Genomic DNA, 144179 nt, shown 5'->3' on the forward strand with positions numbered 1-144179 from the left:
GAGAGTGGGAGGACTGTGGTGACTGAGGAAGCAAAGGGTCTGATCACCTAGGTCTGGAAGTCCAGGAAGCCTAGGGCCATTTGTTTCACAGGATTTATATAACTTTTGTGTTTAATTGATAGAAACATTTGTATACTGCCAGAACATTTTGACCTCATTGTAACCATCAGAGTTAGCTGAGAAGTTCATTGAAATAAAAAGTCATGGGCTTCGTTCCATCTCTAACTAAAAATCTCCAGTGGACTTGGAAATCCATATTTTTAGCAAGCTCTTCAGGTGATTCTTAGGAAGGCACATCGGCACTGCTCTGTAGACTGGTATTTGAAGATCACTGTAGATGATGAGAGTTTAAAAATGGCCTTTTGAGGATATCAGCTTTAAATGAAATCCATTGCAGGGAATATAAATGTATCCACATTCTGCCCTTTTAGATAATGGCTGTAATGATTTATTATGGGGCATGGGTTGGTATACTAGAAGAGGTATGTGGCTCAGAAGAGCACTGGAGCAAGAAGCTCAAAGTTGTAAACCTTTGAACTGAGGTTAAGGTTTAACGACTTCTTCCCATGATGCCAGTGGACATTATGAACTTAACAAGGTATCACAAATTTCTCTGAGCCAGAGGGCCAACCATCTTCAACATATTACCAGGGCCCCTGGGAGGCCCTGGCTATAGGGAGCTTGCCAGCAATAAAATATTTGCTAATCGTCTTTCTCGTTCATTGACGGAAACAGTGCAAAGTCCAATATAACTTAAACCAAGATAACAAAATAGAGGAAGTGAATTGTTCCTGTAGTAGGTTGAATGGTAATTCCCAAAGAGATATCTCTATGTCCTAATCCCTGGAACCTGTGAGTAGATTTCATTTGGAAAAGGGCTCCTTACAGATGTAATTCAGTTAAGGATCTTGAGATGAGCTCGTCCTGAATTATGCAGGTGGGCCCTAAATCCCATGGCAAATGTGCTTATAAGATACAGAGAGGAGAAGGCACAGACACAGTGGAGGAGGCCAGGTGAAGAGTGAGGCAAAGATTACAGTGATGCAGCCACCGACCAAGGAACACGTGGAGCTACCAGAAGCTGGAAGAGCCAAGGAAGGTGTCTCCCCTCGAGGCTTCCGAGGGAGCATGGCCCTGCTGACACCTTGATTTCAGACTCCTGGTCTCTAGAACCCCGAGAGAATACATTTCTGTTGTTTTAAGCCACCAAATTTGCAGTAATGTGTTATGGCAGTCACAGGAAACTAATACATTTTCCTCTACCTTCTAATGTTAATTTCATGGCAGTAGTGGTACCTTTACCCTGGCCTGTTTCAACCTTTACACAATTGTGGTCCTACATTTTTTCCTTTTGTCTTCGAGCAGTCAATAGCTTCTTATATGCAATTTGAATTTGTAGTGTTTTCCTTCTTATAGATCCAGAGTTCGTTCTTCCAGTTTCTTTCTTAGGATTTTCTTTCTTGTTTCGTTTTGTCTAAAGACATGCTTCTATCAGTTTATTTCTAGAAATATACCTTTTATCAATTTCCCTCATGGTTTTACACAGTGGCTCATGTCTCCCATAAAACCCTTAAGAAAGGGACTGGATTGCCTTTGACTATAGGGGTATGGTTCTTTCATCCTAGGAGGACCAGGGACTCCAATAGTTCTCTGAAGCCACCTACTTTTTCCTGGAAATATTGCCATATTGTCAATGGAAGAACAGAAATATCTGCAGAAATGCAGATGGTGACAGTGTTTGGACTTGCTTGGGGCCTAGTTTGGCCATAGCTAGCATACACCTCTCTCCTAATTTCTCAGACTGACATTCAAGGTGGCCAGGTTTGGGCTGCAGCCACTCTTGGCCAACTTTCCAGACTCCCCTCCTGCAGCAACCCTCTGTGGGTGCCTTGGCTCCATTGCTTCTCGTACATAGACTACCCATTCCCTCCAGTCTACTTACCAAAGTTCTATTTATCCTAAACAGCCCATTGCAAAACTCATTTTCTCTTGGGAGATGATCTTGACTTCCCTTGGATCCAGTGATCTCTTACTGCTCTGGACTAGCTCATAACTATACAAACTTGGTTGGCATCGATATGGTCCCTTGGGTTGTTAATGTCCTTCTCACTCTAGATAGACTGAACTTTAGAGGTCAGAGGCATACCTTGCCCTTTGTGTCTCTCCTGCACTGTCCCACATTTAGTTGGAGCTCCTCCTTGTGGATTGAGCCAACCCCTGCAATGACTATTCCCAATGAACTATTGGAGTCCCTGGTCCTCCAGGGATGAAAGAACCATACCCCTAGTCAAAAGTAATCCAGTCCCTTTCTTAAGGGTTTTGTGGGAGACATGAGCCACTGTGTAAAACCATGAGGGAAATTGATAAAAAGTATATTTCTAGAAATAAACTGATAGAAACATGTCTTTGATTTCAGACTCCTGGTCTCTAGAACCCTGAGAGAATACATTTCTGTTGTTTTAAGCCACCAAATTTGCTGTAATTCTTTTCTCTGTTGCGTGGAAAAGGGCCAATCATAAAGACAGATGGCAGCCCCACTTTCTAGTTGGATTCCAAACCTTGATGCTCTTCTGGGAATGCCTAATTGTTCTTCACGGATAGTTAAAGCCTGCTTAATTTGTTTTAGCACTAAATAACATCTCTGATTTGTATGAGTTCAGTCAGGCAGCCAGCCATCAGGTAGACTGGGTAACTGGCAGTGGCGGCTCTCCACTACAGCCTGGACCAACAGCAACCCCATGGCCTAGACTTTCTTACCTGTCTTCCTGCCAGCAATGGTGCTGTGGGTGCACCTACAATGAGACCTGGGTACTGACCTTCCACCAGACTGGGTGCTGGGGAAATAGAAAACACCAAGACATTGTCCTTGCCCTGAAAGGCTTTGCTGTGTTGTCGGGTTCAACCCAAAGATTCAGACTGATTGCCCCTGGACCGTCCTCTGCTTGGGTAAGAGTGTGGATGCTCCCTGTCAGGTGGGGGTGGGGTGGGACAGCATGGAGGCCTGGGTCACATCATGGCATGGGCTATAGAGTTAGAGGGACTGACTTCCACACTAGCTATTTGACTTCTGTGATGTGGATGTTCCTTACCTGTAGAATATAGAATTATAATAGCTGATTCCTATAATGATGAGGAATAAATGAGATCATGGATTTAAAGCACTGGAAAGAAATGTGGTCAGTGGCAAGCCATCAGTAAATGGCCACATCAAAATCATGGTGTTCTCACGTCATAGCCTCTTGGTCTGTGCCTGCCCCTACTCCCATCTGTCTGGCCTTTTGTACATTTTGTCTGTTATTCTCTCTGACTCCCACCCTCCCCATGGCTTGCCGGCTCAGATATTTGAACCTATTCTCTCTCTCTCTCTTTTTTTTTTTTAAGAGATAGAGTCTCGCTATGTTGCCCATGCTGAACTCAAACTTCTGGGTTCAAGGGATCCTCTCACATCAGCCTCCTGAGTAGGTGGGACTACAGGTACATGCCACTGTGCACAGCTCTTAACCCTGTTCTTACCTCTCATAGCTGCATGCTCTTGTCCTAACTTCCTGGATTACCTTTTTCAGGTGGCATAATCTTGGTGACACCTGCTTCTCTTCTGTCCAGAGGCCTGTCATCAAAAGGAAATTGTGACCCTTTTCTTCCATTCCATTCCTTCAGGAGTCTCGCCATCATGAGAAAAGTACATCCACTTTAAAGTCGGAGAGCTTTGACTTGGTAGTGTTTGGATTCCTTGTCGATATTCAGCCACGTCATCTCACAGCATCCTTAGAAAGGGAACAATTTTGGTCCATTCTGCCCTAAAAAATTACAGCTTAATACAATTTCTTTAATGTGTGTGAGCCAGTGATAAAAGTTCTAATCTCTGCAAAGCATGAGAAGAAGTGTTAATACAGCTTGGGAAAATACCCGCACGTCCTCAATTTCCTGGCACAATCCTGTCCCTCGCCAGTGCAGAGCTTATCTCCAGAAGGCAGTGGATGCCAGAATGACATTTTTTAGACCAAGAAATTGAATATATTTTTTCTTTGCCTTTAGTTTCCTTTCAGTATTTTGGGAAAGCAGTGGGACTTTCAGAAGGGAGAAACTTGATTGGTTTGGATATCTCCTCCTGCCATGTCCTTTCCTGCTTGCATTTCTTGCAGTTTTACTAGTCATTGGCATCCTATGGGATTCTAATTTTGAGAGAAAAAAGGAAAATGCTCGAAAGACCATCCTAGAAGGAAACTAAAGTATGTAGCTGGTGAGCTGGACTCTTTAGTGCCCAATTATTATGGTCACTCTCTCCTTGTATGTCCTATTAGGTTACTCAATAGGACTTACCTATACATGGGTTCAGTAAGAGCAGGGGCCATGTCTTAGGCATTTATGTGACCTCAGCACCCAGTCTATTTACTGGGGAGGCATGTTGAGAGAATGAATAAATGATTGAGTTAGAAATAGGTTCAAGAACAAGCTCGTTGTTAGTTTTAATCGGCTTTCCCATGTAATTAGGTGTTTAGGTAGGTTTTTATTCACTTACTAAACAATCTTTGAGCATCTCCTGTGTGATAAACACTTTGCCAAATGCAGAGGAATCAAAGGTGAGACAAGGCCCTTGTCCTGGATGAACTCGTTATGAATTCTCCTGCTTTCCTCAAAACTATTCCAGATCTGTAGTGTTTTCCTTTAAAATATTTTTCTATTAAAAAAAAGAATTAAAAATTCAAAGTAATGTAAAAATCCATGTACCCTGGTAACATTTGGTCATACAGTATAAGCTTTAATTTCCAAAAAATAAAGTATTATCTATAATACTGAAGTTGCCTATGTTCTCCATAGTCCAATTTCTCTCCCTTTCAGATCAACTACTGTAATGAATTTGTGGTATATTCAGTTCACAATTTTTATGCTTTTATTACTTAGCAAGTGAGTATATAATAAATTATATCAGAGATAATATTTTTGTAAATGTTAAGCCAAGGTCTTTAATTTTCATCCTTTAAATCTTGAATACTTGAAGTTGGCTGTTGTATTCAGGGTTCACAGTTATTTCTTCTCAGCACTTTGAAAGGCTTACTATATTCTTTCCATCAGCCAGCCCCTGCCTTTCTTCAGTTACAGAAAATTCTTAGCCTGTGTCTTTTTGAATATTGCTTCTCACCACTCCTCATATTTTCTCTCCATCTGGAATTCACATCGTTTGTATTTTGAAGACTCTTATTCTAGTATCAAGGCTTATTAAGTTCCCCTTTTCCCTCACATTTTTATACTTTTATCTCTGTGTTTGATATACAGGACAAATTCTTTAGTTGTATCTTCAAATTCACTACATCTCTTTCTGACTGTATCCAGCCTAGAATTTATGTCATCTCTTGAACTTTAATTCTAATTACTATATTTTTCCAATTTCAGGATTTAAAAATTGGTTCTATTTTGTACCTATTTGTTCTTGATTCATGTCTTCCTCTTCAAATGTTTATTTTAAAATTATTTTGATATTGCTTTATTTTTTATTTAATTAAGCATGATTTTGTTTTCCAGTTGGTGAGTGAATTATTTTTCTTAATGTTCATTTTCTTCATGTACTTTGGAATTATTGACTGTAGGGCTCAACTTGAGTGCGAGACTCTCTTTTTCTCTGCTTACTACTGCCTGTGGTGAAACTGGGCCTAGGGTCCAGATCTCAAAATATCCATCCCAGCAAATGTTTACTCAGCACTAACAAATATCTGCAGGTGCTTTATTCCTTTCTGTAGTGTCTTTGGTTGATACATAACTAGTATTTCCATTGATAACTCCTTCGAACATATAGCTTAACAGCACATTAAATATTACGAATGAAAACCATCCCACCTACAGACTTATAATCAGGTCATTTAGAAAGGATGAATAGCCAGAATTTTTTTAAAAATCACAAAGCAAGAACTAACCTAGATGAAACCACAAAAGATTTATTGTTTTGGCATCCTTTAGGATTTAGAATCTATTAATGTTGTTGTTGATGAGGTTGAAATTAACTTCCAAAACTAGGGTGGAAGAAGCAGAACAGGTGGCCCAGGCTTAGGTATTTGACTCCTGGATAGAGGTTGCCCTGGCCAGTCTGGCCTTTCCTCTCCAGTTTCTTCAATATCAAGGCAACTCTCTGGCATTGATTTGGCCAACTTTTTTTGTTGCTGTTATTGTTGTTGTTATGCTTTTTATGTTACTATGTTTACTGTATTGTTTAATGTTACTATATATTATGCTTAATGTGTCTGTCTTAGTCTAAACAGACTAAGGCAGACATTTTAAGACTAAGGCAGTTACATAAAGCATAACATATAGGAACAAAGTATCATAGATTGGATAGCTTATAAAGCAAATGAAATTTATTTCCTACAGCTTTGAGTCTGGGAAGTTCAAGATCAAGGTGCTGGCAGATTTGGTGTCCAACGGGGGCCTGTTTCCCTTGTAGATGGACGTCTTCTCACCGTAACCACATACGGCAGCTAGCTTTCTGTGGTCTTTTTTGTTTTTTTTTTTTTAGACGAAGTCTTGCTGTGTCCCCTAGGCTGGAGTGCAGTGGCATGATTTTGGCTCACTGCAAGCTCTGCCTCCCGGGTTCATGCCATTCTCCTGCTTCAGCCTCCCCAGTAGCTGGGACTATAGCCACCTGCCCCCACGCCCTCTGTGGTCTCTTTTATAAGGGCACTAATCACAAGCATGAGGCCATGAGGGTAGGGTCCCATGATCTAATCATCCCCCAAAGTCCTCAGCTCCTAATACCCTTACCTTGAGGAGTTAAGATTTCGACATATGAATTTTGAGAGTCGCAGACATTCAGTCCATAGCAGTATTACTTGCCCACAGTAAAATTCACCTATGTTAAGTGTATATTTGATAAATTTTGGAATTGTGTGCCTTTTTGTAACCAGCACCAAAGTCAAGATACAGACTATCTCTCTCACTCTGAGCAGTTCTTTTGAGTCTCTTGGGAATGAATCCCTCTCCCCATGCCTGGCCCCAAGAAACCACTGACTTGCTTTCTGTTACTTGAGTTTTGCCTTTTCTAGAAATTCATATAAAAGGAATCATAGCTTACATAGTTTATGTGTTTGCTTTACATCACTTAGCATAATGTTTTAGAGATTCTTCTGTGTTGTTGTGTGTATTTTTTGTTCCTTTTTATTGTTGAATAGTATTCTATAGTATAAATATACCACAATTTCAAATAGTCTATTCTCCAGTGGAGAAACATTTAGGTTGGTTCCAATTTAGGGCAACTACAAACTATACTGCTGTGAACATTAGCACATACATCTTTGAACACATGTTTTTATTTTTCTTCTGTGAATTCCTAGGTCATATGGTAAGTGGGTGTTAAGTGTATTAAGATACTGACATTTTGTTTTCCAAGTGGCAGTAGCATTTTGCATTTCCACCAGCAATGTATGAAAACTTCAGTTGTTCGTATCCTTGCCAATATTTGGTATTATTAGTGTTTTTAACTTTAGCCTCTCTAGTGGGTTGTGGAATGGTAATTTAGAGGTATTAACTTTTGTCTTTCTGATTAGTGATCTTGAGCTTTTTTCGTGCGCTTATTGGCTATTCATGTATCTTTTGTAAAGTGTGCAAATCATATGTACATTTTGATGGGTTGTTTTCCTATTACAGAGTTGTAAAAGTTCTTTGTGTATTCTGAATACAAGTATTTAAAATTATGTCCTGTAAAAGTTTTCTCCTGGTCTGTAGATTGCCTTTTCATTTTTTAAACTATGATTTGAAGAGCAAAAGATTTTAAGCTTGATGGAGTTCATTTTATCATTTTTTTTCATAGTTTATGTATTTGTCCTAGTTAACCAATGTCAAAGATCTTTTTCCTTTGTTTTATTCTAAAAGTTTATTAGTTTTAGCTATTGATTTTACAAGGTTTAAAAGAGAAAATGAGAAATCAGTTTAAACTCACAAGGATGGCTGTAGTTGAAAAAATGCTAAATAACAAGCGTTGGTGAGATATGGAAAAACTGGAACCCTCAGACATTGTTGATGGGAATGTAAAATAATCAGCCTTATGGAAATAGTTTGGCGGTTCCTCAAGAAGTTAAACATAGAATTACCGTATGACCTAGTAATTCCACTCCTACATATATGCCCAAAGAAATGAAATCAGAGACTCAAACAGTTACTTGTGCACCAGTGTTCACTGCAGCATTATTCATAATAGCCAAAAGGTGGGAACGACCAAAGTGTCCATCAAAAGATAAATGAACAAACAAAATGTGGTTTATACATACAATGTAACAGTATTCAGAAGTAAAAATGAAGTTCTGATGAATGCTATAACATGGATGAAGTTTAAAAACATTAACCAAATGAAATAATCTAGACACAAAAAGATAAATATTATATGATCCACTTATATGAGACACCTAGAAGAGTCAAATTTATAGAAACAGAAAGTAGAGTAGAATTTACCAGGGGGCAGAAGGAGGGAGGAATGGGAAGTTATTACTTAATAGTTATAGAATTTATCTTTGGGGTAACAAAAAAGTTTGGGGAATAGATGTTGATAAAGCTTACATGACATTGCAAATATAATTAATGCCACTGAATAATATTCTTAAAAATGGTTAAAATGGCAAATTGTGTGTTGTGTATATTTTACCACAACTGGAAAGAAAAAAAGTAATATACTAAACAATGTGAGTTTAGTACAAATTAAATGGGTATACTTCTACTATTTGTTACTTTTAAATGGATGAATTATATGGTATGAGAATATATCTCGGCGAAGCTTTTCTTTTTCTTTTTCTTTTTTTTTTAACAAAGCAAACCTATCTGAACTGTACTTTTAGACACAGAATGTACAAGCTGAGGGAAAAGGTGGATCTCCTTGACCATTTACCAGGCACAACAGACTTGGGGAATTCTCCTTTCTCCAAGGCCCCAAGTTGAAGAGGAATGCTGTTAAGCTCAAGTGTGTCTGGGGGAGAGGGTCTTGGTAGAATATCACATGACAAAGGTGAAAAAAACTGGAGATGGTTACAGTGGCTGGTAAGAGAAAGATTAAGGGACACATGAGCTTTCCTTAAATGTTGGCACATGGAAGAGGATTTAGAAAACTTATAGCAGAGAGAGAACCAATACATGTGGGCGGGATTGTAAAGAGGCAGATTTCAATGTCATAAGAGAAGGAACACCCTTGAGAGGTGGAGGGAGGTACTAACCCTGTGGGGTTACGGGAAGTTCTTGGAATTCCTACTAATCAGTCCACAGCTGAGCATGATTCTAGTCAGAGGTATGTCGTATAGATAGAAGGGTAGAGTCTAGTCGTCTGGGGGCATTTGTTGAAAGCTGTGAGAGCCCCCATGAAACAGGCTAATGTATGGGACAGGGAACTGGTGAAGGAGGGAAACTAAGGTGGAATCCTACTTGCACTGGGCCAGCAGTGGTGGGGTTTAGAGGAAGACAGTGCCTGAAGTATCCAGTCCCAGGAGCGACTTGAATTTTGCCATAAGTCACCCCCACCCTCACAACCCACCACTTAAAGAAGGAGGGGCTGCTAGGAAGGGACGATGGGTCTCATACCATCTTGTCCAACTAAATTTCCTTTTATTTACCAAATATTCTTAGAAGATGCCCTCCCTCTGCCTTTATTCATGGCCTTAGGCAAATTACTTGCCCTTTCTGAGCCTTTATTTCTTTATTTCTGTAAATTTGGGCTAATATTTCTGTTGCTGTTGCTTCACGCCTGATGTTCCAGACCTACTAAATGTGTTGTTGTCCTGGGTTTTTCTATTAGATTCTGACTTTGAGGTCAGAGATCCCAGCCTCTTCTTTGGGAGGTCACAGTATCCAATACACGTCATGTTCATGGAGGCTCTCAGAATCACCGATAACCTCCAACAAGCTCATTTACTCCAAGGGAGGGGAGAAAGGTCTTTGACATCACCCATTCCTACTACTCTTCCTGTGCCTTAGATTTCCTCATAAAGAGACATCAAGAGGCTGACCATCTTCAGCTTAAACACTTCCAGTGAGAGGAAGCCGAGTCCCTCCAGAGACAGATGTTTTATCTTTGAAAGCACTGCATAAGCTTAAATAAGGACACCTCAGGTTGCAATTGCATTAATATTAGGATAAACATATCATTTCTCACTAAACAGGACATTTTGATAGTAAAAGGGGTACTACTAATAATTATAGTAGTACAACAAATGTAAACTAGGGCCATTCCAGGAAAACTGGGACATAGAGTTATTCTCACCATTAGAAAAGGGAAACTTTCCTGTATTCAGCCAAAGAGTTTTTTCAGAGTCAGGAAACTTTTGAAGAGGGTGATCCTTAGCCCTGGATATCCTGGATATTCTCTGTATGTTAGTGTGTGTGGTGGGGTGGGGGCATGAGGTGCAGGAGTAATGGAAGACTGCAATTGGGGCAGGAGCTGTCAGCCCACAAGAATATTCCTCCCACAACCCCCAGAGCAACCAGGCAGACATCCCCTTTTCCTACAATGAAAGTTACCCCATCATGGTGCCCCCTTCTCTACTGTCATTGATGAAGGAGGTTCCTTCTGGGAACAGACAATTCTGAGCTGCCCCACGGCTGCTGTATGTCACCAACAGAGGGATAGACAGTGGAGTTATTATATCTACACACATCTCCCCAGAAGATCTGTCTCCTCCTCTCTCCACCACAGCTTTCCAACTCCCCTTTCCGTAAATTCAGAGGCTTGAAGAAACAGACATTTCCAGGAGGACTGAACAGTGTTGTATAGTGCTACTGCTTCTGCTAACGCTTCTTCAAGGAAGTCTTGGTTTCACATTGTTTACACTTTTCCCCTGTCATTTTTTCCTGTACCCTCCTGAAAGTTGGCCTGACAACTTTGGAGAATAGAGATTTTCGAAAAGGAAATGCCTTCTGTGCATTGCTTTCCCTGGGCTCCGTCTGCTGTGTGTTTACTCAGCCAGATGTGAAAGCCAAGTCCTCTCTCTATCTCTCCCACCGCCTGGGTCCTTTCAGAGTTTGGGGGTGGATGGGATGACATTCCCAAAATGTGTTGGAAGACTTCTTTGTCGGTAGCATCAAACAAAGTTTCCTTGGGGAACTAAAAAGCTACAGTGAGTTTCCAAAGCATTCACATTACCCAATGTGTTGTGTCCCATGACCTGGAGTGAGCAGTAGAAGAAATGATGTGGACCCAGCTGACAGACGAAGAAGGTCATGAGAGTTTTCTAGACAGCAGTGTAGAAAAGTTCACAACTGAGATTTCAACCTCTGTCTTTTGACTCAAAGGCCACCACATCATACTAGTCTGTAAAATATTAATATCCTTTTCCATGTGTCTAGAAATTTGAAATCTCCCTAAAAGTCCTGAGTTGTAACAAAATTATCCTTGTGCCCCATAAATTTATACACATAAAATAAGTAGCTTTAAAAACAAAAACAAAACAAAATAAATTGGCAATTTAAAATCTCTACATCTTTTATTCACAAATGCTCTGTGAGGCAGGCAGGGAGAACGCATATTATATGTCACTCTATCTAAGAATGATGTCTGGTGAAAATTCCCATTACTTCCCCATACATGGCCATTAACTCTAAATGAGTTTAAGTGGACACCTCAGTTTGCAATTGCACCAATATTAGGATAACTGTATCATTTGTCACTGAACAGAATGCTTGATAGAAAAAGGGGCACTACTAATAATTACTCTAGGACGACAGGTATAAACTAGTGCTGTTCCAGGAAAATTGGGATGTACACTCAGTCTCACCATTAGAAAAGGGAAAGGAAGGGCTGGACAAGGTGGCTCACACCTGTTATCCCAGCATTTTGGAAGGCCAAGGCAGGAGGATTGCTTGAGGCCCAGAGTTTGAGACCAGCAAGAGCAAAATGGCGAGACCCCCTCTGTACAAAAAGTAAAATTAGCCAGGTGTGGTGACAAGCACCTGTAGTCCTAGCTACTCAGGAGGCTGAGGTGGCGAAGATGGCTTGAGCCTAGGGATTCAAGACTGCAGTGAGTCGTGATTGCAGCACTGCACTCCAGCCCGGGTGACAGAGCAACACCCTGTCTCATACAAACAAAATAAAATAAAAAGGGAAAGGAACTAAGAAGGGGAGAAAATTAACATATTTAAAACCCTACTACATGTTAGATGTTGTGCTATTTAGCATAGTTTAGGTTATGAGATAGGTATGGTTAGGCGTATTGTACAGATTTGGAGAAATAAAATTTCTGGCAGACAGTATAGGTTACTGATTAAGAGCACACTCAGAAGGAGAGTTTCTAGCACATCATTCATCAAATAAATATTTACTGAGCACATATATTCCGTGCACAGTTCTAGTTGCTGGGGATAAAGCAGCAACAGACAAAGAGCCTAAAAGCAAATAGACAAATATAATATATTCTCTCTCTCTCTCTCTCTCTATCAATCTATCACCTATCATCTCTGTAATTTCATAACCAGGTGGTGATGAATGTGATAAAAAAGAATAAAGCAAGATAAAGGGATAGTCAGGCAGTGCTATTTTAAGACTGACCAGGAAAGGGCATTTGAACAAGTCATTTGAACAGAGATCTGCTGGAAAGAAGAGTCTGAGCCTTGTGGGCGGTTGAGGGAAGGGTGTCCAGGCAGAAGGAAAAGCAAATGCAATAGCTCTGAGACAGGAGTTTGCTTGGTGAATATGAGGGCAGCAAGGAGGCCAGTGGTAGAATGGAGGGAAGAGGCAGAAGGGCGAGGGTGGCACATGCTGAGATTTGGGATGTAATGAGGGGCTTGAAGACCATTGTAGGGACTCAGGATTTTAAATTGAGATGGGAAGCCACTGGGTGTTTTTGAGAGGAGTAATATCTGTTTGCATTTTTCAAAAACAACTTTGTTGCTGTGCGGAGGTTTGGAGCAGGATGGTAGAGGTTGGGGTGGTGAGCAGTGGTTAGGTTTTGGATATATTTTGATGTTAGAACCAGTATATTATGTTAATGGATTGGGTGTTAAAGATGAGAGAGGCCGGGCGCGGTGGCTCATGCCTGTAATCCCAGCAATTTGGGAGGCCAAGGCGGGCAGATCATGAGGTCAGGAGATTGAGACCATCCTGGTTAACACAGTGAAACCCTGTCTCTACTAAAAATACAAAAAAAAAAAAAAAAAATTAGCCAGGCGTGGTGGCAGTTGCCTGTAGTCCCAGCTACTCAGGAGGCTAAGGCAGGAGAATGGCGTGAACCTGGGAGGCGGAGCTTGCAGTGAGCTGAGATCATGCCACTGTACTCCAGCCTGGGCGACAGAGTAGGCCTCCATCTTAAAAAAAAAAAAAAAAAGATGAGAGAAACAGGAATCAATTATGAATCCAAGATGTTTAACCTGAACAACTTGAAGGTTGGAATTTCTATGCCTGAGATAAGAGGAAAACCGTAGGAAGAACAGATTTAGGGGCCAAAACTAAACAGTTCTGCTTTGGGCATGATAGGTCCAAGATACATGTTAAACTCCCAAATGGAGATGTTGAGTAGTGTTTACTTCCTATTTATTTTTTAAACTGTACTTATACAACATATTCAGTCTTCCTTATGTAAAATATAGTTCTAATAAGACAAGCAAAACTTTGGAGCAAACTGGAGATGACTATAGACAATGGTTTTAAGAGTTCTGCTATAATGCAAAGCAGAAACTTGCATGGTTAATTGGAAGGGCTTGTGGTTGTCAAGAAGTTTTTTGTGTTGTTTTCCTTTTTTTTTTTTTTTTAAGATGGGAAGTGTGTTTGGGTGTTGTTGGGAATTACTGAACACATAAGGAATAACTGTTGATGCAGAAGCAAGAGAGGAAAATTGCTGGACCTATGTCCTTGGATAGGTGAGAAGGACTGGGTCCAAAGGGCACAAATGAAGAAACTGGCCTGTGTCAAAAAAGCTTAGGAAAGTCAATCCATAGCAACAAAGGGAAAGGGGCAGTTTACGGGCATAGACGCAGGTAGGTGAGTAGATAGTATAGGGGACACTTCCTGAAATGATATTCTGATTGCTTCAGTTGTCACAGTGAAATAAGAAGCAAGATTATCATCTGTCTATGAAGAGCAGAGGGAAGGCAGGAGTTACAGGAGAGTAGAAGGTAAGGAAGAGTAATTTAGGAGAGTAGAAAAACAAATGGACTAGGACTACATATGAGCCCAACTGATGTTAAAGCAAGACCATTCAGTATGCCTATGTATTTTTCTCTAGCTGTGTTCTGACTGAAGGAACACAAAATAAAGAGTTTAATTTAACCAAATTTGAGATTTTGCCATTTTAGAGAGAGGCCAGAGATTTGACAGTGTATGCATGACTTTATTTTGTGTTGCCATAATAGAATACCACAGACTGGGTAATTTATAAACAACAGAAGTTTTTTTGGCTCATAGTTCTAGAGGCTGGGAAGTCCAAGAGCATGGTGGCAGCATCTGGTGAGGACCTTCTTGCTGCAGCATCTCATGGAGGAAGACTGAAGGGCAAGAGTGTGCTTATGAGAGAGGGAGAGAGCTCTAGGGGGTCAAGCTTGCTTTTGAAATATACTCACTCTTGTGATAATAAATCCACTTCCTTAGTAATGACAATAAGGATATTAATCTATCATTTTTTGAAGGCCCTACTTCTCAACACTGTTGCACTGGTAATTAAATTTTCAGCATGGGAACTTTAGGGGACACATTCAAACCATAGAAATTGAACAAAATGATTATAATTACAAGTTAAGGAGGGAAGCAAACACATGATGTAGATGTGGGGTGGTGGTGGGAATAAGAAAAATGTTAACAGGTGTAGTGGATTAGAACTCTCAGTGAGTCACAGCACTGTTGGAGCATGGAATTCATGAGAGGGAGCAGGTATAGTGAGTATGGGGCATGTGAAATTAAGATCATGGTAGGGCTATAGTTGCTGCTAATGACAAGGTTTATGGTATACCCAAGAAAGCTGGTAAATGAGGTTAGGTAGAAAATAAGATAATTGGCTGGGCATGGTGGCTCACACCTGTAATCCCAATACTTTGGGAGGCGGAGGTGGGCAGATCACCTGAGGTCAGGAGTTCAAGATCAGCCTTGCCAACGTGGTGAAACCCAGTCTCTACAAAAATACAAAAAAAAAAAAAAAAAAAAAAAAAATTAGCCAGGCATGAGAAAAAAAATTAGCCACATGCCTGTAATCCCAGCTGCTCAGGAGACTGAGGCGGGAGAATTGCTTGAACCCAGGAGGCAGAGGTTGCAGTGAGCCAAGATTGCACCACTGCACTCCCACCTGGGCAAAAGAGACTCCATCTCAAAAAAAAGAAAAAAAAAAAAAAGAAGATAATTCAAGGTAAAACCAAAGAATTGAGAGGCCAGGGTTTTGGATGGATTGTTTATATTTATTTTTGTTAAAATAACAAAGGATGATGACAGGAGCAGTATTGAAAGACACTGATCACTGTTAAAGACAGTGATCCAGGTAATAAAACTATCAAGAAATGAGGAAGAGTGATTCAGAAACCTGTAGATCTTTGTGACTGATACAATGGGAGGTCCCTGGACCAGCAGCACCTGCACCACAGGGAGCTGGTTAAAATGCAGACTCTCAGTCCTCCCCCAACATCTACTAAAGCAGAATCTGCAGTTTAACAAGCTCCCCAGGTGATTCATACGCACATTTTTAAATTTGAAAGGCACTACTGTAGATGAGTCCAACAATGAGAGGTGGCAGCAGGTCTGATAGCCTCAGCTTCAGAGCAGCTGACAATGTTAGGAAGGAGACTGAGACTATTGTCTAAAAGCAACAGTAAGGAACAAGGATACCTGCCCCACATCCAGAAGCAGAATTAAAAGGGGTGTGGGGGCCAGGCACGGTGCCTCACACCTGTAATCCCAGCACATTGGGAGGCTGAGGTGGGCAGATCACGAGGTCAGGAGATTGTGATCATTCTGGCCAACATGGTGAAACCCTGCCTCTACTAAAAATACAAAAATTAGCTGATGTGGTGGCGCATGCCTGTAATCCCAGCTACTTGGGAGGCTGAGGCACAATAATCGTTTGAACCTAGGAGGTGGAGGTTGCAGTGAGCTGAGATTGTGCCACTGCACTCCACCCTGGAGAAAGAGGGAGAGTCCATCTCACAAAAAAAAGCAGGGTGGGGGTGGCTTGTAGGAAAGAAAATAGCCACTACTTTAGAGGGTTGTGGGAGAATTAGTGTCTTCAGTGGATAGAGTTGTATTTTAATTGGTGCAGGAGTAGATGTTGGGTCTGTGGGAGATCTTGCTAATGACTGATCATGAGTTTCAGATGGAAGGTTTAACAGTTGAAGAGAAAAGGGTAATGGGGTGAGATTTGGTGACATATAGAATATAGGGGAATAGAGGCCAGGAGTTAGAAATAACCTGTGGTTTTGGGCTTTGCATGGTTACTGAGAGAAGCATGAATATTGGGCAAGACTGGAGTAAGCCTGATGATTTCTTAGACAGCTGTGGGTGTTAGGGTGAAAAGGCACTTGTGCAAAGCCTGGCCAGGACAAATGTGGAGGTCAGTGGGCTCCCCTACATGTTCAGAACTTGCTCTCTCTGTCTCTGTCTCTGTCTCTGTCTCTGTCTCTCTCTCTCTCTCTCTCTCTCTATATATATATATATATTTCACACCACACACACATACACACACATACACAGTTGGATGTGTGGATTCAACTAACCTCAGATCAAAAATATTTTGAGAGAAAACATTAAAAATAACAATACAATACTAAAACTAATACAAGTAAAACAACTACTACAATATAACAACTATTTACACAGCATTTTCATTATATATTAGATATTATTATTAGATATATTTCATTATGTATTAGATATATTTCATATATATTAGATATCATTATAATTAGATATTATAAGTAATTTAGAGATGAGTTAAAGTATATGAGAGGGTGTGTGCAGCTTATATGTAAATGCTACACCATTTTATAGCAGAGACTTGAGCATCTGTGGATTTGGGGATCCATGGGTGTCCTGAAACCAATCCTCTGGCGATACCGAGGGATGACGTTATTCCATTTCTTCTTACTGTCAGGCTACTCACCAAGTAAATACTGGAGTTGGGCTTCAGGGCAGATGTATCTAACCAGTAAGTTGGTGCCCTACCCACCACACTGGTGGTTTTAAAACTTCAGTTCTCATCAGACACTTGATAAAACACAGATTGTTGAGCTTTGTCCCTAGAGTTTCAGATGCAGTAGGTCTGGGGCAGCATGGAGATTTGTGTTTCTAACAAATTTCCAGGTGATGATGACACTGTTGGCTCAGGGACCATACACTGAGAGTCACTGCACTTTCCCAAGCTGTTTTCCAGAATCCTTTATATTTCTTTCAAGGCAAGGCCATATCAAAGAGCAGCTGTTCACTTCCCAAAGGGGAAACTGAGGACATCAAGGTATCCATGGGTTTAGAACCTATCTTCTGTGGAAATTCCTTCAATGTTGTTCATACGCCTGCCAGCTGGCAATTGTGCCTGTCACCACGGGACACAGTACTTGATCTATTGATGGAGGGGTAGCATTTCAGTGGCCCATTCTTCCCATCACTGCTACAGCCATCATTATCCACAGTCATTTGTTAAGTACACAATTCAGATTTGCTCCCCTGTAATTTGTTTCTTGTCTAAGCTAAGCTATAGGACCAGACAAGAGGGTGTGTTCCTTGGCTGTGGTCAGGTCTGTTGGTGTTTCTCACACCTGTGTCCCAGGGTTTAGAAACCTTCATATTCCTGAAAAACAGGATCAAGACTAATATGAGGGTATGGGCAGACCTGCGAAAAGACTGGTGAGAGGAATGAGAGGGGAGAAGTCTGGAAATCACACCAGACTTAGAAGATCTGGGTTCTAGTCTTGGCCTTTCCTCTTAATTGGCTGTATAATCTTAGACAATGCCATTTTACCTTACCTGGCCTCAGTTTTATCAACTTTAAAACTGTGATGATAATAATAATAAAATCATGCTATAGCAATCTTATAATTCAATAGACACCAAGTACTCACTTCATGTAGATGTTATGCAACATGGCAGGGATATAACTGTGAATAGGACCTAGACCCTTTCTTTCCAGGTAAGATGGAAGAGCACTGGCCTCACAGAGTTAGTAAAATATTCATATGAAAATGCTTTGTTTTGCACTGTGTAATTGTAAGGTACAATAATTAATAAAAAGATTGGAACAAAGTAATGCATAGGCTGAGATTAGCAGAATGAATTGAAGAGTTGATGTGTCAGCAGGAAATTACCTATCCATTATAATTACCTGGAGAGTTTTTAAAAAATAAGAATACATGGACTTAAACCCCTAACATTCTAATTTAATTGGTGGTGGTGGGAGAAGGGTCTAGATAGTGATTTTTAAAAACACACCATGTGATTCTAATGAGTATCTGGGGTTGAGAACCCTTTGCTTAAAGATTTGCCCACCTGAAGGGGGAGGAAGTTCTTGCTCCCAAGTACTGAGGTCAGATTTAACCAAGAGCTCATCTGTTCCCTTGTTACCTGGCCTTAGATCTCTGCCCTCAGCCTTAGGGCTCTGTGTCTCTGGGAGAGGTGAGAATTTCCATTGCACATTTGAATTAAAAGGAAATTCCTTGAGACTGGAAGGTGATGGGGATGCCTGAGGAACCAGCCTGTTAGTTGCCATGAATCCAAGGCAGACGGAGAGCTTCAAAGCAGTTCTTACAGGAGCTGAGTTGCCAACAAAGGAAAGTGAGCAAAATTCATCCTCAGTAGCGAGGGAAATGATGTCCTGGAGAGGCGAAGTGGTTGGAGTCATGTTCCAGATAAAGCGATGGAGGCTCTCAGACCAGAACCGGGACAATCGAGGAGTCTGCAGCTCTGGCCAGCAGCTCTGTCTGTCACTGAGACGTGGGGAGTCCAAGAGCCTCAGCAGGCAGAGACAGAAGGCATGTCCTGAGTGATTCCCTGCAGCACCCTGCAGCAAGAGGCACTGTTGCCCTTCTAGCAGAGCCCCCCAGCTCTGTTCTAGATTACCCAGACCAGGGCAGGGAGGAAAGAGGAGGACTTTGGTGAGGCCAGACCGGCCACAAAGGCAGGTCACCTGGCCCATCTCCTCCTGCTCCCTGTCAGCCCACTTTGTAGACCCTCGTGTCTACTCTGATGTCTTTTTTGCCTACCTGTTCCCTGCTTGGTCTAGAGTCCTCCTCTGATGTTGGCTCTGACACTCTGCCCAGCTTATTCTTGTCCCTTCTCTGTTGGTGGGAGTGGTGCACTGCCCCGTTCTCCAGACCCTGGCAGGGGAGCAGTCCCATTGACAATGTAAGATCACCCTGAACTTTGATGGCCACACCTCCCTGCCCTCTCTCAGGCCAACACAACCACTTTGAATGTCCTGGGTGGTAAAATTATCTGAGCTCTCTGTTCGCTGAGGCCTAGAGAGCAAAGATTTGAAACAGGCTGGCTAGAGGTGTCTGGGGCTAAGCCTCAGGCTCTGAGGATGGGAATCAACAAGAGGTTGGCCATATTCACTGGATCCCCACCTCCCGGAGCAGGGGCTAGACCCTGCAGCCCGGTGAGTGTCCTGTCGGGACCGAATGCCCTGTCCTACAGAGTTGCCAAGAATGTGTCCTGTGTCATTCACAGACTAAGTTATGCCATTACTCCAGGATAATATCATCCCTGCCCAGGGCACCAGTAAGCCTCTGAATACAGATGAGAGCCTGCATATGAAAGTGCTTTGTAAACAGCATAGTGCTCTGTGCATGCAAATTGTCCTTACAGATTGCACATATTTACTTATTTACAGTGAACTTTCCTCTCTGGTCCAACCTGTCTTGAAATCCATCAACCTGATACCTCAAGTGGGATGATTCACTTGTTTGAAATATGGTAGACTGGGCAGGGGGGCAGAGGGGGGTGCATTGAGTTTATGTCCCTCCCAAGCCCTCCCCTATGGCTACATTTTGTCTCTTATTTCTCCTTCATAAGTGAGAAAACTTGGGGAGCGATTTTTACTATTTCTTTTTACATATGCATTTATCTGACCAATTCATCTTGATTTTCCGTCAGTAGCTCTTCCTTCCCTTTCCCTGAATCTCTGTAGTAGAGACAAGGGCTGTGGATCTGGGAATGGAATTTCCAGGGTCAGCTAAATCTTAGCTGTGACACCCCAAGCCAGTCTCGGAACTTATTTTTTTCTTTTTTTTTTTTTTAATCCTGTGACTCCTGTGACTCTTTACCTAGAAGATATAAACTATGTATAGTGCCAGTCTATAGGTTGTAATGCACTCAGTCAATGTAATGCAAGGCTCATTCATCTAATAAGTCTTATTTGTTGTGATAAACATTACTGAAGCTCATCAGGACATCAGTATTTCTGGCTTTCCTCCCTTTCCTGGCACATGGGTGTCTACATTTCCCAGCTCCCCTGCATGAGCTGGAATGGGAGGTGACATGTGTCATTTCTGAGTGGAAGCACTTAAAAGCACGGACACAAGTCTCCCGCTGTGCCCATTGTGGAGGCAGGTGTTGGAACAGAGGTGCCACAAGAACGCCAGGAGCACTGAGCCACCTCATGTGACGGCTGCCTGAAGAGCTACCCGGACCCACAGTTGGCTTCGTGTGGATGGAGCAAAAAGCTTTTGTTGTGTTAAGCAATTGCCTTTTGTTGGTGTTTGTTGCCACAGCTACCTAATTCATTCATTTCTTGTCTTCACCATGACAGGAGTTTTCAGTCAACCCCAGAGCCTTCTGGGTCCCTGGGGTGTGTTGTAGAGTCGCCTCGAAGGAGGGAGTGAGGTAGCCAAGGGAAAATGAGATGGCAGGTTCCTCTCCAACCAGACTTTCACTTTATCTCATCTATATATTGGGGTTCCCAGGAAGAATACTTGTGAAAGCAAAGCTCAATTTCTAAAAAGTTATTTGAGAGTCACTGCATTATTACAATAATTTCTTCTTAACTCTGCCTTTCTGAAGCCACTAGAATTTTCTTCCATCCTTGACTTTATGATCCATGTTGCATCCATGTTCTTATTAGAAGCAAGACTCTAATCCTTTGGGCTTTAAAGCCCCCTGCCCGATGCCGCGCTGACCTTCCTCATCTCATCTGCTTTCTCTGCCCTGACTTCTTGGTCCAGTGCTTCCTGTGTAATTGCACGGTGGTGGGGCTGGAAGCAGGGAGGAGTGGAGATCAGAGACTGTCAGGAGATACCTGGGATCGAGACTTGGATTTGAGGAGGGAGATCAGTAGAATGGTGTCTTTGGTATAAAGTGATAGAATTTGGGAGTTGCCTATAGAGAGTAGCACATTGAACACAGGGTGCCTGGAGTGCACTCTCATACGTCCCACTTCATGCAGTGAAGCGTGGCTTTGTAGGAAGCCCCATGTGTGAGTTCCTCTCTGGACTGCACACCTTCGGCTTGGAGGTGTGGGTTTGGGAGAGTGGAAGGAAAGGGATGGATAGTGACTCTAACCGGCTGTGGGTCACTACAAGCCACAGCCCTGCCTTTTTTCAAGGGAACAATAACCAGAACCAGAGGACAATGGGGCTTTGTCATGTCCTGAGGTGGAGGAGGTAGCTGTGCTCTCCTTTGCTCCCTGGGTGGTGGCAATGTCATCATTGACTTAGAGCCAGCACTGTCACCGAAGGCACCTGAAATACAGCAGGAGCAGCTCTCTCCTTCCCCTAATCTTCTGTTTAGCATTTGCTGGGTATCATTAGGTCCTTCAGATGAATAAAGCAAGTATTGGGAGGGAGGGTAAAATGGGACAAGATTGGGTTTCTGCCATAAATCCCACTATGCAGTCTTCATACGGGCTGAGAATAACATGGCATGGAGGCTTTTATGGAAGTGTCACCTGTGTATTGCACTGCAAGCTGCACCCCCACCTCCTGATCCGGCTTGGCAGCAAGTGCATTGTGTACATCTTAGAATAATCTCCCAGTGCAAGCAAAGAGTCTGGCTGCAGAAAGAAGCTATGATGAACATTAACCTAAATAATTGAGCAAAAACCTCACTGTTGGACTGTTTAAATTTTTTTTTTTTTTTCCTGCTTACAGGTCAGCTGTTGGGCATAGCCTCACATACAGATGCAGACCTTTGAGACTAAAATAGCCATGACTAGGCAATGTCACTGGTTGTCTTAATAACTGCCTTCAGTTGTTAAGATGCCTGAATTGGATTTATCACCAATGATCAGATCAATTACTTGGTGCTCAACTGCAATCTAAGTCTTTAAGTCTTTCTGTACCTCTACTTCAGTTATTTCATTAAGATGGATGGGCTGGTAATGCCACCCCTGGGGGAGGTCAGGCTAGAGAGTTCTGCCTGAATGGAGCCTTAGGGATGAAAATAAACTCAGCATACAGGGCAAAGAAGCAGAGAAACATGATTCTTTGTTCATCTCCCCTGCTGCATGGGGAGCCACTTGGTCTGCAGCTGGTGGTGACAGATTACACAGAGGGGCTGCGGGCACTCATGCAGGACTCCCCCTCACAGGGTGTGCATTTGCTGAGCATGAACATGGTTTCATGGAGGGCCTGGAGATCTTTAGAGCTGTTTGTCCCAGACCTGGCCTTCTTAAACTTCATCTCTGTTGCAATTTGGGTCTCTGTCAGTCCTAGCAGGTCCATCTCTGCTGTGATTGGGAACAGACTTCAGTGGAGAAACTAAAATGTTCTTCAAGTCAGTGGCCTGTGCCTGTGAGTCCTGGTGGACCTCCTGGAGCAATTACAACAAAACGGTGCAGGGAAGAAACAGCTCCTGACCTCTTCTGTTTTGTAATGATTGGCATCCACCAGCCTGGTGTTCTAGCAAAGGTCCTTGCCGACTGCTGGCCTTGCAACACTCTGACTCATCCTCAGCCCACCTACCTCTGCTGGAGCATCCTATGGACCCTTGCTGTGTAGCTAATTCATGACACTGTTGCTCCTACCCTGCAGGATGCTGGGGCCCCAAGAGGCTCCATGCTCCCCAGTCAAACACAGTTCCGACCTTGCTTCCATTTGTGTCACACTGAGTGTCCCCTTCACTCTAACTTACTTTATGATTCCGGCCTTTGGCAGTCTGGGGAGATAGTTTTTGAGGCCTTGGCCACCCCAAGAAGACACTTCCTGTATCTCCAGGGATTTAAGTAGAACAAACATTTCCAGCTTCTTCTTTGCAGAACTGCTTCAATTAAGAGTAGCCCTGGGCTCTAGGGCTCTATTCAGGACATTTACTCCCAAATGGCTGGCCTAACCTGTACTGAGCCTTCCGTGGTGACATGCCCCTGGGTATCTTTTGATGTTAGAGGCAGGCTTTTATTCACAGTATAATTTAAAACTTTCTCTTGATATCATAGTTCTCGTCGTTCCTTTACTGGAATCCATAACAGGGCAACTCTGGGTGAATAACCTGCTTGGACCTGCCTGGTCCCTGGGCCGCCTCCCTCAGCACAGGGTCCTGTGGGTGGCAGACAGGCCAGGCCAGTGTGCTGGACCTTTCTTGGGAAGTAGAACCTGGCTACTCCCACCTGTGTTCCTTGTCTCATCAGTTCTTTCTACTCAGTTATAGACAGACTTCTTTCTTTTATTTTTTTAAGGAGGAAAGTGTTTAATCTTTATGATTCTAATTCTTTCACTCCAGAGCCTGAAAATATTGATTGCAAAAAGCCATTTGATGCTCTTGAAACCTACAAACCTACAGAACATTTTAATGAGCTGCTAAAAGTTTTTTTTTTAATCACATAGATTGTGTTTTGTTGAATCTGAACCGCCAGCCTTCTTTGAGAAAGGTTGGAAGGTTGTTTGAACTGAGGTTTTCCTCAGGCTGAGGAGGGAGATGGTTGCTTTACATGGGAAGAAGCAGGAGAAATCCTCTGTGTCTCTGGGTCAAAGGGCTGGTAATACTTAGGGCAGATTCCTGTATCTGCTACCTGCTGACACTGGTCTAGTGTGTTACATGTATGTCATCTCATAGAGCCCTCCTGACACCACCACCAACCAGGACGAGGGGGAGTGTCACCAGATGGAGACTTGGCACAACCCCTGACCCCCATACGTGCAATTTCAATTTCTCTGATTGAAGTGATACAGAAATTCAGTTCCTCGTCTCACTGTTCCAGTCTTATAAATAGCTATTTTTTTTTTTCTAAAAAATAGTAAGCGTAGTTTTAGAGAAGGTAGACCACAAAGAAGGCTTGTGTTTAAGTACCAGCCCTGACAGTTTCCATCCAGGTGACCTTGGGCAAGCCAGTTTTTGTTTCTGAGACTTGTTAGTTTGTTTTGTTTCTGAGGTAGTCTAACCCCTATAACAACACGATGAGTTGACTATATCTCCTTCTTACAGGAAAGGCAACGGAGGCTCAAAGAGCTTCAATAAGTGGCTCAAAAACACATGGCTGATGAGTGTTGACACTAGAATCAGCATGTTTCCAATAAGCTACCACTTACTGAACTTGTCATATATGTTAGGCACTGGACTGTTTTATGTGCAGCTTTTCATTTGGTTCTTCATAAATCATTAAGATAGGCTATATCAACATGGGGAAACTAAGGCTGAGAGAATTGAATTAACTTGTTTAACAGTCACACAGCTTATACATGACACAGCAGAGACAAACTCAGTTCTGTTAGACTTCAAAGCCCATGTTATAACCACCAAGTCACCGAGATGAACTCATGTGGTAATCCTTTGTTCACAGGTTTAGAGCTTAGAGGAGAGATTAAACCTCTATGTAACTAAGATTGGTGTCCTTAGAAAAATATTAAGTTATCAGAAAAAAGATACTAAGATACCAAGAATTTCAGACTACAGAGCAATTGTTTCCAGCTGTGGGGATCAAGGAAGACTTTGTAGGGAAGTTATTATTTGACTTGGAAAGCTGGTTGTGATTTGTGAGTGAGATATGTGTGCAGGTAGTGGCTAGGAAGGGGCCCGTTTCCTTCTGGGTGCTCTAGCAGGTGTTATGCTGGAAATTAGTATGGGACAGAATAGAGGTATGGGGGAAGAAAGGGTTGGTTCTGTCTGGCATCTGGCAGAATACATTCTTAGTCAAGGTAAGCATATGAATTTAAATATCTATGTTTGCCATCTACATCTACCTATACCTCCATTCCTGTATCTAGAGCTCATTCATCTTTTAGGGCTTAATTTCACCCTTGGGAATATGCCCCTCATATGAAGACATGAATATATACTGTGATGTTTTCCACAGCATTGTGTTTATCAGGGGCTGGGAGGGCAGAGAGCATGATACACAGATGCACACTGTGGCTGACGATGCTGCAGATAGAAGCTCACAGAATGACATGCATGCACCTTAAAAGCCTACTGCTGAATGGGGAGAAAAAGATACATAAGTCAATACTACCTATGTAAGTGAAAAATATGTGTACCCCAAATAATAATGCATATTTTATAAGGGCATTTACAGATAAAAAGGTAAACATTAAACACATAGATACGATTGTCTACGGATGGGGGATGGGAATGAAGAATGGGAATAAAAGTGATAGCTAATTAAATCAAAGAGTAACCCAAATCAAAGATGATAATATGTCATGAACTAAGGTTCATAACTTATTCAACCCTCTGAGATTCATCCCTTCTTCTCACACCTGGCTGGGGTGGGAGGGGCATCAGGAAAGCCTACACCCTGATGGCAGGTCAGGTGTCCACTGCGTGTGCAAAGAATTCCATGACCTTCCAACATGGCTGTGCTCCCAAGATCTAGACAATATGAGTAACAAATAGGCCCAGGATCTTAGAGACTGAATACAACAAAGAAGGGTCTGACCTGCAGGTTGTCTGCATATGTGTTGAGTCAGAGAGGAAAATAAAGTTCTCACCCAAAGGAAAGGAGTGGAGTTGGGAAGTTCTTAGAGAAGGGAAGGTGGGACAGGGACAGAGCCTTGGGGAGAGTCTGTGCACAGAGCATATGCACTACACAGGAGGATGGGGGAGAAGAGAAAACAGGACACCAAGGGGGCTAGGTAGCAAGCCAGAGAATGTTACCTATCTATGAAGCTTCCAGTGTGTTGCTCAAGCAGAGGTGGCCCCTTAAAAAAGGTTGTTCCAGGACAAACATTGCATGCACTGCCCCAGGATCCAGATAGTAAAACTGTCCAACGATCATGAATGTATCATCATTTGGCCTGAAATTAATTTCCATGCTTTGCTAACCTAAGGGAAGTCGAAGATTCACTGACGTCATGCAGGGAGGAAGTGTGTAGTGGGGATAGTGTTGTTTAGTCATGTCTTTCTCTGCATATGAATGGTCAAGTTTTCCCTCTAGGTAGTCAAGCCACCCAGCTAGCTGGGTGGTTCACCTCACATAGCAACACCAGCTCATCAGACAGCTCCCCCAAAAAGCAGTCTGACTGGCAAGTTCTTAAGTTGACTTCTGAGTTTTCTTTTTCCACAATTGAAATTATAATTGCTTTTTGCATTTCCTCATAGAACTCATCTCTTTTCCTGAAAGAAAAATGCATTCATTAACAGAGGCAGGAGGATGCTGGCATATTCAGTATCAGCAACAGAGACAGTAGTATGTGATGAGGTCAGTGAGGAAGGGCCGAGGAGATCAGGTAGGAGCTGGTGGCCACTGCCAGGATGTTGGCTTTCGTCTGAGTGAGATGGAGCAACAATGCAGGGTTTAGGTCAGAGGAATGACATGATTTGAGCTGGGATTTAAACAGATTTTGGAAAATAGGGACCATGTCTTAGTCACTTTTGTAATGCTAGTGTCAGAAAATTCTTTGGAACCTGAGAAATGCTTAACAAATTTGAGCAGAATGGCAGTACATTACTGAAAACAAGCAAAAAAAAAAAAAAAAAAAAAAAAAGGCACTATCCCAGGTCATTGATAAGAGCACAGTTGTGTTTGAGGTAGAAGATAGAAAGATTCGTTTGGGGCATATTGTATTTATTATTTTAAAGTCTTAATATTTACATTCTGTCCAGGACTTAAATGCCCACATGCCAATAGCTCATCCCTCAAAGGGTATCCAGTGAAAGCCAGCTTTTTCTCTCGTATGGATAAAACTTCCTACAGCTCAAGAGTCTCTGTGTCTACCTTGCACCTACCTGGCCAGGACTGATTGACTTTCAACAGTTTAGTTTCCAATCTTCAGGTTTTGAGAAATATGAAGCACATTCAGATGTGAATTGTATTGGTGATCCAGACCATTATTATTATAATCCCTAGGAAATCATGGAGCCAGAAAGTGTTTTCATTCAGCAACAGAAAAGCTTTTATCCTCTATCCCCAGCTGGCATACTTTCATGGAGGACTTCTCTTTGATCTTCCCTCTTTATCTTTTGTATGTTTGAGATGAGTTTGTTTCTTCATTCATCAAGGCTGTAAGCTCACTAAAGACAAACTTCAGGAAGGAAAGCAAATGAAGTTCTGATTGTGAATTCCCAGTCTCTTATGGCAATTCCAGAACTGCCCCTTTTCTAAAGGATCCTAAGTACTCTGGTGGAGTTTGCAAGAGGGGCAGCCTGTTTTAGGGCTGTAGCTTGGAGTTTCAGGTTTAAACATGAAAGTTTCTGCCTTGTCTTTGCTATGCATAAGCTGATGACCTGGGCAAGGCAACTCATCTCTTAGCGCAAAGGGAGGCAGAAGGAGCATTCACTGAATTCCATTTATGGGCTCATACTAGGGCAGGTGCTAATGATGCATGATAGTCTAAACCCTATAACAGCACTACGAGTTGAATATATCTCCTTCTTACAGGAAAGGCAATGGAGGCTCAAAGGGCTTCAATAAGTGGCTCAAAGACACGTGGCTGATGGGTGTTGAAACTAGAATCAGCATGTTTCCAAAGACCACACACTTGCTCTGCCTCCTTCTGAACCTGGGCTTATTCCTCTCTAAGATGAGTTCCTTAGTTTTCCTTCAAAGTCTTTCCAGCTTCAAAAATTTGTGATTGAGTGAGGTTGGATTCTGACAGCACAGGAATTCATTCTATAGTGCTGGAACTCAATTGGGTTCATAGCAACCCTCCTCTTTCTTCTAACTAAGACTTTCCATTCATAAAGGCTGGTCTCCATCTTCCATGTGACACCCCAGTCTCACTCGTCATCACTTTTCTTTGAACTGCACTAGAAATTCTTGCTTTCGTCTCCCAAACTTGCTCATTTGCCTCTTCTCCTTCTGCAGAAACCTCTTTCTCTTTTTGTCCTCACCTGCGTTTTTCCCTCCTCCGACATAGTTCTCTGAAAAACTTACCTTCTCTTTTTCCAGGTGTATCTTATTTCTATCTGAAAGCTTTCTGGGTTAAATAAACAGTTTGAATGGCTTTGGAAAAGTCATTTCACTCTGCACTTAGTTTTCATCTGTGAAATTAGACCGCTGCATTACATGGTCTCCCTAGGCCCTTCCAGTGCCAAAATTTTGATTACAAACGAATCTCAAATCTCTTTCTTTCCCCGGCAGCTGTGGGCTTTGTTTCCACATTAGGTCAGTGTGCAGTCTCCACCATACTTCTTTGTTTTTATTCCTGGGTTTTTGCCATATGCAGCATTTAGGTAGTTCTAACAGAACTGTAAACTCTTGAAAAGAAGGGACCCTGTGAATTCCTTTTTCCTAACCCCTCCACTCCTATCTCTGGTCCACAAGACTAATCTACAAACTCAGGGATTATTCAAATAATGCCGTCACCTGTTGGACAGATGACAGGTGGCAAGTGCCATCCACAGTCTTGTTTTTCTGGTGTCCCTGTCATATTCTCGACATTCAGCTTTTTCAAAAATATCTTTAGTTACTCATTAGTCTGAGAATTAGGCTTTAGCTGTTGGCTATTCTATGAATGGCTCTTTCAGTACAAACTAACTGAATCTGTGTCTATGCCCTTAATTAGAAAGAGAAATTTAAGTGGAACTGCCTCCTTGTGATGTCCTCTGAATTTCAGAAATGAAATTTGGGTCCTTTCAGTCTGACGGAATGTATAACACTTCCAGAGTTATCAGGAACCTGTCAGAACCATTATGGTTAGACATAAGTGTTTTTCTAAATGCTGCTATCTATGGAGTCTGATGTTTGAATTCCAGTGGTGGAAGACAATATTTATGCAGTCATTCATTCAAACATCATTTTATTGAGCGCTTACTATGTGTCATTTACTGGGGTAAAAGGATGAGTAAAACTTGGTTCTTGCCCTTAAGAGGTATTTGGCCAAAAAGGAAAGGGGTACTAAAACAGTTACTATAATGCATGGAGATACACCGTTAGAAAGTATATAAGAGTATAAACAGACAGGGAAGGTCTCCAGGGATGATAGGAATCTAATCAACATGAGCAGTCAGTCTGTTTTACAGCCTCCTGCCCTGCAGCCTGTGTGGAGTACAGTCACCTTGTTGGTTTAAACCAGGTCCTGACGGATCCTGGCAACTTCTAGATGAACCTGAGTGAACTTTCCTCATTACCATGCCAAAGTCTCCACCCTGGGAGGAACTATACCTGCCTTACCATGACATGTGACCCATGCGCTGGCATGATGACTCACCATGTCTGTGCAACTGGGACCCCTCCTCTACCTGTCATGATGCACCCTCTCCCTTCTCCATTGCCCCATAAAACCCTCCTGTTCCCTTCCCTCCGGGAGACGCTGCTTTGGAGAACACTCCCAGTGTCCTCCTTACTTGCACCAAATAATAAAACTCTTATTGATCAAAACCTGTGTTCTCATGGAGTTACTCACCAGCTGAACAAATCCTGTTTTATTGCGGGTAACAGAGGTCCTGAAGAGCTAGGAACTGGATATAACCAGAGGCATCACAGACGATGCCACAGAGTATGTGAATTTAGGGCTAAGCTTTAGTAAGATTTGGCAACAAAAGGCAGAGGGCATTTCAGGGAGAGAAACACCCAAAGGCACAGGGCAAATATGGAGAATGAGGGCATGGGTGAGGGGATAGGCGAAAATCAGATTAAAAGGTAAGCAGGGGCCAGATAGTGAAAGACTTTAAATGCCCTACAGAGGAAGCTCTATGCCAGTGGCTCTCCGGTTGTAATGGGCTGAAGGCTTATAAAGGGACTTGGCTGAACATGTAGATTTCTGGGACCTACTGATTTGATTCAGCTGGCTTGAAGTGGAGCTTAGAAATCTGCATTGTAAGCCAGCCTCCTGGATGATTCGGATGTAGGCAGTCTGCTGGTAATCTTGTGCAGACATTGTTGTCGGCAGTGGAAAATACAAAGATTGACATACAGCCTCATACTGGGCTTAGAAGGACAAGTCTAGCAGGTGAGTATGGCAGCTGCGTTGAGGGAGAAAGGCTCATCTCGTGTGGTCAGTTATCATTTCATTGTGATGGTTCACGTGAGAAATGCCCAATGCCTGAACTGTGGCAGTAGGCAGTGGTAATGCAGAGACAGAGGTGAGAACTCTTGCAGAGGGAGAATCTTCAGAACTCAGCAAATGAATGGAAGTTGGTGAGAGAGAGGGGGGAGAATCACAAGTACATTTAGTAGTTCTCACAGGAGTAATCAGGGTCTAGGATCATTTATGCAAAGTAAAATATGTTTGAGGGAGAAGATAAAAAGGTTGAATTGGGGCATATTGAGATTTCAGTGTCAGTGGAAGCTACAACTAGAGGTTTAATTCAGGTCTTCTCCAGGTTTGCTTTTGGGGAATAGGAATATGTGTAGGGGATAGTTGAAGCCATGGGTTTCTATGAGATAAAGTGATAACCTTGGGATAGCGACCAGAGAAAGTCAAAGACAGCGCCTGAGGCACCTCTGTCTTTAAGGGAAGAGAAGATGGGGCGGGACCTGTAACTAATTTAGGTGAGTGGAATCTCACCTAAATTAAGGGGAGGGGAGAATTTAACTGAGGACTTTTTCAACATCAGTCTGAGACTGAGGCACAGTTTGTCCCCTAGAGGCAAGGAGGGGAATTGCGGTGAAGAGCCAGACATGCTGAAAGGCAGAAGGGGAAGTCCACACACACAGATGAGGGCTAAGAAGTGAGATAATGGATGTGTCAATATATATTTGTATGCACACGCACATACCTGTGCATGCATGTGTGCACCTGGGTGTATGTGTGGGCATGAAATTTGTGTTCATTATGTGCTACATAGGTAAGAGCCTTCTTTGTGACAGGGATGTGACAATCCTGTGAGTGAGGTAGGGGAATAGTAGCCAAAGTGTGCAGGACACCAAGAGGTCAGGAGTCAAAGAGCAAGGGAAAGTGAGAGCCAGGAGCTGTGGGGCGGGACTGGAGGAACTCCAGGGAGGGGCGCTGATACATATTGCCAGGCCGGGGGAAATTGAACGTGGTCAGAATGAGACTCAGCAGAAGACAACAGTGTCAAATGCAGCAGAGGGATTTAAAAAACTGAGAAATGGCCTGGAGATTGCCATTTGGAAAGTCATTGGTGACCTTTGACAGGGTGGTTTCTGTGGGGTCTGACTGAAGAGTGAACAGACGGTGAGAAGGTTGCTTGAGCAAAAGGAAGGAGAGAGCTGGTGACTCTGAGGTTGGAAGCAGTGATGATACGAGGCAGTTTTGCCCATTAAGCATATTGGTGCATCTTGGGGACTTAAAAAGATTTGTTTTGGATGATTTGCACTTCAAAAATTAGTATTTTTCCTAAGAGGATAATAAAACTTAAAAGTACCATAACATGTTTTTCTGCAATATTTAAATAGCTTTTTTTTTTTTTTAATTTATTTATTATTATAATACTTTAAGTTGTAGGGTACATGTGCATAACGTGCAGGTTTGTTACATATGTATACTCGTGCCTTGTTGGTGTGCTGCACCCATCAACTCATCATTTACATCAGGTATAACTCCAATACAATCCCTCCCCACATCCCTCCCCCTCCCCACTTAGTAGGCCGGTGTGCTGATGTTCCCTTCCTGAGTCAAGTGGTCTCCCATTTCCAGTTCCCACCTGTAAGGTGAGAACATCTTTGGTGGCTAGTTTTCTGTTCTTGTGATAGTTTGCTAGAATGGCCAGTGGTTTCCAGCTGCATCATGTCCTAGGACTGACTCATCCTTTTTATGGCTGCATAGTATTCCATGGTGTATATGCCATTTTTTGAAAATCCAATCTATCACTGTGATGGACATTTGGGACGATTCCAAGTCTTTGCTATTGTGAATAGTGCCAAATAGAAACCTCATGTGCATGTGTCTTTAGAGCAGCATAATTTATAATCAACACAGGTAGCATACTGCAGTAATGGGATGCCTAGGTCATATAGTACTTCTAGTTCTGATCATGAGGAATGCATACTGTACTGTTTCCATAATGGTTGAACCTAGTTTACAGTGATCCACCAACAGTGTAAAAGTGTTCCTATTTTATCCACATTATCTCCAGCACCTGTTGTTTTCCCTGGCTTTTTTAATGATGCATGGAAATTTCTAACTGGTGGCGGCCTTGGTATCTCATTTGTGGTTTTGGTTGCATTTTCTCAGTGGCCCGGTAGTGATGGAAAGCATTTTTTTCGTATGTCTGTTGAAAAGCAGCATGAATGTCTTCTTTTGAGGAAATGTCTGTTCATATCCTTTTGCCACTTTTTGATGCAGGGTTGTTTGTTTTTTTTCTTATAGAATTTTGTTTGAGTTCTTTTGTAGGTTCTGGATGTATTAGCCCCATGCAATCAGATGAGTAGATTTAAAAATTTTCCTCCCCATTCACATAGGTTTTATTTTCACTCTGATGGTGAATTTCTTTTTGCTGTGCAGAGCTCTTTAGTTAATGGGATCCCATTTGTCAATTTGGCTTTGCTGCGTTGCTTTGTAGTGTTTTAGACATGAAGTCTTTTACCCCATGCCTATATCCCTGAATGCTTCCTAGGTTTTCTTCTAGAAGTTTTTATGGTATTAGAGTCTAACGTTTAAGTCTCTAATCCATCTTGGAAGTAATTTCATATAAGGAGTAAGGGAAGAGGATCCAGTTTCAGCTTTCTACTTATGAAACATGAATTTTCCAGCACCATTTTATTAAATAGGAATCCTTTCCCCATTTCTTATTTCTCTCAGGTTTATCAAGATCGGATGGCTGTAGATGTGTGATATTATTTCTGGGACTCTGACACCTGTTCCATTGGTCCTAGATCTCTGTTTTGTACCAGTACCATGCTGTTTTTAGTTGCTGTAGCCCTTTGTAGTATAGTTTAGGAGTGGAGTGCGTGATGCGTAATTGTGACTTAGGATTATCTTTGGAGATCCCAGGCTCTTTTGGTTCCATATAGACTTTAAAGCCAGTTTTTTTTCCAATTCTATGAAGAAACTCATTTAGGTAACTTGATAGGGATAGCATTGAATCTACTCGGTGCATGCAGGCAATATGGCATTTCGATAATGATTCTTCCTATCCATGGGCATGAGTATGTTCTTCCATTTGTTTATGTCCTCTTTTATTTCACTGGGCAGTGGTTTGCATGATTCTCCTTGAAGAGGAGTCCTTTACATCTGTAGGATTGGATTCCACAAATTTTTGATTCTCTTGAAGCAGTGTGGATGGAAGTTCGTTCTGATTTGGCTCTCTGTTTGTCTGTTACTGGTGTATAAGAATAGCGTGATTTTTGCACATTAATTTTGTATCCTGAGGACTTTTGCTTTGGGATTGCTTATCAGTAAGGAGATTTGGGCCGAGACAGTAGGGTTTCCTAAATATACAATCATATCCACATCTGCAAACCAGGGACAATTTGACTTCTTCTTTTCTAACTGAATACGCAGTTCTTTCTCTTGCCCTGGTGCCTAGCCAGGAACCCCAGCACTGCCTGTGTTGGATAGGAGTGGGTAGAGAGGGCATCCCTATCTTATTCTGCCAGTTTCAAGGGATGCTTCCAGTTTTGCCCGACAGTGAGTATTGAAACATGGGTTTGCATCATAAATGGCTCTCTTATTATTTTGAAGTGCGTTCCATGAATGCAGATTTGTGAAGTTTTAAGCATGTGAAGGGCTGTTAGATTTTGTCAAAAGCCTTTTCTGCATCTATTGAGATAATCCATGTGGTTCTTGTCTTTGGTTCTGTTTATATCACACGGACATGTTTTTATTGGTTGCAGATGTTAGACCAGCCTTGCATCCCAGGGATGGAAACTCCTTGATCATGATGGATAAGCTTTTTAAGTGTATGCTGAATCGGTTTGCGATATTTTATTGAGGATTTTGCATTGGTGTTCATCAGGATATTGGTCCTAAAATTCTCTTTTTTTGGTTGTGTCTCTGCCAGGCTTTGGTATCAGGATGATGTTGGCCTCCATAAAATGGAGTTAGGGAGGATTCCCTCTTTTTTCTAATGATTGGAATGATAGTTTCAGAAGGTGTTTTAGCTCTCCTTGTATCTCTAATTGGGAATTCAGCTGGCAGATCCATCTGGTCCTGGACTTTTGGGTGGTAGGCTATTGATGTACCTCAATTTCAGAGCCCATATATTGGTCTATTCAGAAGTTAACTAGCCTGGTTTAGTCTTGGAAGAGTATAGAGGTATCAGGAAATTATCCATTTCTTCTAGATTTTCCAGTTTATTTGCCGTAGAGGTGTTATAGTATTCTCTGGTAGGTAGTTTGTATTTCAGATTAGGTGGTGACATCCCTTTATCATTTTTTTTAATTGCATCGATTTGATTCCTCTCTCTTTTCTTCCTTTACGTCTTGCTAATTGAGTATCAGTTTTGTTGATCTTTTCAAAACCAACTCCTGGATTCATTGATTTTGGAGGTTTTTGTATCCTCCTATCTCCGCTTCAGTTTCTGCTCTGATCTTAGTTTCTTGCCTTCTGCTAGCTTCCCGTTCTTTGTAAAAGCTACTCTAGTTCTTTTAATTCTGGAGTATTAGGTGTCAGTTTTAGATCTTTCCTGCTTTCTCTTGTATGGGCATTTGGTGCTTATAAATTTCCCTCTACGCACCAAAAAGCAAATGTGTCAGGATTCCTGCCAGTATGAGTGTATCTTTGTTCATCATTGGTTTCGAGAACATCTTTATTTTCTACCTTCATTTAAGTGATGTATTACCCGAGTAGTCATTTCAGGAGCAGGTTGTTCCAGTTTCCACACACATGTGGATGATTTTGATTGAGTTTCTTAGTCCTGGAGTTCTAGTTTGGATTGCACCTTAGTCTGAGAGACAGTTTGTTATAATTTCTGTTCTTGTACATTTTGCTGAGGTGCTTCTGACTGAATTCACGTGGTCAATTTTGGAGTAAGTCACGATGTGGTGCCTAGAAGAATGTATATTCTATTGATTTAGGTGGGAGAGTTCTATAGATATCTATTAGGTCCTAGCACTGCAGAGATGAGTTCAGATTCCTGGATATCTTTTTGCATTGCTTTCTGTCCTGGGTTGATCTGTCTAATGTTGACAGTGGAGTGTGGAAGTCTCCCATTATTGTATGCTAATAGGGTCTAAGTCTCTTGTAAGTCTCTAAGGACTTTGGCACATGAATCTAGATTATGTCCCTGTATAGGGTGCATATATATTTAGAGATGGATTAGTTCTTCCCTGTTAGATTAGTCCATACCATTATATAATGGCCTTCTATATATCCTCTTTTTGATGATGGTTTAAAATCCTTTATCAAGTTAAGTGTACAGACCCAGCTTTCTTTTGTTCTCCATTTTGTAGTGGAAATCTTACCTCCATCCCTTTGTTTGTCCCCAGGCCTATGTATATCTCTCGTGTAGAGATGGGTCTTTCTAGATACAGCAGACTAGTGGAACAATGCTATCAGTTTACTGATGCATCTCTTAATTAGACATTTAGTCCATTTACATTTAAAGGTTAATATTGTTATGTAGACCAGTCCTGCCATTATGATGTGTATGGATTTATTTCTTTCGTTAGTTGATGCAGTTCTTCCCTAGCCTAAATGGTCTTTGCATTTTGTCATTTTCCTGTGCTTCGTGCAGTTTATTCCCTTTCCATGTTAGATTAAGCTATTCTTGGGGTCTCTTATGCAAGGCAGGCCTGAGTGGTATGAAATCTCTAAGCATTTGCTTATCTGTAAAGGATTTTATTTCTCCTTCCTTATGAAACTTAGTTTGGCTGGATGTAAATTAGGTTTGGGATTGGCAAGACAGATGGTCTTGTTGCTCCTCATCTTGCAGGCAGGTTTGGGAGGATGGGTCTAGTAGAGCTTCCCACATACAGCCCAGGTAACCGACCTTTCTCTATGTAAGCTGCCCATAAGATTTTTCCTTCATTTCCACTTTGAGTGGGTGTGAATTATGTGTCTTAGGAGTTGCTCTCTTCTCAGAATTATCTTTGTGCGTTCTCTGTATTTCCTGGATTTGAGATGTGGCCTGCCCCTACTAGGTTGGGGAAGTTCTCCTGAACCAGTATCCTATGAAGAGTGTTTTCCAACTTGTTTTCCAGAACTCCCACCCCCTCACTTTTCAGGCCTTTTAATCAGAGTAGATTTGGTCTTTTTACATAATCCACTTCACCCAGGCTTCCATTCCATTTCTTTTCTTTGGTTTTATTTCCATTCGTTTACATTCCTCAATGCTTCATTCCTCTTCTTCCAGTTAGTCAGGTAAGTTATAGGCTTATGCATTTATCACATATTTCCTCATTATCATAGTTTCATCTTTCATTTCGTTCATGACCTTCTCTGCATTAATTCTCTAATATCAATTCTTCCACTTTTTCAGGATTTTGAACTGCGCTGGAGTACGTAATTCCCTCCTTACGACTCTGAGAGGGGTGATGGACTGGAAGCCTTCTCATCTGCGTCAAAGTCATTCCTCCGTCCAGCTTTGATCCGTTGCTGCCAGGCTGATGAGCTGTCGCTTTGCCCGGGGAGATCACGCTCATATTTTAGATTTTCAGCCCTTTCTGCCCTGCTTTTTCCCCATCTTTGTAGTTTTATCTGCCTCTGGTCTTTGGTGATGGTGATGTACTGATGGGTTTGGTCAGCAGAGTGTATCCTTCCTGTTTGATAATTTTCAGCCACAACAGTCAGGACCCCTCAGCTGTCAAGATCCTGGTAGAGTTGCCTGAGGTCCACTCCAGACCCTGTTGCCTGAGTATCAGCCTTGGGGGCTGCAGAGATAGAATATTTCTAGACAGCTGAGTGTACCTGTCTGATTCTCTTGCTTTGGAAGCTTCCCTCTCAGGGGTGGCTGCTCCACCTGGGGTGTGGGGTGTCAGGGCCTGTCCCTAGTGGGGGGATGTCTCCCAGTTAAGGCTACTCAGGGGTCAGGACCCGCCAGGCAGGCAGTCTGTCCCTTCTACAGATCCTCCAACCTCCGTGTTTGGGAGATCCACTGCTCTCTTCAAAGCTGTCAGACCAGATGCGTTTGCGTCTGCAGAGGTTTTACTGCAAGAAACTTTATTTGTTATCTATGCCCTGCCCCCAGAGGTGGAGTCTACAAGAACCAGGCAGGTTTCCTTCAGGCTGCTACTGAAGCTCCCACCCAGTTGGAGGCTCCCAGCAGCACATTTACCTGCTTAAGCCTCCCAGCAATGGCGGGCGCCCCTCCCCAGCCCTGCGCTGCTGCCTGGTAGATCCTGGGCCTGTGCTAGCAATGAGGGAGGCTCCGTGGGTGTGGGACCCTCCCGGCCAGGTGTGGGATATGATCTCCTGGTGTGCCTGTTTGCTTAAAGCGCAGTATTGGGGTGGGAGTTACCCGATTTTCCAGGTGTTGTGTGTCTCAGTTCCCCTGGTAGGAAAAGGGATTCCCTTCCCCCTTGAGCTTCCCAGGTGAGGCAATGCCTCGCCCTGCTTCAGCTCTCGCTGGTCGGGCTGCAGCGGCTGACCAGCAGCAATCGTCCGGCACTCCCCAGTGAGATGAACCCAGTACCTCAGTTGAAAATGCAGAAATCACCAGTCTTCTGTGTCGCTCGCGGTGGGAGTTGGAGACTGGAGCTGTTCCTATTCGGCCATCTTGCTCCGCCCCCCTTAAATAGCTTTTGATCCTGTCTGTTGTTAACAGTTGCTTCTCCAGGAATTTTAGGCCATAGGCAATAAACCAAGTAAATATTCTAACATAGAAAATAAAATGGCCCTTTACTACTGAAGTGTTTTTTATAAATAGCTGTCTCATGTTAACTCAGACTCAGTGGGTGTATGTGTCTGTGTGTCTGTTCACACACAATTGTAGATGTGGGATGTCTGTGTGCTCATTTAATCAATTAATATTTTCACCTTCTATATGTTAAGCAGTGTAGGTTCTGAGCATATGCCAGTGAACAGAAAAGCCATGATTAAGCTAATTATTACAGTGACTTGAGATATGTATGTGCATAGGCAAATCCTTTCACGTTGTGTTGGCAAGGGAGGAGGACTAATCAGGAAAATAGGGCAACTCGATGGGCCAAAAAAATCAAAAAAAAATTCAAGATGCCATCTATTTCTACATAAAGATGATCTTATGCAGTGGTGTGCTGGTAAACTGGCTCTCTAGGAGGTACAGGGAAAAGCCTTGATATGTAGCATTTACCAATTATCATGATGTAAATATTTTCACTGGGGCTGATTTCAAACCTCCAACTTGATGTCATTGAATGGAGCTAAAGGAAGAGATGTACACAGGTGGCTCTGGCAAACCAGCATTAGCCAGCTCCAGCACCCCACTAACCCTTTGTGCAGGCAGAATAATAATAATGATTTCTTTCATTTATGGAGCTGTTTGAAGTTAACCAGGTGTTTTGACATATTTTCCTTTACCTGCACATCACCCTGAGTGTGATGTTAGAGGATATGATTTGAAGAATATGGAAAATCTCTTTGGCTAGCCACAAAGCCTTACATTACCACTGAGGTAATTCTCTTTGGTATAGCATTCATGAATGAAGACCATGCCTTTTAAATAATAAAATACAAGATATATAAATGATGTTATTCCAGGGTAAGACAAGAAATATCCCGATTATGGGATACCATTGGAGAAAGAAGTCCCAAAAGAAGCCACAGAGAAGGAGGGTGGGTAGATATGTAAGGAAAATGGTCAAAAGAGAGATCCAAGGATATTAAAGACATTTTTTCTATGTCATAATGTTGCTTAGGGTATGCCCTACTCCTAGATCGTAGATCTTACCAAATGTAGTTCATGCTCCATTATCTACTCTAATGGAGGAAAATTGGACAACACAATTCAAAACAATGAACAACCTTGAAAGATATATACAATTGGATTTGCAGAGAAGATAATGTTTCATGGTATCTGTAGCATCCTGTGAACGATTTACTTATTCTAACTCTGAGCTTAAAGAATCTACTCATGACGATGCATATTGCAGGGAATTGACAAGTGTCACAAGATTAGTACCAATCTAGACTTTGTTGTACAAATGAGTGCAGGATTGGGGTGGTTATACTTCCTTTTAAATAATTTAATGAAATATCATTTTAGAGTTAGTTCTATTTAAAAGATTTTTTAAAAACTCTCGTCTTGTTGTCCTAGAAATAAAAATACTTTTTCTGACAGAAACATAATTAGATTATAAGGTTTAAAGTGTACCGTGTGTGTGTGTGTGTGTGCACGTGCAGTGTGTGTGTGTGCACGCATGTGCATAACTTCAACTGCTGCTGACTATAAGAGAAATCAATATCTGGCCACTGGTGGTTGTAGGCTGTATTCACTTGGCAACAGTTGATATATTGGTGGCTGACAATGAGGAGAATGGTGGGTGTGCATCCTATCAATTTTAAGAGCATATTTTTTCTCTACCAGTAGCAGTGGCTCAGCATTCTATTTGTCGTTTCTGGCCTTGAAAGTAGTAGTTAATAAATGACAATAACTTTTAGCACACATGCTTTTTCTTGTTCTGCAGTTTAGTTTCAGTGTGGAGGGAGAGAAATAAAATTTTGAATTGCTAAATGGCAGTGGTGGGCAGGGTATTGGAAAGTTAACTTGGATATAAAACGCAAGCCAAGTGGTGGCTTCAGTGAAAAAGGCTGCCATTTGATGGCTACAACCCATATGCTGAAGTTTATTTCCTTTGTTATGTCATTAATGAAAAAAAAATTTTTTTATTCTTAGCTCTGTGATCCCAGCCACCACCAATCCAATCAATGACCAACTTTGACTTTTTCTCTTCAGCGTATTTTTCCTCTGTTTCCTCCTATCAATGCTTTTTTGCCTCCACTGCATTCCAGGATTTTATTACCTCCATAGGGATAAATGCAAAACCTTTCTAATGGTAATAATAATAATCACAGTAACTAGTACCTAAAATCTGGGTAGTGTTCACATTTGGCTGAGGATGTCCACCTAGCTTGTCCATTTAATCCCAATAGCACTCCTGGGATATTGGAAACTGAAGCTCAGAGTGGCTGAGTGATGTGCCCAGGCTTACAGAGGTAGCATGTGTGGATGAACCTTTACCTTTTGACTCCGAATTAAGTGCACTAGCCCCTACTCAGACTGTCCCAGCCTCTCTTTGTGCTCTTACTTTCCCTTTGTTCTGATAAAATATATACACAGTTGCTGGAACATTCATCTCATAAACTACTTTCTGTGAGAATCCTTTTCCTAACAGATCCAGCTCAACTCCCTTTGCCTCTTTCCTGAGGTTCCCCTGAGCACTCAGGTGTATGCTAAACAACCATTGGCTACTGGTTCTTCCCACACTGAACATCAAACTTTTCTAGCCTATGTTGAGGTTGAGAGCAATTAAAATACCCACATCTTTCTCACGAGAGCTTATACATCTTTTGGTCATGTGACAGTAGGTGCTGATAGTACGATAGGAAAGTTGTCCATCAGGAAAGTCTTGTAATCTCTATTTAAAAATATTCCTCTTTCATTCATCTCTATGATGAAAATCTACTCATTCTTCAAGACTTGTATATCAAAAGGTATTTTTTTTTTTAACATGGGATATTTCCTGATTCTCCAATCAAACACAATTGCCCTATCATTTGACTTGTTTCTTACGTGTTGTGTTGCAATTGCTTTTATTGTCTTACGTCCTTTAGTAATCTGTGTAATCCTTAGGGTCAGGAAAAAAGTTCACAAATAGAAGACGCTCAGTAAACATTTGTTGAATTCAATTAAAATTAATTAGCTTAAAAGCACTCCAATTGCAATAGATGCTCTTTTATCCAATGTTATTGTTACAGTGTTTTTTGTTTAACCAAAAATGTTATGTTAACATGGAGAATCATTTTATAAAAAAATAAAAAGTCCTGTATATACCATAAACCCATTTAACTTTAAACTACATTCATTTGTCAGATTTTTGAATGCAGAGTCAAAGATCCTCTTTGAATTTGCATTCATTGACTCAAGTTCCTGGTTTTCTTTCTTGTTTCAGTCATATCCGCAATGAAAAATTTGACATTTCCAATTTGAGTTTCTTTATTGTGGAAAGAGAGCTTATAGACACTTGCAATGCATTCTGAGTACAGTAACTATTAAAAAGTTCTACCAGGTTAGGCAACATAGGAAAACACTGTATCTACAAAAAAAATATATATATATATATTAGTTGAGCATGGTGTCATTCACCTGTGGTCCCAGCTACTCAGGAGGCTAAGGTGGGAACATCCCTTGAGCCTAGGAGGTTGAGGCTGCAGTGAACCATGATTATTCCATTACATTCCAGCCTTGGGGATAGAGAGAGACCTTGTCTCAGAAAACAAAAAAAATTCCCTTCGTTCCTAATAGTTGTCTCTATTAATTAAATGGCAGTTCTATAGAGTTGCCCTCTCCAATATAGTAGACATGTGCCACATGCGTTTACTGTGCATTTGAAATGTGGCTAGTCAAAAGCAAGGGATGGCAGAAATGTAAAACACCCACTGGATTTCCAAGATTTAGTACAGACAAAGAACATAAAAGATCTCAATTTATATGATTATACGCTTGAATATGCTGAGTAAAATACAATAAATTATTAAAATTATTTTTATCTGGTCCATTGTACTTTTTTTTTGAGATAGGGTCTTGCTCTGTTGCCCAAGCTGGAGTGCAGTGGCACAGTCATAGCTTAGTAACCTTGAATTCCTGGGCTCGAGTGATCCTCCCCCCTCAGCCTCCTAAGTAGCTGGGACTACAGGCACATGCCACATGTCTGGCTCCTCTTTTTACTTTCTAAATGTGACTACTAGAGAATGTAAATTTACCTAAGTGGTTTGGATTTCACTTCTCTTGGATAGCACTGCTTTAGAGAGTTATGGTTATTGACTCTTCACAAAACACCCACTGTCACTTTCACAGAGATGACTACTCCTTCCTTTTTATACTAAAATTTCTTAATTATACTTAATATTACATTAAATTACCTAATGATAGTAAGAAGAACAACTATTATCATCAGGTTTGGAAGCAAATACAACTGAATTTTGGCATGCTCACTTTTCAGCTTGTGGGAGCAAAAGTCCATGGGAACTCAGAGAGTCACATGTTGTGCCTTTAGGTGCCTCCACCTCAGTTAGTGTGATGTTGAACAGAGCAGAAGGGGAGTGTAGTTTATTTACCGAAGCCATTAAGTGGAGATCGGTTAAGAGAGCTTCTTCTGGACTCCGTCATCCTAATATATAAAAGAGCAGCAGCTTGGAGATGTTCCCTTTTTGTTATGCTATTTTAGAATGACTATATCACAGCTCACTTCCCTGACATGCGCAGAATTGTAGATGTGAGAAAAGAATTTCAGGACTAGCCTGACTAAATTGAACACAGATTAATTCTATTATGGGAAAATCAAGCAAATAATGGTTATTTTAATGACTACATATAGCTGAAATGTGGGGGGTAAGAAGTTGTCCATATCCCACTAGCAAGTTAGTCCTTAAGGGGCTGTTGGGGTTTGGGTTTGCTTTCAAGCTGCAAGGATAAGGAAAGAGGCATGAGGGCTCTCAGAGAGGAATGTGCTTTTGGTCAGGATCTGGCCTGCAGCATAAAGTCATCCCTTATCCCTCTGACTCCGTCGTGGTCTGCTGGAGTCATGAGGAAGCACTGACTTTCATATAGGAAGACAGCTCTCCTCACCCACATCCTCTTCTGACTAGAAGGGGTGAATAGTTTGTCCGTTATGTTATGTCTGTAAGAAATGTGAGAGAGGATTGTGGAATCTGCTTTCACATCCCAGCTTTGACTAGGACAAGCCATGTAAGTGTCTTTACTGTACTGGCGATGTGCATGAATTGGGTGGGGGATGGAGAGCAGGGAGGTGCGTATGCACTGATCCATCCATACCTTACTTCTCTGTGTCTGGCAGCCTCTCACTGTGGTTGAGGGCCTATCCATGAAGCATCGCAGTTCTACTGTCTCTGCAGGCTAGCATGTTAAATCTGAGTTCACTAGCAATAGTGGCCAAAAAAAGACAATAGTTATTTCCTCAGCAACTCTCTTACTTTCTCCCCGAGTATCCAGTTCTATGGGAATGAATGTTTTAAAATTAGATGAGGTAGGTGTCATGCAAATCTAACCTCGATCTAAGCAAATGTCAAGCCTGAACTACTGGACTCATTCAGGCCACTAAATTGAACAGTGTTAGCAGCATGCACCCAAAACTGATTTCAGGGAAAGAACATTTGTTAGAAGATGCTTTTTGTTGAGCACTGTCGGTTTGCTTGCAAATGACAACAAAGAAAATGATAACCAGAGGAGAAAAGAGTATAAACGCTACTCTCTCTGTCCTACTCTGTTTTGTAATAAATAAATGAACCAAGCATATTGAATCTCTCTGGTACTGTTTATTTTATAGTTGTTCCACTCCACAGGTTCCCTCCTGGAGGGTGTGTGAGACACCAGGCTGCATGTTAGAAACGGCTGTGCTCTGGAAGGCTACCAGGGTCATCATGAGGGCCTTGCGGATTTCAGAAATGAAGTGACCTGCCTTGAGACTTCCCTCAGCCTCCTCACTCCACTGTATTCTCAAGAGAGTGAGGAGAACAAAACTGTCTTCTCCCCACATTACCACTTCAGTGCTGACCCTGTGGCTTGAGAATCTGATCTGTGCGCACTGTGGCAAAATCTTGGTTTTACAGGTCTCACCTGAAAGCTGGTCCTGATTTTTCCGTGATGTGTGGGTAAAAAGTGGGTTCTCGAAGGGAAGCCTCAATGTAGCTTAGCTCTTGAAAAAACAGTATGTGCATCTGCTTCTTGGACAGAAAAAGAAAAAGGAGTGAGAGAGGAAAATGAAGTCTTATAGAAAAACCTGGCTGGGCGCGGTGGCTCACGCCTGTAATCCCAGCACTTTGGGAGGCTGAGGCGGGCAGATCACGAGGTCAAGAGATCGAGACAATCCTGGCCAACATGGTGAAACCTCGTCTCTACTAAAAATACAAAAATTAGCTGAGGGTGGTGGCGGGTGCCTGTAGTCCCAGCTACTTGGGAGGCTGAGGCAGGAGAATTGCTTGAACCTGGGAGGCAGAGGTTGCAGTGAGCAGAGATCACGCCACTGCACTCCAGCCTGGCGACTAGAGTGAGGCTCCATCTCAAAGAAATAAAAGAAAAAAGAAAAACCTGCAAAACATTAAGAAGGAAGTGATCATTAATACTGAGACAAATTGCTTTCTTCTGTATTAAGTATATCAGAATAATTTTGTGATTTGTTTCTCCATTCCAAACCTGGGAAAGGGGAGGCAAATTATCTTTATGTTGCTACTCATATATAGGCTGTTATCTGTATAAAGTTTAAATGTGTAATTCTGATACTGTGATTAAATGAGATTCTAAGACCAGCGAGTAGGGGTAGGTGTTAGGAATGGTCAAATCGATAATGTAGACATTGTAAATGTTCACAAATTATAGGCTGTGACATTTAATCTTATACTCATGATTTTTTAGTGGCTGTGGAATTTGGGGCAGTGATTCCAGTCCCATTCTGTCCATTTTATTCTTTAAGGTAATCATCTAAGACCATACATGATGGGGGAAAGTGTATATGAAGGAATGTAACTTTCAAAGAGATTGTCCTAAAAGGAGGACTGATGACATTCCTTCTCCTTAATTTATATGCTGTGTGTTTACTGTGCTCAACTTAGAGCTCAGGTTACTCCAGTCAAGACCACAGTAAATTTGGGAAGAGAAGACCTCTAAGAAATTGCCTAGCATGATTGTTAACAACGGTACTGCTAGTAATTTTATTATTATTACAGACATTTCTTATGTTCCAGGACTGGCTAAACACTTCATATACAAAATTTTATCTCATTTAATCCTTACAACAGTCCAGAAAAAGGAATTGTAATCCTTCTTATTCAGATGAGGAGATTAAGGTTTAGAGAGGTAAGGTCATTTGCCTAAGGTCACTGAGCTTGGAAATAGTGAGACTAGGATTTTAATCCAAATACTTGTGTTCTTAAGAATTACACTGCTGATGCAGAAAAGGCCTTTAACAAAATTCAACAGTCCTTCATGCTAAAAACGCTCAATAAATTTGGTATTCATGGAACGTATCTCAAAATAATAAGAGCTATTTATGACAAACCCACAGCCAATATCATACTGAATGGGCAAAAACTGGAAGCATTCCCTTTGAAAACTAGCACAAGACAGGGATGCCCTCTCTCACCACTCCTATTCAACATAGTTTTGGAAGTTCTGGCTAGGGCAATCAGGAAAGAGAAAGAAATCAAGGGTATTCAGTTAGGAAAAGAAGAAGTCAAATTGTCCCTGTTTGCAGATGACATGATTATATATGTAGAAAACCCCATCATCTCAGCCCAAAATCTCCTTAAGATGGTAATCAACTTCAGCAAAGTCTCAGGATACAAAATTAATGTGCAAAAATCACAAGCATTCTTATACACCAGTAACAGACAAACAGAGAGCCAAATCAGGAATGAACTTCCATTCACAATTGCTTCAAAGAGAATCAAATACCTAGGAATCCAACTTACAAGGGATGTGTAAAGACCCTTCAAGGAGAACTACAGCAAACCACTGCTCAGTGAAATAAAAGAGGACACAAACAAATGGAAGAACATATTCATGCTCATGGACAGAAGAATCAATATCGTGAAAATGGCCATACCGCCCAAGTGGCTGTGGTAATTTATAGATTCAATGCCATCCCCATCAAGTGCTACCAATGAGTTTCTTTCACAGAATTGGAAAAACTGCTTTAAAGTTCATATGGAACCAAAAAGAGCCCGCATCTCCAAGACAATCCTAAGTCAAAAGAACAAAGCTGAGGCATCACGCTTACCTGACTTCAAACTATACTACAAGGCTACAGTAACGAAGTCATGGTACTGGTACAAAACAGAGATCTAGACCAATGGAACAGAACAGAGTCCTCAGAAATAATAACAATAATACTCCACAGCCATCTCGATCTTGACAAACCTGAGAGAACAAGAAATGGGGAAAGGATTCCCTATTTAATAAATGGTGCTGGGAAATTGGCTGGGGCCATAAGCAGAAAGCTGAAACTGGATCCTTTCCTTACCCTTATACGTAGTGGGCTCAATTCAAGATGGATTAGAGACTTAAATGTTAGACCTAATACCATAAAACCTAGAAGAAAACTTAGGGAACACCATTTCTCCAGGACATGTACATGGGCAAGGGCTTCATGTCTACAACACCAAAAAGAAACGGCAACAAAACCAAAATCTGACAAATGGGATCTAATTAAACTAAAAGAGCTTCTGCAATAAGCAAAAGAAACTACCATCAGAGTGAACAGGCAAACCTACAGAATGGGAGAGAAAATTTTTGCAATCTACCCATCTGACAAAGGGCTAATATCCAGAACCTACAGCCAACTCAAAACAAATTTACAAGAAAAAAAACAAACAACCCCATGAAAAGTGGGCAAAGGATATGAATAGACATTTTCTCAAAAGAAGACATGCATACAGCCAACAGACACATGAAAAAAATGCTCATCAATACTGGCCATCAGAGAAAATGCAAATCAAAACCATAATGAGATACCATTCACACCAGTTAGAATGACAATCATTAAAAAGTCAGGAAACAACAGGTGCTGGAGAGGATGTATGTTAGGAACACTTTACACCATGGATTGTAAACCAGTTCAACCATTGTGGAAGACACAGTATGTATGACTCCTCAGGGATCCAGAACTAGAAATACCATATGACCCAGCCATCTGAATACTGGGTATATACCCAAAGGATTATAAATCATGCTGCTATAAAGACACATGCACACGCATGTTTATTGCAGCACTATTCACAATAGCAAAGACTTGGAATCAATCCAAATGTCCATCAGTGATAGACTGGATTAAGAAAATGTGGCACATATACACCATGGAATACTATGCAGCCATAAAAAAGGATAAGTTTGTGTCCTTTGTAGGGACATGAGTGCAGCTGGAAACCATCATTCTCAGCAAACTATGGCAAGAACAGAAAACCAAACACCACATATTCTCACTCATAGGTGGGAATTGAACAATGAGATCACTTGGACTCAGGAAGGGGAACATCACACACGGGGGCCTATCATGGGGAGGGGGACGGGGGAGGGATTGCATTGGGAGTTTTACCTGATGTAAATGACGAGTTGATGTGTGCTGATGAGTTGATGGGTGCAGCACACCAACGTGGCACAGGTATACATATGTAACAAACCTGCACGTTGTGCACATGTACCCTAGAACTTAAAGTATAATAATAATAATAATAATAAAAGAAAAAAAAAGAGAATTACACTGCTTTGGCTGGGCGCGGTGGCTCACGTCTGTAATCCCAGCACTTTGGGAGGCCGAGACAGGTGGATCACGAGGTCAGGAGATCGAGACCATCCTGGCTAACACGGTGAAACCCCTACTAAAAATACAAAGAAATTAGCCGGACGTAGTGGCGGGGGCCTGTAGTCCCAGCTACTGGGGAGGCTGAGGCAGGAGAATGGCGTGAACCTGGGAGGCCGAACTTGCAGTGAGCCGAGATCGTGCCACTGCCCTCCAGCCTGGGCGACTGAGCAAGACTCTGTCTCAAAAAAAAAAAAAAAAAAAAAAAAGAATTACACTGCTTTTACATTAAAGCTGCTAGAAACATTTTTTTAAAAAATCAGTGTTTCAAACAAGAGTCAAAACAAAACCAGCCAAGTCCAAAGCCAATTTACAGCCTGATTTCTTTCTGGCCTTGTAATGCTGAGTGAAAATTGCTGAGCCTTTGGTTTGGAAGAAGCATTTGAAATGCAATACAGGAGAAAATCTTGATGCCAGGAGTTACCTCATGTTTGCCTTTAAACCATAACGGCCCCGAGCTCCAGTACTAGAGTCAGATTTATTAATTACCCATTATGTGCCAGGTCCTGCAGTTCCTTTTGGTGATGGAAAGCTCTGGCTTTCCAGTTGACAGAGCACACTTGCCGACGTAAATCCCCACACCTCACCCTGGAGCCAACTCAGTGTATGCGCCAAAGCGGGAAACTGAGGCTTGGAAAAAATATGGTCTAGGCTTAGAAAATGTGAAGGAAAGGACTCAAATGCAGTCATTTGCTCCCTGTCCGAGGGCTAACTGTACTGCTTCAGGCTCCATTACAAAGAACGCACACAGAGTTCACCCATACCTCATGCCCTGTCTCTCCCATTTTCAACCTGTCATCCATGACAAATCTGCTTTTTCTTCTGTTGCTTTCTGATACTTATTTTGAATTTGCTTTCTCAGCATCAGTAGGGTCAATGTCAACTGCTTTACTCTGTAAGTTGTGAAAAAATGTTCACTTTTTTCCTCAAAAAAATACAGTCCAATGAGAATGACGGACTATGGTTTTCTATTTTTTTTTGATTCTTGCTGTAGAATCTAACAGTGCTTAAAACTGTTTAATTAATTGCCTCCCTGAATATAATCTTTATCCAGCTTTGCTTCTCTTTTAGACATAGTCTCTAAGAGACCAAGAAGTCAGTTAGCATCCCAAGGAGCCGTGAGTTGTGTGCGTGGCTTTCTGTGTGATGCCTGTGTTTGTGTCTCTTCTCTTCCTGCTTCTTTGAAAATATGCATCTCCCTCAATTGATGTAGCCTTCTGCCTTTTAACCTCTTTCAATATCTGTTCAGTTCAAGATCTCCTTTTTATTTTTTTTACTATAGAAAAATTTGAACTTATACAGAAATAGAGAAACTAGTATAATGAAGCCAGTGTACCTGACTTCAACAATGATCATTATTACATGGATAGTATACCATTATCTATATTTCCACACATCCCCAGCACCTGCGTTATTTTGAAGTAAATCCAAAATGTCATCTCATTTCTTCTGTAAATATTTCATATGCATCTCTAGAAAATGAGGACTATTTAAAAAAGCTAACCGCAATATTGTCACACCTAAGTTAATAATAATTCTTTAATATGATTGCTCATATTTTACTGGCTTTTTAATTATTTTAATTTCTCTGAATTGGTATCCAACAAGGTTTCAGTTGTGTCGTTGGTTGATATACATCTTTAAATGTCTTTTACTTTACAGATTTCCTCTCCATCTCATTTTTTTCTTATGATTAATATGGAAGAAAATGGCTGCTTTTGCTGTAGAGTTTCCACAAGGGATTGGAGTCTGCCAAAATCCCTTCTAGTTGACAACTGCCCACGATGCTTCTGCTTTCCAATGGGTACCTGTGAATGGTTTTGAGTTCTGTTTCCAGGGCTGTCTAAAGCACAGTTGCCTTCCCTGAACTCCCTCTTGCACAAGTGCTGATACTGTGAGAGTTTTGTGCCTATCAGTGGTTAATCTCCATGTTGACATAAATCCTTTTATTTCAGGATTTGAGGGGATCCCTTTTCACCTTGTTTTTTTATAGCAGTTTTCAAATGTATCTCTGATTTTTTCAAATGAATCTATTCTAGTTGCTCTACTTTTTATATGTCATATTGAACACTTTCAATAACACATAACAATAAAACCCATTCAAGTTTAGGTGAAATGATGCCATGTCACTGAATGCAGTGAATCAAAGGGTATAATATAAAGACCCTTTTGCTACTACTCAGAATGTTGGAAAAGTGCCTACTAACACGCACTGGAACCAAACTGATCAGTACTATTCCTTTATTGTTTTATGGCATGTTTTCTGATAGACAACTTCCAGCTGTTAGGCCAACAGGCAACAGTTCAGATGTGAATGTACATATGCATGTGTGTGTTTGCATGTGTTTGTGTATTTAAGAAACTAGTGCTAATATTGGCTCTAGATTTTTCTGTGTTGTGCTTTAAGCTCATGGAACTGTTGGTTTCTGTGGCTTATGTACAGAAGATAGTAGACACTCATGCAATTGCCCCCCTTAACCTATATATGAGATAGTCTCTGTGTAAAGAAATTGTAAACATAATCTAGAACTGAAATGTACATTCCATAGATGTTCATTATTATGGCATAAGTTCTTTGTGCAGGTCAAAATACATATGTACAAACAGAGGCATTCTGGGAAGGTGGAGGTGGTTACAAAGTTGTTAAATGTCTTTGAATATCCTCTTTAACACAGTCAGAGAAAATAGATAGCAGAACACAAATCCCATGGATAACATTTACAATAAAACGAACAGGATAGACTCCTGAAGCCCAAAATGCAACTGGGTGGAAAGAACTTGCCAAAAGCCCCAAGACTTACATGAGAGCATTGTATCAGTGTCTGTGTAGGAGGCAGCAGAAGAAAGCAATGGAGAATTTAGTGAATCAAAGAAGAGGAGAAAGCCAACAAGTATTCACTGGAAAGCAGAGGGGCCCAATTGGAGAACAGGAAATAAAACTTGGACAGGTGTTATCATTCCCAAAAGTGGACTCATCATGAGGTCTCCAGGGTGTGGAACAGTCTAGGTCCTGTGACCTCTTAGAATTTACCAGCTGTTTCAGGACAGTGCCTCATATGGAGGAGAAATTGTTAGAAGTGGAATTAAAATGAATCCACCACCAGGGCAGTAGAAACAATAGAAAAAGAATTTACAGATAAAATTGAGGGAGGGAAATGGAGTGAGAAAGTCTCAAAAAGCAAGCTGTCACACTTTCTAACATTACCCCAAAACAACAGAAAGGAAAGCTTTCTTAAGTTAGGAAAGCTATTTGAACCATGCCTCTTTTTACAATTCAAGAACCTAATTTCACATAAAAGTGAGTAACAGTAATGAAACACGTTAAGAAACTGATATCAATCATGACAGAGCAACACAAATCAAAATTAGAGAATTCAGAAAGATGATGACAGATTTTTTTTTTTTTTTTTTTTTTTTTTTGAGACGGAGTCTGGCTCTGTTGCCCAGGCTGGAGTGCAGTGGCCGGATCTCAGCTCACTGCAAGCTCCGCCTCCCGGGTTTACGCCATTCTCCTGCCTCAGCCTCCCGAGTAGCTGGGACTACAGGCGCCCGCCACCTCGCCCGGCTAGTTTTTCTGTATTTTTTAGTAGAGACGGGGTTTCACCACCTCCACCTTGATCTCCTGACCTTGTGATCCACCCGTCTCGGCCTCCCAAAGTGCTGGGATTACAGGCTTGAGCCACTGCGCCCGGCCGATGACAGATCTTAAAAAAGAATTTGAAATAGAAGAAAAATAATTTTTTTTCAGGGCCATATGCAGTGGCTCACACCTGTAATCCCAGCACTTTGGGAGGCCGAGGCAGGTGGATCATGCGGTCAGAAGATTGAGACCATCCTGGCTAACACGGTGAAATCCCATCTCTACTAAAAATACAAAAAATTAGCTGAATGTGGTGGCAGGAGGCGCCTGTAGTCCCACCTACTTGGGAGGCTAAGCCTGGAGAATGGCGTGAACCCAGGAGGCGGAGATTGCAGTGAGCCAAGATTGCACCACTGCACTCCAGCCTGGGTGACAGAGTGAGACTTCATCTCAAAAAAAAAAAAAAAAAAAAAAAAAAAATCTAATAATAATAATAATTTCAGAAAAAGAGGACTAAAAGGATAAACACAAGAGAAGCAGATTATACCTTAAGATAAATGGAACCTAAAAAAGAGAAAAATTTTAATAATTACAAAGAAATGGCAACTGTAATGTAAAGGATTTTATGAAAGTGACAAATAATGAAGCTAGAAAAAGAAGGTCCAACATTCTGAGCATCCTAAAAAAATAAATAAATAAATTAGACTATATTAAACTATCAGTGGAGAAAACATCCCTGAAATTAAGAAAAAATGTTTTGGACTACATGTTGAAAAAAACCATATTGCATACTTAAGGATATAATCTCAGAATGACAAACACCAACACATATTCTCCTAAAATTACTTGAGGTTAAAGTGAAACAAACTAAAATTTTCTTTAGCCATCTTAACAGAAAAAGAAAGTGATTTATAAGGAAAAAATAATAGAGTATTATCAGATTTTTTCAACATCAGCACTTTGTGCTAGAAGAAAATGAAATAACATAGTTAATACAATCAAAAAAGAAAATGTGAGCCTTTTTCTTTGGGTAATACACTTTGTATCTACCCAAACTTATTTTCGAGTATAAAGGGCATAGAAAAAAATGTTATCAACATGCAAAAATTCAGGGAGTATTGTTCTTGTCTGGCATTCTTGGAGTACCTGCTAGAGAGCAGATTTCAGACAATCAAAATGTCTAGAAAAATATTAACACAATTAATGGTGGTGAGCATTAAATATATATTTACTTATAGAATTTAGACTTAAGAAGGACTGAAAAGGGAGAGAGTATAATATGTAATGACTATATGCTCCTATAATGTAGATATAGTAAAATATAAAAAATCAGGAGAAGACTGGAAAAAGACTGGAAGAAGGTAATGAAGAAGTTGTTTTGATTGTTTTAGTATTAGACTTGTTTTACTGGGACTTAAATGGGATAAAGCACATGAGTAACTATAGGCTAAGTGTATCACTCCATGTATTTATGAAAACCAGGAGTCTTGATCTGGAAGAAAGGAGACACAGATGTTTTATCACAGAAGGAGTTAAAACAAAAGCCTACAGATATGTGTATGTATATAGAAAAATATATACACACATATACATATATATCTGTATATATTTATCACTATGTATATATAAATACATATTTATCAGTATGTATATATAAATATGAAATATCAGTATGGGTTCATGAAGCACTTTATTTCTCAAAATAGAAGTATAAATGTAAACTTTCTAGCTTTGTCCACTGCAAAGGTCTAGAAACAATGACTAACCAAATAACAATGATCTCCCTTTGCGAAAGACTATAATCTTGATAGAAGTCAGCGATTCTTGGAGATTCCATTTCTGGTGCAAGAAATGTACCAGATGAGCTCAAAACATCTTGTCATGCCAGATAACAGAGAAACGATTAAAGACTAATGGAGTTTGTGTTAAAAACACATAGGAGGTAATTTTATGAAGCTTCCATTAGACAAAATGAGAAAATTTGATTGACAGTAAGAATGATAATGTCAATTGATTAAGACTCAACAGTTATGTTTGAGTTCATGAATTCATAATAAAAATTTAACTCGTCATTTTTGAAGGATGATATGGGACAAATTTATCATCTTGAAAACTGCAGAGAAAAAGGGTGAAGCATTTTTCATGCTTTCCCTACATGAAATATAACTTACTGGGGAGCCAAAGAGTAGATGACAGGAAGTGTTTTATTATTATTACAGTATTACAGCTAATAAATGGAAAAATTAATGATAGTATTAGGATATCACAATTTATGGATGTAGTCATTGAACATCAAAGGCTGCTAATATCAGAAAAAGAAACAACCAGAGAAAATGGGGCCTCCTGTTGAAAAACATACCACCACCACCTACATATTTGCCCAGAGAATTGAACCTGAGTCTGACCCATTTTCCAGATCCGGCTGCCCATTTATATAAAATACAGAGGACAAAGGAACATATTGAACTGCACCATGGATTATCAAAGAAAACAAGAGCTAGACACTAGTTAAAGCAGTAAAATTGATTTATTCAGAAACTACTACAATAGGAAAACGAGACTGGTGTTGAGCTGAACTCAATTCTGAATACGAGAAGGAAAAGTGAGAATTTAAGCTGAAAGAGTAGGGTGAGGGGGCCAGTGGATGAAAAATAACCAAGAGGAGTTCTCAAGAGTAGGAGGATTCTAATAACTTACCAGGATTCTTGCTGTAGATAGGCAAGAGTGATTAGATAATTGTTATAGATTGAGGGTGTCCCCTTCAAAACTCATGTTGAAATTTGATTCCCAATATGGTAGTGTTGGGAGTTGGGGCCTAGTGGAAGGTGTTTAGATGATGGGAGCGTTGCTCTCATGAGTCACTGAAGTGAGTGAGTTCTCACTCTCACAGGAATAGATTAGTTCCCATGAAAGCAGGTTGTTATGAGCAAGCCCAGCCTCTGTGCATGTCCCTTTGCACACACTCATTTGTCTTTCTGCTTCTCTGCCATATTGACACAGCATGAGGCCCTCATCAGAAGTGGAGCATATGTCGATATCATGCTTTTGGACTTTTCAGCCACAAGAACCAAGAGATAAAGACATGTCTTTCCTTTATAAATTATCCAGTCTCAGGTATTCTATTATAGCAACACAAAACAGATTTAAACAGGTATCAGGGATGGGGGATATGGGATTTAATCAGATGTCAAGAGTGATCAAATATCAAGGATGGGGGAAATTTTGCTAAACTGATTCAGCAGGACTCTTGCTGCAATTTGGACTGGCCAGGCCAAAGACAGGGCCCAAGAACAAGACCTAGTCAAAAAGAGGACTCAGAGAAGCCTATCTAAAGTTTGGTCAAGAAAGGAGTCTTAGAGTCTTAGAGCAAGCAGCTGTATCAAGGTGGTGGGAAACTACAGGTTAAAGGGCTCAGCACTTTTAATAAGTTGTTACAAAGCACTAATTTGCTTTGTAACATGAGAGTCTTAGAACTGCTCGTTTCCTTTTCTGAATGTAATTGCTCATCTCACCTCCAGGTTTATTATTCTCTCTAGACTACCAATGTATTGCAATGAAAGTGGTTTGTAGAGACCCTTAATAATAAATACCAACAGATTTTCTTTAATAAAGAAAGGGATGGAGGGAGACCTGTAGATTAAGAGAGTTAAATCATATAACACATTAAAAATAATAAATAGGCACTATTAAACTATTGAGACTAAGGATATACACATGGTCTAATGGTTGGGCAATATTTCTTAAAAAATATATCCAAGTCCTCACCCCCTAGTACCTGTAGATGTGAAATTATGTTAAAATAAGGTCTTTGCAGACGTAATTAAGTTAAAGATCTTAGGATGGTAGCATCCTGGATCTAGGCTGAGCCTTTAATCCAATTATAAGAGAAAGGAGAGTGAGATTTTAGACACATAAACACACAGGAGAAGACCATGTGAAGTCAGAGACAGATATTGGAGATAGAGACAGCTACACATCAAGAAATGCCAAAGATTTCCAGCAGTCACCAGAGGCTGGGAAGTAGGCATAAAATGAGTTTTCTCTTAGAGCTCCCAGAGGAACCAACTCTGCCAATGCCTTGATTTTGAATTTATGGCCTCTAAAACTGGGAGGGAAAAAACTTCTGTTGTTTAAAGCCATCCACTTTATGATAAACTTGCTATGATAGCCCTAGGAAACCAACAGACGTGGATATATAAAAAAATACAAGGAAGTGATTGCCATGCAAATGATAATTATTCCCTGTCCAAAGAGGAGGCTGAGATTAGAATGAGGTACATGAAGGTCTTCTGTGGAGGCTGAAAATTTCTGTTCTTGACCTGGATGGTGAAGGCAATGGTGTTCACTGTACAGTTCTTGAGTTCCATAATGGTTTTATGTGATTTGCTGTTTCTGAGTCTTATTTTCCATACAAATGTTTTTTTTCTATTTATTATTATTATACTGTAAGTTGTAGGGTACATGTGCATAACGTGCAGGTTTGTTACATATGTATACTTGTGCCTTGTTGGTGTGCTGCACCCATCAACTCGTCATTTACATCAGGTATAACTCCCAATGCAATCCCTCTCCCCCTCCCCTCCCCAGGGCCCCGGTGTGTGATGTTCCCCCTCCTGGAGTCCAAGTGATCTCTTATTGTTCAGTTCCCACCTAAGTGAGTGAGAACATGCGGTGTTTGGTTTTCTGTTCTTGTGATAGTTCGTTAAGAATATGATTCCAGCTGCATCCATGTCCCTACAAAGGACACAAACCCATCTTTTATGGCTGCATAGTATTCCATGGGTGTATATATGTGCCACGTTTTCTTAATCCAATCTGTCACCATGAGGTTTGGGTTGATTCCAAGTCTTTGGTTATTAGAATAAGTGCTGCAATAAACATACGTGTGCATGTGTTCTATAGCAGCATAATTTATAATCCTTTGGGAGAAATTCCAGTAATGGGATGGTTGGGTCATATGGTACATCTAGTTCTAGATCCCTGAGGAACGCCATACTGTTTTCCTCTCCATAGCTAGTTGAACTAGCTTACAATCCCACCAACAGTGTAAAAGTGTTCCTATTTCTCCACATCCCTCTCCAGCATCTGTTGTTTCCTGACTTTTAATGATCGCCATTCTAACTGGTGAGATGGTATCTCATTGTGGTTTGATTTGCATTTCTCTTGATGGCCAAAGTGATGATGAGCATTTTTTCATGTTTGTTGGCTGCATGAATGTCTCTTTGAGAAATGTCTATTCATATCCTTTGCCCACTTCCTTTTCGCTGGGGTTGTTTGTTTTTTTCTTGTAAATTTCTTTTGAGTTCTTTGTAGGTTCTGATATTAGCCCATTGTCAGATGAGTAGATTGCAAAAATTTTCCCATTCTGTAGGTTGCCTGTTCACTCTGATGGTAGTTTCTTTGCTTTCGTGCAGAAGCTCTTTAGCTTAATGAGATCCCATTTGTCACTCTTGGCTTTGCTGCCGTTGCTTTTGGTGTTTTAGACATGAAGTCTTTGCCCATGCCTATGTCCTGGAATGTACTACCTAGGTTTTCCTATAGGATTTTTATGGTATTAGGTCTAACATTTAAGTCTCTAACGAACTTGAATTAATTTTCGTATAAGGAGTAAAGAAAGGATCCAGTTTCAGCTTTCTACTTATGGCTAGCCAATTTTCCCAGCACCATTTACAAATAGGGAATCCTTTTCCCATTTCTGTTTCTCTCAGGTTTGTCAAAGACTGATGGCTGTAGATGCGGGTATTATTTTGAGGACTTGTTCTGTTCCATTGGTCTAGATCTCTGTTTTTGTACCCAGTACCATGCTGTTTTGCTACTGTAGCTTCTTGTAGTATAGTTTCAGGTCAGGTATGTGATGCCTCCAGCTTTGTTCTTTTGACTTAGGATTGTCTTGGAGATGTGGGCTCTTGGTTCCATATGAACTTTTAAAGCAGTTTTTTTCCAATTCTGTGAAGAAACTCATTGGTAGCTTGGATGGGGATGGCATTGAATCTATAAATTACCTTGGGCAGTATGGCCATTTTCACGATATTGGATTCTTTCCTATCCATGAGCATGGTATGTTCTTCCATTTGTTTGTGTCCCTTTTATTTCTGCCACTGAGCAGTGGTTTCCAGGCTCCTCTCTTGAAGAGGTCCTTACATCCCTTGTAAGTTGGATTCCTAGGTATTTGATTCTCTTTGAAGCAATTGTGAATGGAAGTTCATTCCTGATTTGGCTCTCTGTTGTCTGTTACTGGTGTATAAGAATGCTTTGTGGGATTTTTGCAATAATAATTTTGTATCCTGAGACTTTGCTGGAAGTTGCTTATCAGCTTAAGGAGATTTTGGGCTTATGATAATGGGTTTTCTAACATACAATCATGTCATCTGCAAACAGGACAATTTGACTTCTTCTTTTCCTAACTGAATACCCTTTGATTTCTTTCTCTTGCCTGATTGTCTCTAGCCAGAACTTCCAACACTATGTTGAATAGGAGTGTAGGAGAGAGGGCATCCCTTGTCTTGTGCTAGTTTTCAAAGGGAATGTTTCCAGTTTTGCCTATTCAGTATGATATTGGCTGTGGGTTTGTCATAAATAGCTCTTATTATTTTGAGGTACGCTCCATGAATACCTAATTTATTGAGCTGCTTTTAGCATGAAGGGCTTTTGAATTTGTCAAAAGCCTTTTCTGCATCTATTGAAATAACTATGTGGTTCTTGGTTCCTTTGGTTCTGTTTTATATGCTGGATTATGTTTATTGATTTGCAATGTTGAATCAGCCTTGCATCCCAGGGATGAAGCCCACTTGATCATGTAGATAAGCTTTTGATGTGTTGCTGAACTGGCTTGCCAGTATTTTATTGAGGATTTTGCATCGATGTTCATCAGGGATATTGGTCTAAAATTCCCTTTTTTGTTGTGACTTCTGCCAGGCTTTGGTATCAGGATGATGTTGGCTTCATAAAATGAGTTAGGAGGATTCTTTTCTATTGATTGGAATAGTTTCAGAAGGAATGGTACCATCTCCTCCTTGTACCTTGTGAATTCAGCTGTGAATCCATCTGGTCCTGACTTTTTTGGTTGGTGGCTATTAATTGTTGCCTCAATTTCAGAGCCTGCTATTGGTCTATTCAGGATTCAACTTCTTCCTGGTTTAGTCTTGGAAGAGTGTATGTCCAGGAAATTATCCATTTCTTCTAGATTTTCTCCGTTTATTTGGCGAGTGTGTTTATAGTATTCTCTGATGGTAGTTTGTATTTCTGTAGCCTGCAGATATCCCTATCATTTTTAGAATTGCATAGATTTGATTCTCTTTTTCTCTTTCTTCTTTTTATTGTCTTATAGTGGTCTGTCAATTTTGTTGATCTTTCAAAACCAACCCTGGATTAATTGATTTTTTGGAGGGTTTTTGTGTCTCTATCTCCTTCAGTTCTGCTCTGATCTTAGCATTTTGCCCTCTGCTAGCTTCTCTCTTCGAATGTGTTGCTCTTGCTTCTCTAGTTCTTTTAATTGCTATGTTATGTCAATTTTAATCTTCCTGCTTTCTCTTGTGGGCATTGAAGCGACAAGTAAATTTCCCTCATTAATAATTGCTTTAAATGTGTCCCAGAGATTCTGCATGTTGTATCTTTGTTCTCCATTGGTTCTGAAGAACATCTTTATTTCTCTGCCTTCATTTCTGTGATGTACCCAGTAGTCATTCAGAGCAGGTTGTTCAGTTTCCATGTAGCTGAGTGGTTTCCCGTGATTGAGTTTCTTAGTCCTGGAGTTCTAGTTTGATTTGCACTGTGGTCTGAGAGACAGTTTGTTATACTTGTTTTGTACATTGTTTATATGTTTTTACTTCCAATTACGTGGTCAATTTTTTTGGAGTAAGTACGATGTGGTGCTGAGAAGAATGTATATTCTGTTGATTTGGGGTGGGAGAGTTCTATAGATGTTCATTAGGTCTGCTTGCCGCAGAGATGAGTTTAATTCCTGGATATCCTTGTTAACTTTCTGTCTCTGATCTGTCTAATGTTGACAGTGGAGTGTTGAAGTCTCCCATTATTATTGTATGGGGAGTCTAAGTCTCTTTGTAAGTCTCTAAGGACTTGCTTTATGAATCTGGGTGCTCCTGTATAGGTGCATATATATTTAGGATAGTTATTCTTCCTGTTGAATTGATCCCTTTACCATTGTGTAATGGCCTTCTTTGTCTCTTTTGATCTTTGATGGTTTAAAGTCTGTTTTATCAGAGACTAGTACAAACTTATTCTCCATTTGCTTGGTAACCTTCCTCCATCCCTTTATTTTGAGCCTATGTATGTCTCTGCGTGTGAGATGGTCTCCTGAATACAGCAGACTGATGGGTCTTGACTCTTTATCCAGTTTGCCAGTTCGTGTCTCTTAATTGGAGCATTTCTAGTCCATTAACATTTAAGGTTAAGATTGTTATGTGTGAACTTGATCCTGCCATTATGATATTAACTGGTTATTTTGCTCGTTAGTTGGGATGGAAGCTTCTTCCTAGCCTGATGGTCTTGTATATTTTGGCATGTTTTTGAGATGGCTGGTAACTGTTCCTTTTCTTCATGCTTAGTGCTTCCTTCAGGGTCTCTCAGGCAGGCCTAGTGGTGACAAATTCTGCGATGCTATCTCAAAGATTTTATTTCTCCTTCACTTATGAAACTTAGTTTGGCTGGATATGAAATTCTGGGTTTAAAATTTCTTTTCTTTAAGAATGTTGAATATTGGGTCTCCCCACTCTTCTGGCTTGTAGAGTTTCTTGCCGGTATTCGCCAGCCTTGATGCTTCCCTTTGTGGGTAACCTGACCTTCTCTGGCTGCCCAGATTTTTCTCCTTTCATTTCAACTTTGGTGACCCAATTATGTGTCTGGAGTTGTTCTTCTCGAGGAGTATCTTGTGGTGTTCTCTCTGTATTTGATTTGAATGTTGGCCTGCCCCAAGGGTTGGTTCTCCTGGATGTTATCCCCCTGAAGAGGCTTTCCAACTTGTTTCATTTTCCCTCACTTTCAGGCACCCCAATCAGAGGTAGATTTGGTCTTTTACATAATCCCCATACTCTTGCAGGCTTTGTCTATTTCTTTTTCTTCTTTTTTTTTCTTTGTTTCTCTCTCTCTTTTCTCGTCATATTTCATTCATTTGATCCTCAATCATTGATACTCTTTCTTCCAGTTGATCGAAGTCGTTACTGAAGCTTGTGCATTTGTCACGTATTTCGTGTCATGGTTTTCATCTCTTTTCATTTCTGTCTATGACCTTCTCTGCATTAATTAATTTAGCCATCAATTTTTCCACTTTTTTTCAAGATTTTTAGTTTCTTTATACGGGTACGTAATTCTCCTTTAGTTTCCAGAAATTTGATGGACCCGTTTCTTCTCTCATCTCACAAAGCCATTCTCCGGCCCAGCTTTGATCCTGCTGCTGGCGATGAGCCATACCCTTTGCCGAGATATGCCTTATTTTTTGAATTTCCAGCTTTTCTTGGCCCTGCTTTTCCCATCTTTGTGGTTTTATCTGCCTCTCTATCTTGATGATGGTGATGTACTGATGGGGTTTTGGTGTAGTTCCTTCCTCTGTTTGATAGTTTTCCTTCTAACAGTCAGGGACCCTCAGCTGTAGGTCTGTTGGAGATTGCTTGAGGTCCACCCAGACCCTGTTTGCTCTGGGTATCAGGCAGCAGAGGCTGCAGAAGATAGAATATTTCTGAACAGCGAGTGCACCTGTCTGATTCTTGCTTTGAAGCTCTCCTAGGGGCGGCCTCACCCTGCAGAGGGGCCAGACTGCCCCTAGTGGGGATGTCTCCCAGTTAGGGCTACTCAGGGGTCAGGGACCCGCTTGAGCAGGCAGTCTGTCCCTTCTCAGATCTCTGCCAAACCTCCGTGTTGGGAGATCCACTGCTCTTCAAAGCTGTCAGACAGAGTCGTTTCATGCCTGCAGAGGTGTCTGCTGCTTTGTTATTGCTTTACTGTGCCCTTGCCCCCAGAGGTGGAGCTCCACAGAGACAGGTAAGTAGAGCTTGAGCTGCTGAGCTCCACCTAGTTCGAGCTCCCAGCAGCTTTGTTACCCATTCTGCTTCCTCAGCAACGGGGCCTCCTAGCCTTGCTGCCTTGTTGGTAGATCACAGACTGCTGTGATAGCAATGAGGGAGGCTCCGTGGGTGTGGGACCCTCCCGGCCAGGTGTGGGATATGATCTCCTGGTGTGCCTGTTTGCTCAAAGTGCTGTATTGGGGTGGGAGTTACCTGATTCTCCACGTGTTGTGTGTCTCAGTTCCCCTGGCTAGGAAAAGGGATTCCCTTCCCCCTTGCGCTTCCCAGGTGAGGCAATGCCTTGCCCTGCTTCAGCTCTGGCTGGTCGGGCTGCAGCAGCTGACCAGTACCGATCGTCCGGCACTCCCTAGTGAGATGAACCCAGTACCTCAGTTGAAAATGCCGAAATCACCGGTCTTCTGTGTCGCTGGCGCTGGGAGTTGAAGACTGGAGCTGCTCCTATTTGGCCATCTTGCCCCATACAAATGTTTTTAAAGTCCACATATAACCCTATGGCTCCACCCCATACAAAATTCCCAGCATTTTTTTTTAGAAGAAAATTATGTTTGTCTGATAATTTGTTCTTGACAAATCCAGGTTAATTGCATCTTCTACACTTTCTTTCCATTTTTGCCAATTAATATTTTGTCTCTTTTAAAATCCTCCGATTATCAAAAGCATCATTAATTGATTTTGTTTACCAGTTGTATATCCTCATCTACCTTCTTTAAAGAAGTGCCTTTTTACAGCCAGGTTTGATTGAAGCAATCAGTCCAGCAATGGGTATCATTGCCCTTTACTGATTTGAACACACTACTTTAAAAAGCAATCTTGAATCACTTCCCTCTCAAGTCCAATTTAGTTTTTTACCTTCCATCATATATGATGCATACTGTATATCACAACTGACCTTTTAAAATACGCTATCAAAAGGTAGCCTAAAAATAGCATTAAGCATTTCGCCTTGGGTTTTTAATGTTTTCTATTATTTGTTTTTCATTTTCTACCTGTTGAGTATGGAAAATCCTTTTTGGTCCCCCTAGTCTCTTTTCGGTGAAGAAGAAAGCAAAGGTTTCTCCATCGTCTTTATGTATCTTGTTAGATATACTGCTTATCGTTTGTCTATACCGTAGCATTTAATCACAATAAAAATCATATTCCATTTCCCAGGAACCCTACTGAACCTTAACAAGTAATTTTCCAGCTCATGACTGATTTGTTGGTCTTCTGAAATAAAAAATCTCTAAGTATCATGGAGCTTCCTGTGCTTACTTACTAATATGCTGTACTTTTTTTCCCTTGGGAGGACTTTTGAGGACTGACTTAAATTGAAATGGAAAAGAGTAACTAAAAACACAAATAATTCCAGGGCTAGATATATTACACAGGCTTGCAAACTGGCTTATCTTCGATTCCTGAAGCACTTTTCCTTGCCCACTTTCTATCCTCCTGCCCCTGTCTCCCATTGCCATCAGTATTGGAGAAACACCAGATTGGGTTTGTTCTAAATTCTTGCTCGGAATTTCCTTTACTTGGCTGAGTAAAATTGAGTAATTTGCTTCAACACTCTTAATCTCTACTTTATTGAATAAGTTTTGGTCAAAAAACTCTTTGTTCGAATTAACCTTCTTCAGAAGAGTCCTACAACTGAAATAGGTAAAAGCAGAAATATTCTCTCTCTCTCTGTGTGTGTGTGTGTGTGTGTGTGTGTGTGTTTACTGTTTGAAAGTGGTGGGGAAAAGAGGCAAGGCCTGGTCAATTGTTTTGGCCCTGGAACAGTATAAAGCCATTGCTTGGGCTAATTTCTTGAGTTCCTGCTATTTGAGGACATCCATTTGTAAATTAGTTTTCAGGCTTAGTCATGGATATGAGTAGTGAAATGCTAACTTAGAAAAATACTAGTCTGTTTTGGTTTTAAATATATTATTTTAGTATCTTAGAGTAACGTGTTATAAATACAGGAGTTAGGTATATAGATATGATGAAAGATCTTAATGTATTAAAAATACGTATCTGTATATGTTCCATATAATGCCAATGTACAGACAACTTTTCAGAATGTGATGGCACAATTATGTGGTCCAGACTTCACCAGGAGGATCTCTTTGGCAGGGACACCATGCTTCACTGGCAAATCCCCAGCATTCCAGGATCAAAACTTGATTCTATCTTTGTACCCAGAATTAGACTGAGGATTGTGAAGCCACCCTTTTCAGGGAGAACTGTATGAGCAAGAATGCAGATTTACTGATTTACAATGAGAAATATAACTTCCAGTCTAATTAGGCAGTCAAGCCAACTGGTCAACATATTCTCTTCTCTGTTGGAAAGTAATTTTTGATGAAGCCAAATTACTTTCACAAGATTGATTATCAAGCAGAGAATCTGAATTGGATTTCTTTAAGAACTGGTAACATCAATTTATGATTGCTTGGCAAGCCCATCTCTCTATAAATGTATGTCTATAAGAGCACTGGTTCCAAACACTTTTAGTTACTGGACACGATAGGACTGCCCATTATATAAGCAGGTAAAGACAGAGCTACTCTTGATTGAGGTTGAGGACCTGAAGTTCTGCCTGTTGGGCCCCTATCACATCAAGCATCCCTGAGGCACCCCCAAGAAGTGCCTGAAATCTGAAGAGCCTTAGTTTGCCTTTGTTCCCTAGTCAGGGCTCTTGGGCTTTCATTTCTCACACTACATGGAGATAATCTCTTAGTTAATGCATGTTTCTTCAGATTCATTAGGTTAGTTATAAGTTTTTAAAATGTTAATATTGCTAGACTTTTCTGATCCTTTGGATTTGGGTATTATTATACAGCCTCCATCTCATATTCACTTTTTTTTTTAGGATTAGATTCTACTTTTTAAGGGAAGTTTTAGGTACCTAATATTATCAATTACCTAGTCATTCCTCTTCCTTAATTTGCTTTCAAAATATCATTTTGTACTCATAAGGGTGGTACCATATTCCATCCGTATGTAATGAAATATAAGGTAGACTATACTGTCTGATTTCACGAATTCTTTTTCCTGAGACCCGATATTTACAGATACCATTTGCCAATTTTTGTGTTTAGTTACTAGTGCCTTCCCACCCTGTTACCTAAAAGATCTAAATGACATCCCATATGAAGGATATTAAATTTTTTTTGATAAGTGTGATTATGGAAATAATTGACAAAACAGAAACAGAATGTAACAAAACAGTGGAATAGAAGTCAAGAAATAAAATGTTAATCCTAATTTTGCCGCTAATTTTGCTTTGTAACATGAGAGTCTTAGAACTGCTTGTTCCCTTTTCTGAATGCAATTGCTCATCTCACCTCCAGTTTTATTATTCTCTCTAGACTAGCAGTGTATTGCAATGAAAGTGGTTTGTAGAGACCCTTAATAAATAAATACCAACAGATTATAATTTTTTTGTTACACAAGTAGTTCTTGAATTTCTTTCTTATGCCAGGCTCTAGGCTAGGTGCTGTGTTGGTACTTAATTAGTCAGCTTAATTGTAATAACAACCCCAAATCTCAGTGGCTTCCAACAACAAGCATTTATTTCTCATTCATGTTATGTGGCAGCAGCAGGAGGTTGGCTGTTATATCTCTGCTCCATATGTGTCCTCATTCCAGGACTCAGGTTAAAGAAGCTGGCCTTATTTGCCATACTTTTGGCAGAAAAAAAATGAGCAAGAGAGACAGAAAAAAAAAATCCAGTGCTGGTTCAATGCTGGTTTATATGAGATAAATTGAACATCTTTGATCCAAACTATTAACCACACAATGGATGGGTTTGATCACTTGGCAGGTGACAGTCCAATGACCACAACTAAGCAGGATTTAACCAGGGGATTTTGTTATTTGCAACAATTAATAAGAAGTAAGGGGGACTTAAATATTTAAAAATGTCTTTTAAAGCTTCTGCTTGGAAGTGAAATATATCATGTTTGCTTATAGTCCACTAGTTAAAGCTTATCACTTAGCCCACCCACCATCATTGGGATGGGAAAATATATCTCCTCCTTGAGGCAAGCACTGTGAATTCTTCGGCAATGGCCAGGATGTAAATTCCTCTTTTGGGAAAAATAATATCATCTTTCCCAATTGCAATGTTAATCAGACAGCAATCCTGTCTTCTAGGTACTTCCAGTCTAGCCAGGGACCAGAAACACACAAACAGCATGGAGACAGCTTTAGCAAAGAAAGAGATAAAATTCTGTGTATATTCAGAAGAGGGATGTATTAGTTCATTCTCAGACTGCTATAAAAACTACCTGAGACTGGGTAACTTATGAAGAAAAGAGGTTTACTTGACTCACAGTTCCACAGGCTGTACAGGAAGCATGGCTGGGAGGCCTCAAGAAACTTACAATCATGGCAGAAAGAGAAGCAAGCACATCTTACCATGGCAGACCAGGAGAAAGAGAGTGAAGGGGGAAGTGCTACACACTTTTAGACAAGATCTCATGAGAACTCACTATCACAAGAACAGCAAGGGGGAAATTCGCCCCCATGACCCCAATCACTTTCCACCAGCTCCCTCCCGCAACATTGGGAATTAGGATTCAGCATCGGATTTGGGTGGCAAGACAGATTGAAACCACATCAAGGGATAAAGAGAAAAATCATTTGAGGGTGATCAGAGAAGGCTTCCTAGAGGGGCTGTTATTCAGTTGGAATAACTGAAAATAGTATAATTTGAACAAGGAGTCAAAGACATAACGTAGGAAAAGAAAGCAGTAAGAATAAAAGCATAATAGCAGGAAAACATGAGGGGGAATGGAGGTTTATGGGGGAATAGTGTAGAAATTTTCCATAAATTATGGGAAGAAAAGTGGTGAGAATATTGGACATTTTTAAAAAAAGAACCAGGAATATTTTAAATTTTTCATTAAGGCAAGGAGGAACTGCTGATCACTTCAATGGAAAACAGTGGCATAATTGAAGTTGTACTTTGGGAAGATAAGTCTGGTGGCAATAAGGTGAAGGAGGGGGAAAGCAGAACCAGTTAGAAACAAGGTCAGGTAGAAAGCTTCTGCAGTCATCCCACCAAGAGGTGTTAAGGGCTTGAAGTAGAGCTATGGAGATGGGAAAGAAATAGAGGAGATGGATGTGAGTTATTTTATTGAAAAAAAAAAAAACCATCAGGTTTTGGTGGTTTGTTGGATATGAGAGGTTGTTATTAAAGTTTATAACAAGGCTCACAGCTAAGGAGCCTGGGAATGTGTGAGTATCATTTATGGACAAAGGGAAACTCAGAAGAACACAGGGCTTGGGAGGAAGGATTTTAAGTTAGTATTAGAAATATTTAGCTTGAGATTCTAGTGGGCGTCCCAAGTACGTCTGTTTATCAGGCATTTGGGATGGTAAGACAGGCTGTAGAAAGAGAGTTGGGACTCACTCAGATAGTGATGTTGATTGAGAACAACGGCTGACAAAGGCAGGTGTGGAGAGAGTTCAAGAAAACCAAGAGCAATGAATGAATAGGCCACCCCAGCTGCCCTTCTCCACTTTTCCAATCCATTCTCCCTATTGCTAGATATTCCGGCTTGTTTTACTCGTTTTGCTCCTACTCCATTTCTTTCTGGTTTCTTGCCTACCTACATACCTCTCCTTTCTCCTCAACCACCCCTCTTACTCATCTTTCCCTATACAGCTTGCATATCACCTTTCTGGGAAGCTTTCCTTGGCTTTTTCTGCCAACATTAGTTACTCACTTCTCAGTACTTCTGCAATTCTTGGTTCTTATTTATCCAAATGTTCTTCAGTCTTAGCTATAATTTGGTGGTTATCTTTGCATTGATTTCCCCTATCAATGATGACACCTGAAAGCGTTGCTGAATTTTTATCTGTCTACACAGATTCTGCCACATAACTCACAATCATTAAATGTTGAGTGAATGGATGTTCATATTTTGAGGGCATGGACTATGATTTCTTCATATTGGTATTTTCCCCCATGGTGCCTAACACATTGTAGGTGCTCATTAACATTTCTTGATAAATCAAACTGTGTACCCGAGTTTGGGGAGCAAAAGGAAAAGAAGAAAAAGAAATAAGTAGATTGAAAGAGTTCATTACAAAGTAGGAGGTAAATCAGAATAACATGTGTAATAGAATTAAACTTTCATAAAATTTCATGCAGAAGAGAAAGGAGATGGAAGAAAAGATGGAGGATAAGGATGGAGTATAGGTCATTGGTGTTAGGAATCAGGTAGCTATTGGTGATCTCTGAAGCTGCTGTTTCAGCAGAAAAGTGAGAACCAAATATGGGGTAGTGTGAGGATGTACAGAAATGAGGAAGTGAAGGTGGCAGTTGTTGAAGTTTGGCTGTTTGAAAGGAAAATGAGGCAATTGCAGAGGGGTTAACATAGAAATTTTTTTTTTTTTTTTTTTTTGAGACAGAGTCTCACTCTGTTTCTCAAGCTGGGGTGTAGTGGCATGATCACAGCTCACTGCAAGCTCTGCCTCCTGGTTTCATACCATGCTCCTGCCTCAGCCTCCCGAGTAGCTGGGACTACAGGTGTCCACCACCACACCCGGTTAATTTTTTTTTTTTTTTTTTTTTTTGAGACGGAGTCTGGCTCTGCCGCCCAGGCTGGAGTGCAGTGGCCGGATCTCAGCTCACTGCAAGCTCCGCCTCCCGGGTTCATGCCATTCTCCTGCCTCAGCCTCCCGAGTAGCTGGAACTACAGGCGCCCGCCACCTCGCCCGGCTAGTTTTCTGTATTTTTTAGTAGAGACGGGGTTTCACCGTGTCGGCCAGGATGGTCTTGATCTCCTGACCTCGTGATCCGCCCGTCTCGGCCTCCCAAAGTGCTGGGATTACAGGCTTGAGCCACCGCGCCCGGCTAATTTTTAATATTTTTAGTAGAGATGGGATTTCACCATGTTAGCCAGGATGGTCTCGATCTCCTGACCTCATGATCTGCCCGCCTTAGCCTCCCAAAGTGCTGGGATTACAGGCGTGAGTCACTGCTCCCGGCCCAACATAGGAATGTTTTAAGCTGTTCATATGTGAGTATATTTGCAGACTGAGAGAAAGGATCTGGGGAAAAACCAACAATTATCAATATGTGACTAACTACTTCTAATGGGCCTGAAAAGGCACATTTACAAAATAATTTAAATATTTTCTTAGTAATCTTAAATTTTATTTTCTGGTTCCTTAGTTTTATGTCCTTAGACACCAATCGCCTTGAGCTTAATGTCCTTATCTCTAAAATCGGCATAATAATATATATTTAAAAGGTTGTTGAGATAGATAAGCAATAAATCCTAAACACAGCACAGTGACTGGGACATGGAGAGAATTTAGTAAATGCTGATTACCTTTGTCCTTATTTCACTGTCTCTTTATTAGTAGTAGTACAAGGGTTCATCAGAGTTAGATCCATATTCCAATTTCTACAAAGCTGCAAACAGAGAAGTACAATTGAACTAGACTTTAATGGATTTGAATTAGACTTTTTCAGTTTTGATATGGGTGTCTAGTATTGCAACCATTGTTTAGACCACAAATGGTTTTGAAGAATTACCTATGTTAATGTTCCAGCTACTTACCTAATCAGAATAAAAAACCTTTGAGGAGGTAGACTTATTATATAAAGTTAACCATTTAAAGTTAACCTAAAACTTTGTAAGTAGTTAGAATTAGTAGCAATTGCTAGACCAAAGAAGATAAAATATTATTATTACTTAATTACAAGGAGGTAATGACCTTTACTAAGGATCATATGGGATCTCTCTCTCTCTCTCTCTTTCTCTCTCGGCAATTCAATGGTAACTTACTTCTATCCAGAATCTAGTGGCTATTTTAAAAACAATTGCTTCTTTGCATTTGTATAACCCATGTCTTTTCCAGATGCTTTCATGCTTTTCCGATAATTAAAAAAAAATTTTAGTGCTGTTGGGCAGAGAAATAATAATTGTGACCCAATGTTGACAGTGAGAAACGACGTAGAGGGGATTTTGAAGTTGCTCAAAATTGCTCGAGACTGATGCTGATATGAGAAGCTTCTTCTCTAGTGGTTTGCTGCTTGATCAGATATAATCCAAGGGGATTTAAGCATTGCTACATCTCAGAAAGAATGATGATTTTGGTGTTGAGTGTATTTGTGTTGAAATTCCAACTATGCTACTTAATAGCTACGTGACCTTGAGCAAATTATTTAACCTTTCTGTGCATCAGTTTGCTTATGTGTAGAATAAGAATAAGAAATACTTCACTATGAGATTATTGTGATGAATAGAGGAAATGATGGGAAATGATGTATATACAGTGTCTAGTTTAGTGCTTTGCTGTGATGAACACATTTCATAATACTAATTACCTTTTCCTTTAGCAAAGACTTGCTATATGTAAACAACTGGTGCTATGAGAATTTCCTTCCCGGGATGCAAAAAAAGTGTTTTTCTTTCTGACTACTCGTTGTTTTTATGTCAATTGAATTGTTTGCTTTATAGAAACTATGATTATTCATTCTTTAAGGGCAGAGACCAGTTCTGTTTTATGACACAGTTTTTAAATGCCTGTAAGTATAATCAGTTTAGTGGATCTGGGAGTAAAGATCACAAATAACTGGCTGAATGTTTTCAATATATGCAGGCTCTACAGTTTACAGAAGTCATATTGAGAAATAAATAGTCAATGTGGTTTCGGACCCAGGGCTGCTGCACCAAGTCTGGGGGTACCTTCATGTACACTAAGATGAGAGAGCTGCCCTTCGGAGTGTGCAGCACAAGAGCTCCATCCAGACCTTGCTCACTGTATACCCTAATACCTTACTGGGTCTGTTTCTCACCTGCAAAATGGCAGTAGTGATAACTATTTTGTCTACTTCCCTGGGTGATTAATCATGATAATACAGCCCATCCTCATTGTTTATGGATTCTGTATTTGCAAATTTGCCTGCTCACTAAAATGTGTTTGTAGCCCCCAAATCAAGACTCACTGTGCTTTCTTGGTTATTCGCAGATATATGCAGAACTCTGAAAAATTGGAATTCCTGATGTGCACATTTCCGCTGAGGTCCCAACAAGGAGACCATGTTTTCCTGCTTAAGCTCTCATACTATAAGCATGTGTCTTTTCCAGGGTCTATTTAGTGCCACGATTTTCATATTTTGGTGCTTTTTTGTTGGTGATTTCACGGTTAAAATAGCTTGCAAGTGTACTGCTGAAGTGTAGTCTAGTATTCCTGAGCAATGGAAGTCTGTGATGTGCCTTATGGGAAATATATCTGTGTCAGATAAACTTCTTTTGTAGTACTCTTGGCTGTGAGTTCAGTGTTAGCAAATCAACAATGTTTGTAAGTGGAAAAACACATAAGATAAGGTTATGTATTGACCAATTAATGAAAATATTGTTAACAGAGGCTCACAGGAACCTACCCTGTATTTCCCCTTGGAGTGATGGTTCAGTATTCACTAATTCAGTTTTTGTGACAACTTTCTAGAATATAAACACCTACTGTGAATAACAAGAATCAACTGTATATATACCATCTTTATTGAGCAGTGTGTTTAAGAACTTTACATACCTTTTTCTCTCTTAACTATGAAAACGACCCAATGAGGTAGGTACAATAATTATTTTCATTTTACACATGAGAAAACAAGTTCAAAGAGGTTAAAAATCCTGGCCTAATGTTATTCAGCAGACCGAGGAGCCAGGGCAAGGACACAGGTCATTTTGTAACCTAGAGTCCCTGGGGTTTTAAATATTTACCCTGTGAAAAATTACCCAGTTGTAACTTTTGCACCTTCAGTTCTTGTTGTTTCAAAAAGTTCCAGAAAGAAGAGATGCCAGAGCTAGAGATAAACTTTGGCAAGCTCTCCTCATTACCATTGCTAAAAACCCCTTCTGGGGGAAGCTTATTCACCATTTTTTATACCTGCAACATATAGAGAAGCATGAACAGAGACTGCCTGTGCTGCCCTCACCCCACGCCTTCACCTGTGTTCAGAGAGGCAGCACTCTGGAAAACTATCCCCAGTGTCCTCCTTACTTCTTATTGATTATTGCAAGTAACAAAATCCCCTGGTTAAATCCTCCTTGGTTGTGGTCATTGGACTGTCACCTCCGAAGCAATCGAACCCATCCATGGTGTGGGTAGCAGTTTGGCTCAAGGATGTTTAAGATACCTCATATTAACTGGCATTGAAAAAAATCCCCAAACAATGCATAGTGGCTGTGAAGGTCCACCCAGCTTGGCCATCAGGATGATGGTGTTGTGATTCTATGACTAGAGTCATCTAGAGTAGATAGACACTCGGGACTCAAATCATCTCTTAGTCCTTGCGTTGGAGAGGTTGAAATGCCAATGGCATGACAGCCAGTCTGAGATCCAGTTGTAAAATGGCTGCCTTGTGAGGAAAAGGAATAAAGATAGGAAAACACTCCTAATCCTGGCTTCAAGGGTTACTCACTTCCAGAGAATGTCCCTCCCTCCCACTTCCACCAGAGGCCTACCCATCCCAAGCTTTTCAAAAGCCACATGTTGTCAGCAATTTATAAATGTGAATAATATGATTTATATTCCTTTGATGTAATGTAATGATTAAGCTTCTTTGTACTCTGTTCCAATTCACTGAAAATGAAACAATACGTTTTCTTTAAAATCCTTTGTCCTTTATTAGTAATTTTCTCCTTCCAAATTTGCTCAGCTTTGGCAAATGAAAGAAGGATAAATTTTGCTTTGATTTGGTAGCACAGAGCTCAAAGGGGAATTAAAACATTACTTTAAAACTCAAGGGAATTGAACAGGGAACAGAAATTAAGTTAGTTGAAGCAAATTACCTTATGGTTGTAAATCAACAGAGGTTCCAATAGATGCAAGGAATTTATTTCTGCTTCCAAATAATTATTTTTCCTTTTCAACAATAGTGCTCAGCTGTACTCCTATGGGCATTTAGGCTCTCCATAGCCAACCTTTATTTAAATGGAGGGGGCTCCTCTGACTCTACGTATAACTTGATCAGTTTACGATGGGCTGGGATTTGGGGATAATCACAACCTTTTCCTCTTCCTCCTAACCTGTGAATGACCCAGGATTCACCCTCTAGTGAATATCTTGTTTAAGAAAATAGTAAAGCAAAATGATGTAAAGAGAGGCTTTAGAAAAGCCCAATAAAAAGACTCAAAAAGTTTTATTACAATGGATCCTTTGAAATGGAGACTGGGAGGATTTAATTGGTACCTGGAAAAGAAGAAATTGGAATAGTCCTCCTGGTGAGGCTTCCTGTACTGTAGCTTTTTGGCTCTATGGGAAAGGGGAATGAAAGGATGGAAGGGGAAGGAGGGATACTTCAGGGTGTGTAAGCCTGTGCACAGTGAGGGTGCAAGACTGGATTTGCCCAAAGAGGTGGAACACTTCTCCTTCTCTTTGCTCATTCCAGCCAGATATACCAGACAGAAGCTGGACACAGCTGCATAAGGTCTAGGACTAGTCCCAGTTTTGTGAATCTGGGCAAAGCATGTTAACTCTCTGGTGTCCATTCCCCCGCCTGCAAGATGGGATTTGTGTTTTGTGCTTTGAATATTTCAAAGGATTTTGGTGATGATCAATTAAGACAACATGTGTACAATGCTTTGTGAAAATGTAAGATGTTTAAAAATGCAAGAATATCAAATATCCTAACTTGACTACAGAAGGGAATTCCTGAACCGAGCTTTGTATCAGATTCATTCAGAGTGAGCTTTAAATAAAAAATACATCTCATTTCACAGACTCCAGCCTCAAATCACAAGAGAGAGGGCCTGAAATCATAAAAACAAAAACAAAACCAGAGTTATAGAAATAAAAGAATAAGAACATAGATGCGTGGCATGATGATGAAGATGATGATAAATTAACCACTAAGATGGACTTTGAGTGAGAAATAGGCAAGGCCTCATTTTTGCTAATCCAGTAGAGTATGATTGGAACCTGGTCTATCTCGGGTTCTGAGTGGCAAGAAACCGTAGGTGATGCACTTTTTTGGGGGGGCAGGGGGACAGATCCTGGGTATTGATCTTCTTTCATGAAAGGGCAGGCGAGGAAATAAATGTTTTTAAGTGTGCTAGAAATGGTGCTGGGTAATTTACAAGCATTGAAGAGGCCCTCACGGACTCCCAGGCCACTGAACAAATGCCTGGTTGGTTCCAGAGGGTGAGAGGAGCCTGACTGGAATAGGGGATCTTTCTTTTTGAGCAGAGCTGGAGGTTCTATTAGGCAACAGCAGCTTTTTTTTAGTGAGACCCCCTTCCCACACCTCTGCATTGAGCTGGGTACATCTACCGTCTTGCAAGGGCAGCTTAAATACTTCTCCTTCAGAGGAATGACATGGTGCTTAATCAACTAATTCTGTTAAGAACTTGGAAGAGGAGACAAGGTATTGTGTAGAAGTTTCCGCAATCCCGAGGAGAAAAGGAGACAGAAATGTGTGGCCTCTGCTTTAGTCTACAGATCAATGCCGAATTAGCATGAGTAGCCTTGCCAAGCACACCATCACAGCATGCAGAGCTGTGCTTGCAAATCAACTTCCACTTAAATCTAAAGATCAGAGCAGCTTAGAAATTTTTGGTTTCTACTTCTGCTCACTTATTCCTTAAGGATCACAGCTGACTGTTTCAAAGGAGCCACAAACAACTGCCTATTCATTTGCTCATTTGGTCTGTGATAAGCTTATATTAGGCATCTTTCCAAAACCACTTCTATTGGGATCGCATGGGTCACAGCAGGACACTTCAAAACAGTTCTCCAAGAACATTTAGAAACAGGTTGCAAATGCACATTGATTATTTCCAGTTGCTTTAAAAAACCAATGGGATTTTAAACTCATTACCTTTTTTTTTCCTTTTAATAAAGTAACTGCTGGTTGAAAAACATCCCTTGGTTAAAAAAACAGACTCAAAGTAAATTGCATATCCTTTCCTGAAGTCATAAATGCGTAAGAAATGCACGAATTGTAATGGTCAAATTTGAAAAGCTAGGAGCTCCCGTGAGGGTACGAAAATCAAGGAACTATTTTAATGCAAAAGACAGTGATGGTATAATGAACTATAAGGTCTTGCCCTATGTCTCTGTAATCTCCCCGAGTCTCTCATAATGACCAGTATTCAAATATATGTAAACTTTGATGACGTGTTGCTTTTTTATAATCTATCATTAGGTTAATAGAGTTAATGATATATGGATTACGCTATGTAGGCCAATATATTCATTTTGTGATATTCACTGTCCAATTCAATTTTCTCCATTTGCTGTTTTTTTCTAACTGCCAGATATCCTCTGAATTCATTCCTGTCCCTCCATTCCCACGAATGCCTTCAATTCTCATTTCTCACTTGGAGTGTAGTTGCAGCCTCATAATTACTTTCTCCTTGTCTATTTTGCCTTGCCTTGAATCACCTCTTCACTTCCTACAACTCTTCTGGGCTTCTCTCTGCTGCTCACAAGACTCTGATATTTCAGCTCTCCAGACAAGGTGGTGCCTGAACAAATCACTGCCTGCATCTTAATTTTTAACTCCCAATTCTCTCCTTAAACAACAAACTACTTATAATTCCTACATTTTTCATTTCTGCATTAAAGCTCTTTTTCTAAATCATCCGTTCTCTCATGTTTTCATCCAGTTTTACAGAAAGAGTTTTCAGACCTTCCCTTTAGGACAACCACTCCTCCAGTGTCCCATCCTTCCCTTAAACCTTGATAGGTTTTGCTCTTGCACGTATTTCCCTTCTCTCCAGTGGTTTGCTCTTTTTGTTGGCTTATTCTGTTGCCAAGTAGGCACACAGTACCCTTACTCTTGGAGGCAGGGGGTATCACTTCATTTAGCTTGCTGGCCTCTCTAGCCATTGTCCTTTGGTCTTTCTTGCACAGCCATCGTCTCAAATGAGCGGCATGTAGCGATGCAGAGCTCCCTACCTACTGTGTCTTGGCACCCTGATGTTTTACCAGTCAAGGTTTCAGGAGTCCCAAGATGCTAGCACCTTCAGCTCTCAAGGTGACTGGAGAGCCACCAGGTTTGTCACACTTGACCACAGACATGCTTATCTACCCTGGTGTGCCATATAAAAATGATAATCTCCTATGTGTGTCATGAATGTGAAAAACTTAGGGAAGCCCATGCAAATCCTTCCTCACTGCTCACTTGATTCATAACCCTATTCCCTATTCTATTGAAAGGTGTTGGAACAACCTCCTAACAGAAGAATCTAAGGGACTATTTTATCCTTCTTGAACTTTCTCCATAGTTTCCTGCATTGAAGTTATTCATCTTTTCTCTTGCCTTGTTGGCTGTGACTCTCTATTAAGTAGCTCCCTCATCTTCCTCCTCGACTATTCTAGTACATTATAGTTCATTGAGTTGCTCTTTGGTTCCTCTTCTTCTGCCAGTGTGCTGTCTTGAGGTTCTCTTGCTATTACCTTTCTGTTTGCTTTATTTCAGATATTTAATCTACCTTTCCTGGCTTCCATTATTTTCTCAGGTTGGTAACTGTCAAATCTATGTTTCTAGTCCTGTCCTGTCAAAACTCCTCCTGGCTCTGCAATATTCCCCTGGTATTTCCAACATGATGCCCACTATCACCACATACTCAATATATTCAGTGCTCAACCCAGTATTTAACCAGCTTCTCTCTCTGTCATTTACACCATGGCTTCTTAGACATTTAACATTTCCCCCGAGTTGGGTTGTATATACTTTATAAAACATGACTGACCATAACTCTTTCCTGTGGGACCCCATGTTGGCAATAAGACATTTCAAATCTCTCCATGTGGCATTTAGTCCCACCATAAAGTGATTCTAATCTGTATCCAGGCTGCTTTTCTGCCATTCCTCAACATGTACCCTTGCCCTATCCATACTGGACCATCAAAATTCTTTGAACATTTCCCACTTCTATGCCTTTGCTCATGATGCATCCTCTTTCTGGTATGCTCTGGTCATCATGGTTTTAATTTCCTTTTGTAGCTGGAGTAGGTGCTGTGATGTGTTTCCTCTCTCAGGACTCAACTACTTATTTCCCCAGCTACAGGGAGTGTTGATGGCAGAAAAGTGGGAGATAAGCCATACAGTTAATGATTGACATGGGTTACAGAGAGCTCCATACCTAAGGTCACACTCCCCTTCCTGGAGGTAGCCCACATTCTATGACTGGTTGATTCTGGGTTATATAAACCTGACCTTCCTTATCCAATTAAAGACAACTGGGCCATTCCAGTTTCATAACTCACCCGAGGGTGGGTAGAGACCTTTATTGTGTCTGCACCTCAGCCCAAATTTCCATTCTACCAAAGACTTCTTCCTTCACTCCCCTACAGGTATTGATCCTAAGAGCACTCCCCATTGAAGTTCCTGCATGCAGATGTCTATTTCAGAGTCCACTTCTTGGGAAACTTAGTCTGTAACAGCAGTCTTCCTTTAATTTTCTTGAACTTCTGACCTCAAGTAATCCACCCTCCTTGGCCTCCCAAAGTACTGGGATTACAGGCATGAGCCACCGCACCTGGCCCTTGTATTTTCTAATATGAATTATTGAGGTCTATTCTGATCTGCTATAGTATTTTGTTTGTATGAGTAGACTAGGATTCATCCCATTAAAATAGAGTTTATTTTGGACTTCTGTCTTTGTACTTGAGTACCATCTCCAGGAAGATACACCATCCCAATATTCTCAACAATACTGGGCAGGAAGATACACCTTCCCAATGTTCTCAACAATACTGGCTGAATTGGCATTTGCTCAGCAATGGACACCTGACTGTTGCTGGCTGAGGAGAAATATCCTTTGCAACAACTCCACTTTAGAAACAGGTTGCTTCTGCGCCCCACCCATAATCTTATTTATCTCATATATTAATCTGGTAGACTGGATTACATGGTGGTGACAACTCAAAAATTCAGTGTCCTCAAACAACAAAGGTTTATTTCTGACTCATACTATGTGCCTCCTGCAATTGAGCTAGGCATTTTGTTATGCTTTAGTCTCCTTCCAGGGGTCAGGCAGAGAGAAAAGTCACTCTCCAAAACATTGCTAGTGTCTGCAGCTGAGGAAAAGGGATCTCTTAAGGGTCTCACTGCATCGATTAAATACTCTGGCTCAGAGTGGTCACTTGGCCCTTCTGTTCAGAAGGGCTGTTTGGAAGTAATCACATGGTCCCACAAAATCATAAGAGGACTGGACGTGCAGTCCATGTGCCTAGGAGAGCTGAAATGATTCGGTTAATAGCTGCAAGACCACCTCACACCACTAGAAAACTGTGCCCTCACACCAAGTGTGCTGGTTTCTGTGTCTTCCCTTGGTACTGACAGCCTGATCGTACACTGTGAGAGTTGCTACATCCACAGACATAGTTCCTGACTCCAGTCAGCTCTGTGGTCATCAAGAAGCCCAGAGCAGAGGTGTAGGAAGCAAATCCCTGGAGGAGGGCTGCTTTGCCTTGCACACTTTCTAAGGGAGAATCTGCCCTGAGTATAAACCTCTTCCTCTTGAAGAAAGGTAATGAGAATAGAACGAGTAAAGTAATTCATTTCTGAATGAAAATTTTGTTTGATCAAGGGATAGACCACTCTGTGAAAAGTCAGAATTTTTGATGCACGTACATATCCACACGTACACACACAAACATATACATGAAGCACTTCTAACATAGTGTTTTTGAGTACACAGTCAACTCATAGTGACCTAAGTAACCCAGCAAGGCCCTACAGAGACCTATGTCAATGATAGGCAATTAGCACAGCCGTTTTTAAAAGAATTAACTGTCCTTTGAAAGTAGTTGAAATTGGATTTTTAAAATTTGCCTCTTCAGACTAATTTATGTGTGCAAATTGCATTACTTATAAAGAAAGGGCTTGGTAGCCAAAATTTTGTAGGGTTGCATGCTTGAGTACTAAGCCTGGTATGTGGGTTTCCTTGATTTTTTCCACACAAAATGTAATTTGCTTGCATAAAAGGAATAAGACATTTTTTTCCTTATTTCCTAAAATATTTCTAGGCTGGGTGCAGAGGAAGAACAAATCTTGTTTAATTGCTTTAAATAATTGTTTGAAAACCTGAATGGGGTTTCAGTTTGGAAATAGCATTCCATAAAGAATTGGAGAATTCCTGGACATTTATGTATATTTGTATGTTTTAGACCAGCTGTATCCAATATAACTTTCGTGGTGTGGAATTGTTCTATATCCACACTGTCCAGTGTGGTAGCCACTAGCTTCATGTGTTTATTGAACACTTGAAATGTGCCTAGTACAACAGAAGAACTAAATTTTCAAATTTCGTTTCATCTTAACTTATTTAAATTCAAATTTAAATGGCCACATGTGGTTAGTGAATACTGTATTGGACAGTATATCTTCAGACACTTGACCCAGAGCAATCTTGAGCCTGAGTGATCTGACAGCCTGGGGACCTTACTTCCCGGCCTGGCTATGGAGATGTTTGCCTGTCTGTGGTGTAGACCTCACTCTACCGTGCTGTACCTCTCTTGCTTCTGCACACATGAAGGATCAGAAGTCCAAAAAAGGCATGTGGTTTTAAACACTTTTAGATTAGGTAACTTTGTGCAATTCCTTTAGGATTCCTTGGATTCCTAAAATTTGCTAGGTGCTGGGATAGTGCACCTCAGTGTGAGGTGGTGTCACAGACAGAAAAGTCTTGCCAGGGATCCTAAGATCTCTCCTTGGACCTCCCTGTCCCCTACTTTTTCTGCCTTCCCAGGTCACAATCTCATTTCCTTTGGCTGTGACATTAGTTCTATGCACTCCGGGAGATCTATTTTATTTAGGTTTCTTGACCAGACGTTTTGGATGTATTTTAGGAAGGCAAATGGTCTTCTCCCCCTTTTCACATTTGGTGAAAATTAAAGGGACACAAAATCATCAGGACTCTTAGAAAACATAAAAAGAGGTTAGATTCCATACTCTATCCTTAATACTCCAAATCACTCCAACTGCAGCTAGCAAAACTGAGACTTGATGTTCTCCAATCCCCAGTAAGCTAGAGTTTAACCCACACAAATCTAGACGACTCCTTTCCAGTAGTTGGATCTCAGTACATTTGCATTGAAGTCACTACACACAGAGTCAAAAGGTTTAAGTAATTCCAGGTGCTGGGAGAAGAAGATTGAAGACAAAGAGTTGGAAACATCCCACTCCTCACTGGCACCTCAGCGCAGAGTGAATGTAATTTAATGTTTTGTTTAGTTTAATTCGGTTCATGACTTTGAAATAATGTGTCTCATATTTAAAAATGAGTCATTACTACATAGTAATGTTACTGACTTTTATATAACCATGTAAGAACATAAATATCAAAATGAATTTTCCTCTTCAAAATGGACAACTCAGGAGGGAAGCTGCTTATTTCAACAATAGTGCCCTTGCTGAGCCACTCAGATCTATCTTCTGGGTGTATAGTAAACACATCTTTTCAATACTCTTGAAAATATTAGATCAACTTCACTATTTGATGGTGGATTCTATCTTGAGGAGTGGCAGTTGGTTATAAAGATTACATGGAATCACAAATAGATTTAACTTATTTTCTTTTTTTTATTTCTGAATACCCAAGATTAATTCAGAGTCACTTAGGTAAGAAAAGCTGGGTAGCACAACTTTGGCCAAAACCTTCATGTCATTTAATCTTCCCAGCAACCACACAACATAAGTGTAAAGGTGCTACTGAAACACAAGGGGTTCTGTTTCAGAACTGCTGCTCACCATAAGGAAAGCCTATCACTGAGACAACAAGTATTGCCAAGGAAGAAGGCTTTAATCAGGTGCTGCAGCTGAGGAGATGGGAGATCAGTCTCAAATCCATCTCCCTGACTGACTAAATCAATGCATTTTGATGTTTATATTCTTACATGGTTATATAAATATATAAATGTTACTATGTAGCGCCTGATTGAAGCCTTCTTTAATACCTATTGTCTCAGCTTGTATAGCAGGGAAGAAATGTCACCATGCCTGGGAAAACAGAAATTAGGGATGAGTAAGGAAGAGGAGTTGGTCAACAGAGAGCAAGTCGTTGGTTAGTCAACCATGACCAGTAGGGGGTCTGATGGCTCATTGTCCAAATGCAGTGATCTGGTGAGTTTCACCTCCTTAATACTATCTGGGAACACTGATGGTTGGTTTCCTGAGAAATAAACTCAAATAAAGCAAATATAACCTCAAGTTTTAAAACTGGGAGGATCAATGTCTATGTTTATTCAAAGAAACCATAAACATCAACTCTATGGGACTGATATGGTTTGGCTGTATCCCCACCCATATCTCATTTTGAATTTCCATGTGTTGTGGGAGGCACATGATGGGAGGTAATTGAAACATGGGGGCAGGTCTTTCCTGTCCTGTGCTCATGATAGTGAGTAAGCCTCATGAGGTCTGATGGCTTTATAAGGCTAAGTTTCCCAGCACAAGTTCTCTTTGCCTGCCACAATCCATGTAAGATGTGACTTGTTCCTCCTTGCCTTCTGCCATGATTGTGAGGCCTCCCCAGCCATGTGGAACTGTAATTCCATTAAACCCTTTTTCCTGTATAAATTGTCCAGTCTCAGGTATGTCTTTATCAGCAGCATGAAAACAAACTAATATAGTAAATTGGTACCGGGAGTGGGACACTGCTGAAAAGATACCCCAAAATGTGGAAGTGACTTTGGGACTGGATAATACACAGAGGTTGGAACAGTTTGGAGGGCTCAGAAGAAGATAGGAAAATATAGAAAAGTGTGGAACTCTCTAGAGACTTGTTGAATGTCTTTGACCAAAATACTGATAATGATATGGACAATGAAATCCAGGCTGAGGTGGTCTTGGATGGAGATGAGCAACTTGTTGGGAACTGGAGCAATGGTGACTCTTGCTATGTTTTAGAAAACAGGCTGGCAGCATTTTGCCCCTGTCCTAGAGAATTGTGGAACTTTGAACTTGAGAGAGATGATTTAGGGTATCTGGTGGAAGAAATTTAAACAGCAAAACATTCAAGAGTTTACTTGGGTGCTGTTAAAGGCACTCAGTTTTAAAAGGGAAATAGAGCATAAAAGTTCAGAAAATTTGCAGCCTGACAATGTGATAGAAAAGAAAATTCCATTTTCTGAGGATAGATTCAAGCAGCCTGCAGAAGTTTGCATAAGTAACTAAGAGCCAAATGTTAATCACCAAGACAATGGGGAAAATGTCTACAGGGCATGTCAGGGACCTTTGCAGCAGCCCCTGTCATCACAGGCACAGAGGTTTAGGAGGAAAAAATGGTTTTGTTTGCTGGGCCCAGGGTCCCTCTGCTGTGTTCAGTCTAGGGACCTGATATCCTGCATCCCAGCTGCTCCAGCTGTGACTAAAAGGGGCCAAGGTACAGCTCAGGTTGTTGCTTCAGAGGGTGGAAACCCCAAGCCTTGGCAGTTTTCATGTGGTGTTGAGCCTGTGGGTGCACAGAAGTCAAGAATTGAGGTTTGGGAATGTCTGCTTAGATTTCAAAGGATGTATGGAAATGCCTGGATGCCCAGGCATAAGTTTGCTGCAGGGGTGGGCCTTCATGGATAACCTCTGCTAGGCAGTGCAGAAGGGAAATGTGGGGTCAGAGCCCCACACAGAGTCCCTACTGGGGCACTGACCAGTGGAGCTGTGAGAAGAGGGTCACTGTCCTCCAGACCCCAGAATGGTAGATCCACTGGCAGCTTGCACCATGGACCTGGGAAAGTCACAGACACTCAACACTAGCCCATGAAAGTGGCCAAGAGGGAGGCTGTACCCTGCAAAACCACAGGGACAGAGCTGCCCAAGACCATGGGAGCCCACCTCTTCCATCAGTGTAACCTGAATGTGAGACCAGGAGTCAAAAGTGATCATTTTGCAGCTTTAAGATTTGACTGCCCTGCTGGATTTTGGGCTTGAATGGGTCCCGTAGCCCCTTGTTTTGGCCAATTTCTCCCATTTGGAATGGCTGTTTTTACCCAATGTCTGTACCCCCACTGTATCTAGGAAGTAACTAACATGCTTTTGATTTTACAGGCTCATAGGTGGAAGGGACTTGCCTCGTCTTGGATGAGACTTTGGACTGTGGATTTTTAAATTAATGCTGAAATGAGTTAAGATTCTGGGGGACTTTTGGGAAGGCATGATTGGTTTTGAAATATGAGTACATGAGATTTGGGAGGGGTCAGGGGTAGAATGATATGGTTTGGTTGTGTCCCCACCCAGATCTCATCTTGAATTCCCATGTGTTGTGGGAGGGACATGGTGGGAGGCAATTGAATCATGGGGGCAAGTCCCCAGCCATGTGGAACTATAAGTCCATTAAACCCTTTTTCCTTTATAAATTACCAAGTCTCAATGATGTCTTTATCAGCAGTGTGAAAATGGACTAATACAAAGACAATTGGGTCAGTTTTAAAGGCAGAAAATCTACTCTCCCAGGTGCTAACCTAAGCAAGCTGAATGCTGATTGGGCCATGGTGCCAGCAGATGAGTCCCTGCATATGGAAATGGTTATTAAACATAGTGGTGCTGCTCTGCTTCTCCCTGTAGGTGACATGAAGGGTAAGAGGGCCTGGCACTTTTTTGCTGAGTTGGAAACTTGGCTTCCTTGCTTTTCTCTTGTCTCTCTCTTGCACTCATACTGCTAAACCAGTTTCTGTCTTGCTACCTCAGGGCAGGCCTAGTCAACCCTTACCTGCAGACATCCTCTTCTGTTCCATCTCTTTTCTTCATCTGGTTGGTAGGAGGTGAACAGATCCTGGGATGTGGCTTTAGACTTAGAATAGGAGAACAGGATGGGATAGGTCCCCACTTAGGATTCCAACCTTGATTACATGATTCAACTAGCCTTATCAGATTCTTCTGGTTGAATTCAGAGACATGGGTTGTGTTTACAGTAAAGTGTTCCTTTACTTCCCTTTGATGCTTTGTATGTGCAGCTGTCTTGGGAAGTGGAGAGAAATTATCTTCTTCTCCTGTTAATAGCCCTTTAATCATGACATCGTTTCTAGTGGCATTGTCTTTGCGATTTTATAGAAATATAAATGGATAATTAGAAAGGCTACGTGGCTTGCCTCAGGTCTTAGATTAGGAGCTGGGATTAGAATAAGGTCTACTGGAAGTGGTATGCTAGAGCTGGCTGGTGTCAGCTTCCGAGAACTTATTATCATCATTTCTTACAAATCCATGTGCAGTGACGTCATATTGATTTCTTGAGATGAGCCGTGATTGGAGTACTTACACTATGGAAATGGGAAAATGCTATAAATCGGAGCTCTCTTCCTCCCCACTGGAGAGCTGGTTGTTAAACATTTATCAGAAAAACAAAACAAAACAAACATTTACCGGCACACCAGTGAGTCTGTGTGACTCCAAAGTCCGTATCATTTTCACTATTTTGTGGTCCTTTATATGATTAACAACACTGGTATTGAAAGAGTTGGGTTTCTACCACTTGGCACATTTGGATTGCATGTGTTATTTGTGAGATCAGGGATTTGTTCCAGGGTGGGCCAGGTAACTGAGTTTGGTCCAAAGACCACGACGTGAAAGAAAAACACCTTGGTGTACATACCCTTTTGCACTCAGCCTCCTTGGCTCCATACACGTATGCTGCCCGTGAAGGAGATTAGATAAGTGTGGATAGCTGTGCGAACACATCCCCAACTTCTGCTCCACTAATGGAGAGTTATGGGCAGTTAGAATTGCTCACTTCACATTAGTAAAACAACAGAGCTCATTGTTGTACAGGAGGCAGGTAGTATGAAAAGTATGAGAAGTAATCCAAGTTCAGGCCCAGCTTGCTAGTTGGATAGCTTAGGGCAAGTAACTTAACTTTTCTGTGCTTCAGTGTTTGTATCTGAAATATGAAGACATTATCATCCTAGAAGTAAAGAATTGGAGTTAGTTTTATGACTTAAAAATACCTATCACAGTGGTTTTATCAGACACATGGTAAATGTTCAATTAACAATGGCTTTTAAATGCAGACTTGTCACAATCTAAATTCTCCTGTAGCTGATGGCTAACTTTTATATATCTTGGCAATTTGTAATATATCTGTGTTTATCTGTTCTCCTGATTAGAAAACCCACTTCCAACCCACTTCCAACAAGAACCACATCTGAGTGAAATTCTAACCCAGAACTTCATGTTATTTGTATTGGCTAGCAGTAGGGTCGGGGGGACAAGGGGCTCTGACTTTCAATTCAAATTCCATCTGTGCTACAAGCTTATTATCTTTGGGTTGCTAAGTTTATTTCCTCCTATGTAAAATGGAAATAAATAACATCCTCTACCTCATAAACTATGAGGATTAGCTGAGACTTTTGTGAAAGTGCTCAGCACATTTCTTGATATATAGCTCAGTACAATGAATGTTTGCAGTTTTTGCTACCACTGTTATCACAGATTTTTAAAAGTCTGATGTGGTGATCCACATGTTTCAAGACAGTCATATTTTAGAGGTCAACCTGGCTGAAAGGAAAGCATTGAGAAGCGGGTCCAGGGAGGTGCTACTGCTCTGAGAACTCAAGAATTGTGCAGGTGAGCAGGTGTGAATGAAGACCCCAGCTTCCGACTTAATGACAAAGATGGTTTATATGCAGTAATTTTATAAAATAAAGGAAGAAAAACAAGTTTGACTCCATGTGGTCCAGGCAAGGGCTAGGATAAACAATGTGAAAATGCCGGGTCATTTGTTACTATTGATTTATGTTTTGGGGGATGGTGTGGTAATTGCTCTTGCTTTGTGTGCCTGGTGTTTCCTAGAAGCTGTGATGCTAACGGGAGGTGGGAGAATTCAATACGGAACAAGATAATTGAAAGCGAGTTTTGCAGAGAGAGCCAAGTGGTATAGAGTGGCCTCCTTTGTGCTGTTTTCAGTGTGGGAATGTGCATTTGCTTATAATTTAATGAAAATGCCCATGAAGACAAATGATGCAGTGCCAAATTTTTAGCCTCTTTGAAGAATTTCCTAAGTGTTAGAGACTTTGAAATTAGACTGAAGGGCTTACATAATCATTAATTTCGTTGCAAGGTTGCAACTTCGATTGTCTAGTAAAAATGCCAATTGGCCAATCCAGAAATGTGGCCAACCTTTCACAGAGGCCTCAAACACTTCCTAAAACTGGCGATGCTATTGAGACTATAAGAATATCACAGTTTAGTCAAAACTCTGCAACTATTTTATGATAAATTTATGTTTATAAGTGTCAGTTTTTTTCATTCACAAACTAAAAGCATTGAGCACTAGGCCAATGGCAAGCCCCCTTCAGGTTCTGATTAAATAATATGGTTTGTCCCCCATAATAAAACACATATGAACATGTGTTTAATTTCAAGGGTTCTGAGTCTCTTAGAACCTTTGGTTAAATTATCATAAGAGTTTCTTATAATTCTGAGATCAAGGGCCAATATATTTTCTTAGGAAAAATTTAATGATCCTTTTCGTTTTCCCCGAGTTAGACAATCAAACGGTACAAATTAATTTCATTTTCTTGTTCTCACATCCTGCAAAATCTATTGCAATGGATGTTTGCTTTCATCTTCTAACATTTTCTCTGAAACTATTACTAACAAAGAATGAAGTATAGTACATTCTAATAGTGTTGTAAGCCTTGCTTCATGAAAGAGTGAATTTTGAGCGAAGATGACATGTTGCATAATTTTGCTATGTCTACACAAATGAATGGTATAAAACTTTTGGCTTGGGTGAGAGGGTATTGTGCAGTACAATCTGAATTGTAAGTGTTGTTTAATACAGGGGACTTTGTATCTGCTTTGGGTGTTCTCAGGGGACAAAAATGTCAATTTTCCTTTTTAGAAAGGAATCAGTTGTAGAGAATGATGTTTGCAAAAGTAGGGTCCACTCATCACTATCCTAGATTCATATCCCTTTTAGACACAGATAGACCCTGGGCAGAATAGCCCTGACGGGGCTGTTTCCTAATGCCCATGCTGCAGAGTCCCTGTGTGATGGCTCCCCAGCACTTGGGCTCCCCGTTACTTGCAAAGAACCTGCTCAGCTCTTCAGAGGATTTCTGCTGGGCCTTGTCACTCTCCTTGGCCTCAGCTCATAGTAAGCTGGCTTCTGAGGAGCTTGCTTCAATGCAGGGGCACTGCTAGTTTTGCCAGGTCAGGTGTTAACACCTGGGAAAGGACAGGCTAACATGAGGCTTTGTGTTTTAGTCTGAAGGATCTTACCACGTGGTGGAATGCGGTGGGTGTTGGCTTAGGCATGACCGACTCTTCCCTCTGGCCCCAGGCAGAAGGTCACGTGCTTGGAGCAGAGCAGAGGACATTTCCCACTTCTACACTCCAGATGGTTTTGGCCTTGCTGGAAGCGGTCACAAAGTGGCTTTGGAATTCACTCACACAACAGGAGGGCATTTTGCACAGGTGGAGAATGGTAAATATATTGCAGCTGAACTGGAACTGGAGTCAAACCCCTAATGTCTTGTCACAACTTTATCTGGTCTTGCATTTTGGAATATTTGTGTTCCCACTGAGTCAAGGACAAAAACTGAAAATTAACAACTGCTTGAGGGTCTGGCTTTGGTTTGAGAAAGTGCAGAGCTTGGTGGCTCGGTTCCCTCAATCTCACATTGCTTAAACTGACCAACTGGTATCCTGTCTAAGATTCTATATTTTCCTACATAAGTTAGGTATATTTTCAGAGAAATCTGGAGCCTTTGTTGAAACTAGCAGGTTTTTTTTTTTTTTTTTGATTTGTTTGTTTTTGTTTTTTGTTTTTTTTGTTTTAGGTTGAAATATACACTACCTGAGGGTGGATAACTCATGAACTCTGTTGACAATTATATTTTTTGTCTTTTTAATTAACTCATTTGGAGACAGTGTCCTGAGGACCTAAGCCTAAGAATCTTCAAGATGGAAGAGTAGAGTGAGCAACGAATGAGCCAGAGGGCTCTTGTCCTCTGTGTGCAACTCTGGGCAGACAGCAGGTGGATATGGGACTTGGCCTGCTGGAGGGGCCCTGGCAAGAGGAGCTGGCAGGAGCAGATGGCAAAGGTCAGTGACTCTACAGTCCTTTTCCCCTACTGCGTAAGAACCACACTAATATAAAAACAACAAGACCAAAAAATCAAACAAAAAAGATATCTGGAGGATATCAGCAAAAATACACAATACAATAATAAGTTATCAATTAAAACAAATTGAGGCAAAAAAATTAAATATTGAAAAAGTAGGTCAGGTCCTGGGGTACAAGCTGGGGATCTTATTGCAGAAATTCAGATTACAAGGTAATTAAACCAGAGTACTATGATTGAGCTGATAGATTTGAGGACAGAAAATACAGTCCTGGGCAAATGATTACCCCATTCCTTTGGCCTGTAGGGAGAAAATACACCAATTATTTAGAGGGAGCCAAGCTCTTCCTGTTACTTGGCTCCTAAAGAAGGTCTCCCCTGGGCTTCAGGCACTGGGCATAGAGAGACGTAGTGGAAGGTGTTCACTGTGGCATCTGCACATAAAAAAGAAGTGGGTTTACTAAGGCAATTAAAGAGTTCCTCCTGGAGGCCACAGCCTTGATGTGTTCCTGAATGACAATAAATTCTGTGGGGAGCACAGCAACATGGTCTCAGGGTGTAGGTCTCTGATGGCTTAACCAGTGCTAAAGAGAGTGTTAACAACACACTTCAGTCAATAGCACTACAGTGTAAGTCTTAGAAACATTTACCTTCAAATTCAAATCTCGTCTCTGCTGGTTCCCAGCTTTGTGATTTGGGCCTCTCTGTGATTGTCTAACCTCTCCGAGCCTGTTTCCTCATCTAAAAGACGGGATGATTGCCTCATGGGTTTGATTTGAAGATTATGAGAAACATGGACCCAAAGTGCTGTACATGGTGCCTGTCACATAAGACATAATACACAAGACACGCTACATCCCAATAAAAGCTTCTCATCCCACAAGAAACCTGCTCTAGAAAAAGATGAAGTATGGTGATTTCCAACCTTGTTGACTACAAGAAATCTTTTTGTCATCACATGTTTCTCAGACTCACACATGACAGGAGTTTCACTTTCAGTACCACTCAGGGAGAAAATGCGTGACTGTCACACTTCACACTGTAATTGGTTAATCCTAAGAGCATGCCCACGCACTTGCAAAGGCATAACACTATGTTGAGGGAGGCGTGTGATCCTCAGGAATTTCAGCATCACCCAGGGCCCCACCACGGCTCTGGGGCCCATGGCTCTACCAGGACTGGATGTGGCCCTTGTGGGTCATGTTGTTGGTCTATACCCCTTGGTCCTGCACTGGCCCCAATCCTCATCCAGAGTAGAGACTGAGGAGGAGGTGGGCCACGTGCTCCTGGGAGCTGAAACTCTACTTTCAGAAATTAAGGCTTAACAGGGTCAATGGGGATCTAAATATCCACAGGGGTGTTCATCTACTTTGTAAGCATAGGTACTGGGTTGTATAGTGTTTCACCATCCCCAAAATTATGTCCACCCAGAACCTCAGAATATGACCCGATTTGGAAATAGGGTCTCTGCAGACGTAAGTTAGTGAAATTCAGAGGAGGTCATACCGAATTGGGGTGGGCCTTATAAGAGAGCCGTATAAAGACACAGAGAGACACAGATAAAATACCATGTGAGGAATGAGGCAGAGACTGAAGGGAGGCACCTATCAGTCAAGAAACACCAAGGCTTGCCTGCAACCACCACAGGTTAGGAGGGAAGCACAGAATAGATTTTCTCTCAGAGGATCTAGAATGGACGACTTTGCCAATACCTTAATTTCAAACTTACGGCTTTCAGGATTGTAAGAGAATAAATGTCTGCTCTTCTAAGCCACTCTGTTTGTGGTACTTAGTTATGGCAGCCCTGGCAGACTAATATACCATGAATGTTCATTCTTTCATAGTTTTTATTGATTGCTTTTCCCCTTATGATTAAAGTAATAAATATCCATCATAGAACTTTTATAAAATACAACTATACAAAAAGAAAAAATATATTATTTCTTACTCCACTGCCTGAAGGTAAGTGTTCTAAACATGTTGATCTTTCTTTGCCTGGACTTCTGAGTACAAATGTGTGTGTGAATTATCATTTTTTAAAAATTTAGATGATCAATAGGTGTGCTTCTGCATTTCACTTCTGAGAAGGTAAGAGCAGAAAACGGAAACACGTGTAACCCAGTTCTTTTGAACATCTTTAGGTAACATTCATAACAACTTTCAATCTTTCCCTATACCAGAGAGAGTGGCCCACTTGGCAAGGAGGCCCTCCCATTTGTGATGGACGGATGCTGGCAGATGTCTAGTGAATTTAGCACTTAGTTCTAGTTTCTGTTCAACTCCACAGTGCCCAGGAGATAAGACAAAATTGGTAGAATGTAAAATTCTTGACAGCCTCTGGGTTTTAGGACTTAGCATGTCTTTATCATCAAGTCTGTTTACAAAGAAAAGTCTTTTGAAGGTTTTCCCCGTGGAACAGAGTTATTTCAAAATGGCATGTGATGAAAAGTTACACGAGCTTCCAGCAGCCTTGTCTGCTCCTGACAGGTTATAGGGCGAAATTGCTCTTGGCAGCCCAGGTTAGCCCCTTGAAGTAAGCCTGTTAGCTCCCTGGCTCTGTCGCAGTGTTAGCTGTGTCTGTCACTGATGGCAGAGACAGCAGGAGCGAGACACCGAAGCAGAGTACAAGTCCTCGGATGATGAGACTGGCAAGGCTCAGCACCTGCCTTTCCTCAGACATGAAGGGGTCTGTGCCCTTCCCTCAACATGGAACCAAAGGTCTAGTGTCGGCCTGAAGGAGCTCAAACTAGTGCAGTAAAGGGGTATAGAGTCTCCAACTGTGAACCCTGAAAATCTAGACAGGTCTTAGTTAATTTAGCAAGTTTGTTTTGCCAGGTTAAGGACATACCCCTGTGACACAGCCTCAGGAGGTCCTGACGACATGTGCCCAAGGTGGTCAGGGCACAGCTTGGTTTTATACATTGTAGGGAGATACGAGACACCAGTCAATATGTGTAAGATGTACAATGGTTCAGTTCAAAAAGGTGGGACAACTTGAGGCAAAGGAGGGACAACTCCAAGTGGAGCAGGGGTGCCCAGGTCGTAGGTAGGTAAGAGACAAATGGTGGCATTCTTTTGAGCTTCTGATCAGCCTCTCCAAATGAAGCAATCAGATGTGCGTTTATCTCAGTGAGCATAGGGGTGACTTGGAAATAGAGTGGGAGGCAGATTTGCCCTAAGCAGTTGGGCTTGAGTGATTTGGGGGCCTGAGATTTATTTGCCTTTTGCACAACTTTCCACTACCTAAGGAGACCTCACTACCCTTTGATGTAGGAGCTGCAGACTAAACCTGTGTTTGTCTGGTAGCTAATTATCAGCACAGAGGTGGTGAGACTGCAGTGCCTGGCCACACCCAGCATGCAGAGGCAGCGGGCCTAGGGGTTTTCTTTCTCTCTCCCCCTACTCCCTGCCTCCCTCTTTCCCTCCCTCCCTTCTTGCTTCTGTTCAAGTAATTTAAATTATTTGCCAAAATATAAAACTCTGGAGATTTTGTGCCAAAGAAGGAGATAGATTCTTTGGTTTGTCTAGAAAAAGCAGAAGACTTGGCATCACTTGTCTGCTTTCCTGCATAGCGACTATTGGTCAAAGCTGAGTTGTAGCTCTGTCTAGACTGGACCTGTGCTGTTCACCTCTCCATAGCCTCAGGCTCAGCGTCCCTCTTTCTATTATTGCCTGGGCCCTGGGGATATGCTGAGGGTGCCCTGCCTGCATGAGCAGAACCTGCTGTGTTCCAAGTCATGTAATCATGGACCTCCCCCGGCACCTCCCCTCCTCCAGAGGCCTGGAGGCCCTTGCTCTGGTTTCCTTCCGTGAATGCATCTCACCCTGAGAGTCATATAAGCCACCTGACCTCAGGTTCCTCATGTGGGCAAGAGGACTGGGCTAGATGGAGGTTTTCTGACTCTTCGTGCCCAGGGCAATGCCGAGGACACCTTACTTAGAACTGGTGGCATAACACCCACTGAGCACTGGCAGCCTTCTACCCTAGATTCAGGCAAGAAGGGGGATGCATTGTTGGTAGGAAATTCAAAACCCCTAAAACTCACCGAAAGTCTGCCTGTTACTTTTGATCACTCAGTGACAAAATACCCTACCAAAAAATATTTTGCTGGTCTGAGTTCTCAACAATTTCTGTGGCTGCTGCTGAGTTTTCATAATATATAAACTTAAACATATCCTAGTTTATTAATTATCCTTTAAAAAACGTTGTAATTTACATGGAGGTTTATTTGAAAACTCACAGTTAGGCAGCCACCCCATCACACATTTCCCTGAACGTGTTTGCTTGTCAGTGAGTTTGTAATTGTTTAGAATCCTTCAAGCACTCCTAGTGCAGCTCCTGTCTCCAGGCCCTGCAGAACTACATTTTCCTGCATTTAAACAGTAGTTTCAAAATAAATAACAATTGTGCAATGAACAGAGAGAAGAAATAGAACTATATTTGCATAAATTGCCATTCTTTGTGACCACTTGGAATTTTTATCTGTTTAAAATTTTAAAACATTGAAACACTATAAACTGTAAGGTGTAATATCTATATATGTGTTCATATGTCTATACATATTCATGTGAGTTTAAATTATGAAATAACTTACTAAAATGGAATAGTATCTGCAAAACTTAAATTTATTCTTTTTAAAATATTATTGTTTTAAAACTGAAGAGCAAAGCCAGAAAAAACAAACAGCATTACATCAGCAGTACAGCTAGTCATCTAAATTGTGCTCTTTATAGACACTTCTGTTTTATTTAAATGTTCTTATTAGTTACTGGAGAGTCATTTATATGACATATTATTATATTCCACTGCAACCAAAGAATCACATTTCAAAACTGTTAGGTAAGTATAAAACTTTTGAATAAATAGCTGTGCTTTTTCTCCCTTTTTGTACTGTAATATTTATTTTCTCTCATATTTTAATTTTATTTTCTTATTTAAGAGCATGATTTTCTATATGTGAAATTGACTGAAAGCAAATTTTCTGTTTCCGCCTAGGTCATTATTAGTATTCTTTTCATTCATGATTATTACTAAAAATGATGTGGCATAGAAGGGCAGGGTGTTAACAAATGACTCATCAACAGAGCCAGATGCATGGGGTAGGCTGCTGGGAAGGCCCATGGTGAGGCAGGTGAGGCTGAACTGTTTGGGTAGGAGCCAGATGCTGGAGACCCCTGGACCTTCCCTTCCACAACTCCTTGCAGCCCTGAGCTCTTCTGAGGAGCACAGGAAAGCATCTCTGACCCTTGGAGACATTCTACAAATATTAGAGTCCCCTTCCAGCTATGATCTGACTTGCTACCTCCGCCCGCATCAAAACCACCATCATTCCTCTCCGCAAAAACGTCCAGACTGGTTTTCTACTTCCACTCTTGTTCCCCATGGCAGTTAGAGTAATGTTAAAAGTGCGTCACATTTGTTCACCTCCTGCCTCAACACCCTCGGATGGCTGCATCCCTTCACTCTGGGAGTCAACTCCAGCATCTTATTTTGGCTGTCAGCCTTCCTGCCTGTCTTGGGCATCTCACCTCCGCCCTGGGTTCTGCACTGTCACTGTAATGCACCAAGCTCACTTCTGTCTTAGGGCATGGCACTTCTGTTCCCTCTACTTGGACTGTTTTACCCCTGAATCACCGTGTGACCCAGTCCTCAGCCCACTCAGATTGTGCTCCAATGTTCCCCTTCCCAGAGACATTACTGGCTAAACCAACCTGTGTTCCCCAACTCTCAGCTCTTGATCCTGCTGCTGTTTGCTTCATAACCCTTAGCATTACCCAATGCTTCATTTATTTATGCTTTCTTTACTGATTTATAGATTGACTCTCTCACCCACTAGAAACTGAGCATCAGGGGGCAGGGGACAGCTTTTTTCTTGATCGCCTCCTTAATCTCAGATCCTAGAAAAGTGTCTGGTGCATCGTGGACACTCAATAAAAACTTGTTAAACTATTGAATGAATGGATCTCAGAGTCTTCTTCTAGCTCCATGTTTCTAGAATCACTTATTAATCATCCATCATTCATGGGATATTATGTTAGGGGTGGGCAGTTTTCTGAAGAATTGAGAAAGTGGTCTTCATTTCCAGGGAGCTTACAATATGAAGTAGGAGAGGCTCAGGATGGATGAGTGATCACAGCAGCTTTAACCATCATTAAATTACTAAACAGAACAACAAACCAAAGTAGCCTGAGGGTTAGGGTGAAGGAGGCAAAAAAGTGATCAACAGCTAAGGGAATAATTTGGTAGGTCCCTAGCCCAGTCCCTCTAGGGCTTACATTAATTGTCTCCTGAAGTCCTGCTTATGTGTTATCTTGGGAGACGCGAATGCTTTAAGGGATCTTGTCTGCTGATAGACTTTTTTTTTTTTTTTTTTTTTTTTTGAGACGGAGTCTCGCTCTGTCCCCCAAGCTGGAGTGCAGTGGTGCGATCCTGGCTCACTGCAAGCTCCGCCTCCTGGGTTCACGCCATTCTCCTGCCTCAGCCTCCCAAGTAGCTGGAACTACAGGCGCCCGCCACCGCGCCCTGCTCATTTTTTTTTTGTATTTTTAGTAGAGACGGGGTTTCACCATGGTCTCGATCTCCTGACCTTGTGATCCGCCCACCTCGGCCTCCCAAAGTGCTGGGATTACAGGCGTGAGCCACCGCGCCCGGCGCTGATAGACTTTTTAATTGCTCTTTTTTTCTGGGATTCCTATGTATGCCCATATAATTTGTATAAACATGAGACTATTGGTATAAATAATAAGAGTAATACTTTCTGTTTACCTTGCTTTTATAATTTCCAAAATCTTTCATTATCTTTTTTTGAAATCTTCATTTGGTAGTTCTTATTATCCTTATTTTACAAATGGGGACAATGAAGTTCGGAGAGGTAAACTCCTTGTCACACAGCAGACAATCTTGGTTTTGTTGTTGTTGTTGTTGAGACAGGGTCTGGCTCTGTTGCCCAGGATGGAGAGCAGTGGCGCTCCAGATCACAGCTCACCACAGCCTCAATTTCTGGGCTCAAGCAATCCTCCTGCCTTAACCTCCTCAGTAGCTGGGACTACTGGTGCACACCACCATGCCTGGCTAATTTTTTATTTTTACTTTTTTTGGAGAGGCAGGATTTCACCATGTTGCCCCAGCTAGTCTCAAGCTCCTGGGCTGTCAACCCACCCACCTTGGCTTCCCAAAGTGCTGAGATCATAGACATGAGCCATCACCCCTAGCCCAGACAACCTTTTGAAGGTAAGGGATTTGTGTTAGTCAGGGTTCTCTAGAGGAACAGAACTAATATACATATAAATGTATATTATATGTACATATAATCTGTTAAATGTACATATAATCTATTAAATGTACATATAATCTGTATGTAATATACATACAGATATACATATAAAGGGGAGTTTATTTAGTATTAACTCACACAATCACAGGGTCCCACAACAGGCAATCTGCAAGCTGAGGAGCAAGGAAAGCCAGTCCGAGTCCTAAAACTGAAGAACTTGGAGTTGGATGTTTGAGGGCAGGAAGCATCCACATGGGAGAAAGATGTAGGCTGGGAAACTAGGTCAGTCTAGTCTTTTCACGCTCTGCCTGCTTTATATTTTAGCCATGCTGGCGGCTGAGTACATGGTGCCCACCCAGACTGAGGGTGGGTCTGCCTCTCCCAGCCCACTGACTCAAATGTTAATCTCCTTTGGCGATGCCCTCACAGACACTCCCGGGATCGGTACTTTGCATCCTTCAATCCAATCAAGTTGACACTCAATATTAACCATCACAGGACCTAATGCAAGAAAAGCACCCAGAAGGCAGTCATAGACACTCCCTTGTCACTAACCACTTGCTGATCCCTGGTGAGGAATTTACTTTCTTGAATCTTACTGACCTGGACTCTGAAACGAAGGAGTTTAACTAGAATCACTGATTCTCAAATGTGGGTGCACATCAGAATCACAGGGCCTTGGCCTTACCCTGCAGGCTCTGTTTCAGTAGGCTTGTGGTCAGACACAAATATATTTAGGAGATCCTGGGTGATTTGCTCAGCATCCAAGTCTATGCCTGTTTTCCTGGTGCTGTCTCTGAAGAAAGCCCCCTTTCCTTCTGAAATGCTTCCAGGTTCCTTTTCCTCAAGGTCCCTTCCCAATCTGACTTCTGCTCATCTGAGAAGCAGAGAATTTCCCCAAGGTTTGAATAGTAGGAGGTGTATTTCTCTTCTTCTTCCAGGTGTGGTGGAATCTTTAGTGAATGGCAAGCAGCCAGCCACTGTCCCTTTAAGTAAAAACTCATCCTGTCACAGATAAACCCCTCTGAGCAGGAGTTATACTAGTAAAGAGAACCATAAAGGCTATTACAAACCTTTGGCATTCCTCACTTTCACTTAAGCTAAACAGGATAAATCACTCCCTCCCCAGTAAGAACTCTTTCAGCCACTTTCCTGTATCACAAAATCAACATTTCCAGGTATCCTCTAATGTACTTCATTTTTCATTATTCTTGTTAGCTTGTCCGGCAGTAATATATTTGCATGACAATTAGTCTCTTTTCAATTAAACATTTGGGTAATTTTGCCATATGGCCACCAATATTGTTACAATTTTAAAAATAAAGGTCTCAAATAAAATACATGAGTACATACACAGCATACAGATAAACAGCATGTGACTTCACCTCTTCTGCTTTTTAATATAACATTTTTTAAAAAATGAGCAACAAATTGCATTTTACCATTCAGCAGTTTCAATTAAGGCCATCACCGCAATGTATTTTTCAGGAAGGAAAAAAAATAATAACCTTTACTTTGAGGGGCCATAGTTCATTAGGATGAGTCAGAGAAACCACAGGACGGGTTTGGGATGGAAACACTGCTGCTGTTTGTTAATTATAACCTTCACTCGATGCAGACAGTCGGGCAGAAAGACCACAGCAAATAGCCCCAATTAGAAAATGACATGTTTGGTGAAAATTCCCCAAACAAGAGCCTTCCTCAGTGACCCAACTTCCTTATACCCCTTACTCTCTCAAAAAACAACTGGCTGGACAAAAATGTGGGACAAAATAACAAAAGGCTTGGTTTGCTTTCCAGAAGCCCATCCAGGGATCAATTATCTTGAAGGCCTACATTGTCCAGTGGTGGTGTGTGTGCCCCACTTCTTACAAAGGAGGACCTATGTGCATCCTAGAGGGAAACACTTTGTCCAGGCTGGTCTCCTAAGTGGAGATCAGGGAATGAGCTATTTTGTGTGTGTTCCTTTGGGAAATGGGGAAGGGGAGGTGAGATGGGTGTGAAGGAGTTTGAAAAAAATCTTTTTTTTCTTTTATCTCTTCTCTTTCCCATGACGAGCAAGGAGATAATGATCTAGTTCTTGTCTTTTTCTGTTATGAAAACTATCCTCCTAGCCCCCGTGGTAGTAAGAAATAATTTTTGATATCAGTTTGAGAGTGAAAGCATTAGTTATAAACTTGAGCTTCAGATATGTCAAAATCCTAGGTTTTATCAAGACAAGGAAGCTCAAGAGTACAAAAATTTCATCATCTTTCATAGAAAGTCTCCGTGCTTTGGTAAAAATCAATAGTAATAAAATTAAAATACATAAATAACAATGATGAGGAAGAGGATGATGACATTGTCTAAATGTTACCAGTAGGCTGAATGGAAGGACTTACAAGCACATAATTATAAAAATAACTTTGCTTTTGTTTCTCCTAGTCCCTTTAAACTTGCTTGTTTGCAGACAGGTCTTCCTTTGTCTTCATATGAAAATGCAGAAAGACTTTCAGACCATTCTGATCACTCTTACACAACTGCAAGCACTCAAGCACTTATGTCATACATAAGCTCCGTTCAGTAATTAACAATATCCAGTGCTAGCTAAAATGAACAAGACAGAAAATACCGAGCATTAACAAGGGTCTAAAGCAACTAGAACTCTCATCACTGCTGGTGGGATTATAAATGTTACAGCCACGTTTGAAAATTGTTGGGCAGTATTTACTAAAATACACACACATGCACACACATATATAAATAACCGAAAATGATCTTATTAACTCCAAGGTGCCTATGAGTCTGTTAATCCCAGGACCTATGTACAGAAATGTGTACACAGATTTACTACATGCCATGTATTAAAATTTTCACACTATATGTGATAACTCCAAACTGCAAACCACTCAAATTTCTATCAGCAGTGGAATGGATAAATAAATTTAGGTACAGTCATTCAAATGAATACTATACAGAGAAGGTGTAATCTACGAGAATGTGCAAAAATATGGATGACTCTCATAAACATAATGTTGAAAGAAGCCAGTCACAGAAGTGTACATATTGTAAGATTCCATTTATATAAAAACTACAAACAGGCAAAATGAATGTGTGCTGTTAGACAATTACTCTATCAGTTATCATGTGGCAAAAGTGAGAGGAGAGTGACAGGAAAGGAGTGTGAAGGCATCTGGGTTGCTGGTGAATTTCTCTTTATTGATGGTGGGGATTGTCACACGGGTGTGGTCTGCGAACACTTATTGAGCTGTATGCTTGTGATATGTGTCCTTTTCTATATGTATATAATATTAAAGTAAAACATTTAAAAATGTTCATTCCTATGTGATAGTCAAAGCATTCCATTTCATTCAAAGTGAAGACTTATACCCTAACTCTAGCTAGGCCTATTATAGCGCATGGGCACTCTTTCTGAGCCTCAGGGGATTGGGAAGAGTGGGGAGCAAGGAAATGTAAGGAGAACTATTAATAAAAAGCTCTTCACTGACAGGCATGAAGCTGTTACAGCGAATGTGCTGATGTTCCTCCCCGGTCCCCGCCCATGGAGTGCTGTGAATATTGGCTGCTAATGGCTCATAGTTGTCCCCCTTTTGGGAGAATTTCCCTTTGACCAAATGGAAGCCACCTTTTCTGAGTCATGGCCCTTCCCCTCCCTATCTAACTCCCCAACTTTCTCCCCCACTGCTTCCTCGCCTTCCCCCACATTGCACTCAGCAGCCAATGACCAACTGACCGGGATGTAAAAGCCTGGCCCCATTTCTCCAGGACAGACCAGAGCTTGCTGTGGGACAAGTCAGGGGCTAGCCTCTAACAGAGGCCACATCCTTGTTTTGCATCTCTCCCTTTTATTCTGCTTTGCTGAGAGCACTCCCCCAGTAAACCACTTCACAAGAATCCCTATTTCAGACAATGCTCCCAGGAAGCCCAACCAAAGACAGCTGACTCAGAGCTCAACAAGCTTGGGAACAGTTGCAGTCTGGTGCTTTCTTCTGGTTTTCTTATAAGGCTTCTCGGCTCCCTGGTGGTCTTTTACCTTCACACCCTCGGATGCTGCCATGCTCTCCACTCTAGTGGTCACATATCTTCTCGTTAGCCCCTGGAAACCTGTGCCGACCACCCCAACGCCGGCTCCCCAATGTGGCCTCCATCTGGTCCTTGAACACTCTGAGTACCTCATCTTAACAAACTCCAGGGGAGTAAGCTGCGTAACACCATCATCTCCCCCTTACCAGGCCATCCCTCACATTGTAAGGGTGAGCGAAGGGCACCAGTCCGCATCACTCCTCTACCTGCAAGGGGACACATAACAGACTCCTGAGTCATCCCCTGAGCCTCCTCCTAAGAGACTTGAGGGGAGGAACAGATACCCTCCCATGCCACACTCTTTGAGGGTTGTGAGGTATTCATAGTGCAGGCTTTTCCAAAGAGAGGATCATGAAATGTGAAATCATTATTGTGTGGCTTTTTGGATATTTCTGTATCTGATATTTATTAAATCATGATACTTCAATTAAAACTTCCAACTTAGAATCCTGTTACATTGAAATATTTGAACAGTGCATTAGCGTCCACCAGAAAGGGAACGTTTCCTCTGCATTACTCATTAGTTCCTGGATTATCTTGCTTTTTTGCCTCTAGGTTTTATTTTATTTTATTTTATTGAGACGAAGTCTCGCTCTGTTGCCAGGCTGGAGTGCAGTGGTGCGATCTTGGCTTACTGCAACCTCCACCTCCCACGTTCAAGTGATTCTCCTGCCTCAGCCTCCAAAGTAGCTGGGACTGCAGGCACTCGTCAACACACCCAGGTAATTTTTATATTTTTAGTAGAGATGGGGTTTCACCATGTTGTCCAGGATGGTCTCTATCTCTTGACCTTGTGATTTGCTTGCCTCAGTCTCCCAAAGTGCTGGAATTTCAAGTGTTAGCCACCAGGCCCCACCTCCTCTATAAATTTTTTGTAGAGCCCATCAGAGACTGTGAATTCTCCACATGGTCTATGGGTGAAAGAAATTCTGGAGGCAACTTCTCTAATTTGAGAGGACACGTGTAGATATGAGAGCCCATAATACTATTCTTCCCATCTATAGCACCCGGATTTTCCTCTCTCCCACCGTGTTACACATTTATCTGTTTCAACATGAAGTTCCTGAACCAGGTTCTATTTCAAGATGCCAGGGAGCTCGTGGGTATGTGTAATCCACCGGAAAGAGCCCTAATAATTCTGCTTTCAAGTCCCAGTCTAGCAAAGTCATTGGTCCTCACTTTCCTCAGCTTCAAATGAAGGAGTCGTACCTTGTAACTCCCAAGATCCTCTTCTATTCTGATATTCTGGCTTTCATTATCTTGAATTCCATTGTTAGATTGAATTGACCTGTCAGCTTAGAAACAATGATTGGCACAACATCCATATTCAGAGACAGCCTCAGTCTGACTGTCTGGTCTTTGTCGGGACAATGCGATAGGCAAATCTCAACCTGTGAGTCTTCTTTTAGAGACCTTAAAACAATCTTGAAAAAAAAAATAGCAATGATGTAAGTCCGAGAAGTAGGGCCCCTTTACAAATAGCAACGCTGTGGGCTCATGCAGACAGGTCTGATGTAGCTCCTATTTTAATTGAATCACCCACTTGGCAACTGAACAACAACAATAAACTGCTTGTTGCTGGCTTATGTCTCTGTCAGAAAAAAACAGTGTTCACTCTCAAATGCTTCTAGGCCTTTTGCTTTATTAAGAAACTTGACATAGTTCAGTAAGGATGTGGTCCATCTCAGATTTATAGCCAGCTTTCTAATCCAACCAGATAGGATCTCAGGGCAGAAAAACATACGCCTTGTTTTTGTTTTGATGAGACAAAACCCCCAAAATGGGAAGTCCATGGTCTCCTGACTCAATCTCCCAGGTCTGAGTGCCTGCCCTGCTGTAGCTGGGCTGCCACCCCAGGCCTTCCCCCTCCTGCCCAGCCTGCGGCTGCTTCTGTCCTTCCTGGAGCTGCCCAGACCTTTGCTCATGTGTGCAACCTTTTCAGAGACCTGTTGACAGGTTTGAAAATAAAGCAGGCGATGTAAAGAACACGCAAGTCATAGATATATGAAAATCAAGCAGTTTGGCTCTACGGAGTGGGATTAGTGAGGATCAGCTGTGCAGCCAGGCTGCTCCTGAGAAGGAGGCCTCCTCCTGCCTGAAGCTGGGGCGCTGGGGCGCCGGGGCACTCTCTGCCTCAGCTGTGCAGCTGTAGCGCTGGGCCATCTCTGTCTATTCTCAGACACTCCTGAGCTGTCCCAGAATGCCAGGGCACATGGGCTGCCAAATTGCCCAGGTGGGTCTAATAGTAGTTGATAATATGGTGCTTGGGGAGGGACCTTTCCTGTCCCCACAGAGTGAGGGGCAGGGCTTCTGCTGGGGCCAGAGCCCTGGGACTGGAAGCTGAAGTGGGAAGGGCAGAGAGAAGACCTATCAGGGGCAAACAACCCTCAGGGGACACTGGTAGCTTTGCACAGTGTCAGACTGTGCTTGTAGATATTGGGGGAAAGAGTAAAATAACTATGATCTGAGAGTGATACTCAGGAACTCTGACGTAAACACGAAGTGATGATACTCATACCCTGGAGACGGGGCATCCGCTTCTCTTTCTGTTTGCCTACTTTTTTCCTGCTCTTTATTTACATTGGTGTGCAAAATAATTATTCTGCGTCCAAAAGTCCATGAGATAGAGACTTCTATTTCTTTGTGCAAATACGTCAGTACCTCTCTGGGAAAAATAAATAAAATAAAAGGTTCTGAGTATTGGGTATCAGCCCATGCTTTGAAAAGTAGCCCAATGATACGATAGGAACAGCGTGAGTATCTTGCAGTGACAGACGAGTCACACAGGGGACTCACAGGCATCTCATTTTAAAAATGAACTGACTCTTCCGTAGACCCTGCAGCCTACCCACAACTTGGTGTCCTGACCTCCATCCCTGTCCCTGTGCTGTTGAGCTTGTTCCCTCCAGGTTCAGGGTGGCTGTCTGGTCTAGTCTGACCAAGTCCTCTTCTAGAATAGGCACTGGAATTTGAGAGATTACAGAAATGAGCTTAGGAACTTTAGACTTTTCACCAGATAGAAAATTTGCAAACATGTTTTTCCCTATAACCAGGTTGAGTGATCACATTGTCATCACTAAACTGCCAAGTTCATCAAAATATTAATAATTGTCTTGAAGAGCTGATGAAACCAGAATAGTCTGAAAACAGGGATGGAAAATGATTCTCATGGAAAAGAGAAGGCTGAGTGGTCTGAGTGGTTACAATGCAAGTCTAGGAACTAGAGAGAGACAGGGAATGTACACTGATGGAATCGAGAAAATGTCATGCGTGAATGTAAAGACTAACCCAGAGAGGATACTTGAGGACCTGCCTTTTCTCCCATAATATGCGCTATGATTCAGTCAAACTAAGCCACAAGATATTCCTTTAATTATCCTGTGCATTCCTCTCTTTGCTCAAATGTTCCCTTTTCCAGGAATAAACTTCCCACAGTACCATTAACCACCAACATTTCTTCACGAATTGTTTGTGACAATGTACTGAAGGCTTGTGCATCACATCAACTATCTCATTTAATCCTCGTAACCACATTATGAAGTAGATGTTAACGTGAGCTCTGTCTTGCAGCTACAGAAATTATGATGTAATAGCTTAAGTAACTTGCCCAAGGTTAGGCTAGTAATAAGAGGCAGAGCTGGGGTTCCATCTTAGACAGCCTATTCCTACATCTTTAACATCTGTGTGCACCAGTAGAGATAATGCTACTGTTCTAAGAATCCTTAAAGGACCAGCTTGAATTCATGAGACTTTCTTCCCCCAGGATAAAGCACTCCCTTGCTAATGTCCCCACAGGCTGGTGCTGATGCTGTCCTGCATCAGAGCCACTTGTGTCCGTGTGTGCACTCTTTGTCAGGGTCTGACACTGTTGCATCGTATATCACCTGTGTTGTCATGGTCAGTGCTCAACAAATGCCCCTACTGATTCGAGTATATGAGCAAGTCAAATAGAAAAAATGTAATAATTTATTAGGCTTCTGCTGTATGCATAAATTATTGTATTTTATCCATACAACATTTATTATTCTTATTTTTCAATGAGGAACCAGACTTAGGGAGATTAATAACTTGCCTGAAGTCACAGAGGCAGAGGGGCAGCATAAAGATTCAGCTGCCAATTTGTCAGATTCCAAAGCTCTGTTACTGCACCACCTCTCCTTCCAAGTGTGGGAGAGTGGGGAGGGAATTATGTGTCAGTGTTGGATGAGAATGGCTTGGTAGAACTTGGAGGTGAGCTTCTCATGAACAGGGCTTCTTGGGACCTGTGATCTTGTCTTACATGAGTCACACCAAATTATTAGAAATCAAAGCGTCAATTGAGGAAAACCACGCCAGCCCCCAGAAAGCTAATTGAGCCCTGTAGTCTCAAAGCAGGTCTAGTCATTGCTCTTGAAAAATGCAATTTAGCCATTCCTCCTTCCTCCTTACAGCTGATATCAAATACATGAAACATCATATGTAATTAGAGTCCATGAACATTTGTGTCACTTCGCACAATTAAAACTATGTTCTGCTATTCCTGGGAAACATATTTTTAGTTTAAGCTGGGGTGTAATGAGATCTCTAAAAATAACACCATGAAAGGTGAAGCTAAGTGTAGGGGCTGAGTTCACCCCAGTGCCGAGGCTGTAAAACATTATTCATGGTCCATTTAAAGCTCTTGAGCCCTGGGCCAACTTTTTTGCTTGGACAGAAGTTTGGTTCATCCTATTTGGACCCAACTCACTTTCCATCTAAATGGCGGTGGTCTGAGTGAGAGGGACTTAGACTAGGCCATTAGAGGAATTTTACAGCAGCTGAGGCAGCTCAGGGCCACTTTCTCTCCGAGGGGCTCTGGTTACATTCAGGCTGAAAGGCTTGGATATCGAGTGTTGAGACCACCCCACAGCTCGCCAGCTTGCTGCCCTCTGGCATGATGGCTCCTCTCAGAGTCAAGCTCCCCAGGTTTTGGCAAGCCCTATGGCTACAGAAATAACAAATGATCTCCCAGCTTGGCAGTGGGAGGGTTCAGGCATGCCTGTAACCTCAGACACAGAATATGGCACCCAATAGCGTGCGGAAATGGTGATACAAGGCTTGTAACAGATGTGAGAAACTTCAAGATTTCAATAATTCAGGGCTTTGGAGGGGATATGATTTTCTTGGACAGAAAAGTGCCGTATTAAGTGCACCACCCACACTACTTTAAACATGCGTACACGCACACTCTCGCACCACACGGAACACGTCCTCATGTGTGCCCATTGCCAGCGCTCCTGCTCCCTTGCTTAAGGTAGACCTGACATCAGCAGCAGATGGTCATTATCAAGTTTCTTATCTCATCCTTGTTGCCCCAAAACATAATTTCTCCTGCCCTTGGGGCTGTGCTAATGAGGTTGATGTTACAGGCTGGATTCTGTGGATACTCTAGGTGATTTCACTCTCTTTCCTGGTCATAAATGTTGTTTGCTTCTTTGTTCTTCTGGTTCATCTGTTTATTTACATTCAGCTTCCACCAAATACAGATTTGGGGTGAGGTCAGAGATTCCATTCTATTCACTGATTTATAAATATCTTTCCCTCTCTTTCTTTCTCTCTTTCTTTCTCTTTCTTTCTTTCTTTTTCTCTCTCTCTTTTTCTTTTTCTTTCTTCTTTCTTTCTTTCTCTTTCTCTTCTTTCTTGTGTGTGTGTGTGTGTGTGTGTGTGTGTGAGAGAGAGAGAGAGCTTGTTTTTGATACAGGGTCTCACTCTGTCACCCAGGCTGGAGTGCAATGGTGCAAACGTGGCTCACTGCAGCTTCTACCTCCTGGGCTCAAGCAATCCTCCTATCTCAGTCTCCTGAGTAGCTAGGACTACAAGTGCATGCCACTATGCCTTGCTAATTTTTGTCTTTGTTGTTGTTTTGCCATGTTGCTCAGGCTGGTCTCGAACTCCTGGGCCCAAGCAATCCACCCACCTTGACCTTCCACAGTGCTGGCATTACAGGCGTGGGCCACTGTGCCTAGTCACAAATATCATCTTTCTTTAAGTGTAAACATGGTCCAGTACAAGCTAGTCCACTACAGGGAGAAGTGCCCAGAGCCAAGTCTTTGTTGTTGATGCTAGCAGGGTTATTTTGGGGAGGTTAGCAGCAGAGACTGAACTAATCCTAATTCTGTGTATGCAGTCTCAGGCCAAAGGACAATACTGAGGACAGACTCTGTGACCTTCGGCATGCACAGGGCATGTGACCACACTTACAGTGCCTTGTTCAGAGGTGGGCAAGAGCCATTTTAAATTTTTTGTCGTAACATGAGTAAATGTAAAAAAATTATTGTTATTATTATTATTTTGCTGTGCTAAGATAATTGGATAGTCCTTCTTGGGACTGAAGTGACCGACCACATATTTGTACATGTGTGACTATTTGCTTCCTCCTTCATTCCTAGGCTAAAATAGACTGTCTTCCCTTCCCTACCTAATTAGAGAAGTCATTCCCTAGTCACTGAATCCTTCACTTTAAAGGCAGCAGAGCATTTTTAGATGATCAAGTACATCCTCACCAATTTTATAATTGAGATCAAAACACTGGTTGGAGAAATGACTTACCCAACATCTCCGGAGATTCAGTTCGGATTTGGAGATACTTAAAGACACAAGTTAACATTTCTTGAATCTTTCCTTTCAATTTTCATCAAATAAGACCTGCCCTATATAGACTTTCAGTAGTTTATCTCTAGTGGGGTTTTTTTGTACCCCTTTCCTCCCTAGACAGCTCACTGAGTATACTCTACTCTCTTTCTTTCTCAACGGGCCCTTATCTAAAACAGTTATTAGGAAAAGACCAGACAAATGTACTCACATTCTGGCACAAATGACTGGTCATAGCTGCTTCCTCATTTGTGTATCTCATGGGGATTAGATTGTACTGAAAAGTGTTAAAATCTAGTGACAGAATTCAAGGCAGCCTCAGGCCAATGGTAGGCATTTTGGGGAGGCGGTGACTAAAATTACACCATGGCTTGGAAATTAAGAGGTCTGACTTAGACCTGTTGAAGAATTGTGGGATGCAAGATCTGGTAGAGGCCATTAACTCATGCAGTTTGCTAATAGATAAGGAAACTGAAATCCAGGGGAAGGAAACTGAGGTTTTCCCATGGGCAAGCAGCTGATTAGTTAAGGGCAAAGCAGAGATGTGTCTCTAGGATTTACATTTAAAAAGTGGGCATGACTTAACAAAATGATTTGCCATTTGGCTGTTCGTTTATTCATTCTTTTAAGAAATATATTTTTGTATGCCTACTCTGTGTCCAGCAGAGTTTGTCATTAAATGATGAACAAAGAGACACTAGTCTTGCCCTGCTGGGGCTTATAATCAATGGGATGGTGACACAGAGGAAGAAAGACACACTCACCAGAAACAGATAATTACAAATTGTGATAAGTCCCTGTCTTGCTGAACTTACCACCAACATTTGACACAGTTGATTAGTCCCTCCCTCTTGAGATGCTCTATTTATTTAGCTCCTGAGATACCACTCTCTTGATTTTCCTCCTACAGAGCAGGCTTCTCCTTGTCCTGCTTTTTAACTGGTTCATTCTCATATCCTTAGCTTCTAAATATTGGAATACCCCAGAAGCCACCCCAGTCTTCTCCCGTGAACTCCTAATTTGTATATCAGGCTGTATACTTGAGTTCTCTACTAGGCTGTCTAATAGATACATGTTACATAATACGTTCAAAATCACAACCCTCATTTCCCGTTCTCATCTCCAACCTTCTCCTCCCTAGCTGTTCATCTTAGGAAATATAAATGTACTCTTCCAGTGACTCTCATGAAAACCTTGGAGTCATCTTTGAGTCTCTTCTTTCTCTAATACTCTGTTTCCAGTACATCTCTGTAAGTCCTGTAGTTCTTACCTTCAAAATAGATCCAGAACCCAACCATTTGTCAACCACTTTGTAACCTTTATCACTCTGGTACAAGACAACATCACTTCTCACCAGGAGTACTGGAAAAACCTCCTGACTAATCTTACTCTATTTGCACCAGCCTGAGTAGCCCCTTCCAAATGTTGGATTATTTTGCTGAAAACACTCATCTCACACAGAATAAAAGCTCAAGACCTGACAGTGGCTGGCAAGACCATACAAGACCCAGACCCCTGCCATCTGTTTTTATTTCCCATCACTCCCTCCCTCCCTCTCTCGCTTTTCCTCAATCCTGTGGAGTCCACTTAGGCTCAGGGTTTTCTCACTCACTGCTTCTTCCACAAACACCCACACAGCTTGTTCCCACCCTCTCTACAGGTCTCTGCTCATCCATTATGCTCTCAGTGGCGCCTTTTGAGTCCTCCTGTGAAAAGACATTCCACCCAGGAATGCCCATCTCGCCTCGCTTTATTTGCTTTATTTTTCTCTTTAGTACATGTTATCATGTAACTTTGTCTGCATTTATTGGTTTATTTGTTTCTTCCTTGTCTGCCTTACTCGCAGCCAGAATGTAGACTCCAGGTAAGCAGGGAGTTTTGTCTGCTTCCTTCTCCTTATGCCTAGAACAATGCTCAGTAAAGATTTGTTAAATGAATGAATGAATTGAAGCTGAGATCTGAAAAGTCTCAGTTAAAAGGCTGGTGGGAGCTGTCTGTAGAGAACCACCCCAGAGAAATTACTATAGGTATAAAGAAAATGATGGGATAAAGCTGGGCCCTGAGAACCTAAAGAAGGGAGACAAATGGGCTGAAAGGAAGCAGAAGTTGGCAGAGACCGGCTTGTGTGGAACCTTGGAGCCATGATGGGGACTTTGGTTTGAGCCTGGGTGAGAAGGAAGGCTATAGACAGGCTTTAAGCAGAGAGTCCTTTTAATGTGGAGGTTCCCGTAAGTGCAAAGTCACAGTTCCTGACCTCAAGAAAATCAGTGTCTATGAGGGGAGCCCATCACAAACACACAGTTAACAGCGTGAAGCGCCTGGGTGACCTGGGAATATATCCCTCTTCCTTGAGGGCGAGGAGAGGAATCAGAAATTTTCTAGAGGTTTTAATATTTTTAAAGACATTATTTAAAAAAAAAACAGTTTTAGGCTCATTGCAAAATTGAGAAGGTGGTTCGGAGAATTCTCATATACCTGTTTCCCCTACACATGCACAGTCCCCCTATTATCAACATCCTCCACCAGAGTGGTGCATTTGTTACAACTGATGAACCTACATTGATTCATCATTGTCACCCAAAGTCCATAGTTTACATTGAGGTTCACGCTTGGTGTCATACCATTTGGTGGGTTTAGGCAAATGTATAATGGCATGTGTTTACCTTTATAGTATCATGCAGAGTAGTTCCACTGTCCTAAAAGTTCTCTGTGCTCTGCCTATTCATCCCTCCCTCCCTTATTGGCTGTCACTTATCTTTTACTGTCCCCATAGTTTTCCCTTTTCCAGATTGTCATATAGGTGGAATCATATAATATATAATCTGTTTAGATTGACTTCTTTCATTTAGTAATATGCACTTAAATTTTCTCCATGTCTTTTCATGGCTTGAGAGCTCATTTCTTTTTGGCACCGATTAATATTCCATTTTTCTCCTATACCACAATTTATTTACTTATTCACCTGCAGAAATGGCATCTTGGTTGCTTCCACGTTTTGTCAGTTATGAATAAAACTGCTATAAACATCCATGTGCAGGTCCAATTTAAGAGTGGATATAAGTTTTCATCTCCTTGGAGTAAAAACTAAGGAGTATTATTGCTGGATCATATAGTAAGAGTATGTAGTTTTGTAAGACACTGACAAATTGTCTTCCAAAGTAGCTGTAGCATTTTGCATTCCCACCAGCAATAAATTAGAGTTCCTATTGCTCCACATGCTTGTCAGCATTTGGTGTTGTCAGTGTTCTGGATTCTGGACATTTTAATAGGTGTGTAATGGTGTCTCATTGATGTTTTAGTTTGCAATTCTCCAGTGACTTATGGTGTTGAGCATCTTTTCATATCCTTGTTTGTCATCTTAATATCTTCTCTGGTGAGGTGTCTGTTCAGGTCTTTGATTCATTTTTTAATCAGGTTTTTTGTTTCCTTATTGTTGATTTGTGTATTTTGGAAAACAGTCCTTTATCAGATATGTCATTTGCAAATATTTTCACCTAATCTATGATTTCTCTTTTCAGTCTGAGATTTTAATTTTCTGACCTGAATCTGTAAGGAGAAATAGAAGATCAGGCGTGTGGTGCACGAGGCAGAGAGAAAGCCAGAGAGAACCGTATGTGCAACAGTGCAAGTGTCTGCCATCTCAGAGAGTGGTGTGAGGCTTGAACTGCTAAATAAAAATGTGTTTTTCAAGGTTGAACCTAAGTCTGGCTGACTCCCAAGTCCATGTCTTTTCACTATACCATGCTGAGAAGTGGTTTTGAGACCAAATGGAAGGAGGCAGCCGGGGTAGGCTGGAGGACTTTCAGAGATCACAGGCTTGCTGGCTCCTGTCGGAACAGGAAAAGAGCATCCATGCTGACAGCTACATTTCACAGAAGAGGGAAATATGGCTCAGGGAGAGGAAACTACTTGTTCAAGATCACACAGCTTGTGAGAGGCAGGCTCGTCGTCCAGTTTTGCAGGGATGGTGTAAAAAAGCAAAAGAAAATGTCATTTTACATTGAACTGAATTGAGAAAATACTCATGAACTTCTTAGGGATGGAAAACATTTTGCAGTAGTACCTATTTTTCCTACATTGTGTGTGTGTGTGTGTGTGTGTGTGTGTGCCCACGCACATATCATACTTTTCCAAAGGAACTTGTAAATGCCTCAGCTTAGTTCTGCTTCTCTGGTTTGATCAATAAGAATTTTAAATCAATTAATGCTTAATTCTCCTAACAATTAGTTTTTATTTTATCCAGAGTAAAACTTCAAAAAAAAGTTTTATTAATAATAGAAATCATAACAATAATATTAATCACTGTTACGATGTGACAGCAGAAACCTGTCATCTTTTTATGCCCAATCCAAATGGCAACTGGAATAGAGTTAACATGAGTATTACCACCAGTCTAAATTCCCTGGTAGGTGGAATTTACTCTCCCCTGAAACTCCCACCACAGTTAAGCTGTGTTTACTGGTAGTCTGCAATGCAATTTGGGAAACTTCTGTCAGCTACATACATTTTAAATACAATTCAGGCAATGCACAGACATAGCCAAAGCGGAGCTTGAAGACAGCTGAAAGAAGTGTGAAGGAGGGGCTCGTCCATTAGGAATAGGCCTGTTTTGACCATCACAGAAATATACCTCTTTGGTCCTAGAGCTGAAAAGAATATTAAAGTTTCAATTAGACCATTCTGTGACTTCAGAGAGAACCATACTCAAGCCAACCCAAGCAAAATCCATCCTGATATTCTAGATCAAAGTTCAACAAATATTTTCTGTAAAGCACGAGATAGTAAGTATTTTAGGCTTTCTGAGCCATAGGGTCTCTGTCATAACTACTCAATTCTATCCTTTTAGAAGAAAGCAGACATAGACATTTGGCAAATGAATGGGCATGATTGTTTTCCAGTAAAACTTTATTTACAAACACAGGTAGTAGGGCTGAATTTCACTTACAGGCAGTGGTTTGCCAACTCGTGTTCTAAATCTCTAGAAGAGAAACTGCCTAAGCTTCTCTAGGAAGTTTTCGGCTTTTATCGCTGGACATTCTTCACTATGTCTAGTTTATATCCCTTTGTGTATCCTTTTGTATAATACAAATCCTTCTACTATACCCCGGGGAGATGGAGAACATCTGTTTGGGGCATCCTTTTGTTGGAAGGACTAACTGCCATAGGAAGAAGGATGAAAGATTAGCATAAAGTTTGCTAATCAGAGGACAGGCATTCATATCCTGGCTTCACTACTTGTTGTATGATCTTAGACAAGTTGCTAAACCATTCTCTCTGCCTCAGATTTTTCATCGCAAAATGGTTCTATTCATGATACTAAAATCATGGTGCTGTTGTGAGCATTAAGTGAGATGATGCATTGCAAAGCACTTTAACCTAGTTCTTTAATAAATGTGAGATGGAAAGGAAAGGAGAGGTAGAGAAAGAGAAAAAGTTAGATTACCCTGACATTGAAAAATGCAATTATTTGGGAACAGATAAACTGGTAGACCCTATTTGGAGATTTTAGCAAAGAGAGCAAAGACAGTCATACGTGTTGGGTTGAATAATTATCTATCTATTACACTATCTTTCACTACACTTCATAGTCTACATCATTCTAAAATTATCTTGCCCATCTGTTTACTTCCTTATTGACTGTCTTTCCCCCACTAGAATGTAAAATCCTAGAGAGACGGGCCATATTTGTGTCATTCATTACTGTACCCTCAGTACCTAGAAGAATCTTTGGGGCCGGGCGCGGTGGCTCAAGCCTGTAATCCCAGCACTTTGGGAGGCCGAGACGGGCGGATCACGAGGTCAGGAGATCGAGACCATCCTGGCGAACACGGTGAAACCCCGTCTCTACTAAAAAATACAAAAAAAAACTAGCCGGGCGAGGTGGCGGCGCCTGTAGTCCCAGCTACTTGGGAGGCTGAGGCAGGAGAATGGCATAAACCCGGGAGGCGGAGCTTGCAGTGAGCTGAGATCCGGCCACTGCACTCCAGCCTGGGCGACAGAGCCAGATTCCATCTCAAAAAAAAAAAAAAAGAATCTTTGGCACATAGTAAGTATTCAATAAATAATGGTTCAATGGAAGAAAAAATGAATGGGAAGGTTGTCTCTTCTGTGCAGTACCCAGCTTCAAGAATAATCCAGCATAGTGACAAAGGAACCTGCTTCCAGCCAGCCATCATCATCAGCATGGGTATCACCCTCATGGCAGACATCACTATCAGACCCTTGCTGTGTGGCTTCTGGACTTACCAAGGATTTCTGACAACTGTTAAACTGAATTTTATCCCAGCTCCCTTATTTTTTGACTTAGGCCATACTCCCAGATGCATAAAAGGAGGATAAAAAGTAGATCTTCTTTACAAGAACAAGTGATGGCTTGTTAAATATAAAACAAATGAAGAAGGCATCACCTTTGTGAAATCCCTATATCCACCTAAGGGCTGGATGGAAAAACAGACAAACACCTATTTCTTTCTATGTGGTTCATGGCTTCTCTGTGTTTTCCAGATTTCTGTTTGTATCCTATTGGAGGATAATGGCCCAAAGGGAATCATGTTATTCACCTAATCTGGCCATGACCATGTATCTACCAGCAGTATATATTACACATGAAATACTCCCTAAACTACCTTTCTTACTTTGTTTGCTCTTTCTTCTTCCCTCTCTACATTCCATTTTTAATGCATATTTATTGAGCAAATGATTACATATGTAATATAGTTCTAGGCATTTATCCTTCTTTAATAGGAAAAGAACAGTTATTATCTATAAGGCAATTTGAGAACATGTGTAAAGCAGCCCATCAACAGTGTAAACCCTGAGAGGATGAAGAAATGACAAATGTGGAGGGAGAGGCCACAGACGGTGTGGTCAATTTCAGATGGGTTTCTAGCCAGTTGTTGGAAGGATGCCTTAGAAATCATTTAGTGAGATAAGGGGGTAAGTGGGAGAAGAAGGGTGGAAGGTTAGATGAGAGGCAGTTACCAAAGTACACACCAAGCAAATTGAGCTCAGACAGAAGAATAACATTCCAAAAATGTTTATTAAGTAGGGACTCTGTCTGTCAACACCATCCCAGGGCTTTAAAATAAATTAGGAGGTCTGATTCCTTTCCTTAAATTGCTGATAATATGGTGTGAGTAGTTAAGCACACATTTGCTAACAAACTTGACACTCCACATGTTCTCCACAGTAGATTTAACCAAAATGTTAGAAAGTGGTAAGATTTCTCCAGTGAACCATCATCTCCAAATTACTGACTTGAATTGCTTAAAGACCAGTTTCTAATTTTGACACCTCAGCGCTAAGCTTCTGATGCACAGTATTTTTCTTTAATGTGGATGGCTAATAGCAAGAGAGGGGTTGAAGGGGTTAACCTACTTCTAGCAACCCCATTAGTGAACTTGAAAAATGGCAGTAGAGGATATTTTGGTTTTAGTTTATGGAGACGGTTTCCATAATGGCTTCCTAAATGCCACTCCCAGTATGTGGCCTCAGATGCATCCGGACAGCTAATGAAAGAAGGACTTGGTGAGACATAAGACCTGTCACACAGCTCTTAGCATCACTCTGAGCTAGGCTATCACCAAACCAAGCTGCAGAGCTTGTCTGCTCAGCTTTTTGACCCCCTGCGTGTGTCTAATCTTGAGCAAGATATATTTATCTCAATTGCTAAGAGATCTGGCTCAGAGACAGAGCAAAGACCCAACATGTAGAGTTCAAGTGTTAATCCAAAGAGGTCAACTTTCTCACTCATACATTCTTAGAACTGCACAAACATGTGTCCTTTTCTTTCCATCAGGCTGAGGCTTTTCACAAGTACATCAATTTGAAATTAGTAATATAGAATAAGTGAAACATTTAAAATAAGATTTTTTTTCTTTGACCAAATTCCTAGAAGTGGTGGTGGTAGTGGGGACAGAATGATATTTAATAAGGGCCTACTCCTCTCTGCCAGAGTATTATGTATACTATCAAACTAATTTCTCAAAGCATATATTTCAAAACAAAAAAGAAGAAAGTCCCTTCATTTTTATGTAAAGAAAACAGAATCAGAAGGACTACCTTGATCAAGATCACAGCTAAAAAGAGGCAATACTAAGCATCTGAAATCTTTATAAGAGAGTATGAATTATCAGAATAAGAGAGAATATAAAAAGAATAGTAAGTATGTTTTCTCTGTATAAAATTCAGTCTTTTCCCACTACATCACCCTGCTTTTCATCCATATTATCGAGTTATCATTAGAACAGATACAACACTTATTTTACATTGTGCATAACAGGTTGATTTTCCAGGCTAGTTTTACTAACATTCAAGGTAATTTAAATATTATTCAAATTCTTTCAGATAATAGCAAAACAGGACACACTCCTCAACTCATTTTATAATTCCTGAACCAGACAAAGATCATACAAAAAAGAGAAGTTACCAATCTAAATCATGAACATAGATGTAGAAATTCTTGACGAAGTATTTTAGTGAGTGATGTAGAATATAAAAAGATAGTGTAACAAACAGCGTAATTTATTATCTTATTGAATTATTCCAAAAAATGCAAGTTTGCTCTAATACTAAGACTGTATGCGTATCTTATTAGATGAAGAAAAAGCATTCAATAAAATTTAACATCCATTCATGAAAAGAAACTCTTAGCAAACTAAAAAGAAAAGGACAATTATTTTATCTCATGAAAGGTAGCCAACCAAAAAACTTCTACAAACACATACTTGTGGGTGAAATATTATAAGCATTTCCCTTAAAATCAGAAATAAGATAAGGATGCTTATGGAACAAAACTGTCATTAGTTGATAATAATATTTTTGTTCTACAAAAAATAGCCTCAGGTGATCGAAAGACAAATTATTAGAATTAATGAAGGAGTTTAGCAGAGTTGCTGAATTTAAAATTAGTATTTTAAAAATTGAATTTGTAAATGCCATCAATAAGCATTTAGAAAACGCAATGATAAAAAAACTATATACCATTCACACTGAAAAGCAAACAACCAAGAATAGCCAAAAACACTCTTGAAAAGAACAGGGTGGAGAAACATGCCCTACGTGATATTTTTAAAGCCATGCTAATTAAGTCAGTGTACCAGTGGTACAGAGAGAAAAACAGACTGCTAGGCTAAAGAATTGGGAAAACTACTCCTGCACATATGAAACATGGTATAAGATAGAGTCTGCACATTCGGGGAGAAATGGACCATGGTGATGGGACGATTGATTATCCCTATGAAAGAAATGAAATTAGATGCCTACTTCACATCATATATAAAAAAAGTTCCATGATGACTAAGACTTAAGTGTAAGATGCTTAAATATTTAGAGGTATAGAGGCAGAAAAGGTGAAAGGTTTATAAGAGAAAAACTTAACAAAATTATTTAATCAAAGTTTTTGTGACACAAGAGCCTTCAAAAATGAAGACCCAAAGACTTAGGGAAAACTGTTTTTATACTTAGGTTGAATGGAGAATGGACAGCTATGTAGACAACTGAACAAAAAAATATGATCTAATCATAATAAACCAGGAGTGGGGACCCAGCAAAGCCTGTCTGTACTGATTCTTCTTTGTCTCTCTGTGCAGCATTCCTTCTTTCTGGACATGGGGCAGGAGAAGACAAAACTGGCTACAGTGATCACATCAGTTTCCAGGGCCATTTATACTTCCTTACACCCTTCCCTAGGAAGAGTGACGTGTAAGTGAGGCCTGCATATCACAAATGGTGTAAGAGATTGTAAGAGTTAGTTTGCAATGATGTGAAAATGAATTTTTATTTTACTAGTCTTGTTTTACTTCAGTGTATGTTAGAAAAAAATATTACTAGCATATCAAACCACTGATTCACAATAGTGATATAAATTTCTTTAAAAATCTTATAAAATCTTGCCATTGTTCCAAAAGCTATGGCTTTGATGAGATAGCTAAAGATGGGGATAAAGTTTTATCCATGTTTCCATCTCTAGAGCAAGAATGGCAAATTCAAATGCCCAAAGGGAGCAGACAAATCACTTTGGGAAGTGGGGTGGTGGGGGCTAGGACTGGACAACCTGCCTAGCCTGTGCCCTCTCTGCATGAGGCAGAGCTATTCATCTCAAGCTGGGAGTGACCCTTGGACAATTCAAGACTGGTGCCAACCAGATGAATCTCTTCCCAGAAAAGTTAAAAACTCAGATTTGATGTGAAACCTCGCGGTTTTGAAACACTGGTAATGAATGCAAATATTTAAATGTAAACACTGCGGATCTGCTGACCCATGTCTGCAAGCTGCTGAGGCCTGTGGCCCACACGTTTGCAGTCGCACTGTAGGACCCAGCATGGCATCCTGCACTCCATCGTGGACACCTCAGAAGTCTTTGCTGAGACAATGAATGATGTCTTAATCTCTCTGCCAATATCTGAGGAGACCATCTGGGAGGTTCATTAAGAAATGGCTGCAAATTCTTTTCTGTTCTTTCCATAGAGAGACAGGGCCTATGTCCTGTCCTCTCCCTCGTACTAGGTAAGCTCTGACTGCTTGATCAATTGACTGTGGTGGAAGTGACACTGTGCTGCCTAAAGCGAATGAAGCTTCCACTTCCTGTCTTTTAGAATACTTGTCGTGAGGGGAGCTAGCTCTATGAAAAGTCCAACTTCCCTGACAATGCCTAAAGACCAGGTGCAGGTGCTCTAACTGGTAGTCCCAGCTGAGCTCAGCCTCCCGGCCACCCCTGCCAAGGTCCCAGACATATGAACGATGCTGCCTTCGACTATCCAGAACAGCCCATCTGCCAGCTGAGGACTGCCGTATGCACTTCATGCCTTGAAGAACAAAAGAATTGCCCAGCTGAGCCCTGTGTGAATTCCTGACTCACACAATTGTGAGGTATAATAAACCATTTATTGTATTAAATGAGTGTTGAAGGAGTTTGTTATGCATTCATAGATAACTAAATACTCTAAACTTCTTCATTTAGCTTCTAATTTATCTAACTATGAATCACTATCAGCTAATGAACTTCATTATGGTTTGCTTTGAAGAAGGAAACAGAAGATGTCTTATGAATTCCATATGCATTATCTGCAGGAAAAAGCGGTCTGGATAAATGTGGAAGAAAAGAACAGTCACCAAAGGGTACGACGTTTGAGGCTGAATTGAGAAACCAAATCCCAAACCTTATATAAGATTGCTGTGTTAATAATTTGACCATGAAGAACATATTTAAGAAGCTATGAGGTTATTTAATTACTTTTTAAAATTTCCTCTCTCTAGAATAACCAGGGAGCTTGTTTGAACGAAAACACTTGACTGCGGACTATAAGGTATTCAGACACATGCAAAGCTGTGAGTGAGGAAAATCCAGGTTTTGTGCAATAGGTCTAAAGTCACTATATAACCTGACTGTCATCCATCAAGAATATGGATGTACGCTGTTGGCAGAGCTGGGAATAATGCTTTAGGGGCATCACAGGTCAGGAGAGCCTCTGGTCCCCCTGGAAAGGGTCAGATGCTTTATTCTAATAGAAGAGGCCATTTCTAGAAAAAGAATGTGAGAGGTTAGAAAATGGAGAAGTCCCCCAGAAAGAAGAATAGGATGCCCAAGATAGAGGTCTGGAGGAATCTTGTTGGCATAAAAATCAGTGGAGCTCTGTGAGAAACAATGGTTGGCATTTTAAGGTACCAGTATTAAGAGGCTCGGAAGAATGAGGTTAAGACTTTATACATGGTGTTTAAGCATTGGCATAAACTACAATGATAAAATTGAACTCTGTCATCTCAGTACTGTTCCAGATGGACAGGACAGGCACTCACCTGCAAAGTGAAGTAGCTGACTCCTGAACTTACTGAGGGACAAGGTTTGATCAGTGGAAGAAGGGTTTTCTATAGGCACTGGAGGATGCCACTTACACTGTCTTTCACATTAATTTTCAGGGAACTTTTCCCAAGTCTGGACTGTAGAGACCTGAGATTATGAGAGTAACAAAATACTTTAAAAATATAATTAGGACTATAAGGAAGAGAAATGCAAAGTCCCTCTGGTAGGGAGCCTTGGGAGAGATGTAGCAGCAGCAGAAACAAGACTTTAAAAAGCAAAAGCAACACTCAGTCTGTCACCTGCCAGGTTCTACTGCTATGTTATCTACATCAGCAGGGAAGGGACAGCAACAGCCGCAGAAGAGGACTGCCTGGAGTTGAGCAGAGACTGTGCTGTTGATGGAGAGGGGAACTCAAAGCCCTCCAAGAACATGTTAGATGCTCTGATTTCCAAGACTGCTTTCATGGACCTGCATCATCTCCTGTGTGAAAGCTGCTGTCCTCAGTACCTAAGATATAGCATAAATGAGCAATACCATTACCCTCAATAGGTTGATCGTCTCGTTTAAGGAAAGATCACCTGCGTTATTTTGATGTTGCACAGTAAATATTGTGAGAAACAGATATTCTGGAAGTTACAGGGGCACAAAGGAGAGACATGTAACCCAACTTGGGGTTTAGGTCAGGAGAGGATGGAAGAGAGAATGATCGGACTGAATTTCGAAAGACATTAGTAGGAGCTGGCTAAGCAACAGAGTCGCTAAGAGTGTTTCTGGCAGAGAACACAGTATTAGCAAAGCTACTGAGGTGTGAAATAGTGCCGCATGGGAGATGGAATACAAACTGTTTTCAGAGTGTAAAGTTCAAGGTGAGTGGAAGAAGCACAGTGGGAGAGGAGACTGTGATCTGGGAGCATTTGGCTCCCAGGACCAGTAGCGAGTTCGTTGCAGGTAGATCAGTGACATGAATGGATTTGTATTTTAGAGAAAACATTCTAATGATAATGTGCATTGATTTGTGGGTGCAGAGTAGGCAAAACTAAAAGAGAGAGACAAATAAGGAAGCTATTTTTCTGTCCCAACAAGATTTAAAAAGACCCAAACAGGGACGAGTTAGTATGGGTGGAAATAAGAAAAAGATTAAAAACAGAATCAGAAGGTCAAGCTGGCCAGATTCACAGGGATTCAATTTATAGGAAAGGGGGAAGTCCGGTGAGACTCTTGGGTTTCTGAGCTGGGCAACTGTGTGGATTGTGGTGCCATTCTTTGAGCTTGGAGATACAAGAGGAGGAGCAGTCTTGGAGAAGCTTGGCAAAGTGTAGTTTTGTGTCAGCAATTAGACCGGTGGAAGCTCAGAAATTTTTTAAAAAGATACAATTTTAAAAGTTATTTTTAACCTTATTCATTTTTGCTCATTCAGGAAAGGCCTGCTAAAGCAAGGATTACACAATGTTATAATATATTTTAATGGAGTAATAGACCTCTCTATTAGCAACTTAGCCATACCTCCCAATGCCACGTACCTGGAACACACTAAGTTATGTGTCAAATCTAGCAGAGGACCTGGAACACTACTCAATGACAGTAAATGCATTTTTTTCCCTAGCCTGGGCATAACAAAATACTTCTGAACAGCCAATGCCATAAAATCCAAGTATTAGAGCCCATAAGTTTGGAAATCATGAAGTGCTCATAAAATTCCCTCACTCAGTGTCTCTATTCACCTTTACTTTAGCCTAATAGGAAAAAAGAAAACATTGAAACAAAACCACAAAAAACTATCAATTTGAAAGAAAAAGAGGCAAGCACATGCCCAGCAGTGAGAAATGACAACTAAAAGAAAGGAAACAGTTTAAATCTAGAAAAAGCAACCAAGAAATGGGAATTCCAGGGCAGGGGCTAACAGCTGGAGGCCACAGTAAGCCTTGAACACAGAACCAAAATGGACATAGTGATGACCATGTATGATGAAGACATGGCAAATTGTGTTTCACATCCTTTTTCTGTTAGGACAATGATTCCATCTTTACTTAAGACAGATTTTCATTAAAAACTGGGGGCTGGACACACCTATCTATCATGGCACCCAATAATCCCATCTATGTGAAGCTACTTCATTGAACTGCGTGGGTGGAAAGTAGGGTTGCCAGATAAAATATAGGACAACCAGTTCATTTGAATTTCAGATGAACAAGTAATTTTTAAATAAAAAGATGTCCTAAATATTGCATCCTGCATTTTTATTTGTTGAATCTGGCAATCCTCAGAGAGAGCACCTAATGAGAGAGCACCTAAGTATGTTCTGAACCACAGGATCTTGCCCCTTTCCATTAGGAGGCAAAACACCACCAGGAAACAAAGCAAAACAGAACAATGAAAAAGCTGACTAGACTACAGTGACTTGATATTAAAAGTGACCTGGTATGAAAAACACTTAAGCAGTGACAATAGTGATTTGTTAGGTCCCTGAAATTTGACTTGGGAATCAGAAATCAGAAGGAGGTAAGAAGCAGCAAACACACACACACACACACACACACACACATACACACAGGTCACAAAGCAGCAACAGCTACGATGGGCTCTCAGTAAGTCAAAACTATGAACAAGGCAAAGTGACGATGGACTAGAAACTATGAGCATTTATTCATTTTCTTATCCACTCACTCAAAAATTTACTGAGGTAGAGAAAGAATGCTGAGTACCAGGGAAAAGCATAAAATAGATGATGAATAGAGGCAAGGATAGAAGAAACAGCCTCAAAAAGCTGAGTACTCTCAGTGAAAGGAGATTATGAAGGACCTCCTGTCAAGGGAATGAGGGAACGGGTTCTGTTCTCTGTAATCACTAAGTTTCTTGCCTGCCTAATATCTCTATGCCTTAATGTAAACCCTTTGCTCGAGGTAGGTGGGTTACTCTCTATTTCTTACAACAAAAGAGACTCATGGATGCCTAAGGATGAAACAAAACCAGTTTTTGGTTCTGGAGGGAGTAAACCTTCCACAGTTGGAAAACAATTTCCCAGGGACAAATACAAGTCCTTCCTGAAGAGTATGAGATAGCAAGGACTTCGATATGCTAGATTTCATGATTTGTTTGATGTTTAAAAAAATATTTATGGCCGGGCGTGGTGGCTCACGCCTGTAATCCCAGCACTTTGGGAGGCCGAGGCGGGCGGATCACGAGGTCAGGAGATCGAGACCATCCTGGCTAACACGGTGAAACCCCGGCTCTACTAAAAATACAAAAAAAATTAGCCGGGCCTGGTGGCGGGTGCCTGTAGTCCCAGCTTCTAGGGAGGCTGAGGCAGGAGAATGGCGGAACCTGGGAGGCGAGCTTCCAGTGAGACGAAGAGATTGCCACTGCATCTATGAGCCTGGGCGATAGAGCAAGACTCCGCCTCAAAAAAAAAAAAAAAAAAAAAAAAAAGGTGTGTGTGTGTGTGTGTGTGTGTGTGTGTGTGTGTATATATATATATATATATGGCCAACCTTCTCCAGAGATGAAGCAAGAAACTGAAGTGCTATCTTCTTAACCAGATTCACTGAATCCACCCCCAGTGTGGGTCTTCAGATTGGAAGTGTTTACTGGATGTGAGACTGGGCCCAGGGCATGCTGGAGTCCAACAGCCGGCCCAAAAGAATTCAGTGTGCTCAGGCCGAGGGCTGTGGCTCACGCCTGTAATCCCAGCACTTCGGGAGGCCGAGGCGGGTGGGTCACGAGGTCAGGAGATGGAGACCATCCTGGCTAACACGGTGAAACTCCGTCTCCACTAAAAATACAAAAAATTAGCCGGGCGTGGTGGTGGGACCTGTAGTCCCAGCTACTCGGGAGGCTGAGGCAGGAGAATGGCGTGAACCCAGGAGGTGGAGCTTGCAGTGAGCCGGGATTGCGCCACTGCACTCCAGGCTGGGCGACAGGGCGAGACTCCGTCTCAAAAAAAAAAAAAAAAAAGAATTCAGTGTGCTCAGCCTTCTTTTTTATCCCCCTACCCTCCGCCTTTTTATAATTAGGAAATCGAGGCTACATTAGGATGCATTGATGTTTTCTTTGTGTTTCATCAGAAACATTTTAAGCTCTTAAATTTTATTTTGTTGGAGACACGACTATGAGGAAGGATGTTGAACTTTCCTGTTTTGGATCTAAAGCTATCTAAGGGGCTTCTTTCATCTCTTTCATCTTCCACCTCCCTCCAAGAACTTGGCCATTCCAACCCAGATACAGGCAGCAGTGATGAAAAAAAGATCAAGAGGTTTTGATAACGGGAAAAGTCCATCACCCATCTGCTTGGAAGATACAAACACGCACCCAGGGAAGTCAAAGATAGGCATTGTTGTAGTATACTGGCTTCTAAACATACGCTGCAGTTGCTCAGCGTGTGAAGAACAACCTCTTGAATGCATGAAGAATGCAAAGTAACTCATGAAAACTCAAATCAGAAAAAAATTTGGGTTTGCTTCAGTTATGAAATTAATTGAATCATGGAAACCACTTCCAGGTGGTCATGCCAAGGTTGCTATTTTACAATAGCGGCTCTAGTATCCCCCTGTCATTATCATTCTTCTCCCATCCCTGATGACATGGACACCACCTGCGGATGCCCAGTGGGCTGAGAAGCCAGGTGTGTTTGGCTCTTCTGCACATAGGGTCCTCACGAGGGGCGTTTTACCTTCATCATCATCTTTTTTTTTTTTTTTCTTGAGAGGGAGTTTCACTGGTTGCACAGGCTGGAGTGCAATGGTGCGATCTCAGCTCGCTGCAACCTCCACCCCCCAGGTTCAAGAGATTCTCCTGCCTCAACCTCCTGAGTAGTTGGGATGCAAGATCTTTTAGGGTGTTTCTTTTAAAATTTCACCATGGCAATGTAAATTGATAGCTTATCTTCACAGGTGCAGTCACCTCCTGGCCCACCAGACACGAATGCATATCTGATTGTTCCCTTGCCCATTTTGTCCATGTTATCTTATGTAAAATTCAGGTTTCCCTGCATTTTTCCTCTGCCCCATTTGTCTATGTCACCTTATGTAAAAAAATGCAGATACACTGAGCCAGAAAAAGGCATGAATAACTATTTTTCCCTACCTCACTTCTTACGTAAAAATTGTGTACTTCTCGATATCTAGCTCTTTCCCCTTTAAATTTGAAGCCCTCAAAATCATCTTCAGAGAAAGGCACAGGTGCAAGTCCTTAACTTTGCCTCCCAGGCACACATCCTTAACTTTGGCAAATAAACCTCCCAAAATGATTGAGACTTGTCTCGACATTTTTCTCAGTTGGCACATTTCATCCATTGATGGACTCTTAAGATGATTCCATATGTTTGCCACTGTAAATAGTGGGCAGCCTCACTGCTGATCTTCCGAGACAGGCGGGGAGAAGGACAGCAACTCTTAGAAAACAACACAACAGACATTCACACTTAGAGGAGTTCAAAAGAAACTTTTTCCCAGGAAGGGAAAGCAGGAGAGTCTTTGGTTTATATGTTTACTTGGAATCAGAAGATATAGCTGTTCTGGCAGGGCGTGGTGGCTCATGCCTGTAATCCCAGCACTTTAAGAGGCTGAGGTGGGCAGATCACCTGAGGTCAGGCATTTGGGATAAGCCTGGCCAACATGGTGAAACCAGGTCTCTACTAAAAATACAAAACTTAGCCAGGAGTGGTGGCCCACACCTGTAGTTCCAACTACTCCGGAGGCTGAGGCACGAGAATCGCTTGAACCTGGGAGGTGGAGGTTGCAGTGAGCCAAGATCGCACCACTGCACTCCAGCCTGAGCAACTGAGCGAGATACTGTCTCAAAAGAAAAAGAAAAAAAAAGAAAGAGAAAAAAAGAAAAAAGAAGAAATAGCTGTTCTCAGAGAAGAAATGCTGTGCTAAGTAAACTACCAGAAAGCAGAGGAGAGCTGAGGTCTCCATTCAATCATTGTCCCTCACATGGGAACCTATGACAGCATCATGGGCTTCGTTGTGGGTGTGACTTTTTCCATAAGTGTTTGTTATTGTTGTGGATTTTGAGCTGGAACTCCTGCCCTTTCCCCTCAAAGGGGATCTGTGTCATTGGTCTGTCTTCTACTGTTGAAAAAGCTTGCCAGTATCATAGGTAAGTTGCATTTGATTTAAACATTATCGGGCTACTTTTTTAATTTGGTAAAGTGACATTTTCTCATTTACAGTGTTGGAAGTTTGAGTGCTGAGTCAAGATCCCACAATTACTCAATCCCGCCTCTTACCAGGCATTCAAATTCATTTTGGTGGTCCTGGAATCTACCACTACAGTGAAAACCACCCAGCTTCCTGACATCCTGATGGAGCTGATGTCATGAGTTTAGGAGACGGATGGAGCCAACTCTGGTCATGTCCAGTCAACCCTTTAATGACTAAACTCTGTGACCCCGAAGTACAAACTAATCAAAACATTTTATCTAAAAAAATAGAGAGACTCTGAAAAAGAAACCAAAGTAAGAGGTTTATTAACATAGTTTTGAAGTACAAACAAAAAATATAACTTCAATGATCTTAATTAATAAAACCAAAATTCCTAATCCTGGTTATAGGAGGTTAAAGGAGGCCTGGACGGATTGTGTGAGTTGGGCGGTAGAGCTTAGAGACATCATCTCTGCTTAAGGAGGAGATTATGTCTCCTGCATCCTCCCAGACATAGAATAAGGAAAGTGAAGTCTGTTAGCCAACAAACAAAAAATGCCCTGACTCAAACTGTAATATACCCCCTCTACTAATCAAGAATAATCTCTAGTCACCTTGGCAAGGCCTCCAGGAGTTGCACTGAGGGAGAATGGTGTCATAAAAAGCCCCAGAACTCAGCTGGTCAGAATAGGTATGAATCCTGCCTCTTCCACTAACAGGATTTTGTGCCTGAGCAAATCACTTAACCCCTTTGACCCTCTTTCTGTCATCTGTAAAATGAGGAAACTACTGAAAGGGTTCACTTTACAGGTTGTCAGAATTTAATGGCCATTATACTAGTGGGTAAGAAAAATAAAGTCAAAACCATACCATTTGTAAGCAATGTGCTAAAAACTCCATTGTTTTTCCTATTTACTCCTAAAGGAATGAAAGATCAGAGAAGTTAAATGACATTCCCAAAGTCCCACAGCTAGGAAGAGGCTTCGCTGGGATTCAAACCCAGCTCTGTAGGATGAAAAGCTCTAGCACTAACAAACCTTGCACAGAACCCAGTATAAAATAGGTGCTCACTACAGACTAGTCCATTCATCTTTTTTGTCCATTTGTTCATTCAATGAACATTTTGTTCAACACCTATTTTGTGCCAGATTCTCATATGAACTCACAATGCAATAATGAATAACACGTAGTTTGTGCCTTAAAATCATAGTCTGAGTGGGCTTCAGGCTGTGTGTTCTAGTGCAGAGAACACTGTGCTGGGGATCAGGAATCAAGGTTATGGACATTAGTCCCTAGGAGATGGAAGTGGCACAAAGGTGACCTTGCAAAACTTGGAGATAGAGACAGCTCACTGGGATAGCAGGGAATCACTGATCTAGTCATTTGTGCCGGTGGGAGACTTGGCCAGGACTCTGGAAGGGTGGTTGTTTCTGTCCCTCCTGTTACTTAGTCCTGGTCTGACCACAGCTGGCCAAACCTGGATAGCGATGGCAGTTTGTCTGCATCTGTTCATAAATCAACACCTTACCTCAGCCTTCAGTTTTACAAAGTAAGTCTTTCTCTGGAGTCCCACCATTTGTAATATGCATTTAGATTTCCTTGGTAGTTCTCAACTAGAAGATATTTTGGCAATGACTGAGGATGTCTTTGATTATCATGACTGGTAGAAGGTACAGAGAGAGAGGGTGCCACTGGCATACAGAAGGTAGAGAACAGTGATGCTGCCAAACATGCTACAGTGCACAGAACAACCTCTTATAATAAATCATTATCTGACCTCAAGTATCAATGGTGTGAAGCTGAGAAACTCTCACCTGCCTTTTCCTGTTTCTGGTCCTGGAGATCTGTAGGTGGCTTTTATGTCCATTTATCTCTGGGCTTTTCCTTCTGCTTTGGGTCTGTTGATATACTTGTCTTGCCTTTGAGCATGCTATGTCTAATCTACATAGATCTATAGATTTAGATCTATATTTCAACATTTTAACTGTCATACTATGTGTTAGGCCGTAATAATGGTATTACTTGATGTAAATAAATTTACACTCTGTTTTATATTATTTCAACATGTGAATTTGGTTAATGTGGTTCTACCCTTTAGAGATGGATCCCTTTTCTCAAGCTGAAAAATAAATAGAAGTTCCTGAGTCTGTAATGTTGAAGGCCATGCCCTGGATAATTGTGAATTCAGCAAGACCAATTCCATTCAAGAATTAACCTCCTGGAGAATCAAGCCAACTTTTTTCAAGGGACAACCTACTTTCAACTTGCTGCGGAGCACCATGTGCCTTAATGTGAAAACTGCAGCTGGTTCTAAACCATGTTTACCAACAGCCCTTCCTTTGACCTTCAACAAGTAACATGTTTTTTGAGTTTTTAAAATCTTATTACATGCAAAACAAAGGAATTGGAGACTAGATAATATCTGAACTCTAATATTCTGAATTCCAGGTCTAAGTTGTGATGTATTTAATGCAGGTGCTAGTTATTTACAGTTTATTCCAGAATAACACAATGAATATCTAAATATTTATGATAGAAGAACTTCCTATAGTTTTCTCTTGCCTTATCATGGTTTGCTTTTTAATGGACTGCAACCAAGAATAGGGTGGCAACATGGCATGGTTAATTTTGTAACCTCTCACTCCCTGTATAACTTATCTGAAAAATAGGAGTAATAAATAGCAGCCCCACTTCTTACGATTCTCTTAAGGATTAAATGAACACAAACACACAATAAGTGGTCAACTGATGTTAGTGTATTAGATTTCCAAAGTTATCCAGTGAATCTGTGAAAATATAGTTGGGCTGTTATCCATCATGTAGATCAAAAAAGAATTCTGTGAATACCTTTTCGAATTTCCATTCAGTGTGGCTCACCAAAAAAAGTCCAAAAAACAAAAACTACCCTCCCACAACAATAACAACAACAGCAAATATGAAAGACAAAAGGCAAAACAGCCACGAAAGTTTGATGCTAATAAGTGTCTAGGAAAGCAGAACAATTCCAAATATGAATCTCCAATTTTCCACAACTGGGATATATCAACACAAACCCCTACCTTGACTTGAAAAGAGTTTGTCATTTCTGCTTAGTGTGTGTTCCCATGCATAAATGGGAGTGCAATGTTTTGACTGGGTTTAAGAACAAGAGCTTTAAGATAATGTGCAAAGGGAAGTTTTAGTCTAATCTAAATCCAAATCCAAACACACAAACCCTATTTGCAAATTGGAATCTGAGTCAAGTCCCTTTGAGGCTTGCATATCTCTAATTAGCAGCGATTTAGTCCCTGTGCCCAGCTACAAACAGCCAAAGTGAAGCATGCCATTGGCACGATAAGGATTTGTCTGGAAAAAAATGAATTTTCTCTTGCAAGGAATATATGTCTTCCCCCATTGCAGTTCAATTACTTTGGAGAATATGGGAGGAAGAGAATATATTTTAAACGGTGGAATAGGAATCTGAGAGAGGGGACATGCCTTTCATTAAGAGGATAATAAAAAAAAAAAAGAAAGAGAGAGAGAGAGAGAGAGAGAAATTAGTTTAGTCAACTCTAGCTTCTCCTAAAAATTCTTGATGCAAAATTGGGGTAGATTCTCACTAAAGGAGTCTAAGACAGTGAGGGAAGGAAAAGATATTGCGCTTAAAAACAACAACAAAACACATACACACAAAAGGAAGACTGCCACTTTTAAGACGTTAAAGATACAGAACTTTCATGTTCAATGTGGGTTAGGTTCTGGGAAAAGTCTTTATATCTGCAGAGAAATACACTCCTTATACCAGGTAGCCTTTGCATTATAACAAAACTCCACAAAATATAATGGCTTAAGACAATGGTTTATCATTTCTCCTGATTCTTTGAGTTGCTGGGGTTAGCTGGGTGTTTCTTCTGCTGTTACCTGAGGTTGTCTGTGTGACTGTAATCATCTGGCAGTTTAATTGGGCCTGAAGGAGTTAAGATGGCCTCATTCGAATGTTTGGAGCTTAGGTACTGATTGGCAGCTTGACTCTCTCTACATGGTTTTCATCATGTGGTAGTCTCTCTCAGGCTTCCTTACATAGTGATGGGAATTCCAAGAGGGAGAAAATGGAAGCTTGAAGGCCTCATATGTCTTATACTCAAATGTCATACAATATCACATCTGCCACTTTCTATTGGTCAAAACAAATCACAAGGTCAACCCAGATTCAAAGGGTTCAGAAAATTAATTTCACCTCTTGATGGGAGGAGTGACAAAAATTACAGTGAAAAAAGAGGTATGGACACAGCATGACATGATATATTGGAGGCCATTATGAAAACAATCTGCACACACTTACTCCAATTTATAAAGCCAGGGGAAATTGTGTACATATTGTGGCATTCCCACAGTAGAAAATATTAGCCACATGACCCTAGCCAAGAAGGACAGACTTGGCCTTGGCATTAACTGACCTTTTGAAGTGTAGTATCACCATTCCTCCTGCCAGACACCAACGCTCTGGATTGAATGATCATCTCTTCCTTAAGATTCACAGCTCTTTCAGACTTACCTCTAGACCCACCCATGAATCTTTGGAGTAAACAAACTTAATGATCCCTTTTTGGCTTGTAAGTACATGACACAAATTCAGAAAGAAGCTTTGCCTTCTTCTTCCCCAATTGACATTTCTTTTATTTCTTTATTACACACAACCTTCTGAAGTATAACTTTATTTGTCTGTCTCATTTCCCCCAAGGATATACTTTTGAGTAAAAACCAAAGAGCCCCACTGAATGGCATTCAGGCTGGGTGGGGCAGGCTGCACCAAGGCAAACGCTTACTCTGAAAAGACATACAGAATGGGGATACTGAGACCTCCTCTTCCCAAAAGGAAAATATTGGGAGATGAGCTATGTACATACATGTTATCCTTTGCAAATTTAACAATCAGAGAGTTTAGTCCCCCTTTACAGAGAAGAATAAATAACACTGGCAGAGGGGACCAGATGTTTCACATGAGCTGCGTTCCCTCTACCTGGAAGGAAACATTAAAAAGGGAGACAAATTCTTTCAAACTTTGGCTCACTGAAACTGTCTTGGAATACTATTGAATCATGTCACTACATTGGCTTGTTCGAAACAAGGAAACTTGAAGAAAGTGCTCTAAATCAAGGGCAGGTGGCAAAGACTTTGCACACCATTTAGGATGCCCTAGTAGTGCTCTTTGAAACACCATTAAGAAAGATTCTGAGACCATATATTGGTTGAACATTACATTCATTTCGTAATGTCTGCCCTGGGCGCAGTAATGGGAATGGTGCCAAGTGTACCCATATTTACCAGCCATGGTACAGATTATAGAATACGTCCCTGTGTTGGCCTGGTACACTTGCCTACTAACTTTTCGAGGCTTAGCTCAACCGCTTGCCTACCCTCCAATGTAACTTTTCGGGATCACCATCCATGCCTTTTCCCCCTTAATATCCATATGCTTCATGTCTATTATACTACATTACTTACATTATGTCATTATTTGTTTAAGCTGTATTCTTACTTAGTTTAGTATCCCCAGTGCCTAGCACCATGCTGGCACGATTGAGAACACAATACCAGCCTTTTGAATTTAATCGGGCCTTCTTCCATAAGCTTTGCATAATTCCATTTGGCTAGTGCATTTTGCAGACAGCTCTGGCAAGGCCATGAACATTAGCTTCAATTTTTTCTGCAAAAAAGTAGGTTCTTCTGAGAAGAATCACAAGTAAAATAGGATTAGAGGGGGTTCAGTCCATTGAGTTTGATGTGAAACACAGAATACTGTGAGCCACACTTCCAAAACTGATAAAAAATAAAAACAGGATAGTTAAATCTAACGCTGAAGACCTGAGGAAGTTCCAGCTTAAATAGGAAGCAAGAAGATATGGAGAAACTAGAACCTTGTATACTGTTGGTGGAAATGCAAAATGGTACAGCCACTTTGCTGAATTTCTTGTTGTTTTTTTCACTGGCAAGAGTCATAATGTCTCAGCAGGTGCAGCCACTTTGGAAGACAGCATGGAGGTGCCTTTAAAACTAAAAATACAGCCAAGCATGGTGGCTCACACCTGTAATCTCAGCGCTTTGGAAGGCTGAAGTGGAAGGATTACTTGAGGCCAATAGGTCAAGACCAGTCTGAGCAACACAGAAAGACTGTCTCTATTTTTTTTTTTTTTTTTTTTTTTTTGAGATGGAGTCTCCCTCTCTCGCCTGGGCTGGAGTGCAGTGGCCAGATCTCAGCTAACTGCAAGCTCCGCCTCCTGGGTTTACGCCATTCTCCTGCCTCAGCCTCCCGAGTAGCTGGGACTACAGGCACCCGCCACCTTGCCCAGCTAGTTTTTTGTATTTTTTAGTAGAGACAGGGTTTCACCGTGTTAGCCAGGATGGTCTCGATCTCCTGACCTCGTGATCCGCCCGTCTCGGCCTCCCAAAGTGCTGGGATTACAGGCTTGAGCCACCGCGCCCGGCCGACTCTGTCTCTTAAAAAAAAAAAAAAGAATTACCATATGATCTATGATCCAGCAATCCCATTTCTGGGTATTTACCCAAAGGAATTAAAGTTAAGATCTTAGAAAAATATTAGCACTCATGTTCATTGTAACACTAGTCTAGTCCCAATACCTAAGATGTGGAAACATCCTAAATGTCCATTGATAGATGAATGGATAAATACAATGTTGTATATACATAAAATGGCATATTATTCAGCCTTAAAAAAGAAGGAAATTCTGTAATATGCCACAACACAGATGAACCTTGAGGACATGATGTTAAATGAAATAAGCCAGTCACAGAAAAACAAATAGTGCATGATTCCACTTATAAGAGGTGTCTAAAATAGTCAAATTCATAGAATCAAAAAGTAAAATAGTGGTTGCCAGGGGCTGGGGGCAGGGAAAATGGGAGTTACTAATGGACAGGAATGAAGTTTCAGTCAAGCAAGATAAATAAGCTCTATAGATCTGCTTTGTAACATAGTACCAATGATTAACCACAGTATATTGTATACAATTTGTTAAGTGGGTAGATCTCATTTTAAGTCTTCTTATCGCAAAAATTAAAAAAAAAAAGTGGATGGATGCATCTTTTGAGCAGTAACATAGTGGTGGGGCTATATTTACTGTAGTTTCCAAATCACTATGCAATTTTATCACATGGCATAGTCTCATATGATTGGTCTTCAGCAGTCTTTCAAAGTGCAAAGTGACCATTTCCTATAGTCACACTATGTGTAAAGGAGAAAACAACGTTGTGTTGGAATCTTGGAGCCTGGATGTAGTTGTAGTTCTGTCCCTTGATAGCTGTCACAATGGAAGGCTTGTCACAAAGGGGAGCAGTGCAGGGCCTTTCTCCTTACCTGTAAAATGGAGAGGGTGATAATACCCCAAGTATCTAACAGGCCTTGTGGCAGTCATGGAACATTGTATAAGAAAGGAAGAGTCTCCAAGTCTACTGAGAACTATACAAAACTTGTATTTTTTTCTCATGAGCTAGTAATTATGGTGGTTTTTTTTTCCCAAATATTTGAGTGTCAAGAGTGTTTGCTATTTTTGGGTGTGAGACTATGACTCTGAAAGCGATTCAGTTCCAAATGGAGTATTTCAGTTTTGGAACAGCAGTATTATCATTTTCTCCTGTTCAGTATGGAGGCACTGGCTCTTTGTGCATATATTTGTAAGTTGTCATCCTGATCGTGTATAAATCAATGAAGAGGAAGAAAGTTGAGTAAGCCCGGGAAAGCTAACAGGGCTAAATATGTGTACATTGGGCCCCCACTTTCTGCACCTTGATTTACCTTAGGCCTTGTGCATTTCCCTCCAACCAGGATTAGTCTGTGTGAATGATTTTATTTGCAAACCTCTGCTAGGAACCCTTACCTGAACACTGGACCTGCTGGTTCTGACCGCCTGGTGAGATAGCTCAAGTTCCTGTGCACATGGAAATGAGCTACAAGGAGGTGAACATTTGGCATCCAGCAATTTTCTTCTGCAGTCTGAGTCTAGGGTGAGATTTGTAGTGTAACCGGATGAGAGGAAGACAGTGGATGGGACTAGCCTCTGTGTAAAGCTTTCTTGTTTATCCAGAATGCAAATATTTTTGGCTTGAGTTCTGCAGAGCAGTGCTTACCAAACTTAAATACACAGAGGAATTATCCGGGGGTCACCTTAAAAGGCATTGATTCTGTTTCCATAGTTTATTGATTCCATTGATTCTGATTCCATAGGTCTGTGACGCCACCTGAGACTACTGTCTACATGACTCACAATTTCCATGACCATACTTGAAAGAGCAAGGCTATCTAGACAACAAGCTTTGTAAAAGAGTCTCTTCCATTCACAAAATTTTCTACAACCACACAACTCCAAACACCACAGCCTTCTTCTTCCCTGGTAGTTACTAAGTCTGCTTGTAACTTAGGGGTAGAAACCTGTCCCAAGCAAAATATATACCAGTATCTAAAATACGTTTTGTTTATTTGAATACGAGGCAAATAAGAAGTACAGAAGGGAGAACTGTCACTCCCTGCTGAAATACAGAGTTCTCTAGCTACACAGCTCAAGAAGGAATAGATGAATGGCCCCATCAAGAAACAAATGCCAGAATGCAACCTTTAAAGATGTCAGCCACAATTTATTCTGTTTTCTTATTATTCATTTAATTAAGCACACCCAATCACTTGTTAGAATGAGAAATATTTATTTGAAAAGTTTTTATACAAGCCTCTGCTTCTTTATCAGTGGAACTTAACAATTAGGTTGGTGCAAAAGTAATTGAGGTTTTTGCAACTAAAAGTAATGGCAAAAACCGCAATTACTTTTGCACCAACCTAAATTTAATTGCAAACTTAAATACACAGAGGAATTATCCAGGGGTCACCTTAAAAGCCATTGATTGCAAAACCTCAACTGCAAAAACTTCAATTACTTTTGCACCAACCTAAATAGTTTGTTTCATAAGTGTAAATGTTATTGACTGTCAGGAAACCTTTTACATTTTGGGGGGAATGGGGAAGTTGCTATATTTGTGTGATGCTGAAATAAGCCGTTGGAAATGAAAAAAATAAAATTACACAAATAAATTGGTTATTTGCCTCTCTGCCGGTAAATGTAGTCTGACTGATTTTTTACTTTTTACTTTCACCAAGAATTAACTTTTGGTTTTGGTACATGAATATGAAGCTTCACTCTCTCCCTTCTATCCTCAACACACAATAAAAATGGCAAAATCATTGCCACTCCTTTTTTTCAAGGGTTGTTGTAAAATTTGGCAAAATCATGGAAGTACTTCCAAATAAATTACTGTAGTCACCTAAGAATCACTTCAATTTCTTTATCTTCTTTATCATTAACTGAGTTAGAAGCATTAACATTTCCATTATCATCTATGTATATCATCATCTTTGTTTATTTAATCTTTGACTTCCTTGCATCTTCACAGCAGAGAAATTCCAAAGCCAATTTCTTGTACACTTCAGATGTGTTCCTGAAAATCTCTATGAATTAAACCGTTTTCCACATTACTTGACAAGATCATGACAGAGATATCTGTAATTTGTTAAGAGATATCTGTGATGTTAAGTACTCCTTCTTTCTAACATTTAGATTAAAGATCCTCTGATTCTAATCTTATTATCAAGTAATTGATCTGTAAACCAATACTGATGTATATTGTGCCAATGCTGAAGGAGTGAAGGATGTGCTATCCCAAAATATGCTGAGTTGGTGTATTGATTATTTTGAGTTAAAAACATTGAAGAAATTGTAGTTTCAGAAAGGGCAAGCTGACCTATCTCTTCCAGCAGACATCAAGTCACAGGGATTCCTCTGGAAGGGACCCCCTCCCTGTACCAGGGTGACAAAACAGCCCTTATCACAGAGATTGGGAACTGGGGACTGCAATGAACCATAATAAACATACTTACCAAGGTAGCCCTTATCTTTCACTAGTTCTCCACCCCTCATATATCTCCTAGTGAACCCTGAAGAAATTTATTGCCCCTAGCCAGATCCTCTTTGTCCTCTCAAGTTTATTGGTTTTTGTCTAAAAAGTATAAAAGCATCTTGCTCTGGCCACTTCAATTTTCACTCTTGTGAAAATCCCCATGTACATGTAAAATTAATAAAGTTTGAATGATTTTTTTCTTGTTAATCTACTTGATGTCAATTTGGCTCCTAGGTCAAGCCATAGAGCCCACTAAGAGTTAAAAAGGGTTTGGAGGTGACCTCTGGCTCCCGCACACTGCCAAGCAACAAAAACCTGCAGAAAATCTTTTTGACATTTGAATCGTTATCCTTGCATTACTTTTTCAAAGTTTCCATTTTCAGATTCTGGGCCATCCTAAGATTTGGTGGTTTTAAAATGTGTCTGCAAATTCTTTGGTGTGTCTCCCCTAAAACATGTGGAATCTAATTCCCTTCCCCTTAAGCATGGGTTCAGCTTTAGTGGCTTACTTCTGATAAATAGAATATACTCGGAGTGATGTTGTGTGATTTATGAGACTAGGTCATCAACATCATATGGCATCCTTCTCGCTCTCTCTCACTTTCACTCTCTCTCTCTCTCTCTCTCTCTCAGATCATTCACTCTAGGAGACACTGACTTCCCTGTTGTGAGGACACTCAAGCAGCCATATTCAGAGGTCCATGTGGTAAGGCATGAAGGCCTCCTGTCAATTCTAGTGAGAAACCTAGTTTTCTTGCCAACAACTGTGTGAGTGAGCCATCTTGGAAGCAGATTCTCCCACCCCAGATGAGCCTTCAGATGACTGGAGTTCTGGCTGACATCCTGACTGCAATCTCATCAGAGACTTCAAGCCAAAATTACCCCGCTTCCAAATTCCTGACCCTACAGAAACTGTGCGAGATAATGTATGCTTATTGTTTAAGCCACTAAGTTGTTCTTTTTTGGGGGGAAGGGTGATTTGTTATGCAAAAACAGAAAACTAATACAGAAATTATACCTGCCATTATCAAAGAGTCCTCCAGTGAGGGTTAATGGTATCCTTGAATGTTTAGGGAAACTAGGCATGTTAAGTGTAAATATAGAAACGGTCTTTGTCAAAACTAAATAAAGCAACAGAAATGGAACTTGAGTGGCTGAAAATAAAGATTCAATGAAAACTCTCTAATCCCTTGATCAGAAGCCATGCATAATAAATGACCACTATGTATTTAGGTCAGTGGCTCTTTCTATCATTAACTATTACACGTTTTTCTGCATTTCCCAGAACTGAGTGGGAGATGAGAAGGGAAGGAGTTTTGGAGAGAACGTTTAGAAGAAGAGTATGAGGGGCGGCTGTGACCACTCCTGCTATGTGGACTATAGAGTTTTGTGATCCATTACCCTCACAAAATAGAAATGACACTATATACTTAGTCACCATCTGTTCCTCATTTATACACTCAGGCCCACTGTGGTTTGAGTACATTGCTTTATTTGATTTACATTAGTTCACAAAGCAACAAACGGGGGAAACCTGTTATGAGGACAAAGGGTTCCTGCTAAGCTTTTTTTCTCTCCAATGTCAGAAATGTCCAGTAGTGCAAATGGATCCTGCAGAGTTCAAGGAGAAGAGCCTTTCTTTTGGAAAGTCCTCTTGTGCACTCCATCTCTTTTCATCTGATAGGGCTCTGTGTACTTTTTTAGAGGGGAGGCTGGAGCCCTGGCAAAGGTTCTGAAATACTAACCAGCTCCTGTTTGAGTTCATTAGAGCAAAGTCAATTTTTCTTTTTTCATTATTTTCTTTTTCTCATCTTCTTCCAGTGATGCAACTTGGACCAATTTCCATAGAGCTGAACCTCAGGGACATATTATATAGATGGAGACATAAGGTTCTGGGTTTTTTTTTTTTTTTTTAATATTTTCGATGTTGAATCATAGACTATTAGAGCTGGAGAATGTCTGTGGAATCCCTTGATCTAGCGGTTTGCAAACTGAGTGCCGCAGAGCCCTGGGGTTCCTCAGAAGTGCTCTGGGGCCAATCCAGTTTTATCTCTTTTCATATACTTGTGTTCTAGCCATATTAAACAGGAAGTTCTGAGCCTCTGATTTAGTCTATTGCACCCACATTTAAGATGTTTGAACTGAGGTTAAGAGAGAGAAATTGATTTGTGCAGTCATACAGTTTGTGATGGTTGGTTTGAGCTGAGCCTCCAGCCTGGAGTTTCAGACTGCCTGGAGGGTGGTCTTCAAACACAACATACCATTTTCCAAATATCAGGATAAATATTACATATCAGGGTCTCAGCAGTAGAACTGATTCTGATGAAATGGAAGGATATGGCCCATTTTTGATGGCTTTCCTCTCCTCCTTCTCCCCAGTGCATTGATTTACAAAATCGTTCAAAAGATACTTTATCTTGGCTAGATTTTTAATTACTAGTGCCTTCTGGCATTTATATATCTAGTCAAATCATTTTTTTAGAAATTATACTGCAGATAGAAAAAATCCCTTTCTTAAAGTCGTGGACTCATTTAATATTCTAAGAATTTTGAATTATTAAAAATATCATACCCCTAGCTCCCCCAAAAGGCCTATCTTTACCTGAGTTGGATCTGGACAATGTGAAAGTGACACAGTAGGTGGCTCCCTTGAGCAAAAGTGAAACCATTTTAATTCACTATGCTCCTGCAGCTCCTCTAGAATAGATGAGGACACCTGTGGCTTTAGGAATTGGAGATCCCTCAGGCTGCCTTGCAGGGGCTGCTTATCAAAGAGAAACAGCATAAGGCATTAAATTCCCTCCAGTCCTGTCCGGCTATAATTCGGAACTCAGCGACTATGGAACTCATCTGTAGAGATTTTCCTCTTTCTTTCTCTCTTTCTTTCTTTCTTTCTTCTTTCTTTTCTTTTCTTTTCTTCTTTTCTTTCTTTTCTTTCTTTCTTCCTTCCTTCCTTCCTTCCTTCCTTCCTTCCTTCCTTTTCCTTCCTTCCCTTTTCCTCTTCCTTCCTTTCTTTCTCCTTCCTTCCTTCCTTCTTCCTTTTATTTTATTTTTGAGACTAAGTCTCACTCTGTCACCCAGGCTGGAGCACAATGGCGTGATCTCGGCTCACTGCAACCTCTGTCTCCCAGTTCAAGCAATTCTCCTGCCTCAGCCTCCCAAGTAGCTGGGATTACAGGCACCCGCCACCATACCCAATTAATTTTTGTATTTTTAGTAGAGATGGGGTTTTGCCATGTTGGCCAGGCTGGTCTCGAACTCCTGGCTTCAAGTGATCCACCCGTCTCAGACTCCCAAAGTGCTGGGATTACAGGCGTGAGCCACTGCACCTGGCAGAGATTTTCAATATAAAAATTTTCCACGAAGTTCTAAAGGAATCAATTTAATTACAAAGCAAATTGTAATTAAAATTATTTCTAATTTTTCCATGTGAAAAACATTTCAAACTTTGGTGGTAGCTTGGGTCAAGTTTATGTTGTGAACTAGCCAGATAAAAGCAAGTGGTGCTTTCTGGATTTTTCTCAGCCCCCATGTCTCTGGTTCTTTATTTCCCTGTCAGCAGATGACAATTCATTTTGATACTTGTAACCAACTGAAAACATTCCTTCTGTGAACCTAAGTTGGATAAAAATGTCCACAGTGAAAGTATTTTTCACCTGATGAAAATGAAAGTAAATTCTGGATAATATTTTTGTCTTTCTTAGTCTGTGAAAAGACTTTATCATGAAACTCTTGAGTTATTTATCAGTATGTAAAATTGAGTCAAACTTATGTTTTGACTGAGCACATCCCACAGTTCTTGAAATACTTCAGGATTCTTATTTACTTGATCAAATTGATCAATGGCTAGCAATGGACCTGTAATCATGTATTTTAATGCGATTGAAACTAATTAAATGTTTTTAAAAGTGGAATGGTATTTATTTAGAAATTTTATTACTAGGTACTCCAAATAAATTGTTACAGATGATTTACTTAGAATGAAAAAGGGGCTAATCCCAACACTTTGCAAAGCCACGGCAGGCAGATTGCTTGAGCCCAGGAGCTTGAGAGAAGCATGGGCAAGATGGTGAAATCCTTTCTCTACAAAAAATACAAAAATTAGGTGGGCATGGTGGTATGTACCTGTAGTCCCAGCAACTTGGGAGGGTGAGGTGAAAGGATCAATTGAGCCTGGGAAATGGAGGCTGCAGTGAGCTGAGATCATGCCACTGCACTCTAGCCTGAGCAACAGAGTGAGACCCTGTCTCAAAAAAAAAAAAAAAAAAAAAAAGAAAGAGAAAAGAAAATGAAAAGAAAAAGGAATGGAAAACAGCAGATTTTACAAAATATTATGCTACTAAGAAAATATTTATAGTTGCTACTATTTATTGAATACTTGTCATGTATTAGATTCTGTATTAACAATACCTAATGTATGTTAGTGATATGTTGCATAGAATATATAGAATATTATTTAATTTTCCTGTTAGCTCTGTGAGGTAGATATTATTAGTGCCATTTTGTGCATGAGGAAACTGAGACTCACAGATGTGGGTCTCCTGAGGTCACACTGTGGAAAGGTACCCAACTCATCTTCAAACCTATACTTTTAACCATACTACTGTATTGCTCCTACTGCATGCATGTTGAGTAAATGTACCAGTAATCAAAATTCCTCATTTATTTTTGAAATCACTATCAGATGCATTTGAAATCCATGGAGTTCATGAAATAGAAAATCTCTCTCTTTTAGTAAAAGAAAAGGCAGCATTTCTTTTTAGGATAGCCGTAAGAAATCTGTACCTGATTAACTTCATTCTACTTTTCTACTGAAGCAGCCATGATAATTCAGATGCCAAGTGACAACAACCAGAAATTAAGGCTATCAGTCAATTATTTGCTAATTTCTGGAAAGAATAACACATTAAGAAATACTCAATGGCAAAACAGGTCCTCGACTCAACTCAAATTACTCAAGGATGAGCAAACAGAAAGATAACAACATGAAACCAATAAAAATAGTCTGGTATTTCAGCCGTCTGTATTGTCCAAGAGACATGCCAAACAAACAACCTACAGAATGGGAGAAAATACTTGGATTTTAAACAGGCAAACGGGCAGTTTTAAACATGCTTATGACAAAGGTCTAATCACCAGAATCTATAAGGAACTTAAATAAATCAATAATCAACAACAATTATTAAAAAATGGCAGAAGATATAAACAGACACTTCTCAAAAGAAGACATATACACAGTCAACAAGCATATGAAAAAATGCTTAACATCAATAATCATTAGAGAAATTCAAATCAAAACAATAAGATACTATCTCACACCAGTCAGAATGGCTATGATTAAAAAGTTAAAAAAAAAAAAAAAAAAAAACTGGCTAGGCACCCCTGTAAGTCCAGCATTTTGAGAGGCCAAGTCAGGAGGATTACTTGAGCCCGGAAGTTTGAGACCAGCTTGGGCAACACAGGGACACTACATCTCTAGAAAAAAAATTAAAAATATTAGCTGGATGTGGTGACATGTGCCTATTGTCCTAGCTACTTGGGAGGCTGAGGCAGGAAGATTGCTGGAGTCCGAGAGGTTGAGGCTGCAATGAGTCATGATCATGCCACTGCATGCCAGTCTGGGTGATGAAGTGAGACTCTGACTCAGAAAAACAAAACAAAACAAAACAAACAAAAACAGATGTTTGAAAGGTTGTGGAGAAAAGGGAACACATACACATCCTGCTGGGTATGTAAATTAGTTCAGCCACTGTGGAAAGCAGTTTGTAGGTTTCTCAAAGAACTTAAGACAGAACTACCATTTGACCCAGCAGTCCCATTCCAGATACATACCCAAAGGAATATAAATTGTTCTACTATAAAGACACATGTGTGCATATGTTCATTGCAGCACAATTCACAACAGCAAAGACATGGAATCAACCTAGATACCCATCAATGGTGGACTGGATAAAGAAAAGGTAGTGCATATATGCCATGGAATACTACACAGTCATGAAAAGAACAAAATTTTGTCCTTTGCAACAACGTGGAAGACACTAGAGGCCATGATCTAAGTGAATTAACACAGGAACAGAAAACCAAATACTACATGTTCTCACTTATAAGTAGTAGCTAAACATCGAGTGCACATGAACATAAAGATGAGAACAATAGACACTGTAGCCTACTTGAAGATGGAGGGTAGGTGGAACATGAGGATTGAAAAACTGCCTATTGGCTCTATACCTGGATGACAAAATCATTTGTACATCAAACCCCAGCCACATGCAAATTACTCATGTAACAAACCTGCACAGGTACTCCCTGAATCCAAAATAAAAGTTAGAAGAAAAACAAAAAAAACTAAAATAACATTTTGAGAAAAAAAAAATAAGTGAAGAAAAATAAACTAGATGATGTTCTCTGTATTTCTCAACGAAAATGAGGAAGCATGGACTTATGGGACAAGAGTGGAGAGAGGACATAATACTGGCTCTCTGGAAAGCCAGTAGATATCTGAAAGGATTTTATAAGGACAATAAGAGAATTCTGGTAACTTACAAATAGAATAACAGAATTAAAAGGTACCTTGAAGGTAATGAATAGGAGAACAGATACCACAGAAAATCAAGTCAATGACGTAAAAGGCAAGCTACATCTTTCTATAAATGCTAAGGCAATAGGTTTAAAAAACAGAGAGAGAAAGTTGATACGGAGAATAGAAACCAATTTTAAACAGGGAACATTCAGGAGAAATAAACCAAGAGAAAAGAAGGAATAAGAAAAGATATATAGAAGAAAACTTTCCTGAGCTAAAATTGTCTTCATCGTCATCACCATTACTACCACTGTTACTCCCAATGTCATCGTCACCATCACCATCCATCATGATGATCATTTGAGCTGTGATCCAAGGGGCTAAACATCTTCCAGGATAAACTGCTGATAGAGTATCACATTCTTACACTTCTTCAGAAATAATTTTAAACACATACTTTAGCAAAGAAAAAAACTATACTGCTCACAGGTTTTTCTTCATAATACTACATAAAAACTTCATAAGATAGTTTTTGAAATCTGGAGTTTTTATGCAATATGTTAACTCAAGAATTCTACAGTTTTAACAAGATGTTGTTGTCTTACGTGTTATTCATGTTTAAAGGCAAAAGAAAGGCGTTTTTAATTAGAGAAGGATTTAAAGGAGAAATAGCACTCTTGTATCCTTTAGGAAAAATGCCTGAAGACATCTGTCAGGTGCCCAAAAGATGGGTGAAAAGCTTTTATCCAAGAGTGAACAAATTGAACTCTGAAAAAACTTTAGTGTAAACTGGTAACATTGAACACAAAATGTTAATTCTAAATAATTGTTATAGTTATGGTTTATAACTTGAAAGGAAAGTGATATGAAAAAGATATTTAAAGTAAAAATTCAATCAAAATAAAATTTTGATTTTACAAATATTATAAACATTGGAAAATGGGAAGGGAGGCAGCAGAGTTTAAAGTACTCTAATTTCTTTTGTTACCTACGGAGTTATTGCAGAGTACTTGATTTTTATATTAAAAAAAGTAACGGCAAAACAGCGTCAAAAGTAATAGCAGAAACCGCAATTACTTTTGCACCAACCTAATAATTAAGTGTGTAGTTTCAAATATATTTTTGAAAATTTGAGGTACAGAAGTAAAGACATAGATCAATTAAAAATGTATTCAGTTGCAAGTACACAATAGCCAACTAACAGTAGCTTCAATCAATAGAAATTTAGTTTTCTCTGATAAGAGGAATTCCAGAGGTAGATACTTATTTATGCTGTTTCAGTAAGTAAATAATGGTGGAAGGTATAACTACAAGTCTTGGTCCTTTCCTCACGCTTACAAAGTGACTGCTATAGCTCCAGCCAGCTGACTGCATCCAGTAAGAAGAAAGGAGAAAGGGCCGGCACGGTAGATAATGCCTGTAATCCCAGCATTTTGGAAGGCTGAGGTGGGCAGGTCACTTGAGGTCAGGAATTTGAGACCAGCCTGGCCAACATGGTGAAACCCCATCTTTACTAAAATACAAAAATTAGCCGGGCATGGTGGTGGGCACCTGAAATCCCAGCTACTAGGGAGGCTGAGGCAGGAGAATTGCTTGAACTCTGGAGGCAGGGGTTGCAGTGAGCCGGGATTGTGCCACTGCACTCCAGCCTGGGCAACAGAGCCAAACTCCTTCTCAAAAAAAAAAAAAAAAAAAAAGAAGCAGCCACTCCAGTGGACTTCTGCCTACACCTTACTGGCCAGAACTCTAGCACATGGCTCTGCCAGCTGATACTGATACAGAGTGAGTACTGAATATTTGCTAAATGACTACATGAATAAAACAAGATGCCTAAAGTAAACCCAGGCATATATTTTAATAAGTTAAAGCCTCTAAAATTTACCTGAAAAACAAAAGAGACACCTAAGATTAGAGAACATAGAGAGGACATGGAAATGAATTGAAGTAAAATTGTTGTAGGAAAATTTACCACATGTCTCTCATACTTTGAAACATTAGGTAGCCAAAAATCAAAGACAAAGATAGATTGACAATATAACTTAACAGAATTAAACTAATAAATACTATTTGACAAGAATGAGTTAATACATATCTATTAATAAATAGAATATACATTTAAAATACATACAGATTAAATATATGAAGAAAATCTCAATAAATTTCAAAACACAGATGTAGCATAATTATATTCTCTAACAACTTTGCATTTTCCTCAGATATTAACCATTAAAATTTAAACAAAAACATTAAATCACATGATAATTTCTTCTTTCAGTTTTAAGAGACAGTGTTTTGCTCTGTGGCCTAGAATGGAGCATAGCAGCATGATCAAAGCTCACTGCAGCCTCAAACTCTGGGTTAGGACTCAAGTGATCTTCTTAAGTCAGCCTCCGGAGTAGCTGGGACCACAAGCATACACGCCGCTACACCCGGCTAATTTTTGCTTGTTTGTTTGTTTGTTTGTTCCGTAAAGATGAGAGTCTCTCTTTGTTGCTCAGGCTGGTCTTGAGCTTCTGGCATCAAGTGATTTTCTTGTACTGGTCTCCCAAAGTGCTGGCATTATAGGTGTGAGCCACAGTTACGTGGAACAGTTACATGACAATTTATTTAAAATTTGTTAACCACTATGCTAAAAGAAAAGTACAATTATTGCTAAAGACCATGAAATCATATTAAGAGACTTACTTAGAAAATTATGATATGTGGCTAGGATTATACTTACAGTAACATTTAGTACTTTACATGCTTTTAGAATTAAGTAGAAAAGGGTGAAAATGACTGTTTTAAATTGCAAAAAACAATAAAACTAATTTAATTAAAATAGAAATGGAAAGAAATAATAAAGATAAAAGCAGATATTAAATAGGCAACAGGAACAGAATAATTAGTGCTAATCAAAAAGTTAAAGGGCTAACTTCTTTAGAAACACTTACGAAATAGAGGATAATAAAGGAAAAATGGTATTCATAAATAAAACTGAGAAATCAGAAAGGGGTTATATAACAGATATGTTAGAGAAGAAAATTGTAGAGATTTAGTTGTTTAACTATGGCATTTGTTTGAAAATCTGGGTACTTTGGGATGAAAACGTAATTGACTCAATGTGATTAAAAAAATAAGTAGAAGACTATAAAATTAGCTTTTGAAGAAAACAAGTAAGGTATCAATGCATTATTTCTACAAAGCCTCTTATTTTATTGGTATTTTTTCCATATTGTCAAGACATTGATAATTCATATGCTATGTAACTTTTCCATATCATAGAAAATCAAGGATAGGTATTATGCTGGCTTCATCTTGGTATTCATATTTGAATGAGATAAAGCAAAATAGCATAGCTACAGAACTGAGATTTTCAGTGTGTTTCCCAACCACCTACGCTGAATTTTCTGGGAATATTTGTAAAAATGTCAGTTTCCTGGGTTCCACATCTCACCTTTTGAATCATTAAGGGTGGAACCTGGGAATATGATATTAAATTTTTATTATAAATTTAATATTAAAAAGTACTTAGAAGCAAACAAACTTTAAAAATGTCAGAGAACCTTTGTTGATATTACATTTTAGTGGAGGTAATATAGAAGATTCAGACAGTGCAGAGAGTACACAATAAAAAGTGTCCTTGACCTCCTTCCGTCTCACGATCTTATTATTATCTTTTTTTTTTTTGAGACAAAGTCTCACTCTTGTTGCCCAGGATGGAGTGCAATGGCAGTATCTTGGCTCACTGCAACCTCCAACTCCTGAGTTAAAGCAGTTCTCTTCTGCCTCGACCTCCTGAGTAGCTGGGATTAGAGGCACCCACCACCACGCCTGGCTAATGTTTTTGTACTTTTAGTAGAGGTGGGGTGTCACTGTATTGGCCAGGCTGGTCTCGAACTCCTGACCCTAAGTGATCCGCCTGCCTTGGCCTCCCAAAGTGCTGGGATTACATGGTGGCGTGAGCCACCGTGCCTGGCCTTACTGTCTTATTCTTATACCTATTTCCTAGCTAAGAGTGTAGTATGAAGAATAAAAAAGATGCACATTACCAGCATCTATATTTGTTGAACATTCAACATATCTACAAAAAGGGTCAGAATATACTTACTCTTCTGCAATTTGCTTTCCTTGACTTAATAATTTATATTTGAAATTTTTCATATCAGTACACACAGATCTATCTATTCTTTTTCATAGCAACATACTATCCATCAAATAAGTATGTCTTAATTTATTCAATCAGTTTTCTATTAGTGGATATAACAGTTGTTTTGACTTAGTTTTGTACTCTCTATGTATATTTGGTGAATAAATCCATACTGTAAATTATTAGCTACAGAATTGCTGGACCTAATGGACATAGATTTTAATTTGATAACTATTGCCAAACCCTTCTCTGGAAACAAGGAATAGGAATTCCCATTTCCCCATACTCTTGCCAGGACTGGGTATCATCGTCAAATTTTGGGAACTTTGCTATTTTTGATAGGCATAAAACAATACCTATTAGAGTTTTGAATTGTAGGTCTTTAATTATCAAAGAGGTGGGCATTGTTCCAAATTATATTGCTCATTTATAATTTTGTTTCTGTAAAATGCCTGTTCATAACCACTGTTCACTTTACTATTAGATTGTTTCTCTT

This window comes from Papio anubis, chromosome 1, assembly GCF_008728515.1.
Source record: "Papio anubis isolate 15944 chromosome 1, Panubis1.0, whole genome shotgun sequence".
Taxonomy (NCBI): domain Eukaryota; kingdom Metazoa; phylum Chordata; class Mammalia; order Primates; family Cercopithecidae; genus Papio; species Papio anubis.